At 36.8% G+C, this 122,419-nt stretch overlaps 1 protein-coding gene and 1 pseudogene across 2 annotated transcripts; one reads left to right on the forward strand and one right to left on the reverse strand.

Annotated features, from left to right (window-relative positions):
• Positions 1–5,815: 5,815 nt before the first annotated feature.
• LOC136827237 (piggyBac transposable element-derived protein 3-like) lies at positions 5,816–8,511 on the reverse strand (annotated as a pseudogene).
• A 13,371-nt stretch (positions 8,512–21,882) lies between these two features.
• Positions 21,883–117,342, forward strand: Top2 (topoisomerase 2). 2 transcript variants are annotated; one of them, XM_067084561.1, is made up of 27 exons: positions 21,883–22,337; positions 31,686–31,815; positions 35,801–35,981; positions 37,981–38,611; positions 39,733–39,834; positions 42,879–43,122; positions 44,370–44,522; positions 45,716–45,885; positions 47,929–48,139; positions 58,746–58,855; positions 70,074–70,304; positions 74,583–74,830; positions 77,352–77,583; positions 82,962–83,161; positions 85,971–86,106; positions 87,589–87,741; positions 89,451–89,594; positions 96,096–96,326; positions 97,013–97,102; positions 97,899–98,015; positions 100,290–100,445; positions 103,756–103,888; positions 105,609–105,741; positions 107,125–107,210; positions 110,936–111,007; positions 115,333–115,664; positions 116,474–117,342. In XM_067084561.1, exons 1-27 carry the CDS (start codon positions 22,317–22,319, stop codon positions 116,579–116,581), a joined length of 4,755 nt encoding a protein of 1,584 aa, XP_066940662.1. In that variant the 5' UTR covers positions 21,883–22,316; the 3' UTR covers positions 116,582–117,342. The 2 variants fall into 2 exon arrangements, with proteins under 2 accessions (XP_066940662.1, XP_066940661.1); XM_067084560.1 differs by lacking the exon at positions 21,883–22,337 and adding an exon at positions 22,402–23,162.
• The last annotated feature ends 5,077 nt before the right edge of the window (positions 117,343–122,419 follow it).

Genomic DNA, 122,419 nt, shown 5'->3' on the forward strand with positions numbered 1-122,419 from the left:
CTTCTCGGCGTCCTCCAGCTCCTTCTTCTTACGTCTGCTTCAGTATTTGTCATCAGGAAGAAGCCCTTTAAATGAACTTCTTCCTCTAGATCGTCTCCGCGAGGTTTACCAGAGGGTGGCCCCTCAAACCCTGGGGAAAAAGTGACTTCTGTCACCTCCCAGACACCTGTAGGAGCCAGGCTTTTTATTTTAGGAAGCCTGGAGAACTTCGAGTGGACATGGTCTCTAACTGTCTTAGAGAAAGGTTACAAGATCCCCTTTCTCATGTTTCCACCCCTTTGCACGTCGCCCAGGGATCTGTCGCCGTCTTACCACCGAGAGAAGCAACAGATTCTTTTGGACCTCCTGGAGCAGTTGTTGGAAAAAAGAGCCGTGGAACAAGTTCTGAAGTTGGATTCGGGGTTCTACAACAGGCTTTTCTTAGTCCCAGAGAACAGTCGGGAGAGTGGAACCGGTCTAGATGTGGCGTCTTGAATCGTTTGTTTCAAGGACAGATTCAAGATGGAGCGCCTCAGGCAGTTCAGGAGCCTTAAGACCAGGGGACTGGATGGTCTCTCTGGACTTACAAGATCGTCACTTCCATGTTCCCATTCATCCTCAGTAAGGAAGTGCCTGAGATTTGTGCTGGGGCCAAGTCTTCCAGTTCAGAGCTCTCTGCCGGTTGTGCACCGCTCCCATGATCTTCACGGTGATCATGAAAAAGCGTTGCGGTGGCTTCACCTGGCGGGTGTTAGTGTCATTCTACCTGAGCGACTGGCTCATACGAGCCTCTTCTGCGGGAAGAAGTGTCTGGAGGACCTGACTTTCACACTGAATTTGTGAAGTCCTTAGGACTTCTTGTGAACCAGAAAAGTCCATCTGATCTGACGCCAGTCCGTGTCTATCACCAGGGATTCAGATGGATTCAGTGACTTTCGACTTTTCCATCCGAGCGACGGCTTTGGCAAGCAAAGTTTCGTCCTTTCTAGGGAAGAAACATGCTTCGGTGAGGAATGGATGAGTTTGCTGGGGACCATTTCCTCGCTGGAGAAGTTTGTTTCCTGGGAAGGCTCCATCTCAGACCTCTCCAGTTTTCTTGGCGAACTGGAGGGACAGGAGAATCTGGAAGAGATTTTGGCGATATCTCATGCCTGTCAAGGGTCATCTGATGTGGTGGATTCGACCCTTGAAGCTTGCAGAAGGGCTTTCTCTTCGCCTTCAGAGCCCCGACCTAGTGTTGTTTTCCAGCGTCCAGGGAAGGATGGGGAGCAACACTAGGGGAGGAAGTCATCCAGGCACCTGGAGAGGGGAACAGGTGTCCTGCACGCCAAACCTCAGGAATTGGGTGCTATCTTTCTGAAATCTTCAATTCTTGAGCCCAAGTAGCGAGCAGAATTGTCCAGGTCAATTCGGACAATACCACAGCTCTGGCGTGCACTCAAAAAACAGGGGGTGCCTCGATCTGCGTTCCTGTTTATCTCATGAGGAGATCTGCTCTGGACTCATGCTCGGTCACTATTCTCCTGAGGTTCATTGCGGGAGTGGAATATTGAGAGCAGACCTTCTCAGTCGGCAAAATCAGCTGCTACCGACCGAGTGGACTCTTCTGAGAGGTATGTTTGGAGTTGTGGAGGAATTTGGGAGGGCGTTCTCTAGTGGACCTCTTTGCCCGTCCAGGACGGCAAGACTTCCCCTTTATTGCTCTCCTGTCCTAGACCCAGGAGCGTTAGCCATAGACGCCCTCCTCTGGGACTGGAAAGGACTCGACCTTTACGCTTTCCCTCCCTTCAAGATCCTGGGAGAAGTGATAAGGAAGTTTGCAACGTCAGAAGGAGCAAGGATGACTCTAATAGCCTTCTGGCCAGCAGCGGATTGGTTTCAGAGACCTATCCTTCCTAGTGGATTTTTTCAAACGCTTCCATTGAGGTGGACCTTCTCAAGCAGCCGCATTTCAGAGTTCACCAAAACCTCTCCGGCTCTGAGTCTGACTGCGTTCAGACTATCTCAAGAGATGGCCAGAGCAAGAGGCTTTTGAGGATCTGTGGCAAAGGCCATCGCCAATGCCAGAGACCTTCTTCGAATCGGTCTACCAGTACAAGTGGTCTGTTTTGAAGATGGTGCAGGAGTAAAGGAGTTTCCTCGTCGACCTCCTGTTCCTCAAATAGCTGACTTCCTTTTTATCCCAGGGCATAAGAATAATCTGGCAGTCTCGTGATTAAAGGGCTATAGAAGTATGTTATCGACAGTTTTAGACACAGAGGCCTGAACCCTGATAACGATAACAAGGATCTTCATGATCTATTAAGATCCTTCGAAACTGTCAAAATTCCTCAACTCAGGACACCTTCTTGGAATCTGGATGTTGTCCTGAAATTTCTTATGTCTAGTGATTTTGAACCTCTGTCTTCGGCTTCCCTCAAAAGCATTGACGAAGCTGTCTTCCTAACGGCTCTGTGACAGCTAAGAGGATCAGTGAAGTGCAGGCTATGAGCAAACATATTGGCTTTAGGGGGTCCTAATGCTGTATGCTCCCTAAATCCCCTTTGTTCTTAGCCAAACGAGAATCCTTCAAACCCTTGGCCTAAATCTTTTTGAAATCAAAGGTTTGTGAAGTTGCTTGAGCAAGAGTCAGAAAAGTCTTGTGTCTATCAGGGCTCTTAAGTTCATAGCCAAGACCAGAATACTAGAGGCTCATGGGACAATCTGTAGTGTTCGGTGAAAGACCTGATCTTCCATGTCCAAGAATGCCTTAGCATTCTTTTTAAGTGTTATTCAAGGAAGCTCATTCCTCCTGCTTAGAAGGTGACATGAGACTTCTGAAAATAAAAACTCATGAAGTTAGAGCTATCGCGACTTCCATGGCTTTCGAGAAGGATATGTCTCTGAGTGATATTAGTGCTACCTTCTGGAGAAGTAATTCGGTGTTAAGCCACATTACTTGCGAGGATGTGAAGGCGACATTCGAAGACTGCTCTTGGCTGGGACCGTGCGTTTCATGAACACTATGTTATTTGGGAGAAGAGGCAATACTCATCCTATCCTTTGGGGGTTAGGTAGTATTTTTTAATCTTGTTGTTGTCTATTTTCTGGTTGTTGGGTGGCCATTGAGGTGGACATCCCCAATTTTTAACCTATGCTAGGTTCTTTTACCTTAGATAGGCCGGTCAGGTGGTTGGTAGATTTACTCCCTTCTCCTCTCTGTGGTAGTAACATGATCTAGTCCCTATTGTGATCACGCCCCTTGGACAGGTCATCTGGATCTCTCCAACATAGGTCCCTACCTTGCTGGAGACTCTGGATCAGAAGCAGAGCTTGGGTGACAGATAACCTAAGTCAGCTACTTGCTAACAGGTAAGAACAAGCGTCATTCACTACATTTATTTGTTTCTAAATCCTATTCTGTCTCTTCCACACTCCTACATTGAGATTCAGCTATATATATCCTGGCAGTGAGTGTCATGAACAAAATGATATTTTAATGATAAAATAAGGTTTGTTCATACTTATAGCAGATATATACTAATGCCCTCCATCTCCCTCTTGAGACAGTGGCACTAGAAAATCTGAATAGAAAATGGGAATGGTTTCGATTCCGCCTCCAGCGGCGGGAATGAGTACCACCACCTGGCCACACTGTGTGCGTGAGTTTTGAAATTCTGTCGGATTTGGAGAAATACAGCTATATATATATCTGCCAGGTAAGTATGAACAAACCTTATTTTATCATTAAAATATCATATTTTCATGACTAAATGCACTTTTTTTAATAAAACTATTAAAATACTCACGTCATTTTAGTTTTTTGTGTCTGAACTATCAAAATAGACAGTTCTAAGCATTTTTAGAGGGGTTTTAAGTATTCGGGGATTTTAGCTATTTGCAGAGGGTTGGAGTACACATCCCCCATGAATCCGCGGGTTACACTGTATGTGTTTTAGCTATGATCATGAAAACTTATCTAATGGAATTTCCCTAAGTGTAATTTGTCCTCTTGATCCTATCAACAGCTATGGTGTTCAGATTGCAGTATATTGTTGTAGAGGTAGTGTAGGTCAGCTTGATAAATTTGCTTTGGGAAAATTTTGTGTTGTTTTAATGCACCAAGTTTTTTTCTCCACCCCAGTCATTGATTCTTTATAGTACTAGGCTTAGCTGTCCCTCTTTGGAACAGTTTGTCCACATTAGGATTCTTTTGCCTTCCTAAGAAAATGGAATCACAGCCAAATTATTTACCCATTACTTCTTCGTGATGTCATCTTTTCATCTTTTCCTCTACTATATAGATAATAAAGAGGGTACGTCAGTCTTGCATCCCTCCAAAATATGTATCCCTGAGTATAATTTTGAAAAAACTATCTGTAGAGTTTAAATCAATGTCTAGAAAGGTGAGCAAACTCAACAACAAACCACTAAGTGATGGCTCTAAAACCTCCAGAAGGTTTGAGGTTAATCTGACCTGCCTTACAATTGGGCATACTCAATTGACACGATTCTATTTGTGAAAGAGCCAGTGCTCCAGAATGTGTACATTTTGATAATCCTCTGCCTGTTGAATACTTTCTGGTTCACTGCTGCAGCTCCAGATATGACCAGGTAAGGAGGAAATACCATTTAGAAGGTAAGGATATTCCAGAAATTTTAGATGGCAACTTAGATGTAGATAACCTTATTTTTTATGATGTGAGGAAAATTTTAAAGCCCCTAGTCTCTTGAGAAAATTGTAAAATCAAAGGTGCTGAATAACCCTAATAGATTCCACACTTGCCATTAAGGTCTAAACCTCTAATTCAATCAGTCAATCTAGAATCTTCAGTATAAAACGATAATTTTACCAGCTACCCTGAAAACAAGGAAAATTTTGCATGTTTTAAATGTAGAGTGGAGAAGGAAGACAGGTACCATATGGTGTTATCTGACAGTCAGATATCAGTTTGTTTCTACCCAAATGCAAACCCTCGTTCTTTACATTAGCGACTTAGCTTGCAAATGTAAGCTGGAACAGCTGTAAAAACTTACTAACAGGATAGTTAACTACTGACAGGTATGGGGAAGCCCAATCCACCAGTTGGTCTGCACTCCACTTTTCTTTCGATCACTGTCAGATGCAGATGTCTTCCTTCTGCTGTCTGATCTGACTTTTTGCCATAGTGCTTACTTTTATGTGCTTTGAACATGAGTATTCCTTGCTCTTTTGCTTGTCTTGTATTTTTGTATGCATGATTCTGAAATTATCTCAAACCCACAAGGCATAGAAGTGTTCCTCTTCAACACCGAGGAATTCTGTGGCTAATAGGTGCTGTCTTGGGAAGGACAGGCCTTGTAGGCAGTCAGATATTAACCCTTTAAAGTCCACCCTAGGTTTTATGGGAAATTTAAAAAAACCCTCTTAGTATGTGATAGTATATGAAAATACAAGATCAAATCATTCTTGTGCATTTTTTGAAATCTTGCAAAACTTGGCAAATAATTGCATTCAATGAAGTATCCCGTGACGGATGCCCCAGTCGAGCTCTGACGGACCACGCTCATCCCGCACGGGACACTTCGACCATAACGGTAAACTTTTTCCCGATAATACCACTCTTTATATACTCACCTTTTACCAATTTCCATGATGAATTTATTGTGTTTGACATTAATATGACTTGCTACTGTGTTTATTATGAATTTTTTTTGTTTTTTTCCTTCTATTGATGTATAAAAGATACCTGGGATAGTTGAATACTTTATTTTACAAAAATAAAAAATATACAAGTAATACTGGCAGTGAAATGTGTTAGTAATTATAATTTACAGCTTAGACTTACATAGGTTAGCATAAAAAAATAGGCAATAACAAACTTACAAGACTTCCACAACATACAAACTTACACAAAATATATACAATATTTACAAAAGTTATGCCTTGTGGAAGAGTGCAAAACAGTTCCTTGCATCAGTCAGACACAGTGCCACTTTACAGTCCTCACACACCCACTGGGACCTGTGGATGTGGCCCTTACAGGAACAAAACTTACAGGTCTGCCTAGCCTTGACATACAAAGGCATATGCAGTTTAGTGGCATCCTGACGTTCTGCAACGGCAGGCACAACAGCTTGCTGGCCCCTCTTCGGTGAAGGGACATCTCGCTGAGTAAGGGAAACCCTGGTGACTCTGGTGGGGTTGACCTTGTAAGCCCTCAGTGCCAAGGCGATGGAGAGGCGGAAGTCCTTGAGGGGCATAGGGTTGGACTGCAATGCCAAACAGTCCTCTTGTACAGAAGCCAGGCATTACATATTATGAGGTCCACAATGTATGCAAAGAGCCTCATATAGTACCTCTTTGCTTTGAAGGGGGTCTTGTAGAGGTGGGTCAGCATGTCACTTTTGTCGATGCCACCCATTGGCTGTTGTACTTGGTGATGACATTTGGACAGGGTACACCAACCTTCTTCTTCTCCTCCCTGTTATACTGTTGAATGTCAGCAACAGGCTCCACACCGACATCAGTAGACAGCACAGTCACAATGTTGTTGTCCTTCCACCTAGCCACAAGGATCCCTTCAGAAGAGACGAAATCAAGTGTGCCCCTGGCTACTGTCTTCTTAGACATATCCTTCACAGTCATCAGAGGTGGGAAGCCAACCCTATTTTCTCTTGCAGTGCCCACATACCGACACTGATACTGGGACCTCAGGTACTCAGCCAAGGATAAACTTGTGAAGTAATTGTCGGCATACACTGCAGTGGTCTTGGGGTTCTGGAGGGTCTTCACCAAGGCGACAACGAACTTGGAAGTGACTGGCATCTTCTCCTCCTCTTCAGACAGTGTGGTGTGGTGACTTGAAAATGTGGACTCTCCTTGGTACATGAGGATGTCATGTACAAATCCATCCACACTGGACCTGCAGAAGAGTTTGTAGCCCCACTTGTCTGGCTTCTTGGCTACATACTGGCGAAGGTTACCAGCTGTGGTCCCCTTGTATGCAACCATGACCTCGTCAATAGACTGTACAGGAGTTTCAGCAACCTTCAGGAACTCCCTGGTGACCTTGCTGAAGATTGCACGAACCTTCAGGAACCTGTCCCTTGACCCTGCTGCCAAGTCGTTGTCGCTGAAGTGGAGGTTAGACCGGATTGCCTTGAAGCGGTTCCTGGACATGCAGTCAGCAATCTGTGGAACCCTAGTGTGGACAGCCCAGTAGTCAACTATACTGGGCAATGGAACGAGCCCCATGAAAATGATGGCACCCATGAACACCTTGAGTTCAGCCTCCGTGATGTTGAAGTTCCCCCCAACATCCTTCTGCCTGGAATACAGGTTTGTTTGATATACAATGTGTTCCGCCAGTTCATTTGTGAAGAACTGGAGGAAGTACTCCATTGGTGCCCTCAAATAACAAGGGCGTTCATGAACATAATCAGGCAGGGGCTGGTTACTGATGTCCTCTTTCTTCCACTGATGAGGCCGAGCTTTCTTGTTCCTGCTAGGGGCGAATGGTACATCAGCAGCACTATCTACCACATCTGGCATAGGGTGTGGCACTGCAACAGGGACAGGACGGCCACCTGAAATAAGAAAAGAGTCTCATTAGTAATACAGACAATAAATCATGATTGTGTTGTGTGTGTGGACAATGAGTGTGTTATTGTGTATGTGTGTGTGTGTGTGTATGAGTGTGTGCATGTGTGTGTGTGTATGTGTGTGTGTAGGCACTGTGTATAGTGAATAGAATGATATGTAATCCATCAACAATGAAAAGTTTCAAAAACACATGAAGTTATGTGTATCTGTATGAGTGTGTGCATGTGTATGAGTGTGTTGGCTCTATGTATAATAACTAGAATGGTATGTATAATAAATAGAATGATATGTAATCCATCAACAATGAAAAGTTTCAAAAACACATGAAGTTATGTGTATCTGTATGAGTGTGTGCATCTGTGTATGTATGAGTGTGTGCATCTGTGTATGTATGAGTGTGAGCATGTGTATGAGTGTGTGCATGTATGAGTGTGTGCATGTGTATGAGTGTGTTGGCACTGTGTAAAATAAATAGAGTGTTGGCACTGTGTAAAATAAATAGAATATGTATAAATGATATGTAATCCATCAACAATGAAAAATACATGATGTTGTTATGATACTAACTCGTGAAGTAGTAGGCTGAAGAAATTCCGCATCAGCCAGCTCGTCCTCATCAGGTTGGTATGCTGGGTCCTCACAGTCACTGTCTACCTCCACATCAACATCACTATCTTCGGCATCTTCTGGGGCTATCCATGCCGTCGCGCACTTCCTCCCTGTGTTCCAAGGCAGCATTCCTTCGCCCATAAAACATATCACTCCTAATCTGCAAAAAAAGTAAAAGCAATTAGCTTCTGAAAAAATTTTTTGAGGCGTCGTGTGTTGCGCCATACTTTTACCTTACGGACTGAAGTAGCCATGCGGGATATATACTTATTACGGCTATGATTTCAAATACTAAATATTATCACATCACCTTGAAAACACTTCAGCATGAAGACACATCATTCAACAACAACCTATGAAAAAACTGTGTACTTACCATGATTACAACGGGTGTTTGGGGATCCTTCGAACAATTTTAGCGTGACTGCACCCTATCACGTCATTCAAGAGACTGGTGGCGATTCAAAAGCACACACGCCCCACCCCATGGACAGTGCTGTCTTCTGATTGGTTGATTTGAAGAGTTGGGAGGTGTGACAATAAGGTACCAGATAGTCAATTTCATACATGCATAAGCTTGTTGGCCACGAGTTCCCAAAAGTAGCCAATTTTAAGAGCCCGTACGGGACACTTGGTCGGTAAAGGGTTTAAAGTATTGTGTGTGTTTGTAGAATATGCAATTATTAACTTTAGGAAGGACCAGTTCATTTCATGGCCGGCACGAGTGAATTATTAGAACAATCGCCAGTACAAAATTTTAAAAAATTACTTTTTACCACAGATTTCATCCATAAATTGGCATAGTATATTTTAATGAAATTTTTAGATTTATTGATATGTTTCTAAACTGCTAACCAATAAGTGCTTAATGGCCTGACTGTCCACATTGTAAATTTTAAGCCAAAATTGTAAAATCAAATCCAAACTAATTTTTCTTATTAACCGGTTTCAAATTTCAATCCAAAATTATTATTTCCATGTTGTATGTGTCTGCCGTCTCTGTAATGAATATTATTTTTGCCATTTTTCAGCAAGAGTTTCGTTTCCTTTCAGTTGGGTCGCTACTTCTCACATTTACTCCAGAATTATTAATTTAAACAGAGATTGAAGATAACATAACACTATTTTGTTGTGAAATATTTTTATTCTTTAATTATTGTATGTTATTTTGCTTTGCCGCTGGTTCTGTGGTAAAAGAAATTTTTATGTAATGCATTCAGTGCAGAGTAGCTGTTGGCAAACTCATAACCCCAGCATCTCCATTCAGACTAAGAGATTAAGTCAGCATCAAGACTTTGCTTTACTTGTCTTTGACCTTCAGAAATTCCCCCCTGCTGCATACATTCAGTATTTCTCTGTTATTGCTATTAAAGTCTGATTATACATTTAGTTTTTCTTCCATATTTACTTATGGGAGGTGTGATCCCGAAATCTTACGAGGGAAGGTGATGGCCGCTTTGTTTGTTATGAATAATAACAATAACGAAGTACTCCACCTCTGGAACTTTAAATTTGTTAATAACTATTATTAAGTATAACCTATAATAATCATGTAGTGGGACACCACAGCAGAAATTAACATAGGAATCCTGACTTTCCTGCAAAGTTGCCTTGCATAAACTGCCAAAATTAATTACAAACAGGATATGACAATGAAGCATATCCTCTGTGTCTTATCTCTGACTCTGAAAATGCTTAACAATCAACTGCAGTTATTTTTACTTTTCATAATTTTTGAGTATTAAAATTATGAAAATCTCCACTTCTTAATAATGGGTTATTCAGAGCTTTTGAAAGCCTATGTAGTTCTTATTATTTATAATTGAAAGTGGCAAGGATAACAGCTAGGATTCCCAAAGCTTTCTCAAGAGCATAATTTATTTTGAAAAATAAAAAAACATTTTTCTTATTTCAAACTCCATGCTAGGATCTCTAGACTAGCTTTGACTATCCACAGCTAAGTGCTTATATAGGTTTATTGTATATCAGTTACTACTGTAGAGGAGTATTAACAAAAACAGTTATAGTATCACAAGATACGAAAAATGATTATGACACAAATAAAACTACAACGAAACTATCCCCACCAGTAACTTAGTGTCAGAGGCGTGAAGTTGATGACTCGATTTTTTAATAAAATGTGCTCAAGTGTAACAGAATTGCTTTTAATTGTTCCGAAATCTTTAAATGGGAATCATCTGTTTCAAGTACACAAGAACTTAGCGCAAGGTATAACCACAAAAAATTTAAACAACCCTAAACTGATTTTTTATTTCCTCTGGTACAATTTTTCTCCTCCGTAGGGACTATTTTTTTTTAATACTCTCCTATCAGGATCATATTGTGTTGCTAACTTGGAAGATCGATTTTCAAGATTGTCAACGAGTTATTCAGGGCTCATGATGATTAGAAAAAATATGAATATAGTAACAATATACTGCCACATTCAGTGTAAAGTTATTATGAATGAAATATGAAAATTTGCAGTAATAAGAACAAATTTTTAAGATAAAGGTTAATCCTCAATAAGCACAGTAGAAAAGGAGGGTTGAGTAAAATCACATGACAAATAACAAGCAGCATAGGCCTACGTACTACGACAGCAAAACCGGAATTAATTACAGTGAAGAAAACGTTATTGGAACCAAGATATGTAACAAAAACCAAAGTCCATACCAATTCAGCAACATGAAAAACAAAGCTGTTGCAAGAGAAATAATCTACAGGCAGTAACAACAGAAAAGATGTATGGCACTATAACAAAGCACGAGATGAAAGGCGGGTGAACCTATTAACGGTGCAATTTAAAAACAAGAGGGGGTTTTAAATAGCCTCTGAAAAATGCAACGGATTTTCCTTACTTACACCAACATATTTTAAGGCATCTTGCGTGGCTGACCCCTTCGTTCAAATTTCCTTCCATCGTTATACATGTCAAGGTTACTTGAAAGTGAAAATGTTTAAACATTTTCATAAAATGTATAAGAGAATACGTTACAAGAACCGGTAAGTTATATAACAAAGCAGGTAATTACGAGCCATATTACACTAGTTTGTCTTAATATCTAACTGTAAAGTGCGAAATGAAGTAGCAAAATGCATTCGTTTATATAGCATCAATAATTACGCAAATTGCGGCAAAATATAAGGTAATGCTATAATAGCTCTACATAATGTAATAGTGAAATAAAGAAATTAAAAAGCAATACAGAAAGCATTTGTTATATATATATTTGAAATTAAAAAAGCAAGATAGAAAGCGTTTGCTATGAATTACACATACACACACACACACACATATATATATATATATATATATATATATATATATATATATATATATATATATATATATATATATATATATATATATATATATATATAAGGTCAATGCTGTGCAGAAAACTTCCACAGCACTAACCGCTCCACAGTCATCTACAGTACGCGCCATTTCTTCGTCTCACCACTCTCTCTCTCTCTCTCTCTCTCTCTCTCTCTCTCTCTATATATATATATATATATATATATATATATATATATATATATATATATATATATATATATATATATATATATATATATATATATATATATATATATATATATATATATATGTGTGTGTGTGTGTGTGTGTGTGTGTGTGTCTACGCGGTTCATAGTTCTTGTCATAAAAATCTTTGCGTGCATATCTCGGAGAGTTACGTTTAAATTCTGTAAAACAATCGTTTTATTGCTGGAGTCTGTAAGTTCTGGAAATTCTGTACTGTTTAGTTCTTGTCTTATGTGTGTCTTGTTACACAGCCGCAGTTCTCTCTCTGAGGCGAAGCCATCTGGGCGAAGTTTTGTTTATTTAGTTATGTGTTTGTTTCCTTGTTTTCAATTGTACGTAGTTAAGAAATATGAAGTCGATATGGTTAAAATCTGAGATTTCTATTTCAATGAACTAGCTACTACAAAACTATGAATGGAATATTAATCAGAAATAAAATAAGTTGGTTTCATTGATTTGATACGGTTTGATATTCAAAAGACTTATGCCCAGTGCCCACTCGGGACAAGTGACTGGAGTAGAGCGGATTGTGCGCATTCCTAGTAAACAAGGCTTGAAAATTCGAGGAAAAAGAAGTATCTGGAGTGACCTTTCCAATGAATATTATTCATCAGCCACATCAACACACGAACCTCCTCTTACTTGGATTTTCGTGAGAGATTCAGATAAATAATTCTGGTTGTTGGTTAGGAGGAGGCGGCAAGGACCGAAGATGCTTTGGGAGACAGCCTGAGCAGGGGTGAAAGGGAAGTTTATAGGGCTGGTGAGCAAAGGTTACCGTCCCGGTTAACGTGGCGCGAGGCGAGCCCAGAGCAGCTCTGTGAGAAAATGCTGAGGAGAATGTTGAGTACACACACAAGCGCGCTCGGGCTATGGGGCGCTTTTGGGGAACTGGCCAGGACAGACAGCAGCCAGCCAGCTGCCAACTTTTTCGTGGGGAGTGGGACACAGAGAAGGGAGGGACGACGAGAGGGGTGTGGGAGAGGAAGAACGTTACTCAGGCGTTACGAATGGCTGGATGGTTAGCGCAGCGAAACTTTCCAACTTGTATAGGCTGCTTTACTGGCCGAGATCAATTTATCGAGAAAAAGACACTCGCTAAAATAATTCACTTTGCTATATCCGTCTCGAATAAGTGTGAGTCGAGTTACGTTACTTAAAAGCTTGAAGTGAGTAATTTTATAATTTCCATAAAACTAGAATTAAACAAAAAGACAAGCCTTCCTGGTTATCCGTGTACCTACTCATAAGGGTTTGGTTGAACACTAAAAGAAAGCAACATATATGTTTTCACTTAAGATTTTTATTTCGTTAGAAAAGAGGCGAATGAAGGCTTAGATTATGTAGACTGTACAAGACGAAGGAAACCTTTATACCCGATCATTAAAATTCATAGTGGGTAATAGACCTTACCGTCAAGGACGTTAAATACTCACACACACACACACACACACACACACACACACACACACACACACACACACACATATATATATATATATATATATATATATTATATATATATACATACATGCATACACTCTGTATATATGTTTACATTATATATTACCATAGGCCATTCACCTCTATAATACATGCGCTTTCTCGCTTCCTGGATGCTGAGGCCCACCTTCTCAGTGCCTCTTTCGCACCATTTACCCTGGAATTTCTGTATTTTCCCCGTTTCCGTTCTCCTGACACTCCCGAGTTGTCGACTTTTCACCAGCCTACCTTTCTCCATTCTTGCCATACGAATAAACTTTCTCAAAACACTCCAGTATATCCTTTCACCTGCGATAACCTTTTTATTCCTGCCACAGATAACACCATTCAATATCCTCACTTCAAACCAATAAAGGAGAGTTGGCTCAGGAATTCCTTTATGCGATCCAACCTCAGCTTCCACAAACACTGAAGTTTCCTCCGTATCTTTTGCATACATCCTGCTACCTACCTTGCTTCAGCTCTTCAATGGCTTACTTATTCTCTCTTTCTACTTTTAATCAATATCTTATGATCTTAAATACCTGTGCGAGTCAACTGCTTTTATTCTCCCGCCGTGTAGATGGTAGCAGAAGGCGTGCATTATTCTGAGATTACAACTGTCAAACTAAATTATGAAACAAATAACATAACTTCACCCTTGTTGACTTTCACTCTCAACTTTCTCCTATCGCAAATACTCCCAAATTCTTTCTCTAGTTTCTGAAATCTCCCATCACTATCCCTAAGCTGTCCCCTATCATCTGCAAACATCAGCCATGTCACACTCCATGCATGAACCCATTTTTTATAATGCACCCACATCTGCTGTCCTCTCTTTGATTTTTCACATTACAACATCCGTTGAGAAATTATACTGAACAGCCACGGGTACATAACGCACTCTTGTATAAGGCCCATTTCTACACCAAATCTGATTTACCAAACGGTGCAAGGGTGCTATTTAGAGCTGTCCTACCGCAGGACAAGCGTGTTATTATTCCAAGCCAATAGCACTTCCTAGGCCAATAATATAATACTTACTAAACAATATAATACTTATTACTATTATAGATGCAGTCTGGTCTTAGTATGCCAGGAGTTGCAATGAATGTGCAACGGAAAGGTTGGCATCGGTGAAAAGAGGGTGCAAAGGGCTTTGAAGTGGTTGGATATTGCAACACAAAAACGAAGATTGGTAGGTTGGCGCAAGTGTTTTATGATACGGTGAGCGTGGAGGATATATATATATATGCTTGTGCTTATATGTCACTAAATAGCGCGTGGCAATATATTTAGCCAAGGGCACAGGAAAAATGAAAGGAGTACCAATTAAGCGCTTTCGTGTTCTTTCAACACATTTTCAAGGTTGTACCTTGAAAATGTGTTGAAAGAACACGAAATCGCTTGGTACTCCTGCTTTTATTTTTCCTGTGGTCTTGGCTGAATATTGAATATATATATTATATATATATATATATATATATATATATATATATATATATATATATATATATGATGTGTGTGTGTTTGAGAGTATAGCAGACATGCTCATAAAGTAAATCCTAGTTTAACATTTAAAGAGAGAAAGAGAAAGAAGGCTTATATTTACTAGTGACAAAACTGTATCTTGCAGTATTATATAAAATACTCAAAAGTTTCAGTGCTGAAAAGAACGGAATAAGAAACCCAACAGTCTATGCTAATATAGGTTCTGTTTATGAGAGCGTTCATTGTCAGTATTGAAAACGGTTGTCTAGAAAGACCTATTTTCAGTTTATTCTGGAAGCGGCGGTACAGAAACAAACGAAGATCTATTATGGAAAACATTCCTGGAAGAAATCGCCTTGCCCTGACTAGTATCTCAACTGCTGCAACTTGTGTAAGTCTGTTCCTTTGCAGATTTTCTATTTTCAACTTACATTTGCTTTGGCTATCTGGGGTTTGTTTATTCCGTTCTCACGTGTAAGCATTGTACTCGGGAAAGCAGCAGTAGTAATAGTAGTAGTACTACTACTACTACTAGCAGTAGTAGTAACGTAAAGAAATCGAAAGGGGGTCGCTTTTCCACAGGGCCTTTGATTAATGGAAGAACCTGGGTATAATCAGGTTAAACCACATAAATTTCCCCCCACCATCCCGCCCCTCTCGCCTAACACTCAGACACACACACACACACACACACACACACACACACACACCGTAAAATCCCCTAATGTTGTTTATAAGCAGGTATGTAAAGCGTGAATTCAACCAAATCTACCATGGAAGCTAATAGCATTTAACAATGAAAGAACGTTACAAGATGAAAGATGACGCACAAGATACTGAAATTGTATATGCAATCTAAGCTTACTGCAACAGAGTTGATAAGGAAAGATACTGAATTTGGCGGTTGTGCTTCGTATTCTTTGAAACAAGAATGATGAAAATACCAAGATGAAGGTGACTGAAAAAACTGGCAAAAAAGTCTTTTTAATAGGATGTATTCCCAAACATAAAGGTTATTACCTAAACACCTGTCACTTTACTTCACTAGCAATTATAGTTCAGTTCATTATTTATTTTCCAGTAGACCGTTTTTCAGAAGGTGATACTAAACTAATACTTGACTTTTTGTAAGTTAAGTTATATATTGTTGTTGTTTAAAATATTATAGAAATCTTGGAAATAAAAGTAAATTCTTACATGTATCCAATCTAGAGTTATTTCTCCCATGAATTTCTGTAACTGCCAAGGTGTTATTCTTTCTTATTAAAAATTAAAAAAGTAAATGTTCTTGAAGGCCTTGCAGTAAATGTTGAATAAGCATCTGAATTTGCTCTTGCAAACCAACTTTTCCCGAAACGCGATTTTATTTGTGAAAAGGAGCCCGCAGAAACCCATGTTCGAGGTTGCAAGCGTAAATATTTTACAAGGAACGCAGTTGAAATTGTTTGTTATTAAGTGCACTCCGTAGGGGGTTAGTGCCGTCAGTGCACCTCACGTGGTGCACTGTAGGCATTACTTGCGGGTCTTTGCAGCGTCCCTTCGGCCCCTAGGTGCAGCCTCTTTTATTCCTTTTACTGTACGTCCGTTCATATTCTTTCTTCCATCTGACTTTCCACCGTCTCTAACAACTGTTTCATAGTGCAACTGCGAGGTTTTCCTCCTGTTACACCTTTGTAATTTACTCTCAGTTTCCCTTTCAGCGCCGAATGACCTCGTAGGTCCCAGCGCTAGGTCTTTTGGCTTAAATTCGATATTCTATTCTATCAAGTGCATTGTTTGAGGGTAAATGACAATGAAGAAGACGGAACAATTGACGTCAGTAGGGAAGACAGGAATTGAAGGGGTTAACTCGTTTGTGTTTTTGAGGGTTAATGTAATGGATGATTATAGGCTGAGAGTGGACAAGTTAGTGACGGTAGCATGAGCAAAGATCTGCAGAAGGTTCTAGAGATAAAAAAAAAAGCTTTGTAAACTCTTAATATGAATCATTTGCTCGTAAAAAGTGAAGCACGAAATGTCGAAAAGGTGAGACACCTAGAAACGGCGAAGTATGTTCTGGGAAGAGGGTAGGGAGGATAGTAAATACTGAAAATTGTTGGCTAGATCATGAGCAGGCTACTGATGTATTGCGAATGAGTTCTTGGCGTAGGCAGACCTTATATATACGAGCCGCGTCACATCCAGGCTTCCCATTGGATTATAACAGAACGCCATGTTTGTTTACATTGAAGGCAAGGTGCACAGCGCTCTAAACGGCCTTGAGGCATAACTATTTGCTTAGAGCAGATTTAAGTTGATATACATATTTTCGACGTTATGATGTGTTGAAAGGACAGACATACATTACTTTACTGTACTTTTGTGTGGAACAGACAATATTTAAATGCATGACAGGGCCATTCTGACACCTCACCATCACTGCATTTTCCTGGCCCAAGGAGCATTCACAGACAAAATACTGTTGCTCTTTCAACACACACACTGCAATATTAATGAAAATATGCACGTGTGCAATATCAGTGACATTTATTTAAACAGCTACGTAGGCAGTTCATGCGACATCATGTTATGGCAGCCAACCTCCTCACCTGACAGCTTACACCTGTCAAAATTATGGCTACAGAAATGGGTCAAACCTTCAACCCTTACTGAAATGCAATTTATTTTATATCATTACTTTCTGAGATAAATTCAGCATTCTTGGCATTTTTAACTATTATTAAAAAAAATATTCCATTAAAATATTCCATTAAAATAATTATATATAGATATATATATATATATATATATATATATATATATATATATATATATATATATATATATATACACACACACACACAACAATAATGCAGAACATCGTACATTATTATTTACAGCACATCCAACATTGTTTAATATAATTATGTACGATGGTTATTCTTTTGCCATTTTTTTACAATCACAATCATTTACAGTTATATAGAGAATAATAAAATAACTACCCCAGTAGATATAAACATTTCAACAATAAAGCTCTACTGCAAGGCAGATGCACTGTGGCATTACCAACTGTAACACAGACACTGATGACATGTACATAGTGTGATATATAGGACTTGCTATGAATCATATTAGACAGGCCTGTTGAAATATACACCTGAAGGCTGCCTGAAGATTGTGAAATAGAATGGACAGATCTCAATTTTTTAAGAGTATTGACTGGGCCAGTAAACTTACTATTTAGATATGTATACATCCAATGTTGACTGGAATTATTACCATATATGTAAATAAACCCAAGTAACAGTGGTAATTGAAAAAAAAAAATACATTATGTACAATATAAACAATCACAAGTACATGGACACACTATAAATGCTGAAGTATCTGCTTTTCTGTTCTTTTTGTTACTATGAGTAAACATTTTTCTGGTCTCGAATTTAAAATAGTAGTAGATCCTGCAGCGAAGACAGAGCCGGATGATGGAATTCAGGAGAGTTCCGTCTTGATGAGCTGGACAGAACACAACCTGTCTGGAAGATGCCTGCTTCTCAACTTTGCCCAGCAGTTGAGATAAGATGTTGCTGCTGACAAGCAGACTAGGGATCTGCTTTTCAAACACCTTGCCATTGTTACAGCCATAGGCTGAACAGTAAGCTGGCATTGTCAAGCAAGTTGCACTAATGTGGGAAAACTAAGATGTGTCAGAGCCTACCATCACCAAAAAAGTATTTATAGGCTTTGCCATCACCCACCAAGCTGATAGTTACGCCCCGAGGCCGTTTGGAGCGCTGTGCACCTTGCCCTAAATGTAAACAAACATGGCGTCCTGGAAGTGACACGGCTTGTATATATTGGCTTTGGTATAGGTATTGAAGGAAACACGTATATATATATATATATATATATATATATATATATATATATATATATATATATATATATATATGCTTAAAAATCACAGTAGATGCACGTGACTTCAGTATAATACCACAGGAAAATGACAGGCAGAAGTTCAGTACCAAGCGCCTTCACGTGTTTATTCACAAATCTTCGGGGCATAAATGAGACACAGTTGAAAAGAAGGTAAACAAAAAAGAACAAGAATACCAGGTGGTTACTTGTCAAACGGTAATAAACAAGAAATAATACAGGATAATCAGGGATCACGCAGTCACAAACTAAAACCATAGACTTAACCATAAGAGATACGGCAGCGTAGGTAATACAAAATCCAAAAATATGTTTAAAACTGAATACTATTTTGTTTATTTATATTTATCAACAACGTTTTTAATTATGAAGGCATCGAATTTAAACAAACCAAGACTTAAATTTAGAACACTTCCATTATTTGACCTGACAAAACAAGATTCAATGATATTCCTTCTAATTGTGTCGTTATACGGTACTGAGGATCTTGCTTCACTCCAGTTAATAGGATGATCTAAATCTCTCATGTGTACGAGCAATGCATTGGATATTTGGCCAGTTCTCACAGAATATTGGTGTTGTTTGATTCGTTGTGAAAATGATTCTCCAGTTTGTCCGTAATATATTTTATCACACTTTTTACAATGAATTTCATGTATGCAGCCAGAAATATATTTGAAATTCCTCGTAAAAAGTGTGATAAAATATATTACGGACAAACTGGAAAATCACTTCCACAGTGAATCAAACAACACCTATATTCTATGAGAACTGGCTAGATACTGAATGCATTATCCGTACATATGAAAGATTTAGATCATCCCATTAACTGGAGTGAAAGCAGGATCCTTAGTCCTATGTAACGACACAATTAAAAGTAACATCATTGAATCTTGTTTTATCAAGTCAAATAATGGAAGTGTCCTAAATTAAATCTTGGTTTGTTTAAACTCGATGCATTCATAATTAAAAACGTTGTTGTTAATATAAGCAGCAAAATTAGTATTCAGTTTTACACATGTTCTGGGATTTTGTATTATCTACGTTTTAGTTTGTGACCGCATGATCCCGGATTATCTCTTTGTTTATCACCCTTTGACAAGTAACCATCTGGTATTCTTGTTCTTTTTGTTTACCTTGTAATCTCCCTTTCAACTGTCTCATTTGTGCCCCGAAGATTTGTGAATGAACACGCGAAAGCTCAGGGTACTGAACTTCTGCCTGTCATTTTCCTGTGGTATTCACTCATATATATATATATATATATATATATATATATATATATATATATATATATATATATATATATATATATATATATATATATTAACTTTATCACATACACAATTGTTCTGTGCATTAGTAGAATTACTGAAAGGACCTCATTCAAACTGGATGGTATCTAATGGAGTTTTTTTATTCAGAAAAAGTTACAAGCTTTCTTGGACAAACAGTCCACATTATCAAGTATCCGTATTGGACTCCATTGATAATCCAGTTATCTAATGGAGTTTTTATTCAGAAAAAGTTACAATTTCTTGGACAAACGGTCCACATTATCAAGTATCCGTAAAAACTCCGTTAGATACCATCCAGTTTGAATGAGGTCCTTTCAGTAAACTGGATGGTATATAATATATATATATATATATATATATATATATATATATATATATATATATATATATATATAGAGAGAGAGAGAGAGAGAGAGAGAGAGAGAGAGAGAGAGAGAGAGAGAGAGAGAGACATGTACGATTCAGCTGGTAAAATATATTTATATATATGTGTGTGTGTGTTTGTGTGTATGTAGCCTATATATGTATGTGTGTGTATGTATGTATGCGTGTGTGCGTATTGAATAAAGTAATGAAATCGTGAGTTTTTCTTACGCAACAGTTATGGCTTGCGCAACTATAAACCGAAATATTTTTACTTCCGCTTTTGCAACTAGGAAACTGGATTTGATGCGTTCTCACAACAACTGGTCGCGGCAACCCATAGGTGGTTTTAGGACCACGTTTAAAAGTATCGATTCTTTTCCCACGCTTGTACGCCGTGCTGGAACAGAGCGACGCTCCTTACCTCCAACGAAGAGTTTAGGATCTTACAAACGAGAGAATGGCATAGGCCTACCGATGGCAGGCATGACAGAAAATGTCAAATGCATTTTCAAAGTAGAAAGACCTAAGCAACACTGATTTTTTTTTATCGACAATAACACATGAGGAAATAATAGCTTAAAACTTAGATTGTTTTTAAATTAAAAGTTTTTATATTCTGATTAGTGCTACTTTTTATGCCAAGCTGATAATAAATTGAAACATCCATTTCATTACAACGAACATATGCAGGTGCTTTCACATAAGTAAATGCATATAAAATACACGTTTTAAGAAAAAGAATTTCAGTGTAATTTTCTGCATATCAACTTGCTGTAAGTTAATGTTCTTAATGTTTCTCGTGGGGACAGATTTATTTTTAATCTTATACACATGAGACTTGAGTTATAAGTAAATATTCGACCTGATTTAATGTCAGATAACAAAATGTGAACGTAAAATTTCGATGAAAATTAAAGGGAAAAACAAACGGAGCTGGGGAATAACAATTTTCTTTCTAGTAATAACATGACAAAATTGTTGCATTTTGAAGATTCTATAGATTTTCAGTGATGTGGTTGCGAACTCTAATTACAATGGGGCACAAGCGTACTAAAACGTAGGTCACTTTAGTTCATATCTCTCAGCACCCCTGGGAAGCTGGAACCCGCGGCTGACCGGGACAAGAGTACCTATAAGTTCTGTAACCGGGACAAACCCTAGCTTGAATTCGGATCACCCGCCTCAAAAATAAGTTGCCACTTAAGGTTTTCTTTTCTGCTTTTTATTATGTTAACGACGCATTCAGTGCAATCTGAAATGTATATTGCATAAGATTGATTGTAATAGATAATTTATGGAGTCACGGAAGATATCTCGAATGCATACTAACAAATTATATCGTATCCATAGCCAAATGCTACCAGAAAGCCCCATTTAAACCAAATAAGTAGCGTTCGTCAGCTACTGAGCTATATTACATAATCAAATGAGCAGAAATGTGAAAACCGAAAACAATGATGGGAACACTACTGCTGTCGCGATTTATGTCATGAAAATAGTGGTTGACTATCATTTGATGATTTACAGATATAAAAAACAACGATTTTCCCGTAACACTTCCTTTAGAAACTGTGGTACCTAGTGAGAAGCCAGAGAGAGAGAGAGAGAGAGAGAGAGAGAGAGAGAGAGAGAGAGAGAGAGAGAGAGAGAGAGAGAGAGAGAGAGAGAGAGAGAGAGAGAGAGAGAGAGAAGTCAGTGAGCAGCGTTAGAGAAAGACGCTTGCTTTCGGATAGGGCTGCGCCAAGTTGCATGTCTTTGTCTCAGTTCACGTCATTATTCGGTAGATGTGATTCACATAGGAGGTATTCACCACATATACGCACCCGTGACCCACGGGTCGACGATGTGGACTGACATGTGATATATTTCAGTGCCGATTATTTTGTGTTTGGGTTTTTTTAAAGAGAAATCATAGACGTTTACGTGCATTGCAAATGGGGCCCAAGTGAAGTTTGAGGGCAATAGTCTACATGATTTATCAAGCGGATTAGCGTGCCGGTGTTATTTTCAATACATTTGTTCTAGTTGAAGCTAGCAGCAGTCCTCCACTAAGTGAGCAATCATGCCTGCTGTAAACGGAACAGTAAGTAGCCCTCCTATACCCATGTTTTCTTGTTGACAGGTTTTTCGTGAGACGCATTCTTTGCATACTTCCACTGTAAATGTGTAGCAGTATGATTGCAACCCTAATATTTGCAAAATATGAATACTTTGTGAAATATAAGGATTTCATGCCATTTGTGTTGGGCGGCAGCAAGAGGAAGCAATTTCACATGGTTTTTTTTTGTAAACGTTACTGTTATTTCTTTAGCCAGTTGACGTTAGGAACTTGATAAACTTTCCGAAGCTAGCTTGTTATATGAAGGTGAATTGATAAGTAAGTGTAATCATGAGTATTCAGAAAAAAACAAAGTTAAGGGTCTGTTAATGGCTCATTGTATAGCTGTAGCGGGATAATAAATGATGCGCACCGGCGATCCTCAACTGTTGAAGCGCGGCTTACATCTTGGGGATGCGATCAACCTTTTTTTTTCCTCTATTTGTTTATCGTAATTTTCTTTATTTTTATACTGGCATTTTCGAATGTCATCGAATTAAATTATCACAGATTCAAAGTCATTTATGGCCATGAAATGGTCAATATAAAAGCGGGAAATGTTATGTTTGTGGAAAGGGTCCCTGGTCACGTGACATCCATCCCCGCTTCCCATTGGTCGGATGGAACGTCTGGGTCTGGCGCCTTTATGAACTTAAAACTTTGAACTTGACCACGTACTTTGAGTACCGAGTACTGCCTCCTGGCTGTCGGCCCTCCGAGTGAAAAGCGAATTTGAATTGTTGTGCTGCAACAAGAGGAATTTAAAGGAGGGAGAGACCGTGGAAAATGGGGAAGGATGGTCCACTGAAGGTGAGAGCTTTAGTTATGTTTGACTGTTCAGATGTATTACTATGGCCCTCAGTAATATATGTTACGCCGACCCGTTTTGCTCTTCATGACTTGAGTTTAAGTCGTATCTTCCAATATTTTTAAATATATGCTCCGTTCGTTAACGTGATTCTGTCAGTTTATAAAGGTCATATTTTAGAATATGGTTTTAATTGCAGTAGGCCTATTAATGTACGTTAACCATCTCGGCTGAGTTCAAGTCTTACGCCTATCTCTTTCTCCCTACTTTTCTAAGTATTCTTAACTCATTAACATAATTCTCTCATATTATAGACTATGAGAAGACCGACCGTGAAAACGAGCCAAATTTACCCTTTCCTAGAATGCCGTCTCCTTCCCTAACCAGACCTTACCTTCATAACCTGCCTCAGCTTATTACGCCGTGCCCTGACCTGACCTGGGGTCTTTTCCCCTCCCCGGGACGACCTACTTAAGTAACACTGAATAGCAGAAAGAGATTGGCGAGACTAAATTTAAGAGGCGAAATGACGAATGCCTACCTGTCTCCCACTGCTTAAGGGGTAGGCCTACTACCCCAGTATCCTTAAGCTTAGGCCTGTCTGGAAAGGATATGTTAAGGTAAACCTGTTCATAGATCTGCTACATTTGGTAAAAAACCAATATGAAATAATACCATGTAACCCAGGGGTGTGTACTGGTTAAGTTTTCGTATTAGTTATGGAGGGCAGGGAGGCTGGTATTGTCTTACCTTATAAAATTTGATTTGGCTCTTTTCAAAAATTTGGGTTACAATTTCATATCATGTGTTGGCAACTTATAAAATAATACCCTACGTTTCTAAATTAATGGGCCAAATTAATTTGGTAATCCTACAGTTTAAGGGTCCAAATTCACTGCATTATGTAAAGTCAAGATCAGCACACCTTTATCAAATACTGTATTTATTGAATCATACTTACAAAAGCAGAAATTGTAAATAAAAGGTGGGGGGGCCATAAAGGGGGAATGTAAATAAACAAAAACATGTATTAGAGGATATGGACCAATAGAATCTTGAGAAAATTGTAAGTCTCTGCTTCTGTAAGCAGATAAACTGCTCATTTTTTCAGATTTATCAAAACATGGCTGCTGAGGAGTGAGAGCCCGTGCCAGTTTCCTACCTGGTTCCTAAGCGGGCATGCTACACCATTCGCCTGAGGTGCAGAGCTTTATTCCCCTTGTATTTTTTTTACAAGCTGCTTCTCTAAGCAGACAAACTACTCATCTTTTAGCAAATATACTTTTGTTTGCTGATCTGTCGAAAGAAGAACTTGAAAATATGGGTAAAACTTTATAAGTTGCCAATAAGACACACCCAGCCATTTTTGCATTTTTTCATTTTTTCATGCAAAATGTCTAAGAAATGATAGGGCACTAAAAGAACCTAAAAATACCAAACTAATATAACCTACAGGTGTTTACTGGTTACAATTTTGCTGTATTATCTATGGGGGGAGACCATTATTGCCTTATAAGTTGTAATATGGTTAATTTTTATTTACCATTTATGCATAGTGTTCATGGTGTTCAAAATAGTGAGAGTAAAGAGCTCTTTCCAAAAATGTAGGTTACAATTTCATATTGTGATTGGCAACTTAAAAAAATAGTGCCAAAATTGGAAAGAAAACTCATAAACACACGTAAGGGAGCAGTGAATTTGGACCCCTAAATTGTAGGATTGCCATTAATCTTATACTGTTAGAGAGGTAGGCTGTTTAACCCACAAGATGCGGCGTGTCGCTAAAATTGAGGCCTTATATGCTGCATAAGGACGACGTTGATATTATCGACGCTTTATTTTCAAATATCGCGGTAAATTTAGTTCCTCCCCTTAGCTCTGTTTGAGTGACGTCAGCCGTCTCACCATTCATTCACCTCACTCTGGAACATAAAAGATGCCAGATTTATCTTAATCATAGGTATAAAAATAGCAAAATTGTAAACCTTCCGTCAGCCTGGGGCGGCGGGACCAGGGAGGCTTTTGCATCCTGAAGTTGAGCAATGGTCAAAGATTTTTATAAATCTTTGTTTATTTTGTGAATTTTGAAGATAATGGCTTTTGATGATGATGCTTATTCATTTTCATCAAGTAGTGATATTGCGATAGATAATTACAATGACATGAACGACAGATAATTACAATGATAGTGACGACAGTAATATTGGTTTTATAGTAGTGTGCATAGGATAGTTAACATACACACACATATACACCCATTCAACCAATTAATAACTGTTGTATATTTTTTGTATTTTATAGGTGTTTCTTGAATAGCTAAGGAGCAAGATTGTCATGAAAATTTTGAAATTGTCTCAGAAAATATTGCAGGAAGCATTCCAAAACTAAAAAGTGGCTTTTGAAAAAATGTTTTCTTTCCAAAAAATATTCTTTTTAAATTTTTTAAAAGTATCCTATATTTTATTTGTTTATTATTAATCTGCGACACAAGGCAATTACAATCATGTATAACATTAGGTGATAAGTTAAAAAAAGAGCAAGAAAATATTTGTACCATTACTAAAGTTGCAAATGCATAATACTGCTGTTGTCCTTAAGCGGCATCCCCCTAGCATCTCTTGGGTTAAAGGTTACTTTCAAACCTGTAATGTAGGCCTTAATAATCATAGGCCTATTCAGTACTTGAAAATATGATTATCCGATGTTTTAATGCGCTTTGAATGTTTTGACTTTTATTTTGGTAGCAAATTATTAATTGTAAGGATACTGGACCCCATAGGTTTATAGTCTACAATTTTAGGGGACAACAGGCCAGTTGGAAAGCCACGTTTATGAGTGTGTATAACCTAACCTAACCTAACCCAGGGTGCTGAGTCCTTACTTTGCTGGTGGCATCATAGGTTAGTACAGTCCCCTCACCTGACCTAATTTGGGCACTTACTTAAAATAAATATTAAGGTTGTAACCTAACTTGACCTGGTAAAACAAGACCACCACCATGCCCTGGTTCCTGCTGGTTGCCACCTGGAATATTTACTATTATGTTTTATTTTTGTATAATTTTGTCTATGTTTATGATGTTTACTATATTTTGTTTATGTTTTTATGTTCATCCCCAAGGGGTACGGCACCCATTTTGCAGATAAACTGATTTTTACCGAACCTGAGGTGCATGGTGTATTGGTCTTCAGTTGTATCCTTAAGGGGCATTTACATGGTCAAACGGTTTGTCCAACCCTTTTTGCCAACAAGTTTTTGAAGTGAAATTTGACTTTGAATGAGGTATTTTGGTTGGCCAATGCCGTTGACAAATGATTTGAAGGAAGTCCAGCTTGGCCTGACTTTTATGGGTAGGGCTTAAGTTACCCACAAACACTTTGCACATGTAATGCTGGCAAACGTCAAACCCCATTTGCTATTTGGATCTTGACTGGAAAAGATTTTCTATATTTCCCATCTCAAGTATGAATATTGAGGAAAATAATGTAAAGAGGAATGAGAAGGAAGTTTTGAAACTTATCCTCAAATACAAAGAATATTCAGTTTTATGTTAAGTTAAATACACCAATAAGGTGTCTAGAAAGAAGGGGTTATCTGCACTTCAGGAGATACTAAAGGAACTTGCAGCTAGCTTCTCATGGGACAATGTTATGAGGAAAATAAGTCAATTTCATGTTTGTGTCCTTGTACAGGCAGTCCCCGGTTAATGGCAGGCTCGGTTAACAGCGATCCAGTTTTATGGTGCTTGTTTAGCAACGAAAATCGGCAATTTTCGGTGCCGAAAATCGCCGATTTCCGCTTACCGGTGCCGATAATTGGGGATTGGCGCCGACAACCGAAAATCGGCGCTTTTCAGTGCTGATAACCCCCAAAAAAGCGCTGAAAATCGCTGATTTTCGGTTAGCGGCGATTTTCGGTTGTCATCACACCCTCAGAAATGGAACCCCGCCGATAACCAGGGACTGCCTGTACTTAATAAAAGGAATAAACCTCAGCAGCTCTAAATATACTGCCTCGTCCATTCTCGCATAATTACGGCAGTCCCGTGGCTGTAATTTCAAATCAACAAGCAAGTTTGCATAAGAAGTTTGGTCTCTCTCTCTCTCTCTCTCTCTCTCTCTCTCTCTCTCTCTCTCTCTCTCTCTCTCTCCTCTCTCCTTTTTTTTTTTTTTTGTCCACTTAGATTTTTTTTTTTTAATAACCAATCTTGTCCAATTAGATTTTTTTTTCTCTCTCCTTAGTGCCAATGCTAAACCAGTAGCAATAACTGTCTTGATCCAGAGGCATCTTTGCTTCTCAACAGCATGACTCACGCTGAGTTTGGATGTAAATTTGGTTTGATCGTGAGACACCCCCTCAAACCTATTAACAAACAGCTTAGGCAAACCAGGTTGGACAAACTGCTTGGCCATGTAAATGCCCCTTTAACCCAACCTAGGATGCTGATTCGTCACCTGTTTGGGGGATCTGTCCTTCCCTGGACCTCCCCTCCCCTTGACCTCCCTGCCTAACGTAATATAAGGCACTGGGTAAAACTAAAGACTGCTAGGCTGTTGGGCCCTTTGATTTCATAACTACCAATTTTCGTGCTAAATGGGCTCCGTTTTTAGTACAAGCTCCTTGGGATGAATAAACAAAAAGGTGGTAAATATTGTAAACATAAAAAATATAAAAATATAAATATAAAAGGTAGTAAATATTCCTATTAGCAACCAGCAGGAACCAGTTTATTTGGCACTGCAATTATATTTAATAGGGTTATGACCTAACCTAACCTAGGATGTCGGGTATTTAGTGGGGGCCTGTACCCCCTTACCCCTCACTAGCATAATTTGGGTCACAAGGTCCTTGCCCAGTGTGTAGTTTCTCTTTAAAAATATTAAATAAACCATATTGTAATCAGAATCATATCTTGCAGAAGTACAGTATTAAGGGATGTGAGGCTGCATACTTGCAGCCTGTCTCACTCTTAACGTTTTCCCTCGCACAAAAACCCCCAGTTTCCCATTGTGGTCCCCCATAATTGTAGGATATAAGGAGTTGCAGTATCTTGAACTCTTTATGGACAGGCATCATCATATGAGTCTATAACAGGTTTTGAGTGACGGACGGGCTAACTCACATGAGTATTAATATTACGCACCATGCGATTTGGATGAATTTAGTGGGAAAGATGTTCATAACACTTTAATGGTTGATAAATGACTTACGGCAACTGTGTAGCTCAGCATAGGACAGAGGAGGGGGGATTAGTGTGCCTTGAGACTTCATGGGGAATGTATTGCCTCTCTCTATCCCATGATGTCTTTCTGTTTATTTGCTCAAAAATACCCAGGGATTGCTGTTGGCTTTAGTTCTTATTTTTTATGATAGTATGTCAGCTATAATTGTAATTTTGCAAAGAAAAATGCAAAGAAAGATCAGAAAAAACATGTATACCTCACAAAAAGTTAATGCATCTCCCATCTCAGTAAATCTCAAATATTTTACAGCAAATATACTCAGAATTTGTTACTGATTTTAGTTCTTATCTGTTACGATATTGCATTAGCTATAATTATAATTTTGCAGAAAATAAATTATTAGGAAAAACGTGTATAGCTTGGTAAAATTAGCACATTTTTATGAATTCTTGTAAAAGAGGCCCTACATAGGGTTGTAGATAGTCACTTTGTTTCCCATGGAAGGTAGGGAAAACTTTTTAGATTTTTTTTTCTTACACCATATGCATTTACATATCTTCCTCTTTCCATTGATTTTTTTTTTTCCCCTTAAATTGGCCAACTGTAAAGTTTGCCCGGTCTGGGGGTGTACTAATTTGTTACTGAAGAATGTCAGATATGTTTAAAACTCACAAAGAAATTCAAATCAGTTAGAATTTTCCCGGGAAAAAGATTACTCATTTGTAAAAAAAAAAAAAAAAGAGACAGATGAGCAATTGAAGCTAGTTTTTCAAGCAATGTCTGAATTCCAGAATTCCACTTATGCTAATTGTTGAAATTTAGGACAAAACTATTCAGGTTTCAGCATTGTCCACTTACCCACATTTCCATGAAAACAAAAATGATGTTCCAGGTATGGTAGCCAATCTGATTCATAATACTATAAAAAAAAAAAAAAAAAAATCCAATTGGTAACCCCACTTGTGTTAATGTCAAAAGACAAGGCTGTGTGGTCAGCAATATTTATTTGCCAACATCTTGGGAAGCTAACAGTAAATTTGCTTAACCATGTTAAGCCTCCAGTCATGATTACCTTACTTGTGGGATACCTGTTTGTTACTTTGTGTTATAGAACACAGGTTGGACTCTCATCTGCTGCAGTTCATGCCTTGACTAAATTTGTTTTGGAGAAGTGTAAGATTCATCAATAGAGTAAGGTGAAGAAGCATAGGCGTGCTTCATCCTCATCCTTCGCAGCCTCCTTGTGTCCAGGTTCCCCCTTCTCTTCATCTTCTTTCCTTCATCCACCCATGGGAAGTAGCAGTAGTTCTAGGACATCTTATTACAAGAAGTCCCACTGGCCTTCGAGTGAGTGCCTTCCCTCTTAGTGTGTCAGCAGCTCTGTTTACTCACCTGGTGAGACATCTGCTGAGGAAGAGTTTACACTGGTTCTTGAGTGTGCTTGGGACCTCTTGTTGTCCTGCTTGTTTTGAGACGAGGATTTCCTTAGACTCTTTCTCAAATAATTCAGCAGAGGTATGTGGATTAGAGATGGCACTACCCACTTGTTTAGCTTGTGCACAGTCTTTAGTTTTTGTGCTTGCAGACAGGGGTTCATGTGCAACAGATTGCCACACACAGCATCCAGGAGTATCATGATGATATGTGTGCACATGATCATTTGACCCCTCAGTTGATGTCCAGTTTGCCCTTGGGCCATTATGTGCTCAATCCTGACAAGGGTCAGCTGCTTGCCTCTCTTTCTGCACTTTTTTTTGTTGCTTCATGTATTAGTATAAGGAAGGTCACTTGTTTCAACTATTAATCTTGTTGTATGATACAGCAACATTAGTAGTGCATTGTCTTTTTTGTACCTTCTGCCAGTGTTGAAATGTGGAAATGTGGCCTCAGGTGTGGAAGTTTTGATGCACAAGATGATTGGGTGCAGAAGTTAGGCCTTCATTTTACAGTCAGCCACACCAGGTGTGGAAAAAATTTCCACACTTTTTAGGGGTTTATTGTGGTCAGGTATATTTTCTTATATTATACTGTATGATTCATTGACCTATGTTCTCGGTCATTTGGATATTTATATTTATGTTTATGTATAATGGCTGAATAAAGAGCCATCAAAGAATGGTTGTTTATGCTGAATCATGAAGCAGCAGAAGTCTATCAAGCAATGTCTTGATTGACATGTGTTATGCAGACGATAACAGTGGCAGCTTTAGGTTTCCATCTTATTAAGGTAACTTAAATCTATTTAAAATTGTTTTAATAAATGTAAAAAGTTATTGTGAGTAACTTGGTAAGGGAAGTTTATGGGAAGTGATCTTTAGACTGTGAAGGAACATATACTGTATCGTTTTGTATATGTTAGGTTTTACCGACGGTCAAATGAATTTAAAATTGAGGCAAGTGTGGAAGTCAGTGGTGTGGAAAGGTGGCACCACTGCCCTCTGCCTTTGCACTGCCTTTCTAATTGCCTTCCTTGGCAAGATCAGATATTTTCTTTAGGTCCACAAATATATATAGTATGTTCTTTTTTGGATGATATGCTTCTTGTATTGTAGTTGCTGTTTCTGACAGCCAAACTGACAATGATTGATTTTCAAGTTTTTTTTATCCTGTCACCAGTACTTTCTCGAGTAATTTCATATTCTTAAGCATGACTGTTGTCATGGTTTTTTTCCTCTCTTCTTGCCTTGACCTTTTCCTTGAAGTTTAGAGTAGACTTTAGAAAGTTAATTTTTTTTATACTCATTTTTCAGTACTGTATATCTGTAAGAAAAAGAATCAAGATCATGATTGCCTTGCTATCTTTCTGTTAAGGGCTCATGGTAAGGGCACATGAGAATCAAGAAAAGAATTTGAGACCATTTGTCATCATCTGACTCAGTTATTTAATCAACAAAGCAAATAGGTTTACTATGATGGTCCCTCAAATAACAAACAAATAAGCTATTAACACTAAATAAAGGTCATATAGTTTGTAAACACTATGTGGGGTACTGATCATCCCAAATCTCATAACTTGTTCATTTTGCATTCCAAAAATTATTGGGAGTAGCTCATTGATGTATTTTTGAGTAATAAACAAGCTAAATCAAGCATTAATAAAATTGCCATGTAAATTTCTGATTAAATTATCATTGTGATGGGCCACCTTTTCTGCATAAGCTAAATAATAGTGGGTACAGCATTCTGTAGTAAGCTGTAGGCGAGATCTAGGGAAAATTTGTATCAATGAGAAATTCAGGTAAGTGTAGGATTGAATGAGGCTGTAAAGTTTTTCAAGAGCACCTGTGTGAAAAAATTGCTTGGTTTCATAGTTGTTTTCATCAAGTGATATTTTTATTTCAGGAGGTGTCAGGTAACATACCTGTGCCAAATGATGTCCCGGTTCAGAAGAAAGGTTCCAAGAGTGTGGAGACTGTGTACCAAAAGAAGACACAGTTGGAACACATTCTTTTGCGTCCAGATACCTACATTGGTAAGGTTTTAGTTTTATTTAATGCTTTTACAGTGTAATTTTTAGATCACTAAACATGATATAGTGAGCTTAGTGAATGTTCAAAGTTATGATTTCTTTATTACTGTACTATTTTAACAAATATTGATTTGTTATATTTAAGAAGACTTGAAACACTATAAAAAATTTTGCTTTTAAAAAGATAATGTAAATTTTTAGTATTATTAGGTATTATTACTTCATACAGATGTAGGCTGAACACAGGATGTGCAGTAATCAGGCATATTTAGACTGGAGATGAACAGTAGTGTCAACCTTAAATGATAAAAAATGAATTTTGCCTTTATCTTTTTGTAATTTTCAGGGCTCTGATTACTTTGAAATCATTTAAATTGGCAGTTCACGTTGCTAGACTTTGTACATGTAATTAAGGATTTTGTGTCCTAGTTAACCCCTTAAAGGCAGGCAGTAGCAAGTTGCCATTGATGGGATCTTGAGCGAACCAAGACCTTTGGTCCATTATTTATAGTGGATACAAGTGATATGGTTGTTGGCTTGGAAAACAAGATTGCTTAGTATCCTGATGCTTTAACACTTGTGGGTGTAGTAAAGTCTCCCTTATAAGAAATGATGCTGCCCTTAGTCTCAGTTGTGACATGGAGCGGATTAGTGATTGGTGTAGTCAATGGAGTATGAGGCTGAACTCAAGTAAAACAAAAGCACTGTTGAATAGCAGACCTCTTACAGATTTTCCACCGCATCCTCCCCTTCAGTTGGATGGGGCTCTGCTTATTGAGTCTGAAGATTTAACTATTCTTGGTGTAACTTTTGACTCGCATCTGACTTTTGAGAAATGTCTAATGAAAGTGTCAGCAAATTCCTCATAAAATTTAGGTGTTCTTAATACAGTAAACCCCCGTATTCCCAGTCGCACAATTCGCGGACTCACTTATTTGCGGATTTCTCTGTGGAACATATATACGCATTATTCGCTGAAAATCCGCCCATTCACGTATTTTTCACTGAGAAATGTTCACTAATTACTGTTTTCATCTCATTTTCATGACTAAGTGCATTTTTTGTGATAAAACTATTAAAATACTCAGGTAGTGCTCAAGTTACGATAGTTCAGCGTACGATAATTCAATTTTGTAATGGGGTAAGCAGTTATACCGATACAACAATATTTATAAAATATTTTTAAATTTCGCGGGGCCGCAGGCCGCAGCGTACAATCAGGCAGTGAGAGAGACCAAATTACAATGGACCAGCTTCTTTTCTTCCAACTCTTTATTCTATCTTCTAGTTAAAAAAGTAACAATGATAAAAGTATTGTTAGTAACGTTATACTGTTCGTAAATGCGTACAGCCATAAACAACTGACCAAGAAACTGTTGTTTTGTTTATCACCGAATCGGATAACAACAGCCGCCCTTTTGCTTGTATTTCAACCATTGTATGGTAATACACAATTACCGTAGGTTTTAGTACAAATGACGTTAAGTAGAATAGGACTGATATATTTCTACATTATACCCTTATTCAGTATGGATAAAAGATCGGCAAGGAAATATACTGCTAAATTCATGCTGCAAGTTGTAGCTGAAGCTGAGAAAATAATGTTCAAGCTGCTAATGACTATAAATTATCTTGCATCGGCAACATGGATGAAACTCAACCATAATTAAAATTGTAGAGAAAGTATTTAATCAAAACTATTGGGCATGAAAGAACACATTGCTGCTAATTTTATGCCGATAAACAATAAATACGTAAAGCTCGTATTATGACGAAATCAAGTCAAAATAGCGAATGGAATCTTGATTTTTTTTACTCAAAACAAACGCCCCCAAACGACCAACGTCATCTATTAAAAAAAAAAACACTGTAGCTAAATTAATTTCACAACGAGATTTATACAAGTTATATTTCGACTTAAAAACACTTCGTACTTTATAATGAAAAATAACCTTGCCCCATATAAATAAAGTATCTAGAGATTCATTTACATTAGCTAGAAGCAAGAAAAGCGCTCTGAATTGAGATAAATCGGCGAAATCAACACGCATAAACATTTCCAAACCAAAACATAGATCGCTATGATCACCATTTATAATAAAAGCAATATAAGAATATATACAATATTATTGGATACAGTGAATTAAGGCATAACATTTTAAAAGATCCACGTTAAAGATGCATATTCGTTATGTTGACGTTTTTATAATAAGATATGTGAATATAGAGTACAGTATAGTGTAGGCTATGCTACTGTATGTCTACGATACACCATATTGTAGGCTAAGCTAATTCTTGTTTGTTATTCAATTTCTCATTGTACTGAATTATAAGTCACTGCATGAACCTCCAGAATTAGCTGATAATAATTAGTATACCATGTATGTATAGAGTATGCTTTATAGTGTAGGCTAGGCTACCATATATGTATACATGGTACCGAATACCCTAGTGTAGGCTAGGCTATATTTGAGATATGTTTTTTCCAACAAATGATTTTTTTTTTTTTTTTTTTTTTTTTATACCTAACCCCATCGTAAGTAGGATAATACCTATATAAGCATTTTTGGATTTTTTTTTGTGTTTTTGAATTATCAAAATAGGTAGTTTTAAGTGTTTTTAGAAGGGTTCTAGCTATTCGAGGGGGCCGCGTGTGGTACACATCCCCCGCAAATGTGGGGGGTTTACTGTATTAGCAGTTATGACTTGGACCATTGTTTGTCAGTTTTTCATAAGTTGTATTTTAACAGAGATCTTTCACATTCACTATTGATCCATGATCCCCTTTTCCTACTGAGAGCAACCAGATTCGTTGAACAGCAGTACCAATATGCAGTTAATGTGCCTCGCTGTTGAACTTCTCAGTTGCAGAGGTCCTTTACTCTTCACACAGACTGTGGAACAGCCTTTAAGAGGATGTCGTGCAGTTGGAACTTCAGAAGTTCAAGCATAGATTCAACACATTACTGCCCTAATACAGTTCTTGTTTTTTATTTACTTACATTTGTTTTCTACTTATTAAAAGTTCAATCTTTGTCAGGCTTGGTATTTCTGCTGAACAAAACACATTACTTTTCCTTACCTGACAGTGCTTCTGTTTTCACAGTGGGATTATTTGCAGTAGGGTCAGCCAGTAAAATGATGACAGACATACCATCACAGAAATGTAATTTTTAGCAACTAGTAGTGTTGTAGAAACCTTTCGTGACAGATTAAATTTTCAGTTGGCAAATGATATGAAGATGGTAGAAATGTAGAAGTATGTTGAATTCCTTACCATGTATTTAATAAAGAAATTGAAGAGGCCAATAAGCCAAAACTGTAACTAACATTACAAGATCACAAGTAGATATTACTATTAATGATCATATATCATTTCTGTAACCCGTTGTATTGAATAAATGGCAGACTATATGGAACAGTGAATATGATATTAACAAATAAAACAAGCCCAGTGTTGAAATACGGTATTCATATCAAAAGGAATGACACAAACAAATAATTTTGATGTCTTAGAATTGGTCACTCATTTGACCCATAGATATTGAGGAACCATTCCCTCCCTATATGTTTTGAGCATAGAGTAATGCTAATGGTAAAACTTTTTTTGTGCGAGTCTGATATGTAAGGGACAACAAATTTTAAGTTTTGGAAACAAATCTGTTAAATTGTATGAGATTTTCCATAGTGTGGCTAAACTTCTACCGGGCTACTAAATAGAAGTGCTAGTATATTTTGGAGTTCAGCCAGGTACCCACTACCATTTTTTTAAGTATGCATGTATGTAAGGTCACTTGGGGCAGCCAATAAGAGTGAAATTGTTCATGCGTGAAAAATTAATAATAGCAAGATTTTATAGATGGCCCAAAATAACCATACATCCATACATTGTTTTTTAATGTTTATGTTGATTTTTGTGCTGCATGTTGAAAATTTTAATACCTTAAATGGTACTCATACTTAGGAAATATCCTTTTGCACCTTACAGGGTCGGTTGAGTTCACAACAGAACAGATGTGGGTTTTAGATCTTGAAGAACAGAAGATTGTACAGAGGGAAATTTCCTTTGTACCTGGCTTATATAAAATATTTGATGAAATCCTTGTCAATGCAGCAGATAATAAACAGAGGGATCCTAAAATGGACACTATCAAAGTTGATATTGATGGGTAAGTTCTAAGTCAAATTATGTATTCAAAGACTGGAAGTGATTTTAGTTGATCTGAAAGAACTTGTATGTAGTTGTTTAAAAAAAAAACTTTAAATTATGCAGGAGTTCATATTAAATATTGGTTTATGACCACAGGAACAAGATATACAGTAGTGATATGCACTTTGTGTACTTTTAAGTGATTTTCAGAGCTTCTCTATTCTTGTTTCTAACTTGGGTGTATCCTGTTTGGTATATATGAATGGAATTAAGTTTTTCTTGAATTACCTATTAAATATTTTTGGTATATGAATTATGTCTAATTTTTCCCCCTAGGCTAATGCTGAAGTGCAATAGATGTAGTTGTTGCATCACTTCGTATGTTATATATTTGCCATGATTTGTAGCCATGAATATCCACAGACTCAGACTTTTGTTTAAAAGGCAGAAGAAGTTTGGTAGCATAAAGATAAGTTATAGATGAGATGCAATCCCTTAGGTCTGTCGTACTTCATGTACAATCAAGGGTCCTGCTGATGAGATGGGCAGCTGCCTTAAAGCCCTTGAGAACCGAGGTATATCTACAGTACTATAGAAATAATCTTTTTATAGCTCTTGAGGGGATTTGAAAAGGATTATAAAGGCCAATTTGGTATCGATGTGTGTACAGTTGAGGAGTAAAATAGGACATTTTTAAAGTAATTGAGTTACAACATTGACAATGTTCAGAAAAGCAGTTTGTACTGTACAGTAATCAGAAAGAAAGAGTTTTCTGGCAGCATGGTAATAATAGGCCTTGTTTAGATCTGTTAAATGTATACTGTATACAGTACTGTAGTAAAAATTATCCCTTTCGCTGCAAGCCTGTTATTGTCACTAGTGATGAGAGCACTGTACTGCTAAGTATGTAATTGGCAAATTTTTTTCCTTTTATATTTGTACTTTGATTCTTTGTTATTTTCATTACTGTTATAACATTACACTGTACTATGAATTTATGATGATGTTTTATTTAGTAGAGCGATAAAATAGAGAATGCCATGTAGGTAATTATTCAAATACTGAGTTACATAGTGTTTATTGGTGATTTTAGTGTGATACCTCAGAGCTTGGAGTAAGGTAATGCTGTTTTTGTTATTCAGTATGAAAATCTTTTGTTACAAACTTTGAATGCTTGCTCTTGGACAAAATTTTCATCTAGGAAAAATCTCACGAAAAAATAAAAAAATAGACTTATTCAGTAGAAAATGTAAATTTATTATCTCCAATAAGTTTCAATGCACAAATTTTTTACTAACTGAATCTTCAATGGTCTACCATTTGCAAATTTTATCACATTTTCTTTGTTTACTCACACCACCTCTGGTGCTTGACAAAAATGCTTCCTCCTCTGTCATTTCCTCCGGTTCATGAAGTAAAAAAAATTATCTAAGGTAGGTTTCTTTATAGCTACGATATAATAAACATCACCTTATTCACTGCTATCATTATCAGAGCTCTGATAGTTGAGGTCTACCACTATCATTGTCATTTCTGAATAAAAGCCTCGGTATTACTTCATCATCGAGAGAAACTTCCTCCCTCTATGGCAGTTTGATGGTTACTGAAGGTCTAGGCCTTGTTCTTAGATTATCCTTTAAGTTGAAAGTCACATGCTGCCATTTGTTGCTATAATATAGACAAAAGCTGCTTAAAATGGTGAGGGAAGCGTGTTACCTATTACGAGCTGCCTAACTAGAAACAAAAGAATGATGATTGAGGAGATCAGTGCCGCGCAGCGAAAGGGTTAATGTATCTGATTTTGGAAAAAATTACCAGTTCTATTTTATGAATACAGTATACTATTAAACAAATGTAAGCAACTTGTGCTTTATATGAGTTGGTTTATAGATTGTGTGCAAAAATGTTCGAAACTCAGTAAGTGACCTCTGTATTCTGTTAGTTTTGTAAAGAATGAATATTCTGTCGTACATTTTTAGTGTGAATTTGACAATAACTTTTGTGATATTTTCTTCCAGAGAGAACAATGTTATATCAATCTACAACAATGGGAAAGGTATTCCTGTTGCCATGCACAAAGATGAAAAGATGTATGTGCCAACTATGATTTTTGGACATTTGTTGACGTCATCCAATTACAACGATGAGGAACAAAAAGTGACAGGTGGTCGAAATGGCTATGGTGCCAAGCTTTGCAACATTTTCAGCAATAAATTTACTGTTGAAACTTCATCTGAAGAATACAAAAAGACTTTTAAGCAAACTTGGGGCAGTAATATGTCTAAGACCAGTGATCCTAAGATCAAACCATCTTATGGTGAAGATTATACGAAGGTTACTTTTTCACCAGATCTCGTAAAGTTTAAAATGGAATCCTTGAATGCTGATATCATTAGCCTACTGTCGAGAAGAGCTTATGACGTTGCAGCCTCTACTAGAGGTGTTAAGGTATTTTTGAATGGGAAGCGTGTACCAGTAAAAAACTTTAAAGACTATGTAGATTTGTTTTTGAAAGACAAAGTCGATGATGCAGATAACCCTGTTAAAGCAGTTTATGAGAGTGTTAATGAACGGTGGGAAGTAGCCGTGGCATTAAGCGACAAAGGATTTCAACAGATGTCTTTTGTAAACAGCATAGCTACAACAAAGGTAAGAAAAAATGCTCACAGCTGTTATCATTGTTGGTTTTGTGTTGGCTGTACTTGAAAATAAGAGTACAGTAAAAAAAAAAAAAAAAAAAAAAAAGTGCTTTTTGTGTTTTTGTAGCTTTTACATTTCTTTTATTTTTTATCATAATTTAAATATGCTTGTAGTTTTTGTAGTGTAAATGTGATTTTTATCATTGTTTCAGCACCTCAGTGGATGAAACAGTAGTTATTGAAATGGATTATTTTCTAAATTTAAAGTGTACACCTGTATGGAGATTATTATTATTATATTATTACTTTTTTTTTGCCAGTCTGACTGTTAGGTACCCATGCCATTTCTTTTGGAAAATTTAAGCAAATTTTTTTTGAGATGTTTATGATTTTGTGGGCACTCGTCACACTAAAAGCCATAAACTTGATCATTCAGGAGACCATTACTAAAATGGAAGGAAGAAAATTCAAGATTTGAAAGTTTTCCAGTTCACACAAAAGAGATTATTGCTAGAAGAACTTTTTCATTTTTTAAGAAAGTATTCTTAGATATCCAGAAGTTTGTTGACCCTTTGGTATGAAGTTTCTAGTGCGTTGGGAAATAAAGACAGCATTTGCATTCTTTGACATAAATTGAAAATTTACATATTCAAGAACTTCAGAAATTTCTGGGAGATGTGAATGCCATCAGAGGCTGATGCCCATCAATTTAAGTCACAGCTTCTTTGCAACAGGATTAGGATGCTTACCAAGACTAAATTTTGTTTCAGTAACTTGAAAGCAGTGCTGTTCCAAAAAGATGACTTTAAAGCAATAGCAACTGGGTCCTTGACTTGAAATTGTGTAGGGACTTTATCGCCATTTAATGTCTATTTCAGGTTCAAGGATGTTATAGTTTGCTCTTAAATCTACAAGATCTTTTATTGTGTACGTTTGCTCTTAAATCTACAAGATCTTTTGTTGTGTACTGTTGTCTGATTAATGGTATTTTGCATATTTGCTAATAATGTATATGGAGCCTGATTGGTGGTTTTTGTAAGTACAGCAATTTCCATTAATGTGAAGCTGTTAATTTTTTTAGTTCTTGCATGATTAAATATTTTACAGTAATAAGCTTTTCATTCATGGCAGGGTGGTCGTCACACAGACTATGTAGCTGACTCCATTGTCAAGAATCTTATTGAAAATTTGAAGAAGAAGAATAAGAGTGGTGTGCAGATTAAACCCTTCCAGGTGAGAATTTTTTTTAAAGATGTAAACCGATGAATTTTCTTAAGTGGAACTTTCAAAAGCATTATATTTCATCAATCTTATGACTGAGACACTATCCTTCACAATAAAAATTTTTGACTTTTAGAGCTTTAATGTTTTTAGAATGTTGGATAAGGGATTATAAAACTGTAAATAAAAAGTCAGCTTTTTTTATGAATAACCTTATTCATTCTCAGCTTCCATCCTTATCCTCCTCATACTTGTATGTTTTTATGTGCTGTTAGGAAGTATCTACAAGAAAAATCTTTTAACATCCTGTATGATTTTTTTATTGCATGAAATTTTTTACATACAGGTATATATTTGGTATTCTACACAGCATTCAGAATAAATGATTGGATTTCCCAGTGTCAAAACTTTGAGAACATAAGCAAATATGTTGACGACACGTACGAGTTGGTTTGTTTTGTTAGATGCCCCATACATATTTGATGTAATGCATTGAAGTCGCATGACTTCATCTAATACAGTGTATTGATTATTGTAGTTTTCAGTGCCTTATTTTAAAAGTATTTTGCTTTAAGTCTTTTTAAGTTAATTCATTTTGACATTAAATGACCTTTTCTGAAGTTTGCATACCAGTGAACTTTAAACTTGAACATATTACAAAGCAACATATATAAACTTTCTAGCTGTGATGCAACAGAAATTTCCTCAGCCAAAAATGTCTCAGTACATGCAGTGGATGGGGCTATGCTGGTGGAGTATTTAAGGGTTTGATATTATTGGATGTAGGTTCATGCAGAAATTTTTTTTAACCTAAGATAAAGTTAAACACCATATTAGGAAATATGAATATAGAAAAACATTTTATTGCGGTTATACTTTGTAAGAATGCAGAATCTCCAATAGAAGAAAATGTAAATAGAATAAATATTAAAATCCACCCAATACTGGTATTACACATAGAAACCATTTTAATCTTTAAAACCTGAAAATATTTTGCACATTTAAGTATAAAACTATTCCAATGTAAATTTCTGAAGAAGCTACCAAAAAGTAACATTACAATATTCCAAGTGTAGCATTTAACAGCAAGCCCTTTTAATATACTGCACTGTTACTTTTGTCAGCCAGTAACATTCCCTTAAGTTTGGGTTTTTTGAGAACACAAATATTGGTAAAATGTTACCAGTATAAGTTACTACTTGTTGGTCAGCTTGTTTACTGTAATGTGCCGGTATGGTTATGAATTTTATGCACTTCATTCAGAGATCATTCATAGTATTCTGATTAATCTCTGGTAAAGATGATTTTCCTCTTGGAGAATTAACATCCAGGCCTTTAAGTAAATTTCTGGGACTTAAAAAAATAATGTCTTTGACACCAGGAAATTCAGTGAATTTTTAGGCTGTATGAAAAAACTAAATAAAAAATAGCCTTAAAACCCAGTGCTGTTGTTAACATTGTTTATAAGAGTTCATGAGTTTTTTTCTTTGTGGTTATTGGGGTTAATTAAAAACTGCATATCACTTTAATTTTAATATTGTTAAGTAAACACCTATTACAGTATACAGTACAGTAATACCTCGAACTTATGCGAGGTTAGGTTCCAGAACCCCTCACACAAGGCTAGGATTCGCGTAAGTTTGGTATGGTCACTAAAAATGCTAATAAGTGCCTGTTTCTAGAGTTTAAACACTAAATGTGACCCTAATCGTGCTCCCAAAGTATTAAGTAAACTTAATACGTTAACCTTATAAAAGAAATAATGGTTGACGTAAAAATAGAGTACAGTATTATAGTGGATACTGTATTTGCCACACTAGCACATTTACAGTGAGTACATACACATAGTACTAATGATACCCCTAATTCATGGGATGCCACTTTCTTTTTCACTCAGTAAAAGACATTTACTTTGCGTCACTAGGGAAACTTCATAAGTCAGTCGAAGTGAAGGTACACAGTTCAGTAAAATAAAGAAAACATGTATGTAATGTTTATAGAGGGTAAAGGTAAAATTCAGTCAATTCAAAATTATGTGCTGTATGTTTAGGTAAAGACGTACAGAGAAATGATAAGTTGTTAAAATATGTGAGCGCTAATTACGAAAGAGAGAGAAAAAAAATACATATGCATGTTAAAAATATTGGGCACTAACAAATTTTCCATACCAGTTTTATGCTTAAAAGCATGAAAACTTATAAAATACTTCAAAAATTAAACAAACACTTTCTGCAGGGGTATCACATTTTTCATTGTAAAAGTACACTAACTGTATGCTGCAATTACATGTAATACAGATTGCATGAACACTTTCCTCCGAAGTTAAAGTAAGTTTCACAGAACGACAATAATACAACTTAGTTATTATATGTCTGATATGTTTTAGTACGTTAGCGAATTCACTTTATCAAACTAGCACAACAAAAATATAAATAATACAAATTTTCTATACCGATTTTACACTTAAAATTTAAAAGTATGAAAACTTATAAATGTACTTCAAAAATTAAACAAACATTTTCTGCAGGGGTATCATCTTTAAAAAGTGCGGTAACTTTGCGAATGGGTATCACATCTTGTAAAAGTACACTAACTGTACATGCTGTAATTACCTTTGTATCATATTTATGCATGTTCAGAAATAAAAACAAAACATTTTTCATAAAGATTTTACACACAAAAGCATGAAAACATAAATTTTAAAAATTAAACATAAACATTAATGCAGGGTTTCTCGAGGATTTTGCAAATGTCGTGTGTGTGTGAAAAAATCGCGTATTAGATAAGCCCCAGTGAAAAGTTTGTGTGTGTGTGAATTCACACAACTCAAATCACGTAATATTGAGGTATTACTGTATATAAAAACTATGACTCCTTACAGTTTTTAAAACGAAGGTACCCTTTTAATTTTGTAAGTATAATATATTCAGTTTGGTATGTTTCATTGCGAAATGTTTATTATGATTTTCTATGGATAGTAATTTTTCATAGCTCTTAGGATGTTTATTTATATCTCCAACATTATTCAGCTTTTCTAATATAAAATATTCTTTCAGATTAAAAACCATATGTGGTTGTTTGTGAATTGCTTGATTGTGAATCCCACATTCGATTCTCAGACCAAAGAAAATATGACTCTACAGGCAAAAAGTTTTGGTTCAAAATGTAGTTTGTCTGAAAAGTTTTTGACATCAGTCTCAAAATGTGGTATAGTTGAATCTGTTATGGCATGGGCAAAATTCAAACAGCAAGCTCAGTTGCAGAAAGTGTGCACCTCAAAAAAACAGAACAAGATAAAAGGTAAGTAATTATGATAATTTTAGCTGGAGTTTTTGTTAGCATCTATGTTCTCTTTTTCTTTCAATGCTTGAACAGGAATTTTTCATACTTCAACATAATGAGCTTCATTTTATAGAAGGAATTTTTTTTGTTATGCAAGGAAATTTAGTATTGTAACCTTAAGAATTCACTTTAGAGACTTAGAAAAAGTAATCTTTTTATGATTCTCTGTATTGTGATTCCCTGTATTGTAATATCAATTGAGTTTTCAGCTTAGAAATTACTGAAAATCCTTGTCAGTGTCAATTGAATTCATTCTCAGTATGTTTAGGGAAACTGTGTACAATATAAGTGATGGTTGTGCTTTTGCAGCATCTGTGTCAGAGTGAACTATATTGCCTCCAAAAGGGGTGGTACAGTATCTTCATCAGGAGAGATGAGGGAGTCCAAACACTGTTCTTTGTTTTAAATACAGATCAGGTTCACCCTTTTCTTTTTACTTTTATTTCTTTTTACTTTTATCACAAAAACAGTGTTCTTTTGTCTGGTATTTTGGCTAAGATAGAAATCCTTAGATTGCTGCTGACCCTACTTCTGTCTCTTGAAGCAGTAAAGCTATGTAGTGAATGATTGGCACAGTTGAACATAACTGCTCACGATTACAAGGCATCTTGATTGCCTTAGGAGTACCGAATGATCTCCATTGTTTAAGATACATAGGTGTAAAGATACTTAATGATTATAATAATAACTGCATTGATTTTTTCTCCTGGAGATCACTGCACATAGCTTCTGTGCTACTCTGGAGCTATGGATGCATGTTTGCAAGCCCAGCTCTCAAGATCATCAGAATTTTTTATTGCTTTACTTTTACTTTGACACCAGGAAGTTTGTTTGTCTTATATTTAATGTAAAATTTTGTTTTGCGTTTTATGTGCAAATTAAAACACTCAGAAATTCACTTTCACTGTTGAGGTATCCCTCAGAGGCAGGATCCCCCTTCCTCATCAGTGTGCTATGTGAACAGATAACAGAATTACCATGTTTGTCTGCCTATGCAGTGTTGCAACCCAAATTCAAGGCTTTTGGTCATTGTATATATCCATGTATATTTTGTGGTGGACTTCGGTTGCATGCAGATGTATATAAAAGGTGACACTGTCTTATTTTTAAGGTATATATAGTAATTGTAAGCTTATAAAAGTTTGATTTTACTTAACGTAAGGCAGTACTGAAGTTTAAATTGCTGATTGGTAACTCATTTTCAGGACTTCCCAAATTAGAGGATGCCAATGATGCTGGAACCAGATATTCTTCAGACTGTACTCTGATTTTGACTGAGGGAGACTCAGCCAAAACTTTGGCTGTGGCTGGTCTGGGAGTTGTTGGCAGAGATAGATATGGTGTTTTCCCTCTAAGGGGTAAGTTTCATATGAAATGCCTAATGCATGGGGAGTTATATGAGGCTCAATTAATGGGTACCGTAATATTTTACTATAATTAAATTATTATTCTATAATGTATTATTATGTAGTAGATGCGAGTTAAGGGTCCTGTTAGCCTGTGTCTTGAAGGGGTAAATGGACGAGTGAATGGAAGGAAGATCAAGTTGTATTAAAAAACCTTGCTAGTTCATTAGAGCCTGTTAATCACAAGTTGTCTGAATAGCAATTTATGAGGGAGGATGAAGATATATACCTTAGCAGAACAGTTGTTGGACACTAAGAAAGGAGAAACCAAAAGGTTTTGAAGAGGGGAACACCTGTGGTGATGTGAGTAAGACAGTTGTTTGTACTTGGTAGAGGAGCGGCTGGGCCCCAATTTAGAAACTTGAAGCGTTACATCCTAGAGGGAGAGCTTAGATACAGTGAACAGGATTTTCTTATGTTTTTGCCTTATGGATAGAAGTTGATTCCGTGTTTGATTGCTAGGACATCTTGGACTTATGCTTGGATAAAACTACCATCTGAGGCACTGGATTAAGGCTGTCTTGTGTTGGCCAGAATGCTTTTGTTATATGATACTGATATGCTGGTTGTGGCATTCAGGAATAGTTATATGGATAGGGATGAATCTCCTAGGTGGTAAGTTGCAAGTTGTGCCTCAGAGTATGAACCAGATATAGGAGTGGGTCATTTTTGCTGGCCAAGGGCAACACTGGTATAACAGGAGGAGAGTTGTCATGTAAGACCCTGTTTGTTGCATTGTTGCATTGAAGGCTGGGGTTGAAAATCTGGCTGGTGTCCAACCCCTGGGGTGTGTTACTAACCTTGGAAGGGCATGCAACTTCATTTTCAAGGATGCTAAGGCCACTAAAAAACATTGAAAGCCATGGTCACAAAAGGACCATTAAATTGAATTCCAGATAACATTCATAGTTTAATTAGTATTTTTGACCAAATTGATAATACTTCTAAATTGGACTTTCTGTGTATTGAATAACCAAACAGTTCCAGTGCCAAGTCATCTGTAGCAGATTTTGGATAAATACCATTTGATATATATATTTATATTGCTTATATGACAGTTTTGTAATGTAGTTGATGATTTTTTGAGCAGTTATTGGTGAGTATAAAATTTTGTTGAAGATTGATTCTCTTTTCTTGATTTTTAGGTAAGCTTTTGAATGTTCGAGAAGCATCACACAAGCAAATTTTAGAGAATGCTGAAATCAACAATATTATCAAGATTCTAGGTCTTCAGTATAAGAAGAAATATGAGACTCCAGACGATATGAAGACCCTTCGTTATGGTAAATTGATGATCATGACTGATCAGGATCAGGTATGTATGAAATAACCCGGATTTCCTTTGTAGGTAGAGCACTGTTGGTCCTTTTCCTTCCCCACAAGACTTAGTTCCTATTCCCATTGCATATGAAAATTTTTGTAAATTATTAGCATGATGTAAGATAGCCTGTGAGAGCTGTTTTCACGAACAAATTTTAAGACTTATTTCAAGTTATGAAAGATAGCTTAGAAAAGCATCAGAATGAGGTACTCTTGTAAAACCAATTAACAGGTATCTCAAGATCACCCTCACCAAAGATCACTTCTGATAACATGACATTGCATAAAATGTTCAGCAGAACATCATGCACTGTCCAGAGTGACTCAGATTATTACTTTAAAATTCTGTCTGAAATATAAGAATCCTTCATACAGGACAAGCTACATTGTTTTTTTGACAGATTTGGGAAACTGGAAACTTTAGGGCTGATCCAGTGGAACATATTGAATTTATAGTTTAACAATTGAAATACTCATGATTCTGAAAACCAAATGCAAGAACGCAAGGCAGTAAAGAATATAAGAAATTATCAAAAGTTTTTCTCATATATGCATGTAAACATCAATAAGTGAAGTGGAATTGGCCCTCTGTAAGTAAATGGATCCCCCATCATGTCATGGAGAAATCAATACAGCAGCAAAACCAGACCAGTTTCTGCCATTGCTGTTGAAATCATGCAAAAGAGAACTGAGGAAACCCTCTGGGATTCTGATTGTTGACTGCTTGGTTGGTTAGCTGTGATACCATAGCTCTTCCTTTACAAAGCTATGTTGGTTGGTTGGGAGATCATTAATTGTCAGTTTTCAGACTTTTCTTAATGGTTTTCTCAAAGCTCTTTATAAGGTGGAATGTTCTTGATACAGTACAGGTCAGTAGGATTTCAGGTAACAGCTTTCAATGTTTGGCTCCAGTGATGGGCAAGTAAATGCATGCTTGAAGACTTTGGCAATAGAATTATGTTAATGATACCCTATGAGGTCTTACTGATGATTCTCACCTTACAAGATCTTACTGGCCTACTTAACTTAATTGTATCACTAACATCCCATCTTGTAAAGATCTTTCAGGAAACCATAAAGGAAAGTTATCTGAAAACTTACCAACCAACATAGCTTTATAAATGAAGAGCTATGGTATTGCAGCTAATCAAACAAGCAGTCTATAATCAGTATCCTAGAGTTGGTTGACAAAATGGACTTTTTTTTATTTAAACTTAAAAATTTTGACAAAATAGATAACCTGAGAGCAGAATAGATAACTAGACCTGTATCAGCCAAAGAAACATTATTGTGACCCAAACCCAGCCTCCTGTAGGGGGTTAGTGGCGTCAGTGCACTGTGGCATCACGTAAGGTTCTTTGCAGTGTCCACTTGGCCCCTAGCTGCAACCCCTTTCATACCTTTTACTATACTTCCGTTCATATTCTGTCCCATCTTACTTTCCACCTTCTCTTACCGATTATTTCGTAGTGCAACTGAGAGGTTTTCCTCCTGTTACACCTTTGAAACATTTTTACTCTTACTGTCCCTTTCAGTGGTGAATGACTTCATAGGTCCCAGCACTTGGCCTTTGCCCTAAATTTTGTTTTTCATTCCATTCCATTCCCAGACCCAGCTGATATTATATCAGGTATCCTGCAAGGAGCTGATCTTTCTATTTTAATGATTAGTGATATCAGTAACCTGCAAAGCTAATATATATCTTTACTTGTTGATGAAGCCTTGGTCTTGGTTGTAGACTCCATGAAAACTTTAAACAATTTCAAAATGAAATAGAGAGTACTATATGCTGTTCCTGATAGTTTCTGCATTTTTTTGAAATTGCCCTTAAGCAAACAAGGATGAACTTTTGATTAGTAATTTTACCAACAGTGTTCTTGATATTTGTTACTTTTATGTTGTATACTTTATGACCAGATACTTAGGAAGTATCTGGATTCTTGCTAAATTTTTTATGGGCATAATCTTGATTGTGATTAATTATGGAGGGAGGGGAGTAATACTGAATTTTCATGTTTCAATGTTCTTTTTCTTTTAGGATGGTTCGCATATTAAAGGGTTGCTGATCAATTTCATACATCACAATTGGCCCACATTGATTCGAAATACATTTATGGAAGAGTTCATTACACCCATTGTTAAGGCATCCAAGAACAAAGAAGAATACTCCTTTTATTCTCTTCCTGAGTTTGAAGAATGGAAAAAAGAAAAAGATAACTGGCACACCTACAAGATAAAGTACTACAAAGGTATTTATTGATTTTTTATCATAAATGTCCTTGACTTTTTATGTACAGTGCGTCCTCAACTTACGGCGCCACCGACTTGCTGTGATTCGATCTTATGGCGCTTTTTCAGTGCCGTAACTTGATGTTGCCTCAAGTTATGGTGCTGTAAGACCCTTTTGACGGTGCTAACAGCAAGAATAGGCGCTTACAGCTCTGTAACTTGATGCAACATCAAGTTACGTTGGAGAGAAATCGACTTACGCTGGAAATCAACTTATGCGCGGCGCTGGATAAGATAAGTCGAGGAAACACTGTATATGGATTGTGTGTGGTAGAGAAATGTAGTTCATGTTAACCCTTTAACGCCGAAGCCCTATTCACAAAAACGTCTCCCGTATGCCGGCGTTCGGTGAGTTAGCGCCGAAGCGGAAAAAAGTTTTTTCAAAAATCACAGCATGCTTAGTTTTTAAGATTAATAAGAGTTCATTTTGGCTCATTTTTTTGTCATTGCCTGAAGTTTAGTATGCAACCATCAGAAATGAAAAAAAAAAATCATTATCATATATAAATATTGGAATATATGACGAAAAAAAACTCATATAATTTATACAAATCGCGCTGTAAGCAAAACGGTTAAAGCTAGTGAGTTAATTTTTTTTAGTTGTATTGCACACTAAATTGCGATGATTTTGGTATATAACAAATTTTAAAACGATCAAAGCAACACAGAGAAAATATTATCACAAAATGATGCATGAATTCGTAATGCGCGGACGTAAAAAAATTTTTTTTCAAAAATTCACCATAAATCGAAATATTGTGCTAGAGACTTTCCGTTTGTTGAAGAATGAAGCTAATTGATTGAATATTACTAGACTGTAAGTGTTTTAGCTTACAATTGCAGTTTTCGACCATTTCGGTCAAGTTAAAGTTGACCGAAAGTTGAATTTTTTCTATTTATCGTGATTTATATGGAAATATTTCAAAACTGATAAATGCTACAACCATGACTTATTTTTTGTTGTATTGTACATGAAATTGCACACATTTTCATATATAAGACTTTATGTAACGACTAATATAAAACGGTGCAAATATTACGACAACGAGACGAAAGAATTTCTGAGATGTTCGGCCGAGTTACCGCGCAGACGTGAGGAAAATATTTTTTTTAAAAATTCACCATAAATCGAAATATTGTGCTAGAGACTTCCAATTTATTGCAAAATGAAGGTACAGTAAATGATTGAATATTACTAGAATGTAAGAGTTTTAGCTTACAATTGCGTTTTTTGACCATTTCGGTCGAGTTAAAGTTGACCGAAGGTTGAAATTTTGGCAGTTATTGTGATTTATGTGAAAATATTTCAAAACTGATAAAAGCTACAACCATGAGCTATTTTCTGTTGTATTCTACATGAAATTGCACACATTTTCATATAGAAAAGTTTATGTAACGACTAATGTAAAACGATGCAAACATTACGACAACATGATGAAAGAATTTCAGATGTTCAGCCGAGTTACCGCGCGCAGACGTAAGGAATTTATTTATTTATTTATTTATTTATTTATTTTTTTTTTTTCAGAAATTCACTATAAATCGAAATATTGTGCTAGAGACTTCCAGTTTGTTGCAAAATGAAGGTACATGATTGAATATTACTAGAATGTAAGAGTTTTAGCTTATAATTGCATTTTTTTACCATTTCGGTCGAGTTAAAGTTGACCGAAGCTTGAAATTTTGGCAGTTTTCGTGATTTATATGAAAATATTACAAAACTGATAAAAGCTACAACCATGAGTTATTTTCTGTTGTATTCTACATGAAATTGCGCATATTTCCATACATAAAACTTTATGTAACGACTAATATAAAACAGTGCAAACATTACGACAACGTGACGAAAAGAATTTCTGGCGCGGACGTAAGAAAAAGTTTTTTAAAAATTCACCATAAATCGAAATATTGTGCTAGAGACTTCCAATTGGTTACAAAATGAAGGTAAATGATTGAATATTACTAGAATGTAAGGGTTTTAGCTTACAATTGCTTTTTTTTACCATTTCGGTCGAGTCAAAGTTGACCGAAGGTTGAAATTTTGGCAGTTATCGTGGTTTATATGAAAATATTTCCAAACTGATAAAAACTACAACCATGGGTTGTATTTTGCTGTATTGTACATGAAATTGCACACATTTTCATATATAAAACTTTATGTAACGGCTAATATAGAGCAGTGCAAAAATTACGACAGAATGACGAAAGAATTTATGAAATTTTCAGCTGAATTACCGCCTGTGCGTAAGAAAAGTTTTTTCAAAAATTCACCATAAATCGAAATATTGTGCTAGAGACTTCCAATTTGTTGCAAAATGAAGGTACATGATTGAATATTACTAGAATGTAAGAGTTTTAGCTTACAATTGCGTTTTTGACCATTTTCGGTCAAGTCAAAGTTGACCGAAAGGTTGAAATTTTTGTAGTCGACATACGGTATGTCCACTCGACACCCAACAGACAATTTTAGTCGACCTATGATACGTCCAATAGGCGTTTAAGGGTTAATAGTTGTAGTATGTTGGGGGTAAGTTGCACTAGTGTTCATACTATTATAAATCCATAGGTTACCCTTGCCTTATATGTGGAAGCTGGTCTTCTGTAGACCAGACTTTTCTGAGAAGAAAAGTTAATAGAAAGAAAATGCATAACAATTGTCTCAAAAAGGGGTTGTCATTATTCTACCTGGCTGTTTGTACGTTACATTGTAGTGAGAATGTGTATCTGCCTTGGTTTTTTAAAAAATTTTATCATAGTCTTTGGCTCAGTGTAAATGTATGTGTAGGCTATACTGTGTGCAGTTTTTAGTACATTAGTCAGCAGTAGAAATCCTCTCATGCTTTTGTAATTTTGTGAGCATGATATAGTGTAGTACTAACGCAGGAAAATGTGTTCTTGTGTAGGGGTCTTGAGGGATATCAGAAGAGACATATTACGATCTCGCCTCTCGAGATCGACAGGTTCTAAACGAAACAAGTAATTGGGCTGTAATGACTGACGAGAGGTGACAAACAAAGGAGGGAGGAGCAGAACAAATACAAAAAAAGTTACCTTAATATTTGTTTATTACAAATTAGTTATTTACATATTTACAGTGAGTCAAGGTTCTGGGTGGCGAAAACACACGAAACAATGATTAACATACATAACATTGAAAAAAAAAAAAAAGTCAAATGAATCAAAACTTTTAAATACTAAGTTAATAGTCATATCACACAATTAAGGAGTAAAAATAGATGGCTCAAAATAGCACTAAAGCAGCATACAGTAGTAACAGCAATACATGAAAAGTATAATAAATGACAGTGGGGAGCTTAATAACAATTAATAACAAACTCGAAATAATCAGCATAATAATAGTAAGCAATCAACAGTAAAAAAAAAACAGGTAGCATAATACAATTAAATTAACAGCAGAGCAGCATAACACTGATGCACAAAGCAAACAGGAACACTTCCTCAAACAATGAGGACCACAGTCCAATGCCGGACGATCAAGACAGAGCCGATCGACAACCGCCTTGTCCCTATGGCAGTACTGGCGTCCTCCTTCGATAACGACGACCATGACAGAGCCGACACGGCAACCATCTCGTCCTCAAACACTCTCCACTGCTGCTCTGCTGCCATGACTGATCCTCAGGTACGAATACCTGATGCTGCTACCCCAACTAGACTCGCTGCTGCCCTGGACCACCAGTCGCTTTCGCCCTCCAGAACCAAGTTTGGACGCCATCCAACAGGCGTCAACTCGCCAGTAATTAAAAACAAACAAAAACAAAGGCAACAATCCACTAAGGGAACAATCGACAAACGATTGTTCCTAACACCTCCCACTTAACAGAAAAAAAAGATTTTCAATAAAAATTTTTTTTTTTTAGACAAAATACTCTCCCCTGCTGCCACACCCCGCCAGCCAAAACAGAACCAACCCTGGCCAAAGGTCGCCCGATCTCGCCTCTCGAGATCGACAGGTTCTAAAAGAAACAAGTAATTGGGCTGTAATAACTGACGAGAGGTGACAAACAAAGGAGGAGGAGCAGAACAAATACAAAAAATGTTACCTTAATATTAGTTTATTACAAATTAGTTATTTACATATTTACAGTGAGTCAAGGTTCAAAAAAACACACGAAACAATGATTAACATACATAACATTAAAAAAAAAAAAAAAGTCAAATGAATCAAAACTTTTAAATACTGTAAGTTAATAGTCATATCACACAATTAAGGAGCAAAAATAGATGGCTCAAAATAGCACTAAAGCAGCATACAGTAGTAACAGCAATATATGAAAAGTATAATAAATGACAGTGGGGAGCTTAACAACAATTAATAACAAACTCGAAATAATCAGCATAATAATAGTAAGCAATCAACAGTAAAAAAAACAGGTAGCATAATACAATTAAATTAACAGCAGAGCAGCAAAGCACTGATGCACAAAGCAAACAGGAACACTTCCTCAAACAATGAGGACCACAGTCCAATGCCGGACGATCAAGACAGAGCCGATACGACAACCGCCTCGTCCCTATGGCAGTACTGACGTCCTCCTTCGATAACGACGACCATGACAGAGCCGACACGGCAACCATCTCGTCCTCAAACACTCTCCACTGCTGCTCTGCTGCCATGACTGATCCTCAAAACGAATAACTGATGCTGCTACCCCAACTAGACTCGCTGCTGCCCTGGACCACCAGTCGTTTCGCCCTCCAGAACCTGACTGACGAAGTTTGACGCCATCCAACAGACATCAACTCGCCAGTAATTAAAAACAAACAAAAACAAAGGAGGCAACAATCCACTAAGGGAACAATCGACAAACGATTGTTCCTAACAGACAGATATGAAGATTAGCTTTGAAAGCACTAAGTTGACATTGTTAATATTAAAAAGTGATTTTGGACTGCTAAGTCTACTCTAAGAGTAGGGCTTATCACATGCTTTGTTGGTCTTCAGCTGCAACCTTCTGCTGTATGCTCCTCATCTTTATTGTTTTGCATCTCCCACTGCTGTCCAACTTCAGCTCATACTATAGTGAGAGTTAGATTTTTTTATGAACCTTGTGAATTATGCATTAACTAGCAAGAGGGTGAGATGAGCAGCAAGCCTCCAAATCAGTAACTGATATGTTGAAGTTTTTTATGAACCTTGTGAATTATGCATTAACTAGAAAGAGGGTGAGATAGAACAGCAAACCTCTGAATCAGTAACTGATATGTTGAAGTTTAGGTAATAATAATCCCAAGCCCCTTCCAAGTGCTGAATTATTGGATGCCTGATATTGACGAGTGCATCAAGGTAGTAAAGTGTGGCAACCTGTTATTGATTTTTAAATTTTTTTTAGTGATATGATTTGGGATCTAGATACTTGTGAAGCATCCCAGCTGTATTCTAATTTAGACTTTGTTGAGAATAAGTGTAAGGCCCAAAGACTTTTCCTCTTTCCAAGGCTCAATGTTTGATGGTTGAATCCGCCATAAAAAATCTATAGAATCTTGGCAGTGGGATCAGCCATTTTGACTTGTGATCTGTAGTTGAGCATTCGTTATCTGAGACTGGACATTCATTAGATTATATACTTATTTTAAGTTTTTGCTTTTGAGATACAGTCATACCCCGAACTTACATGAGGTTAGGTTCCAGAAGCCCTCGCGCAAGGTGAATTTTTGTGTAAGTTTGGCACGGTCTCTAAAAATGCTAGTAAATGCTGATTTCTAAAGTTTAAACACTAAATATGACCCTAATCATGCTCCCAAATTATTAACTTTTAATGAAATTAAAGTTACTGTAATTTCATTTAAAAGTTAGCTGAATACATTACCCTTGAAAAAAGAAAAAATGGTTGACATAAAAATAGAGTTGGAAGAGAATTTCTGTCTCTCCCCTTCCAACCAATCTATTCTTAGAATTCTTCTCAACCTCTCTTTAACAACTTCTTTATTCTACGTCTCTTTCTCTTTGTTCTGAAATGCTTTATCATGAACAAACAGTGTTTTTTATTTTTACTAATACAATTGTTAGTTATTATGTCTATGTTTTAGAACGTACTCGCCACACTAGCGCATTTACACTTCATAGACGGTACAGTAGGTAAAATTAGATCTATTTAAACTATCTACTGCACTGGTAAAGATGTACAGAGAAATAATAAATTGTAAAAATGTGTGAGCACTAACTATGAACGAGAGAGAGAGAGAGAGAGAGAGAGATAAGGGTTGCCCTTACTTAGAGAGTGAAATTATTTATCAGTTATTACGGAGACTGAGAGAATAACGAGAGAGAATCCTTGCTTGAAATATCAAGTTAAATTATTTATGAATTATTATGGAGACAAAAGAAACAGGAGAGGGAGAGAGAGAGAGAGAGAGAGAAAGAGAAGTTATTCTTACATTAGATATCAAAAGATGGAAATTCAGTATTAAACTAACTTTTAAATAAAATTAAAGTTACTGTAATTTCCTTTAAAAGTTAGTTTAATTTAAACTATTTACTGTACAGGTAAAGACGTACAGAAAAATAATAAGTAGTAAAAATGTGCGAGCTCTAACTATGAACAAGAGAGAGAGAGATAAGGTTGTCCTTACTTAAGAGAGTGAAACTATTTATCAATTATTAACGGAGACAGAGGAAATAACACGAGAGAGAGAGATTGTCCTTACTTGAAATATCAAGTTGAATTATTGATGAATTATTACGGAGACAGAGAGAATAACATCAGAGAGAGAGAGAAGTTATTCTTATGTTAGATTTCAAAAGATGGAAATTCAGTATTAAACTTACTTTTAAGTGAAATTAAAGTTTCTGTAGTTTCATTTAAAAGTTAGCTTAATATGTTACCGTTAACAAAAGAAGTAAATGGTTAGTGTAAGAATATAGGAGAGTGTGAAGATTATACTATTTCTCCCTCCCCCCATTCCACTGATCTATTTTTAGAAGTCTTATCAACCTCGTTTTTAAAACTTCTTTATTCTGTCTCTTTCTCTTTGTTCTGAAATGCTCTATGTCTATGTTTTAGAACGGCGCATTTACAATTTGTAAATGGTACAGGTAAAATTAGATAAATTTACAATTATCTACTGTACAGTTAAAGACATACAGAGAAACAGTAATACGTAGGTTGCGCTAACTACGAACGAGAGAGAGTGAGAGATAACAGTTGTCCTTACGTAAGAGAGTGAAGTTTTTTTATGAATTATTACGGACACACAGAGAGAGAGAGAATTACAAGAAACCTTTGACCAATAATCAGCAACACTACCCCTTCTTGTCATGTTAAATTGACATGTCTGACAGCTTTTGCCCTTGAGCTTCTTACAGAAGATGAGGGAAAAATATTTGTTTGTTTAAAATACATATCACATACAAATTTTATTATTATTATTATTATTATTATTATTATTATTATTATCATCATTATTATTATTATATTTAATCTTATTTGAAAATTAGTAATTATTATTAGGTAAAAAATTTATTTATCATACGAAACAAACAAACATATACATGTACTATAAAAATTCTCTCATCTCAGTAAAAGAGAGAGAGAGAAATTATTACTTTTATTATTTAATGTGATTTAATTTACATTAAAGCTTGAAAACTTATAAATTACATAAAAAATTAAAAACAAGCACTTTTGCAAGGTTTCTCAGTACTGTATTTGGAAATGTTCGCTTGTCTGTGAAAAACTCGTGTATGATAGTTAGGTTCCAATGAAAAGTTCACGTGTCTGTGCATTCCACAACTCGAATCGAGGAAATTCGGGGTATTACTGTATATCATTAGCATACCCATAAGTCATGAATGCTGTATTTGCTCATCCTGTGTATTGTCATCAATATTTTTATATGAATCATGTCAGTTACAAGCATGAAGGTGTAAATGGAATATGACACTAAAACCATTGCTGCCATGATAAATTGTGCATGCACTTTGCTCCGCATAAACTGTTTCCGTGCCGTAAACTAAGCAGATTTCTAATTTTCGTTTGAAAGTGCATTGCTAGAAGCTAAAGTTTGCAATAAAATATGCCAACAAAATGATGTTTCAATAATTGCTTTCATATATGTGATGTGTAATGACAGACATTACTATTTGCATTTCATACTCCAGTAAATTACAAAAAGACAAGTGTTACAAAAGAATCTGGTAATTTCTTATGCTTTTTGCATAAGTATCTACAGTAGCACATTTCCAAATTTGCTGAATATTCATTGTCTCTACTTTATGCCAGAAGTTGATAGTTTTAAGTTTTTTTGCTTGCATTTTGGGAGGTCATTTAGTACCAGTTATACACCAGTGTATTTGTAAGGGAAGGAATGGAAAATCCTGCATCATTGTCACTTGCACAAGAGGGGTGTGTGTACAAGTGTCAGGCTCCTGCCTCTACATTTGGTGATTCATTGGAATCGTCACTTTGTGATCATGACTCTTAAGCCTTGTGTTTCTGCAGATGAGGATTACTTGTCTGCAATGCTGCTGCCTCCAGTTGAATGATCATTGTAAATGTCATCATGTTCTAAAAGCAAGTAGATTTTTGGAGGTTGCTGCCTAAGCTATTACCTCTCCTTGCAGGTCCTCTACCACTGTCCTTTACTAGGGAAAGTGAGCTAAATTTGGAGCTGCTTCTGATGAACTGTGTTGATTGTGTAGACCAGTGTGGCAGGTGAAATCAAAGGCAGATATAAAAAACTGACTTTATTTACCTCGGAGATCTGACCTACCAAGTGCCTACATTGTGACGCTTCCCTCAGGCCGCCTCAACTTAAACATAACAAAAACAGATGACGAGCGCGAAGTGCAGTGTTGTGCACCGACATTCTCAACAGAGTTAACAAACTGGTTCTCTCTCTAGACCTCTGTTCCTGGGATATCTGACTTCATGTACTGGAGGAATGTTATCAAGTTCTCTATCTCAGCTGTATAAAATTATTACCCTGCTCTGTCATCAGTCTTCTTCCAGCATTCCCCAATGGAAGTACTTCTGACTTGTTTCATCATTTTGGTTATTTCACAGGCTTCTGTTATACCTCCAAGTTGAATTTAATGCTGTGGAGCCCCACTAGGGCTCCTTTTGAATGCCTGTTAGACACCTCCCTCCCTGATTTGACCCCCAATACTGTTCCTGATTTCTGTGGCTGCCTGTAAGCATGTCTGCAAGCTTCATGCATTTTCATTCCAATTGTTGGTCTGTTTTGGTTTGTATGTTTGCCACAGAATTGTTTGGCAAAATGAAGTCTTAACAGAGGCTGCTTGTACTTGAATTTCTTTTGCTATTCATGCCTTGACTTTATCTGAGGAAAACCTTCTTTTTCCTGTGAGAGCAGTGTTCCTGATCGTCCAGGACTCCTTTCAGCATGTCAGGGAGATTCTTGCCCTTTCTGGTGAAGTGTCTGGATTCCATTATTTTTTTTGGGGGGGAAGCCAGTCTTGAGTCTGTGGCCAAAACAGTCTTTTAGCAAAGGATGCTTGTTTTTAGATTCCTTATAATTCTTGCCATGCTTTAATATTCTGAGGATAGTATTCTATGTCTTGTGAGAGCCAAAAGCTGTACCTTCAGTTGACAGAATCTTTCTGGCATTGTATTATGTAATGTGTACTCATTGGGACTTAGTCTTAGTGGGTCACAAACTACCGGTTGGAAAGGATATGGGTCATTTTATTCTCTTAAGGGCGTTATTTGCTTTACCATCCCTCCTAAATTGCAATTGTAGTGTTTTTTTTTTTATTAATGGGTTTGTTAAATAATACATTGGCATGACAACATGTTTTTCAACACCCAGTGCTCTCCCCCTCACGCTTCATGATAGAGGTGAGCGCATTGAAATGAAATTAGTGTTGGCTTGCTGGACAGTTGAACATTTCTGGTTAAAGTCTTTCACATATAGTAGTGTTATTTAGGTTTAATTTTGTAGGAAAATATGGTTTTTAGTAAAAAAAAAAATTAAATGGTATGCATAGTATTGTTGGTAAATATTAAGCAAATAGAAATTTACCAACTTAATTCTCTCTTAAGTTTAGTAGTTTTTCTTTTAGTCAGTGTTGTTCATTTTAAGTAATGTAATTATTTCAAGTACTTCTTTTTCACATATAGTGCCAGTTAGTTTTGTGTAACAACATAGTGCCAAATACTGAATAGATTTATTTCATAAAAAAGCCCATAATTCACATGATCAGAGGTTACATTTTAGTCTGAATATATTGTTCTTGCAAAAGTTTTTTTTTTTTTTTTTTTTTTTTTTTTTTTTTTTTTTTTCCCACTGTTAAATAGTATGGAATTTCTGGAATGATCTGTATGCTGACTATATTGTTAATATAGAAGTGTGCTGTGTCTTACTTGTCTAACCAAGTTAATTAACATTTATAAGTGATTTAGGTATGTATGTATATGTGGAGAGGTATTGCTATATCAGACATTATGGATATGTGATTGTCCTTTGAAATTTATATAAAAAATAATAGTAATGATTACAGGAAGATATTGGATTCTCTTGAAAGTCAGCCAATTTTTTTTTTATAGTTATTGCATTTTTTTTATGGTGTATTGCATTTCTCAGGTTTGGGTACCTCCACTTCCAAGGAGGCTAAAGAGTATTTCCAAGAAATGTCCAGGCATAGGATTCGCTTCAGTTACAGTGGTGCTCAGGATGACCATTCTATAACTATGGTGAGTGTGAGGTTTAGTTTTTCCTACTCACATAAACATAATAATAATAAAGTGTTAAAACTAAGAGGAAAGTAAAGAAAAATGTCAAATGAAAATAAAAATCTCAAACAATAGGTGATGGGTACATCATTATGAATTGAAACTTGAAAGTCACTAGCCATCATTAGTTTTTGTTAGGTACTCCATTTGTAGGGTTAGAAGTGTATTGCGTTCTTTCCACTTTCTACTGTCTGGGACACTTATCTTCTACCCAGAATTACTGTCTGGTCCAGACCTTTAAGTGTGACCTGTCTATGGTAATGCAGGATTTCATACTGAATTCTTTTATACTACTCCCATATCTACTATTGATAACTGCTCTTCCTTTCACATCACATGCATAACTATTTCACATATTAAGAGCTTGGTCTTTATTCGAACATCTGGACACATCATCTCTTGTCATTTCATAACTTGAATATCCCAATGTACTCCAGTTACGAACATCAACAGATTTTGGTACCACTGCTTTGGAATTAATTCTCTGAAAGTGCCCATGTCTCTACTTAATAAGGTGCAGGCCTTATACATCAGTTATAGATTTTACTGTACAGTATACTTATGGGATAACTTAATTTACTGTCAGTTTCTATGTATAAAAAGTTTTCCTATTGTTATTTACAAGAAAGTTGTGTAATTTATATTATTTGATTAGTGAAGTGAGGTTCTCCTTGGGTTACTCCGTGTTATTCTTACTTTCAATAATCAAAAGGGAATTATGGAAGACTTGAAAGACTTTAAGATTGTTATACTGTATAACTTTACATAATACTATATCTAGTCTGAAGACTGAGAGGTCTGTCAGCTTCATTATGGGGTTCTACAGGAACCCCATCAAACATGAGATATGCTGAATGCATCATCAGTGCTGTAGTTAAGATAGACACATGGACCTCTTCAGCAGGTTTCCAATTCTTTATTGTCAAGTTAAAAAAAAAATTGACTTGAAGATTAAATCACATCTTACAGTCAAACAGCAAAGTTCTTAAGCATAATGTATGATACACACCTGAACTGGTCCATATGCAAAAATGCATTAAATTTGATTAAGAAATTATCTCACAAGTTGAGGAGTTGACAGACCAACCTTGACATTGCTGTACAAAGCAACTGTTATATCTATTCTAGACTATATATGTCAGATTTACAATTCAGCTTCAGATACAACTTTGAAAGTTTACATATACTTCAAGGTGAGGGACTCAGAATATGCACTGGAGTTTTGAAATCTTCTGTAAACTCTCCAATCCAAGTTGGCAGGGGCAAACCGTCTCTAATGCTTTATTGGGACTTAGTAAAAATGCATAGTGCAGTAAAAATACAAGTTCTATGTGATTCACCAGCATGAAAACTTTGATCAGAGATATTTATATACAATCATTCACTGCCTTTCCCAGTTAGAGCCATTAGACTCATTTAGTCAAATATTTATATAAGAATTTCCAGTTATAGAACTGCCTCCTCCTTGGACTATGCATAAGTATGAACTTGTACACACGAAATATTTATCTAAAAATTATGCATAAACCCCAGGACATAATAAATGGCTTGCAGTTGAGCATATAAGATGCTATATACTGTATACTTCTTTCCCACCGTTATCCCCATGCTAAGGGGTCGGTTGCCTGATGCACCTTCTCCATTGCCTTCTATCAAAGGCATCATCCTCCACCAAACCTCTTCTCTCCATATCTTCCTTCACTTTATCTTGCCATCTAATTCTCTGTCTCCCTCTCAGTCTTCTTCCTCTAACAGGTTCTTCCCAAGCCCCCTTCACTCCCTCCTCTTCATCCATCCTTAACACATGCCCGTACCATCTCAATCGTGACTCTCTTATCACCTCTGATATCTTTACTCGGCCTGCTCTTCTTATTTCATCATTTTCCAATTTCTCAAGCAGCAATATTCCCATAATCCACCTCAGCATTCTCATCTCTGTTCTCTCAAGCTTTACTTCCTCTTTTCTTCTTAGAGCCCATGTTTCTGGTCCATACATTAACTGTTCTTATCACTGTGCTATAGATCTTGACTTTTAGCTTGATTGGCATTTTCTAACCACATAGAAGATGCTATATACTGTATACTGATGGATCCAAATCTCTTATCAGGCAGGTGACTTGTAGCCATCACCCAACAAATCGTATTTTTTTTCTTAACTGCTTTTGTTTTCATGTCAGAACTAAATTTATGTACAATAGGTTTAACCATTAGAATGAAAGAGATACCGCCTCAAAATTTTGTAATTTTGAGCAAATATAGAATTTCCATAGAAACCCTTTAAAATTATAATCCTTAAAACCTTTATAGTCAGTACATAGCAGAAAATTGAAGTAAGTCAAGCCAAATATTGGTATGTGGAATTCATCTAAACAAAAAGACAAGTAATTTAGATTTTTTCAGACAAGTAATTTTGATTTTTAGAATTAGTCACTCTCATATGACATGGAAATTTGATGAATAACCCACATGGTTAGTTAGTTAGTTATAAATGATTTGTTTAACCAGACCTTTGAACTCTTTTAGGGTTCTTCTCGGGCTGGGAAACCCACATGGTCCAGTCGCTATATGTTCTGACTGTAGGGTAACACTAACAGTGAAACATTTTTTGTGTTAATATCCAGAATATAATTTGACAGTGGATGCCAACTGAGAAAATTTTATTAATTTCTTCATTTTTCATTGAGCTTAAAAAATTCGTAAGAGCTGTAATTAATCAAATCTAAACTTTGAACTAATACTGCAAGTGCTAAATATTTAGTAGATATGGAAGGAGGAGGACAAAGATCAGTAAGAAGACTTAGAAAATAATGGATCTTGTATGGGGGTAGTACCATCAGTGTACGTCATGCAGTGCACTGTAGGCATTACTTAAGGTTCTTTGCAGCTTGCGTTCAGACCCTACGGCAATCCATTTTTTCTTTTACTGTACCTCCTTTCTTATTCTCTTTCTTCCATCTTACTTTCCACCCTCTCCTAACAATTGATTCTTAGTGCAACTGCGAGGTTTTCCTCCTGTTACACCTTTCAAACCTTTAAACTCAATTTCTGTTTCAGTGCAGAATAACACCATAGGTCCCAGTGCTAGGCCTTTGGCTTAAATTCTATATTCAGTTTATAGGAAATAATGGAAAAAGTGGATAAATTAATACCTAGACCTGATGGAAGTTAAGGCAGAAAAAGTACAAGACAGGAGAGTGGAGAGAACTCTCCCCATAAAACCCCAGAGGGGAAAAGCTGAGGTAAAAATGTAAAAAATTTTAATGGGTTAGTATAAAATTTGATTTTATATAAGTAACTAACCCAGTAATTACTTAGCTATTAGTTTCTTTTAACTGGCAGCTCAAAATTTTGAAATTGTGGGTCTGCTAGTTTATGGTTATGGCGACATGCCCCGCCAACTTTCAGGTGTAAGAGAAGGTACAACATAGCAAAGAGCTTCAATTTGTTTCTGCCGGCTGTGGTTGGCAGCAGCTCGAATTTTGGACTTTATACTTTGCTGGTTGTTTGACTTATCTTCAATTGGTGAAATGTTTAATTTCTTAGCCTCTTGACATAATTTATGTAGTGTTAGGCAAATTTTGATCATTAATTGAGGACTCACTGCCCATTTTTGGACTTGTATTAGACTTTTCTGGGATGTCTGACACTAGTAGTGCTAGCATTATATTGCAGCAAAGGCTGCAGTACTAGACTAACCAAAGAATGTTATGGCTCATACACTGTTTGTATTCCATGTAGGGGACAAACATGTTCAGTAAATTTACGTTGTGGGGAGTGTAATGACTGGGATATTAAGAAGTGGATGACTTTAGATGCAAATATCAAGAAACTAGCTAGAGACAGGAAGAGGAAAGCTATGGCTAGGGAATCGAGCAAAGCTTTAGCTAGTCAGGATTCATCCGCGAAGTCGGATGCAATTGCTCCTGTAATTTCTTCCAATCCCATTCCATCTCCTCCACCTGTGCAACTCTCTCCTTTACCTGGCTCTCATGTTTCCGACACCAACACCATTGTCAGTCTGGAGTCGAAAATCGACACTCGCTTCAAGTTAATAGGCGCCACGTGGCACCCAGTGCAAGTACAGTGGTAGTGGAGGAGATGGCTGTTCAGCCCGCCGACTCTCCTAAGCCAAGGTCCCTGACATACTCCACAGTACCTGGGAGGAGTCAAACTGGCAACCTAAGGGAGGTCGGTGGGGTCTGCCTCTGAGCAGTCACCCCCTCGGTTCAGTCTGTTGATGAACCCAGACTGCAACCAAAGGCCGTTGGAAAGGCCTTCAAGTAAGCGCTCATTGTAAGTCCTCCAGCTCCGAGGATTTGAGTCCCAGATGCGCTTGGCGCTATGTGGACAAGTCATGCCTGCTGGAGCGGCGTACAGTGGATTTTGGAGTTTCTTCCCCTGCTCCATGCAAGAAGGGCAAGAATTCAGTGCGCCCATTGTGTAGTCATTGGGATAGCCCTGAACAATTCTCTTCTGACAACGATCATAAATTAGCGCCAAGGTGCCTTGTGGCACAGAGATGTTTCTCGTTGTATAAAGGAGCTACTGCATCAGGAGTTGTGCACTCAGCACCTTCGTCTCTACAATCTGCCCAAGCGGCCAGCAGCTAGCATCAAAGTGCCCAAGCTCCCGTTTACGATTGTGAGAAGTCTCAAGGAGACTTCTGTGGCCTTATCGACTCGACTAGATCAGCTTTCTCCTCAGCTTCCCTGACTGGGCGGTGGGCACTCTGGTGCACAAATTTAGAGATTGTTCTTTGTTACCTCAAGAGATCTCTTGGGAGTACTTTCCTGTATTGACAGAGGCATTCACAATAGTACACAGGAGTTAGCCAGTCTGTACGCCATGGGTATTCTTAAGAAGAGGGACCTTTGGTGCTCCTTTACTTTAAAAGGCGTCACTCCGTCTCAGAGATCGGTCCTTCTATTCTCCCCATTGGACAAGACGTATCTTTTTTTGCTGGCTCAACGGCCGCCAACAGCAGAACGCTGGATGCCAGCTTTCAGGTGCTGGGTGCCAGCTATTGGGCACTAGACGCCTGCTTCAGGTGCTCGGGGCTCACTCTCTGGTGCCTTGGCATCCGCTCTCGGGCACTCAGCGCCAGTTCCTGTGATCCTGGTACTATCTGAGCCATCTCTCTCCTGCTAACCTTCCTGCCCATCTTATCCACTTGCTCCCACGCCTGGCTCCCTCGCTTCCTTCTCGTGCCATTGCCAGTCTTGTTCTAGGTTAACAGATGTTAACCTTGTGATAGTGAAGTGTTGTGCAGTGGAGGAGGTGTCCACTCGTTCCTCAATTCTCCTAGACAAAGGTCCCTGTCATAATCCCATATAACTGGGGAGGAGACATACTGGAAGTCCAAGGGAGGTCGGAGGTTACAAATGGGTATTCGCCCCCTCAGTCGAGCCTGTTGCCAGTCCCAGGTATCAACAGACAGCCTGGAAAGGCTTCTTTCTGGATGTGTAGTGGAGGTGTTGGCTGTCTGGCCCTATCAGCTCTCCTAAACCAGTCCCTGCCAGACTCTCCTACACCTGGGAGGAAACATACTGTCAGTCCATGGAAGTCTGATGGGGTTTTGCTCCTGGATAGTCGCTCCTCAGTCAAACCTGCTGTCCACAGGTGTCGATGGACAGCCATGGGAAAGATGTCCATAGAGGTGTTCTTTTTTCTAGTGATAGTCCAGTGTAGAAAAACACAGATGGTGTTTTTTCCAATGAATAGCAGCTGTTGAAGAGGCATTTTTTCTGATGATCTTCGCTCTTTTCCACTCTACTGTGAGCTTCTCGGGGAGCAGGAGTATAGCCCACACCTTATTTCTAATGGGACAGCCTTGTGCTTTTGTCTCCTGAACTTCTGTTGGTGGAGCACCAGTTTTGGTGCCAAGTGGATCATCAGTGTATGAGCGTTCTTTTTGTCTGCTTCCAAAGCTCCTGTTAGTGCCTGAGTGCTTAATAGCGCCCGAACCTTCAGTAGTGCCTGAGTGCCCTATAGTGCCGGAGCTCCCCTTCATATAGAGCTCACAGCACCACCTCTCGTGCCTGGCGCCATCCTTGAGAATAAGTTTGAGCAATGTTTAAATCTGGTAGTGAGTACAGTGGCCCAGTTGCGGGCATCAGTGTCAATGGAGGAGGCGGCTGCACGTCCCGCTGATTCTCCTAGGCGCCAGTGCCTGCCATACTCCCCACTACCTGGGAGGAGGCATACAGGTAGCCCAAGGGAGGTCAGCTGGAACAGGAAAAAGTTTCCGGACTCGTTCGTGTTCCCGATAATGATGGAAATCAAGGAGGATCTTCTTTGGTGGAATTCCAGGAAGAAGCTATCAGAGGGAAATCTCTTCATCCTCTGAACCCCAGCCTAGAGTTGTTTTCAGACGCACTGAACCTATACTCTGGCTACTGAAGGTTGAGACTCGAAGGTGATTAGCAATGCTGCCACATTTTCTTAAACCCGTTCAAACTCATCAGGAAAAAGGGTGATAATTTGGTAGATTTGGCAGTTTTTTTTGAGCGGTGCTGCCATTTCCCTGTATATAACCCCATACAAAAATGGGAATAAAAGCACGTTAAAAAGAAGAAGAAGAAGATAAATGATTAAGGGACGTGACCATGGGTCACAATAATAAGAGGGTTGTCTCTCACCTCCCTCCATTCGTCAGTACAAAAGCAAAACACGAAGATCTAAACATTGTACTTGGACCTTGCTTCACATTTTTCCAATTGCCCAATACAAAATTTAATTAAAAATATATATATATATATATTATATATATATATGTACAGGTGAAAAAAAATAAGAAGCGGGGTGTAACCGGTTTGACTTTATTTCAAGCCATTGTGAAGGACTGATACAGAGTGTGAGAAGTCACAAATATATATACTACAAGAACAGTACTGACGAACATACACAACCGTTAGAGACTCCATATCCCCACTCAGTGTCGAAGGTGGCCTTTAAAACTCATTTGGCTAGAAATCACAATAGACTCTCAGGGGACATTGCTGATAAACAGACCATACCCACCTCAGATCCCACCTGACAGGTGTCAATGAGTTTGGAAACTCATTAACATTACTACCCTCGTACTGTGTTTACAAATATGATAATCCTATTTTCATACATCTCTACTGCCTACCTTAAAGTTTAAACAATTTACAAATTTCTTTTGATATTAAAGGATCAAGTTTATACATCCCTTGACTGATATTCATATTATGGTTGTAAGTTTCTTTTATAAAGCTAGATTCAATGATGTTCCTTTCCAGTGCATTATTTGGCCAATATAAAAGTTGTCACAAGACTTACACGGAATTTTATTTACACACCCTTTAGTATTGTCTGGGGAGTTCTTGATAAGTACATTTTTCATTGTTGTATTGTTCTTAAATGCGACATTAACACCAAAAGCACTGGAAAAAGAATTGAACAACATAAGAAATGTTTGAGATATGCACAAGGGAACAGTGGTATATTTGTACATGTTAGTGAGAACAATCATTTATCAACTGGGAAAGGGCAAAAAGGATTGTATATTCTAATAATGCACTGAAAAGGAACATCATTGAATCTAGCTTTTTAAAAGAAACTTACAACCATAATATGAATATCAGTCAAGGGATGTATAAACTTGATCCTTTAATATCAAAAGAAATTTGTAAATTGTTTAAACTTTAAGGTAGGCAGTAGAGATGTATGAAAATAGGATTATCATATTATGAGGGTAGTAATGTTAATGAGTTTCCAAACTCCGCATCCATGACACCTGTCAGGTGTGGATCTGAGGTGGGGTATGGTCTGTTTATCAGCAATGTCCCTGAGAGTCTATTGTGATTTCTAGCCAAATTAATATAGTCTATCTTGTAGTATATATATTTGTGATGACTCACACTCTGTATCAGTCCTGTCAATGGCTTGAAATATATATAGGAATATGTGTAATGTGTGTGTGTGACAAAAGTGATAATAATCATATATATATATATATATATATATATATATATATATATATATATATATATATATATATATATATATATATATATATAGTGACTTCATTTTTAAGTATATACACATATATATTTAAAAATCAAGTCACTTGTAAATTAAGGCAAATAGGTGGACAGTACACTCGAATATGTCCACTCTCGGCATTAACCTTAACCTCAAGGTTAATCCTGAAAATGTACCTTTTTGGATTAGGATTAAATACATCCTTCAGCAAGGTGGGAAACGTGTCAGCGCCGCTAATTATAGGAAATTCTCAACCTTTCGTAGCTAGAGTATAGGTTGGGGAGCTCTTTTGGGATTAAAAGAAGTGTCAGGAACCTGGTCCCAGGAACAGCAAAACTGGCACATCAATGTGAAGGAACTACAGGAGATATTTCTGAGCCTACAGTGCTTCACTACAGAAATACGGGGGAGGATAGTAGTAGTGCATTCAGACAACATGACGGCACTAGCGTACATCAAGAAACAAGGAGGAACCTATTCTCCCTGTACGAAGTGGCAGGGACCTTCTTCTTTGGTTGCACCAGAATGAAATTCAAGACCTAAATTTTATAATCAAATCAAATCAACATGTTTTATTCAGGGGAGACTCAACGTTCTTGCGGACGAATTGAGCCGTCAAAGACAGGTCCTTTCCACAGAATGGACATTAGACCCGTTGGTTTGTTTGGATCTATGGAAGCTCTGGGGGGGAAACCAATGATAGAATTGTTCGCGTCCTCCAGAAATCACCGACTTCCTCTCTCCTGCTCACCAGTTCCAGATCCCTTGGCATGGGCGACCGATGCAATGTTGCAGGATTAGTCCAACAGAGATCTGTATGCCTTTCTCCCATTCGGGTTCATGAGGCAAGTCATCAACAAATTTCAGTCTCATTAGAATCTATCCATGATCTTGATAGTCCCCTTCTGGCCAACAAAAGAGTGGTTCCCAGATCTTCTGGAACTTCTTCTCTGACCCTAACAGGGTTCAAACTGTTAGGTGACTGCTCCGAAAGAAGGGCTTTTCAAGAGCGGTTGCAGATGCAATTGTGAAGTGTAGAAGACAGTCTTCAGATAATGTCTACCAGGCAAAATGGTCCATCTTCAGGTCCTGGTGCAGACAAAATAACGTGTCCTCTTCTGAAACCTCTGTAGCAGAGATAGCGGACTTTATTCTGCTCCTACGCTCCGCTAAAGGTCTTCCGCCTCTACCATTAAAGGATACAGAGCTATGCTTAGCTCAGTTTTCCTCCATAAAGGAATGGACTTATCGTCGAACCAGGATTTGTCCGACCTTATTAAGTCCTGTGACACTGCAAAGCATAAAGGAAAACCTTTGCTGTCCTGGAACTTAGACGTGGTCCTTAAGTGGCTTTCCAGTTCACGTTTTGAGCCCATGCAATCTGTCTCTTTTAGGGATCTAACCAGGAAAGAACTTTTTCTGGTTGCTTTGGCCACCGCTAAGAGGTCCAGTGAAATCCATGCTGTAGACAGAAACAGGATTTTCTCAGGGGAATGTAGTTTGCTCCCTTTCCCTAGACTTTCTAGCTAAGAACGAATCACCATTGAATCCATGGCCTCATTCTTTTACGATCAAGAACTTATCCAAGATAGCGGGTCCGTCTGAAGAAGAAAGAACTCTCTGTCCAGGAAGGACCCTTAAGTTTTATCTTCACAGAACGAAGGACATTCGTGGTACTTCAAGAAACCTTTGGTGTTCTGTGAAATATCCCTCTAGACCCCTGTCTAAGAATCCCCTGGCATTTTCTCTGAGGGATCTGATTTCCGAAGCACATTGCATGGTGAACGAAGACACTCTCATCTTTAAAGGTAAAACCCCACGAAGTAAGAGCAGTCACTACGTCTGGTGTTTTAAGCGCAATCTATCCCTCACATCAGTTGCACAAGTGACGTCTTGGAAGTGCAATTCGGTGTTTGCATGGCATTATTTAAGGGATGTCGAGGCAACTTATGATCAGTGCAGTACCTTGGGTCCGTTTTATGTGGCTGGAGTGGTGTTGGGAAAGGAAACATAGAAAGTGATGTCCTTTCTTTAAGCTCTTCGCCTTGCTTAGGGTGCTGAGTTTTGGAGAGCCTGGGAATACTATGTACTTGAGTACCCTCCAGTCTTTAGGTTATGGTTGGGTATTGGTGTTTTTAAGTGGTTATGGTGACTATTTACTCTGGTTATTTTGTGTGGTACTGCGCCCTGGGCAGGGGCAACTTGTTGGAATTTAATCCATCGCTACAAAGCACCCACTATAATAGTAGGTCCTCAAGGCTTTACCGCCTCACCTCTACTGGATAAGATGAGCACCAGACAGAGGCAGTATCTACCTGTAGCAGCGCTCTTATTAAGTAAGGTTCAACAACATTGATTCACTGTTAGCAAATTTCTATTTTCAGACTCATTACTATTAATAATGTTTTGGGGTAGATATGTCCATCATTCCCACCTCCATTCAATGTGGGATTAGCTATGTAATTACTGGGTAAGTTACTTACATAAAAATGACATTTTTATAATAAAATGAGGTTTTATATATACTCACCCAGTAAGTACATAATCGGAGCCCGCCCGCCTCCCCTCAGTTGGACATAAGGGCATAAACAAATTGAAGCTCTTTGCTATGTTGTACCTTCTCTTACACCCGAAAGTAGGCGGGGCATGTCACCCTAACCATAACAAACTAGCAATTTCAAAATTTTGAGCTGCCAGTTAAAAGAAACTAATAGCTATGTAATTACTGGGTAAGTATATATAAAACTTTATTTCATTATAAAAATGTAATTTTTTTACTTTTATTTACGTGTAGTCTAGCAGTCTCTCTTCAGTTCAGTGTGTGCCCACAATAATTCACATCCTACTCCTTCTGAGACCTACCTTCCACAGCAGTGTACCACCTCCCTTTCTTGTTCATCTCAGTCTAAGTGAATGGGTCATCATAAATAACACCCGATGTGTAGTTTGCTAAATTTATCCTTGCTCCCTTCCCCATGGCATCCACCTGGCCACTCTCGTGACTACTAATTTCTTTGTTTCCTTTCCAGTAATCAGCTTTTTCTTGCTTATATTTTCTGTTGTTTCAGTTGATCTTGCAGTCTTTGGAGATTTGCAGTTTTATCAGTGTTAATTATGTTTACTGTAACAAAGCTGTTCACGGAATAGTAATGAATACTGTACTTGATTCCAGGCATTTAGCAAGAAAGCGGTTGACCAGCGGAAAGAGTGGCTCACCGGCTGGATGGAAGAATGTAAACGCCGCAAAGAGTTAGGTCTCCCAGAAGTGTACTTGTATGAAAAGGATACCAGAGCAGTTACTTATTCAGATTTTGTCAACAAGGAATTGGTTCTGTTTTCAAACTGTGACAATGAGAGATCCATTCCTAGTTTAGTAGATGGATTGAAACCAGGTCAAAGAAAGGTAAATTTTTTTGAACAATTTATTTTTGTGATAAGTAAGTGTTTTCTATTTTTTCTGAAGTTTGTATTAAAAAAAAATTAGAAATTTTCATTTTTCAAAAATATTCTTCTTGTAAGTTGGTGTAGAACAAACCTATTATGTATAAATAACCCATTTTGTCAATACAATCATCAGGGTGTTTCAGTCAAGTAAAGAAGTTGAATCTAGTCAGTATTACAGATATGTGGTTGGTTGCCAGGTCTCCAGCAGCCTTCATTTTGTATTTGTGCATCTTTAATGCTGAGTAGCACTATTCTGAGCTCTTTATAAGACAAATGCCCATATTACAAAGTACTGTATACAGATCCAATACTTTTTTAGGTGTAGGATTTGCTGCAATATTGTGTAATGAAACAGACAGTTTTTTCTATCTAGCTTCTATTTTCACAATAAAATTAAGATAATTAGGCACTTTAGAAGCCTTTGACCCTTTGAGATTCTGACAATGAAAATAGTTATCCAATTTTCAACCTTTTAGATTCTGATGACAAGAATCCCTCTCATCGAAAGATTTTTGTGCCATGTCCACACACATAATTGGACAGATTGCAACTTTTGACTGTAACTACAACATGACTAGAGCATATATGCCAGTGCCAGGAACCTTTTTCAGGTCTGGCACCAACTGAAAATTGCAGCTATACCTGGACTGCAGCTAGAGGCTTTTCTCGTCAAGCAGCAGCAGAGATGTCTGGATACCTTTGCAAGTCCTCAGTGGCTGTCTACAGGGAAAGTGGACAGTCTTCTGTGGTTGGTGCCATAGATGGGGTATATCTCTGGTCGGAGCTACTATTCAGCAGATAGCGGGCATTCTTGTCTTCCTTCGCTGACAGAATCTTCTCTCCATCACAGCTGTTAAGGGCTACAGTGCCGCCCTAGAACTAGTCCTGCGCATGAAAGGCATTGATCTTTCCTCCTCATGAGAGATCTCTATGCTAATGAGAAGCTTTGAAATGTCTTGCCCTCTAGGAAACTCAGGCCCCCTGAGTGGGATGTGACTTGTTCTTGAGAGCCTGACTTGTGAACCCAGTGAGCCTCTACGAGAGTTGTCAGACAGGGATCTGAATCTCAAGATTGTCTTTTTGCTTGCCCTGGCATTGGCGAAGAGAATAGGCGAACTTCATGGCCTTTCTTTTGATGTTAAGCACTCAAGGGGATTGGGATCTGTCTCGCTCGAATTTGTCCTGGAATTTGTAATGAAGACTTGGAATCCATCAACCCCTGACACCAGATTTGAGTCTTTCTCGATCCCCTCCTTAGAGGATTTTGTTGGTAATGATCCTGATGAGATGCTACTGGGTCTAGAGTGCTGTGTTGCTACCTGAAGAGGACTCAACAGCTCAGGCCTGGGTTTGGATGACTTTTCGTTAGTACTGGTTCAACCAAAAAAAAGTGTCCAAGAACACCTTTTCTTTCTGGCTCTGTGAGACAATCAAACGAGCTTACTCTTCATCTGATGATCTGCATGACAGTATGTTCCGGGCCAGAGCTCGAGATCAGGGACATTGGTCCGTCCCTCGCATTCAGGAAGAACCTGTCAATTCATTAGGTTCTGAAGGCATGAGTGTGGTCACTACAGACCTCATTCACCTCCTCCTACCTTAGGGACGTTCCCATATCCTTGGACACTTTTTCTTGGGTCCTGTGGTGGCTACATAACTTGTTGACCTAGCAGTACAGGTAGCAACTGGCCTAAGATGTACAGTTGCAAAGAGTGTGTGTGTGACTGGCCTCCTTCCTATTTCTTATATATCCCTCTCTCCTTGCGGGCAGAGGTTTGGTTGGTGTGCCGTCATGATGGAACGGGCTTGATGGAGGTGAGTTACCGAGTAACCTTTGTATTATCTAATGTTCTTCGATCAATAGGAGTAAGTCCTACCCTTTAGCAAGGGGAGAGAGGGACAGACAGCCAACAAACCCATTGGTTATCTTTAGCTTTATTGTCTCCGACACTAAAGGTTTATCCAGATCTTTTTTGAATTATTGATTCTCAAATACCCATTAATCGAAAGGCCCAGAAGTGTGGCAGTTGAACACACACATGTTCAACAGATCAGAGACATGGCACTCCTTCCTTTGCTCTTCATGATGGGAAGGGAGGCCCAGGTAAGGCGAACCACCAATAGGAACAAATGACAAATTTTAAAGTAATTTGTACTTTTCCTAACATACAAACCTGAGGTCTTTACATAGACTTCCCACCTCTAGCTACCCCACATTCTGATACCTGGGCCAGAAGGTAAGTGAATGTATTGTCAGGCAGAAGGGTGGGACTACCCGGCTTACTGCAGGTAGTTAACTACTTAACAACCTGTTAAGAGTTGAATGGCGAGTAATTCCATATGTAAAACCTCGGGTTTTATTGTTAGGAAAAATACAGATTTAAAATTTGTCATTTTTAGCCACTCCTTTGAATGAGTGATAGGAAGAAATCTTTTGAACTCGAGATGCTTATCTGAATAGCAAGAGTTGGATTACTCACACGACTGCAGGTATAGTAGACAGCCAGGGCTGCAAGGTCTGATTTTGCTAGGAGCAGACAAGTTTCCCTTACCCCTCTTATTCCTTTTCTCCATTGGAGTATAAATGATCAGTTAAAGGGCAGGGGTTCAGTTCCCGGCTGGGCGCCGCTAACCAAAATTTGGCGATAATAGCGCCAATAAACTATTTAACGCCCTGCTAACCGGATATCAGTGCCGATAAACCGCTTACCCACGCCGAAAATCTGGTTAACGACATCGCTAACCAAGCCCCGAAACGCTGTTAACTGACGCTGCCAGTAAGTGGGGACTGCCTACTTGTTTGTTTCGTGGTTGTAGTAGAAGCCAATCTTTTGACAATGTGCTATTCTTGAACTGCAATTAAAAGGTCAAGCAAGAACTCTAGGCTATCCACAACATTGGAAGCTTGGCTGATTTCAAGCCAGGCATCTTGGTAGAACTGTTTTAATAGCTAATTTGTAGTTTCTTTGGCAGCTTAACCCTCCCTTCTAAGTTGCAATTTAGGCAGGCTTCTGCAGCTTGATCCCCCCCTTCTAAATTGTAGTTTAGGCAGGCAGTCTTTTTAATTGTTATTATGGAAAGAGGAAAGAAGGATTCAAGAAAGTCCTGAATTAGACAAATGTAAATATTGGGTTTGTACTAAAAAATTTTTTTATTGTAGTTTTTTAACTCTCACAGTATGGTCTAAAATTAATAAGCACACCCATAGACTGGGCTAAATTTAAGGATGACCAATTAAAAAAAAAAAAAAAAAAATCATCAATGGAATGAGGAAGATATGCATATGCACATTAATGGAATGAGGAGGATATGCATATGCACATGGTATAAGAAAAAATTTGAACAAAATTTCTGTATCTTCCACGGTAAGTTGAAAGTTAATATTTCCAACCCTGTGTGGGTCCTTCTTTACCAAGACATTCGTAAAAAATATGCTAATTTTATCTAGTTATAAATGTTTTTCCTAAAAATTTTTTTTATTTTATTTTGTAAAATTATAATTGTAGCTCACACAATATCATAATAGATAAGAACTAAAATCAGTAACAAATTTTGAGTATATTGTAAAATATTTACGACACATCCTTGGATGGGAATGGTGGATAACATTCCCCTTCGACATCTCAAGGCAAACTGATCTTTCTTTCCTGTACCGATTGGCTATTATAGTTGCCTTAAGAATTTCCATGATTCATTTATTTCCCATGCAAGTAATCTGAACACTTTTCCTGCAAAATTCCTTCAAACTGTATGGCACAAAATATTAATTGTCAGAGGATGATACATGGAATTTACCCTAAAGCTATAAGTAGTTGTCATTTGACGACGCCCACTCACAAAGGGTCAAGTATTTTTTTCTAGCTTTTCTACGTCTTTGGTCTTGGGAAGGAAATTAAATGTTAGTTGGATACTATAATAATATACCCCAAATGAATGAGTAGGAGTTCTCGGAGATGAATTGAAATAAGTACGGTATATAAATTTGCCATTTGTGATAGTGTGCATGTATAAATCAACATATAGTATTCTGTTCGTAGTAGTAAAGGGGGCTAACCTTTTTATTTTGTGCTTTGGTAAGTACATGAAATTAGTTTTTTTTTATTTCAGCCAGAATGCATTGAAGTTTCCTTTGTGTAGTTTTCCTATTGTAGTTTTTATTCCCAGAACTGTGTCAATAGTTCTCCCTCAATGTTAAAAGTTGTTAATTTGTATCTTAATTTATCACATTTACTTCAAGGTGATGTACACATGCATGAAGCGAAATGATAAACGAGAAGTGAAGGTAGCTCAGCTTGCTGGATCAGTGGCTGAGCATTCAGCATACCATCATGGTGAAAATTCTTTGATGTCAACCATTATTAACTTGGCACAAAACTTCGTAGGATCCAATAACATTAATCTCCTTCAACCAATTGGTCAGTTTGGTACAAGACTTCAAGGAGGCAAAGATGCTGCAAGTCCTCGATATATTTTCACTAAATTAAGGTAATCACTGTTTAAGATAATTAAAGTATTTATGATAATGTAGGATTATTGTTGATGGAATTTTAAACAATACACAACTGAAGTGTTACTGCTAGTTATACTGATAGTAAGTGTACTTTTTCCTTCTAATAACAGCATATTTGCATATTTATAATCTCAAAACAAGAGTAAATTTTTCTTAAGCTTGCCCATATACTGTGTCTAGTAGTAGAGTAAGTATTAATACTTATCCTACATTAATAATGGAAAAAATTTTCTCTGGCTTAATTTAACAGTTAATATTGAAAATTCCTATGTGATGCTGCTTGTTGAATAAGAGAAAAATCTCATAATATAAGTGTGTGCATGTAAAGGTTTTTCATTGATTCTATATGGAATAATATTTACTTTTGCAAGTTTTGTAAGTCTAATTTAAAAATGAATCTGATTTCTTTATTACTTAGTATTGCAGATGGTATTTGCATTTTTATGATTATTTAAAAACAATGGCAGTTATATGATTGTAGACATACTTTCTTTATGCATTCATTCCACACTGTATAATTTAAGTTTACAGAAACAGATATACTACATTATCATAATTTTCATTTATAACAAAGTACATTTGCTCATTACATACCCATTTATTATAAGTGGCCCCACTCCATACCAGCATTTCTCCAGTCACACTAATGATAGATCTTGAAGGACAAACAGCCTCACTACATGATGTTGTGTGACAGGTTCTGGTAAAGATTTGGGTTTAGGAATGTAATAAGACATGACTAAGAATTATAAGGGTGTAATGTTATTTGTATGACATAATGTATAAGTTAGGAATTTGATGAAAAAGCAAACAGATGACTTCAGATGACCATCATCACTCTTTTTTGACAGCAACAGGAGTGGTTTCCAGACCACTGGGATCTCATGGACAATCCCAGATTTCTTCCCTTAGGAAGATCTCTGAAGTAACCTCATTAATTTCCATTACTTTGATAACCATTCAAAGCTATTGCATCTTCATGAGCAGTGCCTTTTCAGAAGTTGTTGCAGTATCTTTTGGCATTGCAGATCTACTATTGCTCTTTACCAGGGCAGTGGATGCAATGTTTTGCTTGGAGTAAGAAATAGAGTACTTTTCCACATGAAGCCTTTGTCCCAGTCATAGCATGTTTATTTGATTTTCTGAGAAATGTTAAGGAGCACTCTCAGGTGTCAGTGGTATAGGCTAGGTTTGGGAAATAAAAGGAAAGGAAATAAAAGGAACATTCTGACCCACCTCATCACTGCCAAATTTCTTTCTCAGGCTATAGTAAAGCCTGAGGAAGGATTTGGCTTTCGTGCTATGCAGCCTCACCAGACCTCTAGAACCCCCGGCAGACATTTCTTTGCTGGGTGTGACCTTTTAAAATGGTGGTTTTGCAAACTCTCCTTCTCTGAGGATGTCAGTGAGGCTTATGCATTGGTGGGTGAAGTTGTCTGTAGGATTTTTGCTTGTTCTAGTATTTGTAGCCAAGCATGTATCTTGAGAACTGTGGCTTCTCCATGAACTACTTTTGCTATTCCTGCCCTGTCCACATCTTCAGAAGAGGACAGTTCCTCAGCCTGGTGAGAACTATCAGGTTGTATCTACAGCAAACTGAAGACTTAGAATACATTCCTTCTTGCTCCCCTTTTGATGCAGGAATTGAAAATTGGGTTTCAAATAATGCAATTTTTTATGGGCTTGGTAGGTCATTTTCCAAGCAATTTGGGACATTTCTCAAGAAGACCTTTATCAGTTCAAAATCAAGGCTCACAAGGTTTGTGTTATCTGATCCTCACTGGCTTCAGATATAAACTGGATTTTTTTGTCATCCTGAGATCAGGTACTTGCTCTGTCAGAACACTTTTTCTTGGCTTTTCCTACAAGATGTTGCTCATAAATCTTTAGATGTTAGTTAATGGTACCAATTGTTGCAGTGACCCATGGTTTATTAATTGGAGATGTTAGCCAATTATCCTCATCTTGATAACCCTCATCCCTCGGCTCACAAGGTAGAATGTTTCTTCTGGAGTGTTTTGAATTCCTGACTTTTATTAGAGTTCCCTGGTTTACAGAAACTCCCTAAATTTCATTGGTAGTAAAATTTGCTTTATGGCTAAACCCTTTGTATAGGCTCATATCTTTATAGTCCTCCCTTTGAACTCTCTTCATGAGTAATTTATATCGCAAAAAGCCTCTTTTTTTATACAGATCCATTCATCATAACATTTAGTGCCCTTCTTTCTTTGACTCTTTATGCTTGAGGCTGGAACATAGGTGTTGTGGGATGGAGCAGTATGTCTTGCATGTAGTATGAGGTAATTGTCTTAATATCTGTTAGTTTGATGACACTATAGAACCATTTGTATGAAGTAAGGTTATTTATGATTGAGAGTTTATGATAAATGTTTTAAAAATATATTTCAACTAGCAGTCATAAGTAAATTGGTGTAATTTAATATACAATACATTTTATTTGTTTCTAATGAAATTTTATCCATCTTGTTATTTCAGTCCACTTACCCGGTTGATATTCAACCCATATGATGATCCTCTGCTGAAGAAAAATTACGATGATAACAAACCAATTGAACCAGAGTGGTACATCCCAATTATTCCTATGGTTTTAGTTAATGGAGCTGATGGAATTGGCACAGGTTGGAGTACAAGAATACCAAATTATAATCCACGAGAGATAGTTAACAACTTGAGGAAAATGATCAGAGGAGAGGAGCCTTCTCGGATGGTAAGGAAATACGTTATGCATTGGAGCATTGTAGGAGTAAACTTTTTTTTTATCCCCAAGAAAGATAACATTTTTATTGCGCATGTTTTATTGTAACCATATTAATCATATGATGTCATATTTTTGTGTACACAGAAGCCCTAGCCTTAATAAACTTATTAATGAAGATCCAGAAACCTCACTGTGCATGCTCTGTTTTATCACTGATACTGCCAAAGCTTTGCCCTTCCTTTCCATGGAACTTGGTTTGGTCAGTGTAGTTTCCCAGTGCCTTCCTGCAGCAGCGCATATTTTTCTTCTATTGTATTAGGCAGTTTAACCTTTCTTGATTGTTGGGATTAAATTTTATGAGTGTTTGGGATATCTTAAAGGACCTTCCTTTATGGGTTAGTTATTTTGATCACCATTTTTATGCAGTTATGGGAAGAGGATATGTTGCCTCCTGTTCACCCCTGCCGACTTCTTGTTGCTGTTTGACATTCTTGGAGTTACAGTTGCTGTTCACTGCAAAATGAAGGATTTTTTAACTAGAATTGTGATGCTAATCTTGAGCTACAGTGGGACCTGCCATTACATATTGTCCGGGGGTTATTTCTATTGAAGGAACAGGGACTGCATCTGAGAGAGTTGCATTTGACCAGTGCCATAAGAGATTGATGGCAGGGAACCACCCTGAGGCAGTTGCAGGTAAACCAGCTTCACTGATAAAGACTGCCAATCAGAGACAGTCTTGGGCTGTTGTCAGAGGTTATTGGTTACAGCAAACAAACTTGGGGTTCAGTCAGTTTAAGGACAAACTTACGTAATCAAAATGTTAATCTTTACCCCTATGTATGTCTTCTTGGATTGGATTAAGTCTGGCTTCGTCCTCCTGATCTGTTAGGCCAGATGACAATATAAATTGTACTGACAATCCAACTCCAACATTTCCAGCGTTCTGTTGCTATCTTGGCTGGGACCAATAATCCTTCCAGATAGCCCAGCATCCTCATGCCTTATTAGTCCTCCCAGGCTGCCTTTTGTTTTAAAGGTCAAATGACCATTATGCAGGTCTGAAGTTAGCTAGAAAATAAGGCTAAAAGTGAAAAGTCCAATCCCCTTAAATCCCTAGATTTTGTTTGGATCAGTCTGGGAAAACGTGTATTGTCAGATCTAATGATGTTAGGAAGTCCCTCTCCCTGTGGGTTGCTTTACTGATTCCACTGACCCCATTCTGAAGAAAGGCTGTTGCACACCATGCTCTTATTACCTTGGGACTAGAACACATACATCCCACTGATTATTAGAGCAAGGAGTCAGTTCCTAGTATAGGAAGACTACTACCTTTCTTTGTACATCCTGTTTTGATGGGAGATGGGTGGCGGCTGATGTCTTCCCTTGGTCTTGAAGGAGAACTTAATCCTTAGATGGAGTATGCTTCGAAGGAGTAAGCACTTGAGAATAAACAAAATGTATGTTGGCTGTTGGTGAAGCAGTTAGCTTAATCAGTCTTAATCAGCAAAATACACATTTTACAAAGCTTGCTTATTAGTGCCTAACTACTGTAAGAAAAGTAGAAATAATGAGAAATGAGTATATGCTTAAGGGATGAAGTACAGTAAGGCTAGATAGAGACTGGATTGGATTTTTATATTGAGTTTTTCAGATGTATAGGGTTAGGGAATTTTGATACAAGTTGATTAAGATTTAGAAATCAGATAAGCACAAGATGGATTCAAAAGTAAGATTACACTTGTTCACATATGGAACAAACCCTCAGTTTTAACATTAGGATAAACTTCTAGTGCCAGCTGGAATCCAGTAAAATCAATAAAACACTATGTGCAAGGGACTAGTGGCATCTGTCTTAGTACAGTCTGTGTTGTTATATGGATATGAATCATGGTACTAATTCTAAAAGATTTTGGTAATTTGATTATAAAGCTTCAAGAAGAATGTTAGGATTTAGATGGCTGGATGATGAGAAAGGGTACTGTTAAGGAATTTACAGTTTTTTCTGGAGGTGAGAAAGTGATGAAGGGTAGATGAAGATGTCGAAATTGTACATAATAGTCAACTGACCTCTGGATGCCAGATTTGCAAGATACAGACATATTTTGATGAGAACTGTGCAGTGGGAGTGGGAGCTTTTTGACATTGGAATTTCAGGAAAGAAAGAAGTAGCAGAATTTCCAAGAGGCCCTTTGCATCAAGTATCCTTGGAGACCGTAATAATTTTAAGTAAACAATGTCTTTACAAAACATGCTTTTCATACTAACCCATTAATCATGACACAATGCCCTCCTGTCTTCCTTGCTATCTAACCCTAAAAGAGTTCAGAGGTCTGGTTAAACAAATCATTTATAACTAACTAACTAACTATTCACAAGGTGGGCACAAGAATGACACCTTGGATGGTGCTGGAGAATGATCTAGATCTGGCATATGCAGTGATGTCTATGCCTTGCAGGATCTAACAATTTAGTGACTGAAGAGGAGTTTGTACGGAAGCAGAGCTATTTATGATTTAAGTGGTTAGTTTTAAGACATTTTATTACATTTTATTACGTGATGAATAGTCTTAACAAATGTTCAAAAGCTTTGGAGAAGGTGAAATATGCTTGGTAAGCTTTAAATTTTGTTGGTTATGTCACTTCCTAGTTGCGTCAGATAATTACAGTGAATAAAATTAGAGCATAGTAAATGGTAGTGCATCGCAGATTATTTTAAAAGTGGTACTAGTTTTTTATATTGATTCTGTAGAGTACAGTTTTTCAAGAACGTTGTTGAGCATTATGTAACGTAAAAGCCAGTCCTAAGGAAGTTTAGAGGTGGTATTAAGTCAAGAATAAGGGGTTTAGTTGAACTGCTAATTAGAGGTGGTCTCTTGCTTGCCCATCTGTCTACCTGCGTCTGTCTTTTATGAAAAATGTTTTATTTTAAATTATTCTGTTGGCAAAATTTAGTTGCTTTTTGGAGATATGTAAAAGTTTATTTCCATTTGTACTTGTGATTTTCAGCATGCTTTTATGCACTTCTGGGTTTACTATTGACCTCAAAATGTGGTTTTCTGTTGAACAGTGGGTTGATGGCTTTAAAACTTTACTAGATATTAAAATGTTCATAACAACCTCATAATCAAGAAAATTCTTATTTCCTGTAGAACTACACCCGATAGTACTAACTTATTTTTCCAAAATAATAATAGCATTTATTTATGCACTCATATATTACCATTGACTTCAGTAGTAGGATAATATATTCAGCCTGCTGTTGAACAGTAAGTTGCATGCTATGAAACCATATCAGATATTGAAATGATTGTTCATAGGAACATATTAATCATAAAGTGTCTTTTTCTGTGTGGAACCAATCCTAAGAGCATCAACATATTATTTTGAAAAAATACACATGATCCATTTGGCCTGATCCTCTCAGACATGCCACAATGCTCATTCCACTGTGCAACTCAGTAGCATTCATAGTTTGGCACAGCTCTTCAAGATTGTCTTTTTGTATAACATCATCTTGTGCCAGCTTTGTCTGGTATTGTTTTCTTTCTGTTTCTTTTTTGTTTGGGTGTGTTGTGCGTTTGTGTGTGTATGTAAAGACTTCTAAAAATAGATAGGTTGGAAGGGGAGAGAGACAGAAATTATCTTTCAACTTTTTTTTTTTATGTCAGCCATTTCTTTCTTTTTTATTTTTTTATTTATTTATTTATGTCAACCATTTCTTTCTTTTTCTAAGGGTAATGTATTAAGCTAACTTTTAAATGAAATTACAGTAACTATAATTTCATGTAAAAGTTAGCTTAATAATTTGGGAGCATGATTAGGGTCATATTTAGTGTTTAAACTTTGGAAATAAGCATTTATACGAATTTTTAGAGACCATGCCAACTTATGTGAAAATTCATCTTGTGCGAGGATTTCTGGAACCTACCCTTGCGTAAGTTTGGGGTATGACTGTATTTTGGGTGGGGGGGGGACAGCAACATATACTGTAGTCAGCATGATGCACTGAAGTGAACCAAGAACAGAAATTTCCTTAGTTTTTCAAGTAAAATTAAGATTTATAAATCCTTTTTACCTTGAAAAATAAGAATAAATTTTCTTTTCAGTGATATACTTTGTATATTACTCCTGTTTGTCAGTTATTGCATTAAAAACTAGGAAAAACTGGCAAATATGCTAATTTTCTGAACAACCCCTACTTGCATGAGAAATGGTTGAACTATCCCTTGTGACTCTAGACATCCTCCTAATGCTACCAGATATCAAAATATATATGGTTTTTATATATTTTTCATTTTTTTATTGTCTTTGGCTTAAAAATATCTTGTGATGACATTGGAATCTCAGAGAGTTAAGTAGTTCAAACTTAGGTGTGGATTAAGAATTAATTGTATACATCTACCCCTTAGAGAAATATGTGACCTATTTTTTTTTTATATGCCTCAGCTTACTTGTCAGGATGGCTAGGTAAAGCTGCAACCCCTTTGTCTGTGTTGGTTGGAGGGTGCTCACCTTCTGTGCCTTTCTTGAAATGGGCATCCAAGAATTCATGCAGTTGGTGCTAGAGTTGTAACATAAGAGTTGTGGTTTAGATGCATGCAAAAGAGGCCTTATCAATAAGCACCCAAAGTTTTGGCAGACATGTTAACAGATTGGCCTGTGACAAATCACAGCTGCCACCATATGCTTCACCTTCAGTCATGGAAAATCTTTCGCCAGAGAGCACATCAACATGGATGGTGTTGCTGTGTATGATGAAGGATATAGCTGGCAACTTTGGGAATAGTAATTTGGCAGTCTGGACATTTTCTTTCAAGAGATCAGTGAACCTCTACCAGATAAAATGGTGAGGTTCATTGCCTGGCATAGCTGATTGAATGCATCACTGCTTCTACATGCGAGGTCTCTTTCTCTAGTTGCAGGTTTTTTTTTTTTTATGTAAAGAAGTTGTCCTTTCTTACAGGAGATAGGTCATCTCTCATGCATTCATTTGGGCCAAGGCGTGGAAATGGTTGTGAACAGGTTAAGAGATTAAATATTATATGGTTCATAGTTATGATGAACAAGCAGTATTTTTATTAAACATTAATGGTTTTCATACACAATCATTAATCATAAGGTGCTTAATCTTCCCAACACCCCCCTCATTCCACGCCTTGCTTGGGCTCAGTGACATTAGTGCATATGCAAAGCATTCAATAGGGGGTGGCCAGATGGACTGGGTGTGTTCTCTTTAGGTTGGTTAGATTGGTGTCACTGGGATTAGGTATACTACTACAGAATATATCTTTTTGGTTGCTGGGTTTGTTTGAAAAATGTTTTTTATAGTTAAAACCACTTTTGAATGTTCTCACATATTTAAAATGTTTTGCTTTTTATTGTAGAAACCATGGTTCAAGAACTTCAAGGGGACGATTGATGAACTTGATCATCAGAGGTACATTGTACATGGAGAAATATCTCAGCTTGGTGATAATAAAGTGGAAATAACAGAATTACCTGTCAGAGTTTGGACTCAAGTATACAAGGAAACTGTATTGGAAGCTCTCATAACGCATACTGAGAAGAATCCTGCATACATAACGTAAGTGTCTTCTTTTTCTTCTTTTCAGAAGTATGTATTGAGGAAATTTTGAACAATTTCCATTTCATTGTACTACTTGCTGTTAAATTTTGTATTTGCTTTTTCATGTACTGCAAAAGAAAATATTCATTTTTAAGTGTGAATTGAGTATTAAGAATTATTTCTCATCTTTATATCTAATTTTGTAATGTGGCGCATATGGCATCTTGTTTATTGTGGTTTATACTGTGGTGCCCTCAAGGATGCTGACTTTTTTTTAGAGCTATTTTGTTTTGGGAACTATTGGGGTTCTGGGGTTCTTTTACACGCAATGAATAGTTTAGATTTTGTTTCCCTTTACCTTGAGCTCAGAAATTCAGCTCTAGTTGTTGTTTGCCTTCTTAGTCATGAGAATGTCAAGTAAGTAGTAGCAGCATTAAGACTATTAAAAAATCCTGGAAAATAATGGAATAAGGGACAGAGAAGAATGGTGGTAGAGTTCAAGACTATGTAAGAACATTAATGGTAATAATTTCATGAAAATTTTACTGCTTAGCTGTATATCTTAGTTCAGATGTGTTATTGACCTATTCATGAAAATGTTATCATTTAGCTATTTGGAGGTTATTTAAAGACTACACTTTGCTTCTGATACCTTGAATGTTGGCTCTGGTGCCCACTTGATGGAGTTTCTTTCAAAAGGACTATGGTCTACGGAAGAGACCTGCAGATAGACACACACGCAAACTACTATGAACTTAGATGTTTTTCTTTGGCTTGAAAGCATTTGTAAGCATCGAGGGTTGCTACCGTAGAATCATGACTGACAGCACCACTGCCATCACTTAATGCTAAACCATAAAGTGACAGGGCTAGTCCCGAGCTTTTTAACTGTCAGGATCTTCATTTGGGAAGAAATACATGAGGTTGCCATCATGCCTTTGTTTGTCAAGAGTGTTTGTCAAATTCTTTGGTCGTCTTTATGCAGATGTCTGAAAGGCTCTTTGGCTAGTGTATAGGACACCCATGCTGGATCTGTTTGCTGCAGAACCAGCAGTTTTGCCAGTCATGGGAAGGTATGGACATCTGTGCTTTTCCCTGTTCAAACTACTGAGACAAGTTCTGGTGAAGTATAAGGTGTTGAACACTCAGATGATTTTCATCACCTTGATTTTGATTGCAGGATTAGTTTCTGGACTTACTAAATTTTGTGGGCTTTACCAGACCAGTGCTGCTTTGAAAAAGTCTTCTGAGACAGCCCCACTTTTAGTGGTGTCTCAGTCGGCAGTTGTTCCTTTCGAGTCCTTCATTTACCTTGGAGTTTGTTGCCAAAACTCAGTGTAGTAGGAAAAGTGGCTCTCTGGAATTCCTTGACTATTCTTGCCTTGCTTTTATCCCTGGAGGAGTCTTACATGCACTAGGAGAGCCCCTGGGTTGTACCTCCAGTACAGGCATCCTTGTCTGTTCCTTCACATGGTGCCAGAATCTTTAAGATTTCTGTTTGTTGTTGGCTTTGGCAGATGTGAAAATTTTTCTAGCCTAACCTATCCTTAAATTATTCAATTATGTGATCCACTCACCTGTTCACATTGTTCTTTTTACTCTATGCAATCCAGCTTACGACAACAAAAACCACAAACAGACTTACAACCCAACCATTATCGACCTAACCTTCAGAGAGCTCTCTCTACCTCTTTCCACCATGCTTTTAACACTCCCGCTCCTTGTTTGTTTACATTTTTCTCCCTCCCGCCATTTTCGTCCTGTGACGTCACTTCCTATGACGTCACAACAATAACATACTCTTTAAACATAAGGAATGTTATGCTATAAAAACATCTTATAAAATTAAACATGTGCTTTCTTTTTATACATTCTGCAATACCCATACACTTCATCAATGCAGAAAATAAAATAATGACTAACTTATAAAACTAACATACAATCAAGATGATCATCGTAGGACCTCTTGAAGCACCAGGTGAAGGCCATTAGGTTTAAGTGTTTCGCCCTTTCATGCTTTTAAGTATAATCTGGAGCTCTGTTGTCCTTAGAGCAGGCATTAAGTGTTTCCAAGTATCCTTGCAAGTTTTTATTTGTGATATGAATCAGAAATATAACTTTTCATTGGGACCTGTTGTAGTGGTGGGTCTTATGATATTACCAGTTGGAGTACCTGCCTGTACATCTCTTGGCCTTGATGAGTAAAGTCTGGTTGTGTCTTTCACTGCAAAGTCGTTAATTTTCAAACTTCGCATGATTTTGGAGGTTTGTAGCTGGCTCTGTTGTATGTCCATAGGAGAGGATTTATTGGAGTTTTTTTAGAAAACATTAGCAGCTTTTTTTTTTTTTTTTTTTTTTTTTTTTTTTTTTTTTTTTTTTTTTTTTTCCTCCTTTTTTCCTCCAAATAGTTAAGAAATATGGGCTTCATGATCTAGAGTAGTCTGATTGTGGGCTGGTACCAAAGATTAAGGTGGGCTTAGTTGCTTTGTAAGTTTTTTGTAGTTTTATAGTAATAGGGGTCATTAGTCAGTTTTGATGGCACTGTTAAAAAAATGTTACTGTATTGTAATAAATAATAAACATTGTTTTGGGAGTTGTTATTGGTGGTAGGAAATCTGCCACAGCTACGAAAGCGTGACAGGTTTTGGTTAAATACTTTACGTTCAAGTTTATGAATGCAATATGCAGCTTTGGAGAAATTTTTGCATTTTTTCCAGATTTTTCCCAGTTTGTTGTTCTTTGAGCATTTTCTCTCCATACTTGGCTTTTTGCACTCTTTCAGATAAAATGTAAAAAATGTGAGTAACATGAAAATTTTTATCTGCAGAGAATACAGAGAATATAACACGGATACCACTATAAGATTTACGGTGACAATGTCTCCAGAGAAATATCAGAAGGCATTAGATGAAGGTATCCACAAAGTCTTCAAACTTCAGGGCTCTCTTGGCACTACTTCAATGGTAAGTTTTGAGATGATGATAACAAGTACTTTTTATGATTTATGTAATTATAGTATATTGTGGGCTTTTTAAAGTTCGTGAACACCACTTTCATTGAATTGTTGTTTGATACCAAATCAGATAGGGCAAAACACATTGAATCACAGACAGCAGTGTAAAATTATAAAGTTCGGAAAAGTAAAGAAGAGAAAATGAGTGAGAATAACAATCGTTTTTACAAGCGAATTATTTTTTAAAGTAAAAAGGAATAAAAATAAGGCAATGGCTATTCAAGTTGGAGAATTGGGTACGCAGTTAATCAACCATCTTGGTACCTACTTCATAGGCAGTGTATACTGTACATACACTTGTATATAATAATCTGTTTATTATTTAAATATTTGTAACCAATAAGTTATGGCTTTTCTAACATATATATTTTTTTCTAATATATTTTTTGTAGTACGAGTAGTCCTCTACATATAAACTTTCAAAGATGCAAACTTCTGTGTCTACACAGTATGTGGGATATATAAACTTTACTTCATGTATTTCATCACCCTTTTTTCAAAGAAAGATTAAAGATTTTTTGTTTATGGTAAACTTTATGTACAAAGACCAAATTTTTTTTTAATAGAAAGCTTTATCACTGCCCAGTGCTTAATACTTTAGGCTGACTACAATGCTTGATGCTTAGGCTAACGTTTTTGGACTTTCAGACAAATTAATCTTGCAAATGAGCTCTTCGAATGAGACAATTGTCTGTGTCATTTGTATGTAAAGGACTACCTGTATATAAAATGAAAAGGTCCACATGATTTAGTTAATACAGTTCTTCATAAATGTTTATATTTTCAAATATTGTGGAAGCAAAATAGAAGTACTCAAACATCCAAAAAATCAGTTAATAATTCCCTTAACGATATGAACCAGGTATTAGTGTTGAACTTGCCTAGTTTTTTATCATGTGGACATTAGAGGAAGTGACCATGCAGATAAAGCAGCTAAGGTTGTGTGCCTAGATATTTATTTATAGAAATGGAATCTTTTTAGAATTATGAATTTTATGTTATGGTATAAATATAGGCAAGTAAAATCTGTTATGACAGCCATGTGATCCTATGTGCAATATACATAGACTAATATTAATATGATTAATTCTCAGCTGAGTCCCTATCTGAAGAGAATTTAGTACTACTAATGGAAATGCCTTAATTTGAGTTGTGGTAAATAAGCAAGGCCTGGATACAATTCCTCAAGTTAATATTGTCAGGATCTTCATGCTTTTCAATGCAGCCATTGAATCAAGTTCTTGTAAAGTTATTTGTTAGATAATATGATTAGTTAAACTTTTTAGTGATGGGAAGTTTAGCAAAATTGCAAAGCTTCTGTCTTCTGCATAAGTTTTAAGTTTCTGTTGTGTACTATTGCATGTGTCAGCTAAGAATTTACATGGTGAATATATTTCATATTATTTTGAAATTGATTTTATTTTATGTACAGGTTATGTTTGATCACAATGGTGTGCTACGGAAATATGACTCTGTTGAAGATATCATGAGAGAATTCTTTGAGTTACGACTCAAGTTTTATGGTAAGAGGAAGGCTTACCTTGTTGGAATGCTTGAGGCTGAGGCAAATAAGTTATCAAATCAGGTTAGTATTTTTTATGGATATTCATATATAGTATCAGATTGTATAATTTTAGAATAGGAATTTAAGAATCTTTTTGGCAGGTATTTTTGATATACCCAAAATTTTATTTTTACATGTTACAAACTGCACATTTGAATATTTCTGTAATTTTAAATTTGGATTATGTCATTTCTGCGGGTGAAAAATTATATAAAAAGGAGAGTAATGTATATATACTTGAAGAAAATATACATGTTATGATTGTTATACTGTACAGTATAATAATATTTTTATGACATCTCCCTTTTTAAGGTTGATGTATCATGAGTTTTCTGCTCTCTTCTGTCCTTTGGACATTCTACCTGTTTCCCGTTACCCAGGTCCTTACTGCTCATTCTCCATATGTTTGTGGGCCTTTCTGCTGATCTTTGTCTTGATACTATCTACTGTTTTGTGCCAGAACCAACTTAGTTTTACAGCCTCTGGACACTGCATATTTTATCAGCTTTATTTTTAAGTGTTTAATTTTCAAGTATTTGGGCTTGATAATAGATTGATGGGTGATGTAGATTAATAGGTTACCTGTCGATTTTAAGCCAGTTGGAATAATTTGATGGGGATCTTAGGCTTACTCTTGGACAAAAATCCTTAGTAGGCTGAAGGGCAAGGTACATGGTGTGGTTGTAGGATCTTCTGTGTTGTATGGGTTAGAAGTGGCACCACTGAAGGTAACAGAACAAAATAACATTGAGATAACATTGTGTGGGAATGGAAATGAGAATGCTCGGATGGATGAATGGGGTGGTGAGAAGAGAGGGGCTAAGAAATGAATGCATCAGTGATCAGCCAAAGTCACTGTAGTATCAAAGAAAGCCCAAGTGTTGAGATTGAGATGGTTTTTCAATTTTTACACATAAGCAAAGGGAAGATAAGCAACATTCTGAAAGAGATCATGGAAATGGAAGTGGAATGGAACATGAAGTAAAGAAAAGCCTAAGAGAAGCTAGAGACTGCATTTGAGATGTGACATAAATGAAGTAAAGATGGGAGGACAAGACAAAAGTACCGGCAAATGGCTCTTAAAAAGTAATTAAACTGAACGCTTCTATTAACAAATAAAGAATTATTGTTTACAGAAGCTGCGTTATGGTGTCTAGGCTAGAAATTCTCCATAAATCCTGGTAAATCGGTAAACTTATGTTGATGATAATTTTAGTCCAGTTTTATGCACTTTTTGGATTTCAGGTCAGCTGGAAAACATTATTTTTGAAAGTGGTAACAATGGTTGTACTTTAGCTTGGACATGGACACTGTTTGCCTTAGTCTGTCCAATGCAGTCAGTTCAAGATTGTTTTATACAGTTACAGCTCACGCTTATTAATCGCAGTTTAACCAGGTAGCCACTCAGTTTTCATCTAAGATGTTGCAATAAATAACTTTGGATGCTCAGGTCCTGAGGAAAGTAGCAGCTTTGGTATTCCTCACCTCTTTTAGCCATCAAATTTCTCAGTTGGGCAAAAACTGCATCAGTCTCGTCTTTGAGTTTCACAGGTGTAATTTATTAAAATTCAATTTTTTCATTCATAAGAACAAACCATTCATATTGGCCGCTCAGTCAAGTTTTTATCTTGTGGTTCTGTTTAAAATATTTTTTTAACTGATACTTGTACATCCTTAACTTTTTTCCTTGGTTTTTCCTATTTTTATTGTTTTGTGTATGTTTATTTTAGGCCAGGTTTATTTTGGAGAAGTGTGATGGACGCTTGGTTGTAGAAAACAAGAAGAAAAAGGACATGATTGAAGAACTGCAACGGAAAGGTTATGACTCAGACCCTGTTAAATCCTGGAAAAAGCAGCAAGAAACTACAGAAGAGGTGAGTGAGCAATGTGGATTCGTTCAAGGTATTAAATTACTCTAGGGGATCACCACTTGTGTTACACGCTGTAAAACATTAAATGTTCTTCCTTTCATTTTTGCTCCTATTTTACTGCTTCCTGCCCTGTACTCTTCAACTGTTCGCTTTGGTATCTACCTTCTGTGCATTGAGAAATATGAGACAGTGATCTCATTGAACTGCTGCTGAGACCTCCTCACCTGGAAGTCACAGCAGTAATGTGATTACCAGAGTATTATACAAGGTAGTTTCTTAAAAAATTACTTGTGTATCATATTGTAGATAGTGTTAAACATCCAGTTTAGTGTCCCTTGAGTAGCTTTTTTCTGAGGCACAAGATTAAAATATTGTTTAGCTACAAAATTGAGGAGGGCTGAGTTTCAGATGTAATGGTGGATCCATTGACAGGAACTTTTGCTCATTAGTTCTGCCCATCTTCACTAAACTTTAGCTAAGCTAAGCTCTTAATAAAACTAAGTGTAAACTACAGTTTAGTTTAGATTAGAAATGATGTGGAATTGTAGGCTATGGGATATCGGAAAATGTTCAAGTGTAAGGTATACTATGGGGTCTTCTTTACTCATCAGTTTATTACTTATCCAAAGACCAGATCCCCTGTGTGTATGATATATTGAAGTTTTGTTACCATAATCCTATCAAAATGACATGTGCTCTCATTTGTACTCTTGGTGTAAAATCAGTGCCGTGTCAGTAGTGTAGGTATCACATTTGTAATATTCAGAAATTTTTCTGCAGTTATGAAAGAAAACTTGGAAAATCTATAGGATAAAAATGTATACTGTAGAGTAGTACAATAAATTTTAGCTATGTACAATACAGTGATGGATAAGATGTTTACAGTATACCGTACAGTGATGATGAGGCTTGCTCATATATAGTCCTTAACCATTATATATTTCAGTATGTATGCAGTTCAGTATGTTATGTATTTCATATCTCTTGTAAAGATAAAAGTTTTTAATAAGTTAGTCCATATCTTTATTTTTTATGAATGATTCACTTATGACAAAATGACATTACAGTTTGTTAATTCATGTTAGTGCTTATGCAAATGGTATACAAATATTAACTTAAAAGATTTTTATATGTTGTAAAGAAATAAATATCTGTTGTGTGATAGAGTAATATTTCATTCAAGTGTATTTTCAGTTCATAGTGAATTGCTATGCAATCCAGGGGTTGGGGAAGGATCCTCTTTCTGTTACTTGTAATTTAGAGAGAGAGCCTGCATTTCTTTATATATCTCTGTATTTATTGCATAATGAATAGATGTAAACTGCTGATACAACTTTACAAGACACACTGTGTCAAAAATAATATTTAAAACAAATTTCAGTCTGATCATGAAATTGTCCAAATTTTCTCAGGTAATCTTAAATAGCTTGTTCTTTAACAGGCCTAAAATTTTACTGGTGTTTAAACTTTAGGATGCTTTCTGTAATTCTGAGCATACCACCGTACTATTAACCCACATATTAGGAAAATGGATTTTCAGTATTTAATATTGTTATTCAGCATAAACAAACTGCGCACCATTCATCTGGCCACATAATAGTTCTTTAATGTTTGGGCTTGTCATATACTGTTCAGGGCACAGTTTTGTGGAAGCGGGTATGCTTTTAACTCGTTAGTGGACTTATAATACTGTCCTCTGCTTTAATATGTTTACCAATTAGACAGTGGGAACACTCAAAGTCACGCCTCAATCACCACATCTGACAAGATCCCTTCACGCAAACAACAAGCCAACATCTTAATAAACCACTACGCAAAAATCAGCCACCTACGCAAATACAAAGAAGACAGACACATCTACAGACGCAAACAACAGTTCCCATTAGATTACACAGTAATACTAGCCAGAACAGAAGACACTGCTAGAATCATTAAACAACTTAAAAACTCTGCAGCCATGGGCATCGATAACATTTCAAACATTCATTTAAAACATATAGGTCCCCATGGCACACAAACACTGACAAACATAGCCAATTATTCATACGCACACTGCATTATACCACACATTTGGAAACTGGGGAAAATAATAGCACCTCTAAAACCAAACAAAACACTTTCACAAGCAGCTTCATACAGACCTATAACTTTACTCTGCACACCATCAAAAGTAATAGAACGCCTCATCTTACGTAAAACCACACCACACATACCACTGTCACCCACTCAACATGGCTACAGACCACACCACTCCACAACAACACTACTCACCAACCTTACACAAAAAATACAAGATGGCATTAACTCCAGACGCCCACCACAAAGAACACTGCTAATCACAATAGACATAAGTAAAGCCTTTGACGCCATCTCTAGACCACTTCTCATCAACAAAGTTTACAACACCACACTACACAACACACCAAACGCTGGCTCGCCAATTACTTAACAGACAGACAAGAATTTGTACACTACAATGGCGAGTCATCCAAAATCAGAAACTTCCCGAACGGCGTCCCACAAGGCTCCGTCCTAAGCCCAACACTTTTTAACCTATTCATGTATGACATACCAACACCACCTAACAACATATACATCTCCTCATATGCAGACGATCTAACAATCATATCAATACATGCAGACAAAAACGTATGCTCCACACAAGTACAGACTTACATAACACAACTTGAAAACTGGCTCACACAAAACAGATTACAGGTTAGCACCAACAAAATCCACAAGTACACTACTCACTAGTCACAACAAAGAACATCAGTACAGACCCACAGCAACGCTGAACAACACCACAATTCCACACACACACGAAACAAAAATCTTAGGAGTCACATACAACACTTCAATGTCATTTGCTCCACATGTCAGTAACATCAAGAAATGCAGACCTAGACTAAATGCACTAAGATCACTAACAGGCACAACATTTGGACAACAAAAAGAAACGCTCATCACAGTATACAAACAATACATCTGCTCCATAATAAACTACGCCAGCCCAGCCTGGCACCCTGCCATATCCAACACACAACTAAACAAACTACAAATAATACAAAACACAGCTCTTAGAATCATTCTTGGTAGTACACAATCCACACCAATAGAACACTTACATGCCGAAACCAAGATTCTCACCATCAGGCAACACTTAGACATGAGAGGCACACAATTCTTGGCATCGGTCATAAACAACACAAACAGCCCATGCTATTACCTTCACGACCACCCTCCAACACACAGGCAAATAGTGAATACACCACACAGACACTATACAGATATCTTGAATTCTATACCACCACCCACAAACATCACACAAAACAAAAAGCACATCCATACTCACCTCACCAGACAAGCACTTAATAACCTTCCCAACAACAAAATACTCGGCAACACACAGGCAAATAGCGAATACACCACACAGACACTATACAGATATCTTGAATTCTATACCACCACCCACAAACATCACACAAAACAAAAAGCACATCCATACTCACCTCACCAGACAAGCACTTAATAACCTTCCCAACAACAAAATACTCGGCAAACCCCCCCCACCCAACATAAGCAGCACAGAAACACAGCTCTCAAGATTGGAGAGAGTACACCTGACTCGACTTCGCTGTGGTCATCACCAATCACTAAACACCTACAAACACCGCATAGACAACACCCAAACAGACATATGTCCACTCTGCCAAGTTAGTCCCCACACAATTACACATCTCTTAGTAGATTGCCCTAACTTGGCAGCCCTTAGACAACAACACAACATCCACACTACCACACAGTTATGGTCAGATCCAGTAAGCGTGGTGTCCTTCTTGCGCGGTGCAGGCTTCCTGGCATAACTTTGTCTGGGGAACCACAACAACAACAACAACCAATTAGACGACTATGATTATGGAACAATTTCCAGCTCTCCATAGACTATGCTTCCAAAGAATTATATTCCTAGTATAGGCTGTCACTGATAAGTATTTTACCACAAATCAGTTTTAAAGGAATACGGTACTCACTTCAGTTTTTATACAATCTAATGGCAATACTGAATCATGCCGTTATTGTACTGATTTAATTATATTGTCATCTGTTGGGAAGTTATTGAAAAGCTGTAAGCTGATTTGAGATTCTTCAGGTGTACAGTTGTGTAAACTTCTGGGATCATGGACTAACTTAAGCATCACATACCTGTATACCAAAATTACTTTTGTTTTGAATTATAGTTTTGCAAAAACAAATCTTTCCTCTATTGTGTGTATGTCTGAAAATGTTGCTTGTATTGTTTTTTCCTTATAAATACAGTGGTACCTTGTTTGGCAAATGATTTTATGTTGACATTCCATTTTTCAACTGAAATTTTGCGTTATTTATCAAACAGTACTTCGACCCAGCTGATTGTCTTGTTTATACTTGTACTTGACATCCTGCTGTGTCCTAGTTTATCAAACAATACTTTGACCTAGCTGATTGTCTTGTTTATACTTATACTCGACATCCTACTGTATGTACATAAAAGCAGTAACAATTCACATCAAAATATTAAAAGAAGGGAATTTCACAACACATTGAATATAATCATACAGGATAAAAAGTCAGATGCAATACAGCATCAATAAAAAATCGAAAAGGTCTTATATGAGTGAGTGTTAGAGACTACACTGAGTGAGACAGTAGAGAGGAAAGGGAGGGGATGGTGGTGGTTATTGGGTGGGAGACAGGGGTCTGCTTTCTACTGACTTCCCAGCTGTACCACTGGGACCGGGCATGGATGACTTCTCTTTCACTATGTTTTGCCTATTTGCTTTCAATTAGTAAAAAAAAAAAAAAAAAAAAAGTATTCGTGGATTTCTCTGGAACGTATATACACATTATTTGTGGAAAATTCGCCCATTTGCTGTATTTTTCACAGAAATATTCACTAATTACTGTATTTTCATATTGTTTTCAGGACTAAATGCATATTTATGGTAAAACTATTAAAATACTTAGGTATAAGCATTTTTAGTTTTTTTTATTTATTTTTGTGTGTGTGTGTTTGACCTATCAAAATAGGCAGTTCTAAGTGTTTTTAGAGGAGTTTTAAGTAGTTGCGGATTTTAGCTATTGGAGTTGGGGGGCATTATGCATCCCCCACAAATACGGGGAGTTTATTGATGTACACTCGATTCGCCCAAATCACTTTTTTTTTTTATTATGGTAAAATACCTGTTGAGTGACCCTTGCTTTTTACGATTTTTTAGCACTGTAAAAGTAACTCATTCCCACATCATGAAACATACTGGCACCGTGTTCAGCTTCTGTGCACCTTGGATTGTTTGTTTTAACGACTTCCTTGTGAAAAGTTTTTTCTCTCTTTCCTTCTCTTAATTGCATTCTTTACTTATTAGTTATTTGTTTGCAAAGTCCTCATGTTTATTGGATTATAATTTAAAATTCTTCCGTTTGCCAATAGTAAGTTGATGTGTTGTGGCATAATTAATCACCTCCTTGCACTCAAGAGCTAAGTGTAAAAAACACGTCGACAGTCGTACTGCAGCGTGAGGGATTGCTTTCACATCTGCTGGATGCTGATTACTATCTCTCTCTCTCTCTCTCTCTCTCTCTCTCTCTCTCTCTCTCTCTCTCTCTCTCTCTCTCTCTCTCTCTCTCTCTCTCTAACATACACGCGCTCAGACACTCACTATCGATTCCTTTGATCATCATTGCAAAATGTGAATAAAATTGATTTTATCAACCTTAGCCTACTGTGACAATTTCGGTTCCTTCGAAGGGATCACGTCTCTCCTCCCTCAATGCCATCCTGCTGTGCGCCATTTTCACCAAACAGTTCATAGATAGAATTTTTAGCTCGTACACGGAAACAATTTTTTTGAAAAATTTACTTTGGATAATGTACCGTTTTATTACTTTACACTCTTAAATTAAATTTTGAACACATTAATAATAATAATAAAAAAATTTAAAAGGGGGACTTTTTGGGTGGGCTGGAACGAATTATTTTGAGTCCCATTGTATTTCTAAAGGGGAAATTTGTTTCATAATTTGAATAAATTGCATTTTGGCCAGCCTTTTGGAACTGATCAAGTTTGAAGTTTGAGGTACTACTGTGATTTGGAAACTTAACTAAAAATATCACATGTAAAGTAGCAAATCAGGATATATTTTTATTTTTTAATTTGAGATTGAAGCTTAGCCACAATCTTTGTTAAATTGTTTCCTTTCATATGGATTTATTTTCTCTATTTGAGGGTATTATTAGCTTTACTTGAAATTGCCATAGTTGAGGCAGTGTTATTATCTCAGTTATTCTAAGGAAAGATAGAATTTAAGTAATATAAATTTGTATTTTTAAGAATTTCATTGTTAACTGAAGTATTTTTAACAGTTTTAGAGTATTAGTTTTTACAACAATTAAATTAATGAAAATGACATTTGTTTAAGAAAAATGAAGGTGGTTTCTGATTGTAATTTTTATTATTTTATCAGGAGGAAGGTAGCTCTGACTCTGACTCGGAAGAATTTGGATCACAAAAGGAGGAAGTGTCATCTGGTCCAGATTATGACTACTTGCTTGGTATGGCCATGTGGAATCTCACAAAAGAAAAGAAAGATGAGCTCTTGAAAAATAAGGATAAAAAAAATCATGAACTCAATTGTTTGAAAGTTAAAACTCCTGAGGACCTTTGGAATGCAGACCTAGATGAATTTTCTGCACAGGTAGGATCTTAGATTTTTTCCCTATTTCAGGCATCATGTTTATGGTCATTTTCATCCTGGTAAATTCATGTGCCTGTTTTAGCTTGCTTGACAAAGGTTTGGTTATTGCTGTATAAGCATTTTAAACAGTGGGTATAATTTTACTGTACTTTATGTATACGCAGTATACTGGAATTCATAAGATATTCATTTATACTATGTTACCGAACATTGTATATCATAGCTTAATGAGTTTAATTTTTTGCAAGAATAGTCAAGGTAGTAGAAATGTTCTAAAAGTTTTAGCTGATAATATAACAGCTTGAATATGGTTTAATTATAAATTTGAAGTATTATGTTAAGTATATCTTAATTTAACCAGACCACTGAGCTGATTAGCAGCTCTGCTAGGGCTGGCCCGAAGGATTAGATTTATTTTACGTGGTTAAGAACCAACTGGTTACCTAGCAACGGGACCTACAGCTTATTGTGGAATTAAAAATGGTAAAATGTTGTGAAACAAAATTGTGTATGGAGCTGTACCTTTAGATGATCTTTTTTGGTAATTTTAGTCTTGTCATTATCTTTGATATTACATTGGTGTGATTACTTGGTAATGTGCAATTATTGAAAGAGTTTTGAAATAAGCTGTTCTGAAATAACTGTTAGTGTGTGGCTTATGTGACTCATTCTTTTCAATATGACAGCTTGATGCAGTTGAGGAACAAGAACGTTTGGATGAACAGCAGTCATTGGATGGAAAGAAGGCTACTGGCAAAGGCAAAGGGTCCAAGAAGGTAAATGCAGAGCTTTTAAAATAAAGTTTGGGTGTTCTCATTGTTCTGTTGTCTCCAACTACTTAACTTCAAGACTAGGACCGTAGCATGTATGACAGGGTGGCAGAATTTAAAAGAGACTTGGAATAAACACAACATGCACATTAGTGACATTGCAGTTGGCAATCTTTAGCAATCCCTTTTTGATGGGTTTTCTGTACTGAGAGCTCTTGTTTTTGTTTATATTGCAATCTGAGCTGTTATTAAATTGGATGGTCTCTTCCTCTTACCTGAATCAGCCAGTCACATTCAAGAATTGTGTGACTTGTAGGTGTCCCAGGCTGAATCACTTAAGCTTCAGTAGTCCCTCAGCCATGATAAAAGTATAAGTATTTTATTCATTTGGTCCTTTGTATTTATTGAATTGTGTAAATAATTGACAGTTGAGCAGTCAAATGTAGCAGTTCTGATGAACAATTTATACCAGAAAAGTCAGAGATTGAAAGTAGTGAGAAATATCGGAAAGTGAATATTCAGTTGAATTACTGATTTAATTGAGAGTGAGTTGAGTAAAAAAAAAAAAAAAAGTATGCTATCATCTCACATATTTTAAGAGATGAGCAACTCCCCACATTTTTTCAGAAGAAGCTTAAGAAATAAATCCTGCCCTTAACCTTGAAAGTTTCCAACACCAAGTGCTGCATTCAAACATTTTTTTATAATGACCAATTTTGAGTGGTCTCTCAATGTCAGAATGAGCGTTTGTTTCGGAATGTAAAAGATGGTTAATATTAATGTACTTACATTTTTCTCACAGGTGAAAGTGGAAACCATGCCTTCACCATTTGGTGAGAGGGTTGTACCTAGGATTGATGCAGATTTGAAGCGTAAAGCTGAGAAAGCAGCGGCAGCAAAGGAAAATAGAGGCAAAAAAGTAAGTATTGAATATGGGACTGAAGTAAATTTTCCTTAGCCACTTATATTTACATTTATATATGTTTGTATATTTTTATACATTGTACACATGAGATGTACATGTATGCTAAGGTAGACCACTCTCACTAATGTCTGTTAAGGAAACAAAAATATTAATGATAGTGATCTTACCCACATTTTGTATATTTGGATACATTTACATATGCCAGTGGTGCAGTCTTGCAATGTTTATCCAAGATCACGGGTCTTTGTCTGTCAGACATAGATGGAAGGTAATTTTTCCACACTTGCCCTCTGACTTTCAACAGTATATTAATCAGTAACCCTCATTTCTGTGGTCGTGTAGCTCTGTCAACAGCTCAGCCAATGTTATTTAGATTTTTTCTTTAGTATCATATTCCAGCACTTGTAACTGATTTGTCTATTATTTAAAATAATTTTGTTATTTTTCACTTTACTGCTTCTGTAAGTGATGAAAAGGATGAATATACATTTATTTGGTAGTTCAGCTGCCATTGTAAGCTGTTCTGATTTGGAACTGTAGTTGATAACTAAGAATATAACATTAAAAAAAAATTTATGGTGATTTGAAAAGCAATTGAAGTTCAGACAGGATAGTAGCCATGTGGTGGTGTGAAAAGTGTAGGGGTAAACTCAGTGCTGTGTATGGAATGGACTGGATGATGTCACTAGGAATGTTCAGGATTACTAAATGAAAATGGTTTTCATTGCCCAACATGTATTTCCAAGAGCAAATGGTTTTAGGGGGAAATTGAGAATATTTGATAAGATGGTCAGGTCTTGGAACAGTAGGAGATTCAGTTACCTTGGGGATGCAATGTACTTGGAAGCAGTTGGGAGGACAGTAAAGAAAAAGGTAATTCTGCTTGAATAAAATGGGAAAAGATGTAAAGACAGATTGTAGAGGTAGAAAATGCCTTTTCCTCAGGGACATTTTGGACTGTGATGCTGGTATTGAAAAAGTAGTACAAAAGAAAATTAGTGATACCTTTGATGCAATGGAAAAGTTCTGGATTACTATTCAGTGAAGAAAATGAAGGATTCTTTGAAAAGATGGGAATACAGGAAACTGATTGATTTATGAAAATTTGGCTCTAAAGCCAGACTGTGGTACTTTCACCACTCAGCATGGAAGGCAGTGTAAAGAGGGAGTTGGAGTGGTTGGACAGCAAGCTTGAAGAAAAGAAGTCAGAATGGAGTTACTGTAAAAGTGTAATAAAGCTAGGGACTGAAGGATGCTGCAGGCAACCTTTAATAATGCTTGCAGTGCATGTAATGAGGTGCACTGTAGCATTAATGCCCATGTGGTAGTTATAGAATGTTAACTGAGATTTTGAGTTGGTCTCAAAATTAGTAATGGGCAAAGTGCACTCAAACCAATAATTGATTTAGGATTTTTTATTGCTTGCTATATAAATCTGGTTTTAGTGTCATTTAAAAACTCAGTATTGCATCTGTTCTTTGTTGTGTGTATTAAATGGAACATAACAAACAAAAAGAATATCAGAAATAAGGTAAAAAATGACATGAAGTTGGACAAAACACCACTCAAAGGGTTAAGATTGAAGGGAAAAGTATGGTGGGAAGATCATATTAGGAATGAGTTGCTGAAAATGGCTAGAAAGTAGACTGAGGTCTCAGGAGATTTAAATGAGGAACATTAAGCCAAGATGATGGTGCATAAAGCAAATATGAGAAAGAAAACCTGTAGGGATATGCAATAAATTATGAAAGATCTAGACCAGCAATTGCATGCATACTTATGATTCACTACATACATTTGTAGTTCTACCAGTGCACTGCATTCGCGGTGTACTGTAGGCGTTACTCAAGGTTCTTAGTAGCTTCCCTTCGGGCCCTAGCTGCAATACCTTTCCATCCTCTTCTAGCAACTGTTTCATAGTGCAACTGCGAGGTTTCCCTCCTGTTACACCTTTGTAAACTTTTACTAACTTTTCCTTTCAGTGCTGAATGACCTCACAGGTCCCAGCGCTTGGCCTTTGGCCTAAATTGTATATTCTTCTAGTCTGTTCATAGAATTAGGTTATACTGTGTTCATGTAGAACAGTCCTTTCAGTCATGCTTCAGTTACTGCTCTTGAAAAGCTACATGTTATTCATTGTACTGTATTCCTAAAATTCTTAATAAGCCATAATAGTTTTGGAATTATTATTATATTAAGTATATTAACATTAGATATTGACATTGTTTGTTTTTAATGTAAAGATCTAAAAACATTATTTATTTATAGGCAAAGAAAGAAAATGTTGATGCTGATGATTATGATGATCTTGTAAGTGCTAACACTGGGAAATCTCTTGCATCAAGACTTGGTAATTCCCCAGACATGATATTAAAAGCTGCTAAAGCCAAGAAGGTAGATGCTTCAAAACAGCCAAAACCAAAGGTATGTTTATATATTTTTGAGTTATTCTTGTCTATCTTTTGAGTGTCATATAGTGTATACAGTAATACCTCGATCTTACACGCTTCGAGTTGCACGAATTCACAGACGTGAACTTTTTATTGGAAGCTAACTAACTCGCATACGCGATTTTTTCACAGACACGCGACATTTGCAAAATCCTTGAGAAACCCTGCAAAAGTGTTTGATTTTTTAAGTAATTTATAAGTTTTCATGCTTTTGAGTGTAAAATGTGTGAAAAATTTATTATTTTTATTTTTGTACATGGAAAAATTTGATACAAAGGTAAAGGTAATTACTGCATGTACTGTAGAGTTAGCGTACTTTTATAAGATGTGATACCCATTCACAAAGTTACTGCACTTTTCAAAGATGATACCCCTGCAGAAAGTGTTTATTTAATTTTTGAAGTACATTTATTAGTTTTCATGCTTTTAAGTGTAAAATTGGCATGGAAAATTTGTATTATATTTTTGTACAAAAATATGATACAAAGGCAGTACAGTTACTGTATTATGCCCATTCACAAAGTATGTTACTGTGACCTCATATAACCTCGAGATGAGGTTGTTCAGTTATGCTGGTTTGATAAAATGAATTCGTTAATGTACTAAAACATATCAGAGACATAAATAAGAGTTGTATTAGTGTTGTTCTGTGAAAATTACTTTGTTAACCTCGGCGAAAAGTGCTGGTGCATGCTGTATTACATTTAATTACAGCACATACAGTTAGTGTACTTATACAAGATGTGATAATCATTCGCAAAGTTACTTCACTTTTCAAAGATGTTATACCCCTGTGTGTTTAATTTTTGAAGTATTTTACAAGTTTTCATGCTTTTAAGTATAAAATTTGTATGGAAAAATTGTATTACAGTCCAATATTTTTAATGTGTATATATATCTCTCTCTCTTTCGTAGTTAGTGCTCACATGTGTTTTTACAATTTATTTTTTCTCTATACGTCTTTACCCGTACAGTACATAATTTTAAATTGATTGCATTTTTGTTTTACCCTATACGAATATTATGTATGTTTTCTTTATTCTATTGAATTGTACTTTCGTTATGACTGACTTATAAAGTTTACCTAGTGACGCAAAGAAAACGTCTTCTACTCTGAAGAAAAAAATTGGCATCTCACAAATTAGGGGTAACTAGTATACATACTGAACTACAGTCATACTCCAAACTTAGGCGAGGTTAGGTCCCAGAACCCCTTGTGCAGGGTGAATTTTCGCATAAGTTTGGCATGGCCTCTAAAAATGCTAATAAATGCTTATTTCTAAAGTTTAAACACTAGATATGACCCTAATCATGCTCCCAAATTAACTTTTAAATGAAATTGAGGTTACTGTAATTTCATTTAAAAGTTAGCTTAATACATTACCCTTAAAAAAGAGAAATACTGTAAATGGTTGACATAAAAATTGAGATTTGGAAGAGAATTTCTCTCTCTACCCCTTCCAACCGATCTATTTTTAGAAGTCGTCTCAACCTCTTTTTAATAACTTTTCTATTCTGTCTCTCTTTCTCTTTGTTCTGAAATGCTTTTTCATGAACAAACAGTGTTTTATATTTCGACTAATGCAACTCTTAGTTATTTTGTCTGTGTTTTAGAACGTATTTACAACACTAGCGCATTGCACTTCGTAGATGATACAGGTCAAATTAGATCTATTTAAAGTATCTACTGTACAGGTAAAGACGTACAGAGAATTAGTAAGTTGTAAAAATGTGCAAGCGCTAACTATGAACGAGAGAGAGAGAGATAAGGGTTGTTCTTACTTAAGAGAGTGAAATTATTTATCAATTATTACAGAGACCGAGAGAATAACACGAGAGAGAGAGAGAGAGATTGTCCTTACTTGAAATATCAAGTTATATTATTTATGAATTATTACGGAGAGAGAGAGAGAGAGAGTTATTCTTACGTTGGATATCAAAAGATGGAAATTCAGTATTAAACTAACTTTGAAATGAAAGTAAAGTTACTGTATTTCCATTTAAAAGTTAGCTTAATACATTACCCTTAAAAAAAGAAATAAGAATATAGGAGTGTGTGACTCTCCCCCAATCAGCCGATCTATTTTTAGAAGTCTTCTCAACCTCATTTTTAAAAACTTTATTCTGTCATTTTCTCTTTGTTCTGAAACGCTCTATGTCACTATGTTTTAGAACGGTGCATTTACAGTTTGTAAACGGTACAGGTAAAGTTAGATCAATTCAAAATTATCTACTGTACAGTTAAAGACATGCAGAGAAACCGTGCTGTAATACGTAGGTTGGCTAACTTCGAACGAGAGAGATAACAGTTGTCCTTACTTAAGAGAGTGAAATTTTTTATGAATTATTACGGACACACGGAGACTGAGAATTACAAGAAAAATTTGACCACTGATTAGCAACATTCCCCTTCTTGTCATGTTAAATGATGTGTTTGACAGCTTTTGCCTTCGACCTTACAAAAGATGAGGGAAGAATTTGTTTGTTCAAAATAATATGAATTTTGTAATTACAGTTTTATTATTTATTATTTAATTTTATTAATCTTATTAATATTTGAAAATTAGTACTTATTATTAGGTAAAAAGTTTATTTATCATACAAGTAAACATACCTGTATACATGTACCATAAAAAATTCATCTCACTAAAAGAGAGAGAGAGAGAGAGAGAAATTATAACATTTAATAATATTTAATGTTATTTAATTTACACATAAAAGCTTGAAAACTTATAAATTACATAAAAAATTAAACACTTTTGCAGGGTTTCTCAGCGTTCTCAGATGTTTGTGTGTCTGTGAAAAACTCGTGTATGACCAATAGTTAGGTTCCAATGAAAAATTTGTGTCTGTGAATTCGTGCAAGTTTGGGGTATTATTGTACTGTAAATGTGCTAGTGTGGCAAATACAGTACCCATTATGATACTGTATTCTATTTTTACGTCAACAAAATATTTCTTTTTTTAAGAGTAATGTATTAAGATAACTTTTAAATGAAATTACAGTAACTGTAATTTCATTTGAAAGTTTGCTTACTACTTTAGGAGCACGATTAGGGTCATATTTAGTGTTAAAACTCTAGAAATAAGCATTTATTAGCATTTTTAGTGACTGTACCAAACTTATGCGAGTCCTCCCCTTGTGCGAGGGGTTCTGGAACCTAACCTCATGTAAGTTCGAGGTATCACTGTATTCTGGTGTAGAGTTTTTTTTTTTTTTTTTTTTTTTTTCCCTTTTTTCTTTTCCCCACATTGACGTGAACAGCAAAATTTTTTTTTATTAGGGATCACCTAAGAAGAAAGGCAAAAACCCTTGGGATACAGATTCTGATGATGACCCTGATAATCTAAGTGACCTGGATGATGATATGGTGGAAGTACAGCCAAGAGAAAGAGCATCAGGACGGCGAGCTGCAGGTAAAGATTATATTCCTGTTATAGATGAAAAAAAGATACAGAAGTGTGGTATAGTATAAGACAAAGATGGTGTGTGGAACAACATTATGAAACATGTATGCAGTTTGTTTGAAAGTACAGATACTCTTCTATTTATAACATGAAAAGCTTTTTGGAGAAAACTTAATATGTGTAATAACTATATTTTTAGTTTTCTGTAAAAGAAAACTATTGAGATGGCTTTGTTTGTTTGTCCACACTTTTTCCATCTGTCCTCAGATCATAAAATGTACTGAGGCTAGAGGGCTGCAAATTGGTATGTTTATCATCCACCCTCCAATCATTAAACATACCAAATTGCAGCTCTCTAGCCTCAGTGGTCCTGGACCATGGCCGAGTTTCATGGGCTAAGGTTGAAGGTTTCATATAGCATTATATGTTTTACAGAAAACTGTTTCTTTGGCACATATTTTACTCGTTTATATTTTATTTTTAATTGTGTATATGGTGTTATTCTGTGTAATATATATTGAAAGTACATATTAAATATCACTTTGATAAGCGTGAGCCATAGCCTAATTACATTTTGTGTATTAGGAATAAAATGGTATTTCTTTCATGTTAATTGTGATTATATGTTAGTTATAGAAGTTTAATCATAATTATTTTATTTTTATTTTCTGTATTAGGGAAATGGTATGGGCATTACGAATTGGTAAAAAGCACATGTTTAATTTTATAAGATGTTTTTATAACAAAACATTCATGTTTAAAAGTATCTGGTCGTGTTGTGACGTCATAGGACGACAAATGCGGAAGGGAGCTAAATGTAAACAGATGCAGGCGGGAGTGTTGAATAGACTCTGGTGTGGTAGAGAGAGCTCTCTGATGGTTAGGTTGTCAATTTTGGGTTGTAAGTCTGTTTTGTGGGTTTTTTGTAGTCGTAAGCTGGGTTATAAAAGAAGAACAATGAGAAGAGGTGGGTGGATTGCATAATTGTAGCATTTTTATATGGGTTAAGCTAGGAAAACCTTCAAATTGATCATGATTAAAATTAGTTTTTAACCTCATTTTTTAGTACATGTATGTTATGTTGAGTTTACCCTATCGTAATATTTTATGTATCAGCAAATGTTTCATCATATCAGCCATTGCTTTCATGAATGTGAATTTCAGCCCAATACCTTAACATTCTAGCAATAGTAATTGAAACCCTGTACCCTGCACATATGTTCATCATTATTGTCTGTAAGGAAAAGAGTGTTTCATACATTTTTAATGTTCATCATTATGGTAAATTTTTATTTCTTTTAACCTTAATTTGGGCTCTTACATTTTTTATGGCCTAGCTTCAGATGTTATTTGATAAAACATACAATTATACTGACTTGGAAGTTTTCAGAAAATCTGGACTCATACTTTACATGAAGTAAATGATAAATTTGATTTTTTGTGGGAGGGAATTTTAAATACAGCACAATTTGAATATTGCCTAAGTAGTGTTGAAGTGTGCAGTGTTACCCAGTTGACTCTCAATTAATTTTTTAAGGTTTATAAATGTACCTGGAAAAAGATTGATAATTTTAACATAACCATAGACCTTTTCCCTAGTAGAAGAGGTAGCTGTAGTTCTCATCAAGGCTTATTCTGTGAATTCTTTTCCTTATGACTAGCAAATGTTTAGTCATTACTACTTCTGAAGATTATTTACAGTGAAATCATTATTTTGTAATTTTTACAGCTTCAAATGTCAAGTTCAAGTTTGATGATGATGACGACGATTCCGGTAGTGATGTTTCCCTTCATGACAACGAAGGAATCGAAGAGCCAGATATTGTCCAGCAACAGCTTTCATTTGTAGATGATTCCATCAGGTAAGTCCAAAGATTTTTTGGATTTTAGATTTATTCAAGCAAATACTAGGGTATTGGGTTTTGAACAAGGCTGGATAGTTTTCTACTTTAAAACTTAATTGTTTTCTGTCTTGAATTTATGAATGAAATTGAAATTATTTTTGATGGGCTGTGCTGTAGATAGAATGTGAGATCAGTTTTTGCAATTTGAGGTTGGGATGGTTTAGGCATGTTAGGAGAAGAGAATAGTCAGTCTGAAAATTAGTAAAATTAGAAGTAGTATGCTGACAATAAGTGGGAAGATGAAGATCTAGAAAATCAATAAGAAAGGGCTCTGGTAAAGACCTGGGTTAGTTCGAAATTTTGAGAGGGAAGTGTAGAAAAGAATAATGCAACATCACAAAGGGAATCCAACACATTGGTGATGATGGTCTTGAGTGATTGTTTGCTTTCATCCAATTTTTAAACTTTTTTGGGGAAATTAGCATACGTTCTTGTGGAGCAAGCCAGTAGGCCATGATCTTGCAAAACAGGCTTCAGTGGATATAAATGTTCATAGGAAAAAAGGGGGAGGGTGGTGTAGAACATTTGTACATTAATTAGGAATAAGTAGATCTGGAAGTATGTACAGTTAATAACATTGAATTATCCCATGCCATTAATAATGCGTAATATTAGTTGAGAAAAGGAAGTTGTACTTAAGTCTGCTGTCAAATGAAGTAACTCATTCCCAATATTTTGCAAGGCTATGGCACAGTTCAAGGTTTGAGAATCATTGATTTTATGGTCACCACTCAGTGTGCGCTAAACTTAGCCAGCTGAAATAATTGTGCAGTCACAAGTAGCACAGATACTGTAGTCAGTTAAGGAAAACATTTGAAAGGCGATGTTAAATATCTACAGCTGCTGCCCTACTAGGTTTCCTCTCTCTCTCTCTCTCTCTCTCTCTCTCTCTCTCTCTCTCTCTCTCTCTCTCTCTCTCTCTCTCTCTCTCTCTCTCTCTCTCTCTCTCTCTCTCTCTCTCTCTCTCTCTCTCTCTCTCTCTCTCTCTCGTTATGATATGAAATTCAGACGCCTTGAGTACTAATGAAAAATAGTTTGCCGGGCCAATTATGTTTTATTCTGGAAAATTATAAAAAGTAATTCCTCCCACTTGAATAATACATGATGATGAAATTCTGACCTTAACATTGACAGCAATGCCATTATGATATCCTTATATAAACTGTTATATGTTTGTGGAAGCATTCCATACTTGTTAGCTGAAAAATAAAAAGCTATCTCTGTTTTCGTACAATTCTTTTACAGCAGGACTATTTAACAATAAAGTTTGTTAGAGTGAACTTTGAGACTACAGTAATGGTCTTTCCTAATTTTTTTTCTTCTCTTTTTTTTCTTTTTCAGTGTAATGGAGGAAGTGGAAGGTAGTGACACTGACTCAGAACTTGGTGCCAAGCCAGCAAAAACTATTGGTAAACCTGCCAATACAGGTAAGAAAGATTTGTGTAAATTAAAAATTTAGACTAGTATGCTGAAGTGAATTTATTATACCACAAGTATACAGTAGATGGTGAACATGAAGTTTTTACATTAGGTAATTATGATGAGTGGGTTAAGGAAATTTTGTTTAAACTATGGCTTATATATGTACACTATCGCTTTATTAGTCTCCTGCTTACAGAGTTGGAGGATTACAGTGGGTCCCCGCTAGATCATGGATCAGCATTTGCACCTTTAGTTAATTGCTTTTTTTTAATGTGTATTTACGTACAGGCAGTCTCCAGTTATCAGCAATCCGGTTTTACGGCTCTTGTCTAGTGATGACGATAACTGAATTTTCAGCACCAATCTCCAGTTATAGGTGCTGATCCCCGGTTATCGGTGTTGATAACCAGGGATTGGCGCTATTATCGGCGATTTTCGGTTATCGTCATGCTGTCGGGAACAGAACCCCTGCCAATAACTGGGGACTGCCTGTACTTAACTCAGGGAGAGAGAGACTTGTCTAAAAGCCTGGGGAAAGAAACAGGTTTTTAAGATTTCCCCTAGAAATAAACTGGTTTTCTCTTCCTCCTTATAGGAGGGAGCCACCTCCCTAAACTGGTTTTCTCACCTCGTTATACACCTAGCTTTTATTTTATAACATACATACATATGCACGCACTCATTTGTATACGTCAACTTTTTGGAGTTTTAGTTTCATATTTTTATGTTTATGATACAGTAATTCATATTTCATAAAAGGATATATACAGTACAGAGAGAGAGAGAACAGGTAGTAGGCTCAATGAGCTGATTCTGAGAATGTAAACATTACATATTACATATAGATATTACAGCAATGATAATAGATCAATATATATATATATACTGTAATAATAATACAGTATAAATATATTCTGTAAGTGAAATAACATTTGTTCTTACACATATACAAACCCTCAGTCTTTACATATAGGATTTACTTTCAGTGCAAGTTGGAACCGGCCGTTAAATTTAAAACAAGATGGTTATTGGTAGTTGGCTACCAACGGTAGGGGAGGAAGCCCCGCCATCCAGTCAGTACACATTCACTTTACCTTTTGGCTGGAGTCTGGTGCTTGCCATTGGACTTAATTCTTCATATTCTTTTTGTTTTTTGAGTATTTTGTATTTGGAAATACTGCAACCTTACAACATACATGTTCTACTCTGTTTACGTATTGATATACAGTAAACCCCCTGTATTCGCGGGGGATGGGTACCACACCCCCCTGCGAATAGCTAAAACCAGCGAATACTTAGAACCCTTCTAAAAACATTCAGAACTGCTTATTTTGGTAGTTCAGACACACAAAACAAACTAAAAATGTTGAAACTTTGTAAAAACTTCCAAAACATGCATTCTACACATTCCATACACTGGATATACTGTTTCTGTAAACGATGGCATTTTTTAGGGAAAAAAGTTGTATATAAAAGTTTTTTGGGGGGGATAAGGGGTCCAAGTAGGGTTCAACCCATCTCTTTGGTAGATACAATTTTGTAACTTTTCATAAATAAACATGTTACTTTTCATAAATAAACTTGTTAGAGTACATTATACACTTCATTTTCATGGTTGGTTTGTTTGCATATCTTGAAAAGTGATGACTTAACAGCCCTTTCTGCACCCCCATATGTCCAGTTTTGGAAAATGCCATTTTCACACAACAAGAAGTGTTAATACAAGACTATAAGGAAAAATCAGAGGTGGCATCTACCCGGGGAGGATGGGCCCACCTATGGGCTAATGATCTAGGTGGATACCAACTTATAACCCAAAGTGACTTGATACTTGTGATTTTTGGTCTCTGCCTCTCTGCTAAGTAGCCTGTCGTCATGGAGAAAGAGTTTTGGGGATGAACATTTTATTTTATTTTTTTATTTTTATTTATTTATTTATTTATTTATTTATTTATTTTTTTTTTTTTACAGTACAAATTATGATGATAATTGATCAGTATTGAGACATTTTACTTTAACATTTGATTGATATTTTGGTGTGTTGACATTAATAATATTTGAAAATTAGTAAATCATGTTTTAAAAAATGTATTTAGTCACGAAAATAACATGAAAATACAGTAATTAGTGAATATTTCTTGACAAAAAAATCTGCAAATTACCGAATTTTCTGTAAATAACTTGGTGATAGGTGCCACAGAAAAATCCAGAACCCTGAACCGCGAATAAGCGAGGGTCAACTGTATTTAAAAATTAGTAAATCCCTGTAACGTACGACATACATATGCATGCACTCACTCCTCTGCGTCATGAACTACTCAGAGTTTTAGTTTTATATTTTTATGTTTATGACACAGTAATTCATATTTCATTAAAGGATGTATTTAGTACTAAGAGAGAGAACCTCAATACTATATGAAAGAAAATGGCTGTGCCTGAATCTAGGGAACTTGATTAGATTTTTCACATAGCTATAAGCCATATTTTTTAGGGTAATGTTGTAAGATGACTGAATTTATATTAAAGTGGTTTAGAATGATAGTTTAAGGTATATTTGGTGTTTAAACTATTAAAATAGGTAGTTATAAGCATTTTTAGAGGGGGTTACCAACTTAACATGGAATTTTGCTGATCGTGGGTAGTTGTGGTCCCTAGCCCCCCATCGAATGTGGGCGACATATAGTACACCTTTTACCAGGGATCTTAGTCACATTTGGTTTATCATCATTCATGAAGGCATATTGTCTGTTGCCCATACATCAGTGTGTCTTATCACAATTACCTTGTCATCACAAATGTTACATGGTTGAAGGGATTTCATTAAACTTTTGTACAAAGGTAGACATGTATAGGTGTACGTGAAGGAAAATTGCTAGTATGTTTGCTTGTCACCCTTGCCATGTCATCCAGTTCCCACACAATTGAATGGATTTCATTAGACTTTGGTACAAAGGTAGAGCATCATGCATGAATGTGCTTGAAATCATTTGTTAGTGTGCTGGTTTCCCCTTACCTTTTCCTACTTCATATACAATTGAAGGGATTTCAGTCAGGCTTGGTAGAGGTAGATCATGTATAGTTTTATGTGAAGGGCAGTCTTGCTGCACATCTTTCCATCCATCAGTGTATATCATGCTTACCTTATCATTCCAAGGTAAAAGGATTTCAGTCTAAGTTGGTGCAAAGATAGATAATTTCACATGAAGGAAGATAGTGTTACACCTTTTCATTGATAGTACTATTATATGGTCAAAAGGGACATCAGTCAAGCTGAGTAGAAGGATGTTTAAACGAGCATCGAGATTAACAACTGAATGTCTGTTGTACTTAGATTTGCATCTCAATTACTACCTAGTTATATGGATTTCAGTTAAATTTAGTTCTAAGGTACTAGATCATTTAAATTTGGAATGTACCTTTGCAAGAACTTTGATGCTGTATTCTTCAACATTATAACAAATGAAGTGTTCTTAATAAGAATTCACAAAATGCTTATTTTTTTTAAGGTTTCCTCTTTTTCCTTTGTGCACTTTCAGCAACCACACTTCACTTCCATGAAGGCAGTGGCTGAACTTTGAATGCAAACACTTGTTAGGTTCCATAGTTTCAAAGTTGTGAGTCATTTGTTTCAGAAAAATCTTTGTAAGGAATAGTTCTGAAATTAATGGCAATGGTAATTTTGTGCTTGGCATGATGTTTATTTCAGGTCATAATCTTTTTCATCTTGCAGATAAACCAACTGCCTCAGACCTCTTTGATTCTATGTTGTCTGGTTCTCCAAGTCCTCCAAAATATCAACCAGGTAAGGTTGTTACATTAGACTTCCTTGATTCATGGGAGCCAGTGGAATCTGATTAGAATGCCCTTTATCAAACAAGTACAAAATACGAGTATGTGTCCTGGTATTTCATGCCATGTTTAAAAATGTTTTTACTATAAAAACCATTCATTCACACATTGCTTGTAAGAACTGCGAATTTTTTATTATTATTATTATTATTATTAGTCTGCCTAGTCAGAATTCTTACTTTCACAGGGCTGGTCAGAGACTAAATCAACAAAAAGTTCAGCATTTTACTTATTTGCTCAAACTTCAACCAACAGCATGTCTTGTTTTGGAAACAAAAAGAATTGATGAAATTTGGTCAGAATCTTCACCATTTTCATTGTTACCAGTCACTGAATTTTAAGGGATGTGAGACTTGAAAAGTGATAGATTTTGTAACTAACAAAACATTTGTGCCAGCCACATTATGGCTGATGCTAAAGCTTTGTTAGTTACAGTGTCAATCATTTTTCATAAATTGTAACATAATGCAATGACTGGTTACAGAGATAATGGTGCATATTCTGACTAAATTTCCTCAATTCTTTTTGTGTCCAAAAAGACAAGCTGTGAAAACTAAGAATTTTGACTTGGTCTGGTTATACCAGCAAGTAGGTTAAACCACCTCACATTGATATGAGGCTTTAAATGCGTTATAAAGGACAATGAAATTATGGAGTTCTTTTCGAGTTACTTAACCCTTAAACGCCTATTGGACGTATCATACATAGACTAAAATTGTCTGTTGGGTGCCAAGTGGACGTACCGTACGTCGACTACAAAAAATTTCAACCTTCGGTCAACTTTGACTCGACCGAAATGGTCGAAAAACACAATTGTAAGCTAAAACTCTTACATTCTAGTAATATTCAATCATGTACCTTCATTTTGCAACAGATTGGAAATCTCTAGCACAATATTTCGATTTATGGTGAATTTTTGAAAAAAAAACTTTTTTCTTACACCCGCGGCGGTAACTCGGCCGAAAATTTCAGAAATTCTTTTGTCATTTTGTCGTAAGTTTTGCACTGTTCTATATTAGCCGTTACATAAAGTTTTATATATAAAAATGTGCACAATTTCATGTACAACACAACAGAAAATAACTCATGGTTGTAGCTTTCATCAGTTTTGAAATATTTTCATATAAATCACAATAACTGCCAAAATTTCAACCTTCGGTCAACTTTGACTCGACCGAAATGGTAAAAAAATGCAATTGTAAGCTAAAACTCTTACATTCTAGTAATATTTAATCATTTACCTTCATTTTGCAACCAATTGGAAGTCTCTAGCACAATATTTCGATTTATGGTGAATTTTTGAAAAAACTTTCGTTACGTCCGCGCCAGAAATTCTTTAGTCACGTTGTCGTAATGTTTGCACTGTTTTATATTAGTCGTTACATAAAGTTTTATATATGGAAATGTGCGCAGTTTCATGTAGAATACAACAGAAAATAACTCATGGTTGTAGCTTTTATCAGTTTTGAAATATTTTCATATAAATCACGATAACTGCCAAAATTTCAAGCGGTCAACTTTAACTCGACCGAAATGGTAAAAAACACAATTATAAGCTAAAACTCTTACATTCTAGTAATATTCAATCATGTACCTTCATTTTGCAACAAACTGGAAAGTCTCTAGCACAATATTTCGATTTATGGTGAATTTCTGAAAAAAAAAAAACTTTTTCCTCACGTCTGCGCTGTGTGGTAACTCGGCCGAACATCTCAGAAATTCTTTTCGTCATGTTGTCGTAATGTTTGCATCGTTTACATTAGTCGTTACATAAACTTTTATTTATGAAAATGTGTGCAGTTTCATGTAGAATACAACAGAGGATAGCTCATGGTTGTAGCTTTTATCAGTTTTGAAATATTTTCACATAAATCATGATAACTGCCAAAATTTCAACCTTCGGTCAACTTTAACTCGACCGAAATGATAAAAAAAAAAAAAAAAAAAAAAAAAAAAACAATTGTAAGCTAAAACTCTTACATTCTAGTAATATTCAATCGTTTACCTTCATTTTGCAATAAATTGGAAGTCTCTAGCACAATATTTCTATTTATGGTGAATTTTTGAAAAAACATTTTCCTTACGTCTCTTGCTTGTAACTCGGCTGAACATCTCAGAAATTCTTTCGTCTCGTTGTCGTAATATTTGCACTGTTTTATATTAGTCGTTACGTAAAGTTTTATATATGAAGATGTGCGCAATTTCATGTACAATACAACAGAAAATAACTCATGGTTGTAGCTTTTATCAGTTTTGAAATATTTTCATATAAATCACGATAAATAAAAAAAATTTGACTTTCGGTCAACTTTAACTTGACCGAAATGGTCGAAAACTGCAATTGTAAGCTAAAACACTTACAGTCTAGTAATATTCAATCAATTAGCTTCATTTTTCAACAAACGGGAAGTCTCTAGCACAATATTTCGATTTATGGTGAATTTTTGAAAAACTTTTTTTACATCCGGCGCGTTACGAATTCATGCATCATTTTGTGATAATATTTTCTCTGTGTTGCTTTGATCGTTTTACAATTTGTTATATACCAAAATCATCGCAATTTAGTGTACAATACAACTAAAAAAATTTAACTCATTAGCTTTAACCGTTGTGCTTACAGCGTGATTTGTATACAATTATATAAGTTTTTTTCGCTGTCATATATTCCAATATTTATATATGATATTTTTTCAATGACAAAAAAAGGAGCCAAAAATGAACTATTAATCTTAAAAACTAAGCGTGCTGTGATTTTTTGAAAAAAAACTTTTTTTTCCGCTTCGGCGCTAACTCACCGAATGCCGCCGGCGTACAGGAGACGTTTTTGTAAATAGAGGCTCGGCGTTTAAGGGTTAATATTAATACATGGGTAAAATATGGTAGCAAGAAGTCATTTATCCTGTTTATAATACTTGCAGAATCTGTAATAAGTCATTATTCTTGTTTTAGGATATTGATAAATTAATTTATAATAACTTAAATATTCTTCTTTGTGATTTATCAAAAAGGTCTAGAATAAGTTGTCTTTTTGAAAAGGTTTAAATAACATAGATATTCATGGCTTTGATATATATATATATATTTTTTTATATATATATATATATACTAAATGTGAAACTTTACCCATAACTCCTTGTGGTGAGGTTAAATTATTTATTAAAATTAATGGTTATTAACAAAAAATTAATACCAGGTTAACTTCGCTGCATGTGATACATGAAACATGCGGGGTCTGCGATGTCAAGCAGGCAGGTGAGCATGTCAGTGAGCAAGACCACAGGTCCCCCAAAGCCTAAGTCCTTCAAAAGTTTACCCCCATACAAAAATGGGAATAAAAGCACGTTAAAAGAAAAAGAAAGAAGAAGAATGGTTAATGTGTTGAGCATTCAATAAACTAATTTTGCCCAGCACCTGTCTGTATAATGTGTATTGCATAAACTTTTCACATTTTCAAATTTTCAGTGCCACTATAACAGTGTCAACCAAACAACACAAAGCATCCTTGTCAAAGGAGACAGAAGTTTGTTTAGATGTAAGCCAGGCCCCCTTCTAATGGGAGACCATTAAAAAACAGTGTTATCATTAAGGAATCTTTTGTACAATATTTATAATTTACCAGAAATGACAACACTTATATGATAGCTTCATTTTGTTGAGCAGATTGTTTCTCACATCCATGGTTCTTAGTATCAGGGTGGGACCTCTGTAGGTGTCTAAAGATATAAGTAGGAGAATGTAGGAAAATATTTAAAAATCTCAAGAAAATCAGGGCTGTAATTTTTAGAATTGATATGGCATTTTCAGGGAGTGTACTGTAGTTTCAATTTTGTTCGAACCATGGCCACTAGGGCCAGGATGGCGTTAGCATAGATTTTAGTTTGTTCAAACCATGACCCAGAAGGGCTTGGTGTGGGGAGGATAATAATTGATTCCAATTTGTTGACACCGTGGTCAGAGGGGCCAAGGTGGGGCTACAATAATGGTCCAGAGTTGTGCATAAGAGTTTTTAGGAAGAATTTTAGTCATACACTTGCAAGAAGTACAGCAGGGTAGCTCAGTGAGCAATATTGCCTATAAGTATCTTGTAACACCTTTCAACACTTCACCTGTTACTGTTCCTGTTTTCCTCGTTGTGCAACTTTACATTCAGACTGCATTTATTTTTACCTTGAATTAACCCTATTGCTCACTGCAAGATCTTAGAAAGAGATGGTGAAAATCTGTTCATTTTTAACAGGTAAAATAATACGTTGTCAATGTTTTTTCCTTATTTTGCAGCTAAAAGCAATACATTAAAAAGAACAGTGAGTGATGGGGATAGCAGTGATTATGAAGAGCCAAAGCCTAAAAAAATGAGTTCAACAACAGCTTTTGGAGAAGACTCAAAGCAAAAGAAAAGAGGACGTCCGAAAAAGTCTGCTGATGAACTTGGTGATGGTGTATCAAAGCCTAAAAAGAAGCCTGTCCCAAAGAAGAAGGCCTATTTAGATTCATCAGATAATGAAGAACCCAAACCTAAGAAAAAGCCAGGTCCAAAGAAAACTGCTGCTGCAAAAAAGAAAATGGATTCTGACTCTGATGATGACATGTTTGATAGTAGTGAGAAACAGGTACGTTGTAATCTTTTAGTGTGACACCTATCTAGTTAAAGTGGTGTGACTGGATTGGAGCATCATGATATGAAGACTACTTACTAGAACAGCAAGTAATTTTGATAAAATACTTGTATGAAGAGCATGTGTACAGTCTCTTGATTTATGTGATTTAGTTTGAATCGACAAGTAACCCACTTTGCCCCATTCTTTGAATGCATAGAATGCAGATCAACACTTGAAGTCCAAACATATCTGTACCGAGTGTCCAGTTTTCAGCCACAATCTTTGAAAGAAATTTTTTCAGAATCAGCATTTTCAGTGTACAGTATGCAGTTATATTTTTAAGGAGTTGCAGTATACTGTATTGATTAAGTTTAATATATTGCAACAAGAACAAATCCTTCGGTTAAGCACTGGGAGTTTACAAATGGTAACTCAGTGGTCTATATATTTAACGATAATAATAAATCCCTTCAAAAAAATTTTCCAGAATGTTTTAAGATTCCAAGTTATTTGTTTTTCATGAAATTTTGTAACGTGAGGAATTTTAAAGTCAGTGAGTTTTTATTGTAGAGCTACTCAGGATTTTAAGATTTGAGCAAAATATCTTTCCTTTATATTAAAAAAATGACACAAACCTTTCCAGATAGTGGCCTTACCTCTGGTATAGCCATTGTAATCATTGGTTATATTAAAATGCTTTGAATCTCACAGTTTGCTTATCAATAGTAAATCTAGTTGATAGGAATGCATTGTTTGTTTTACATGTTACTAGTCTAAGTGTTTATATTTAGAATCTTAACCCACAGTATTTTTTGTTCCAGGATGAAGGATCCATGTCTGCAGATGTTATTCCCCGAGAAAAATCTGGGCGGCAAAAGAAAGCAGTGAAATATGCATTGAGTGATGATGACTCAGACTCAGATTTTTAGGCATTGATGACTTAGATTTTTAGGCATTGATGACTCAGATTTTTAGGCATTGATACTAGTAAAGAAAGAAAAAGTATTGAACTATGGTCTATTTTCTTTAAGACAAACTTATATTTTTTACTTTTTTGATGTTTTATCTTCAATCCTTTTAGCCGTAATATTTCATAGTATCAGCGTAAGTTTTTAGGGCTATTACAGCTTTTATTTTGCAAAACAGTATCGTATCCTCCCATAGCTTGGATTCACTGCATTTCTGTGAGTACAAAAGTGTAGCTGTAGTTTAGAAGTTAATTTGTTAATAACAAAATTCCAAATTTGTGTGAATTAAATGATTCCTGATTTTTTAGTTTGTGTATACCTAATGTATACATATGGCTTGATGTGTAATCTTTAATACACACACAAATTAAAACAATGGTTTAATTTTGGAGAAGGACTTTTTATACATACACATATATATAGTGTAAATGATGTTACAATCTTTGAGGATGTGATTTTCAAGAACTTGCTATAAATTAAGTATATACAATATATTGTAGGATACAGTTGGAGAATAGTACTGGTTCTTTAGAGTAGACCTAGCACAAAGTTATCAGACTTCAGTTACTGTCTTTTTTTTTACTTGATTACACATTTGCTTTACAGTTTGGTTACTTTATTTTAGAAAATTTTATATCTTTTTAAGGCTATTTATTTCTATTCTGTAAGTCAGCTGTCTAAACTGTTGTTTACAGTCCATTTTGAAATAAAAGTAGATAGAATGAGTGTATGACTTCCTTATAATTGTGTTTTGTGCCTTGGAGAAAAAAAGTTAATTGGCCAGGTAAACTTTCCATTTTTATATAAGTAACTTACCCAGTAATTACTTAGCTAAGAGTTTCTACTCGAACGGCAGTTGGGATTCTGAATTCTATGGTAGCGATTCTTTTGTTTTGTGTAGGTGACTATGCCCTGCCCACTTTTGGGGTACAAAAGAGGAACAAGATCGCCAACACGACAGTTTGTTTCTGTTGCTTGTAGTGTCAACACTTATTGTTGTTATATCAGCTTAGAGTTTTAGATTCGTAATTTTCTTCCTTGGTGAAGTATTTTTGTAGCCTTTTTGGCTCATAGTGACTTTTTTGGAATTGCCTTTTCATGATTTTGACTTTTCAACTAGTTAGGATATGTCCTACACTAGTAGTTCTAGTTTCTGGTATTGCAGTAAAGGCTGCAATACCCAGATGACAAAATTGTAGAGGACAAGTTTGCTCTATTAATTTGACTTGTGACGAGTGCAGGGATTGGGGAGAACAGAAATGGAAAACTTTAAATTCACATTTAGTGAAGTAAGAAAGAGATAGGAAGAGGAAAGCAGCTGCTAAAACCAGTGGGAAATTAGTTTGTCAGGCTTTGACTCCTAGATCGGATAAGGCTGACATGTCTGTTAATTCTCCAATTGTTAACCATTCCCGACCTTCATCAATTAATTCTCCTAAACCACCTACTCCTTCTGGCTCCATCACTTCCGAACCTGATCGCTTCGCCAGCCTTGAGAATGAATTTTAGCAACGTTTAAATCTGGTAGTGAGTACAGTGGCCCAGTTAGGGGCATCAGTGCATGTCCTGAGGGACATGTTTGAGAAAAGTGCCAAAGGTGAAGTGTCAGTGGAGGAGGCAGCTGCTTGTCCTGCTGATTCTCCTAGACGTTGGTCCCTGCCATACTCCCTGCTACCTGGGAGGAGGCATACCGGTAGCCCAAGGGAGGTCACTGGGGTCTGCCCACAGGTAGTCATCCCCTCAGTCCAGCCTGTTGCATTCTTGGTTGCGACTAGAGACAGCTGCTGGAAAGGCGTCTTGGAAGTTCATCAGCTTTCGTCAAGCTCTGAGGAGTCCTCGCCTCGTAAGAGCCATCTTTGTTGCTTCCCTGCTGAATCTTGCCCTCTTAAGAGACTTTTTTGGGTAAAGATCAGTCCCCGCATCTCCCTTACAAGAGAATGAGGGAGCCATCCTTTAGTCCTCAACCTTTGTGTAGCAAGTGGGACAGTCCGGAGCGTTTCTCCTCTCCACAGCGCCAGGAGCGAGGATCTAGCTCACTGCACCTTTCAAGCGAGCAGCTCCAGATTTTGCATAAGCGCCCTGTTCCTTCTGAACATCCTGTATCGGTGGAATGTATTGATGAGCGTTATGAAGCAGACAAGCACCCTGTAGCAGCCAGGCGCCCTGATGTGGCCAAGCACCCTGCCGCGGCCAGGCGCCCTGAGGTGGTCAGAGGCTCTTTTTCATGGGAGCGCCCTGGAGCTTCCGATTTTCTCCCAGTGCTTGAGCCCCCTCAAGACTCCAAGCACCCTGTATCTTCTGATAATCCCTCTCCTGCGTTGGACTCAGCTCTTGAGCCTTTGCAACGTAAACTGGATAATATCCTTCACCTTTTACAGAAACCTGCAACACAGACAGCTCCTGAATTAGACCTGATTTTGTTTCCAATCTCTCCTGAAGACGAGGAAGGGGGCAGGACTCGTCTTCTATGCTGTATGCGACACTCCTCAAGTTTCTTCTGCAGCAGTTCCCTGAATTTTTCACTCCACTCCGGCCTCTCCTTACTCTCCAGCTTCGTCGTTCTTGATGAGCAATCAGCCCTTAGATTCAATGAGACTTCCTAAGATGGTTCTCTCTTCCTCACTGGAGAAAGCTCTTTGCCAAGTAGAAAACTGGCTTTCTGAGAAGAGGGAACTAGGAAAACCCTGTTTTAGTGTTCCTCCCTCTCGTTCAAGTCCCTCGAGGTGCTGAGTTTTTCTCGAGGGAGCAGTTTAGCTTCTTCTTCTTCTTCTTCTTCTTCTTCTTCTTCTTCTTCTTCTTCTTCTTCTTCTTCTTCTTCTTCTTTTCTTCTTCTTCTTTCTCTCTTCTTTTTTTTTTTTTTTTTTTTTTTTTTTTTTTTTTTTGATGGAGTCTCAGACCTGTTTAATTTTCTCTCCTGCACAGATAAAGCTGTTACAGGTGGCAGGAATTAGCTGCTCTTTATGCCATGGGCGTACTTAAGAAGTGTGGACTTTGGGTCTCGTTCGCATCGAAGGGCATTACGGTCCCACAGAAATCGGCCCTCCTTTTTTCCCCTCTGGACAAGCAACATTTGTTTCCACAATCCACCGTGAGTGAGATTGCAGCGAGTCTACACCAGAAATCAACTCAAGATTAGTTGACCCAATCGACGAAACATCAGAGGGACTGGTCTGCCTTCTCAGTTAAACCTTCATCTCTCGAGCAACCAAAGCCATTTCGTGGAGGGAACCAGAGACCAAGCTCCAGGTCCCAAGGATCAGTTAGATTTGCTCCCCAGGCAATCAAGAAATCTTCTTATAAGCCATGCTCTCGCAAGTGAGAAGTTAGTCCTTCATGCTCCGGTAGGGGCCAGGCTTCGTCTCTTCTGGGAGAGATGGAATGAAAGAGGAGCGGGTGAGTGGGTGGTGAAAGTTTTAAAGGAGGGATACTCCATCCCCTTCAGGGAGAATCAGCTATTGACCAACACTCCCATCGTATTGATGGCTTACTCCATAGGATCGGAGAGATATTAGGCCCTATCGAAGGAAGTGTCCTCTTCTGAGCAAGGAAGCCATAGAAGTAGTAAAGAAGGCAGACTCGAAAGGATTTAACAATCGCCTTTTTGTAGTGCCCGAGGCTTCAGGGGGTTGGAGACCAGTGCTCGACATAAGTATGTTGAATGTCTTCGCAGAGAAGACAAAATTCATCATGGAAACCATCCATTCAGTTTTTGCTTCCATCCGTCAGGGAGATTGGATGATATCCCTGGATATGCAAGATGCTTATTTCCATATTCCGATTCACCCGGACTCAAGGAAATACCTCTGATTTGTTTTTGAGGACCAGATCTATCAATTTCGAGCACTTTTGTTTTGGTCTCTCTACAGCCCCACAAGTTTTCACTCGAGTGTTGGCTTCTTTGGCGGGTTGGCTACATCTAGAGGAAGTGAGTATCGCTCTGTATGTAGACAATTGGCCGATTCATTCGCCCACAAAGAAACGTTGCATGGAGGACTTGCAGAAGACTCTTCTTTTAACCCAGGAATTAGGACTGCTAATGAATTTTGAGAAATCACAAATGAATCCCACTCAGAAGATTCTTTATTTGGGAGTTCTGAAAGACTTTCTGAGGTTTCGGGGTTCTCCGTCACTCAAGAGAATAGACTGTCTGAAGAAGGCAGACCTTCATCTCGCTACATTCTTGCCCCGCCACCCAGTGGATGAGCCTCTTGGGGACAATGACTTCTCTGGAGCAATTTATAAGACTGAGGAGACTTCACATGAGACCTCTCCAATTCTATTTAAGAGCTTGCTGGGATCGGAAGATGCATTAAGACCATCACTTCTTTCCGATAACCCCGGAGATAAAGGAGGTTCTGCGGTGGTGGAGGTCCGCAGACAGACCTTTGGAAGGGAAATCTCTCATTCTGGTGAGCCCCAACCTAGACTTCTTTTCTGAAGGGTCGGTTCTAGGTTGGGGCGCTCCTCGGGAATCTGGAAGTCTCGGGGAGGTGGTCTTTGGAGGAGAAAGAACTTCATATCAATGTGAGAGAGTTGAAGGCGACACATCTAGGTCTGGAACACTTTGCGACGCAGGTTCACAACAAGACTATAGCGGTACATGCGGACAATACCACAGCCCTAGCGTATATCAAACATCAAGGGGGTGGGGAGCCACTCTTTATCACTGGGAAGTAGCAAGAAACCTGCTATGCTGGGCAGATCAGAACCAGACTCGATTGGTCACCCAGTTCATACAGGGCAAGTGCAATATGTGTTCCAGCCTTTGAAATTTATGGGATCAACCAACCATAGATCTGTTCGCAACTTCCAGGAATTACTGCCTTCCTCTTGTTCTGCTCCCCCTTTCCAGACCCTCTAGCTTGGGCGGGCGACAGACGCAATGATCCTGGACTGGTCCAGCCTGGATCTTGATGCCTTCCCACCGTTTGGGATGATTCGAGTAGTAAGGAAGTTTCACTCACACCACAATGTAAGAATGACTCTTGTGGCTCCCTTCTGGCCACAGAATGAGTGGTTTCCGGACCTGATCTATCTCCTCATAGACTTTCCAAGGCTCCTTCCCGAGATTCCAAGTCTTCTCAGACAACCCCACGTCAGGAAGTTTCATCAAGGTCTATCCTCTCTGGCCCCTACAGGATTTCGACTGTACAGACTCCTCAGAGTGAAAGGATTTTCTATATCGGCATCAGAGGCTATCGCCAAAAGTAGACGCATCTCCTCCAATAATGTCTCTACCAGGCTAAGTGGGCACATTTTAGGAGTTGGAGAAGAAACAGTTTCTTCCTCTAAAACATCTATCACTCAGATAGCAGACTTCGTGCTGTATTTGAAATCATCTAAGGGGTTGACTGTCTCAACAATAAAAGGTTACAGAGCCATGCTCAGCTCCGTTTTTCAACATAGAGGTTTAGACATCTCGAATATCAAGACTTGTCTGAACTAATTAAATCCTTCAATATCTCCAGGTCCAAGAAAGAGGAGTCCTTCTCTTGGAATCTTGATGTAGTTCTTAAGTGGCTTTCCGACCCTTGCTTTGAACTTATGCGTTCTTCCTCTCTAAGGGATCTGACTTGGAAAACTCTTTCTAGTTGCCTTAGCAATAGGTAAGAGAGTAATTGAACTTCAGGCAATAGACAAAAGGATCGGTTTTTCACAAGGGAACGCAGTCTGCTCCTTTTTCCTAGGATTTCTAGCGAAAAATGAAAGCCCATCGCATCCCTAGCCCCATTCTTTTTTTATTTCAAGCTTATCAGATATTCAAGGCACGGAAGAGGAGGAGAGAGAGCTGTGCCCAGT

The sequence above is a fragment of the Macrobrachium rosenbergii genome, chromosome 41 (genome assembly GCF_040412425.1).
Source record: "Macrobrachium rosenbergii isolate ZJJX-2024 chromosome 41, ASM4041242v1, whole genome shotgun sequence".
NCBI classification, from domain to species: Eukaryota; Metazoa; Arthropoda; class Malacostraca; order Decapoda; family Palaemonidae; genus Macrobrachium; species Macrobrachium rosenbergii.

What these genes read in the sequence shown, in the direction of transcription:
- Top2 (XM_067084560.1), top strand. Translation starts at nt 23,139, where the DNA reads ATGGGGAAGGATGGTCCACTGAAG. An exon ending in ATGACCATTCTATAACTATG is followed by an intron (nt 58,856 to 70,073) that starts GTGAGTGTGAGG and finishes ACTTGATTCCAG; the next exon opens with GCATTTAGCAAGAAAGCGGT. An exon ending in TAGATGAATTTTCTGCACAG is followed by an intron (nt 96,327 to 97,012) that starts GTAGGATCTTAG and finishes TCAATATGACAG; the next exon opens with CTTGATGCAGTTGAGGAACA.